The following is a 140,039-nucleotide window of genomic DNA, read 5'->3' as shown; positions in this document are numbered from 1 at the left end:
CAAATAATGCTTTCTGGGCAATGCTCGTCATATTGCAGAGCTCAGTTCCCTACAGTGTTGTGGAGGCTGAAAAAATAAATAGCTTCAAAATGGCAGTAGACAAATTCAGAGATGCTGACTCAGGGCTCCCCGAGTGACTGCTTGAAGCTGGGAGGTGCTGGCAGGAGGACAAACTCTAAACTTTTCCTGATTATCATTACTATTTTTAAGCTTTTAGTTTCTGCACCGGCACCCCTCCAAGCATCTACTACTGGCCTCTGTTGAAGACAGAAATCAGGGCAAGGTACATACGTGGCCTGACTCAGTATGGCTTTTCCTCTAAATGATCTGGTGTGTTTTCTAGAAGCTCTTGACCTACATCTCAAAGTTAGTGCTGGTTCAGGAAGGAAGGGCAGTCACCAGTCCGTAGCGCACATGAGCGCAGAGTTTCATTGTTATCTCTTGCATCTCCTTCTCAAGAAGGGGGGTCTTAGTGTCAGCTGGGGCTTGGAGTTGGGACTAGAACCACGTAAATCAGAGCTTGCTGTGTAAATAAATAAATAAATACCTAACCTGGTTTCCTTCTGAAACCAGACCCTGTGTAAAAGACAACTCATATTTGTTCTGTATCTCTGTGTCAGTCCTGTCTCCCACATCAGCTTCTGGAACCTTCATCCTCCTGGACTCAAGTGTCTTGCAGTGGTTAAAGCTGCAAAGATTTGTTACAAGCTTTCACAGAAATGGATGGCTAGGTAGAGGAGAAAAAGATGGGGGTCTCCAGTCATTGGTTCTGTTCATACCAGGACAAGGTGACTTAATGCTGTTTCTCTCCTCTTCATTTTCTTTCCTGCCATCCTTCTAGTGCCATTCTTTCCCTGCCTGCGATGCTTGGTTCTGAAGGATTCTTGTCCTGTGACCATTTCTGAGGCTGAGCAGAGGCTGCTCTAGTTTGAGGCTGGGCTGCTGGAGAGGCAATGCTGGTCAAAGCTTGGGTCATTCTGGAGGAGCAGCAGGGCAGCGATGCTGTGATATGTGGAGGCCGAGCCTCAGTGCTGCTGTATGCTCTCTGCAATGGAGCAGAGAGCTTGAGGAGACTGGCATGTTGGAGGTCCAGGATGCAGATAGCTTGCCTGACCACTACTTAGTACAGAAACCTGAACCCTAAGAAGACACCTTAGAAGCCTTCACAAGACTGCCAGCAAGGCTAACTTGCGTGATGCCACACGGCCATGCCATTGCTACATCAGTTCAGTTGGTGTTAGTCGTCATCTTCTAGGATGGTTCATCTCAGACTGTGGTCCTGAGCCTTTCTGAGACCGTTTTTCCCTTTAAAAGTTTGTATGAGGAGTAGGTATTGAAAAGCAAAATCCCTGAAAGATAAATAATCCTACAGTCTTCAGCTGGACACAGCTCCCCAGGAAACAGAATTTGTGATGTTCTTTCTAATGCATCATCCTCCAGTGGTCTCTGGGCGGGCAGTGTTGAACTCCTGTTATGCAAAGGGAGGAAGATGCTGGGTTTTTTGAGGTTGGAGTGAACTGAACAGTGTCAGACCCAGGCATGAATTTATCTGTGTGTCTTGGATCTTAAACCATTGAAGGAGTGCGCAAATGCAGTTTGACTCGGGTGCTGGCTAATAAAGAGTGTAGCACAAAAAATAAAATCCTCAGAGGAGATTTAATAACTGGGGAGAATAACTGTAAAGTGCTTCAGAATATTAACCAATGACTGAATGTGCCTAATTAGCTTAATGAAGCTGGGTGGTTGGATTCTTTTTTAATCAAACAGATGGGCAAAACATTATGCACAAAAAAATGAGATCTGAATACAATGAACGCATTTAATTAGCAGATAAAAGACAGAGAGGGTTTGTTTTTCAACTTGAGAAGTGAGAGATTCTTCTTCACTGAATGCTCTAAAAGAGCCTTAAATGTCATGGTTTCTCAGAAGTCTCAGATTGTTACAATTATGGTTTGTAAGGCTTGGGTGCTGAGATGGGGGTCAGCCTGGGGCTGGCTGCGCAGGCGGGTGGGCGCTGGTGGCAGCAGTGCCTGGCCAGCCCCAGCAGTGCTGCCACGGCACGGGGCAACCAGCAGTGCTGCCACGGCACGGGGCAACCAGCAGCTCCCAAGGGCAGGCTCAGGAGCAGTAATACTGCTTAACCTGCTGCTCCAAAGCCTTTTGCCTGAGTGTTCATGTGCGATCGCCTCTGTGTCGCAGAAGGGGAAAGCGAGGAAGCAGTTGCCCGAGGTTAAGCGGGGTGTAAGTTCAGTGTCGAACATATGGTGCTGGTCAAGGTGCCCTCAGTATTCAGGACACCTGTGGAGCATCTCTGTGATGGCCTGTGCTTGTCTGCTGTGCCTGGAGTTCCTGCAGCCACCCAGCTGTAATGCTGCCAGCCTCAGTCAATGGGATTGATTCCTGCGACTGATTTCACTGGCCTTGCTGCAGTGCTGGCTCCTGTCCCTGTGGGTGCCCATTACAGCATGCATGCTCTCCTATAATCTGTCTAGCCGGTCTTACTGTGCCATGGAAACCTGGTGCCAATCAAGGCCTTACCTCTCCAGACAGGCGACTCCTCTCCTTGTACACCTTGAGTGCTTATTGAGGTGTGTACTGTGGATCTGTAGTATCTCTGACTCCTGCCAAAGCTGGGAGCATTTGCTCTAGTCTAATACTATAAGCAGAACAAGCTATTTTGATATTAAGCCTATAATAATAACTCCAGGTAGCTAAAGAGTATGTTTTTCCCCATTGGTGGATTACTCAGCTCTGTTCTTTTGAGGCGATGTTTAACAAAATCAGACTTTCTCAGACTATGTTTAATTAAACAGAGCTCAGAGATCTCTTCCACTTCATTGCAGCGCTGTGACTGTGTAGCTCTACAGACTCATCTCAGAGATGGAGCTTGTGCTGTGTCAGCGCACAGCCCAGGCAGGTCACTGGCCCCTGCCCAGATGTGCTTGTCCAGATGTGCCCAATTGGGGGCTAATCCTGAAGGGGCTCATGTACGTAGGGACCCACAGGCTCCAGCTGCTCTATAGTATGATGGGAAACGTGGCACTTGGGGCAGCCTCTGAAGCTGAGCAGGTGCCTGGGCTGAGCTGTGTGGCCCATTCAAGTGGCAGCTCAACTAACATGCTTTATGTTACAGCTAAGGAGGTCCTAATTTCTACATGTTTCATTTTTCATTGGCTAATGTAGGTATAGGAGCATTTTCAGTACAGCGGCTTGGTTATCAATGATTAGATACAAAGTGAAGACTTTAATCTGGAGGCTCCTTCTTTCTGTTTTAAGAGGTATCTGTGAGCAGATGGTGATATGCTCTGGTTTTGCTTATTCTTGCAGATTATTTGCCAGATAATTTTTCTGACTAATCCTTTGGCCTGTGAACTGTTTAAAAACCTGGAGTCAGGTTTCTGGTAAAAACACTTGAGTTTGCAAATTTTAAAATCTGTTCCTGTGCCTGTTTACTGATGACACTGCGAGCAGGAGACTTTTCTCTGGATGCCAGGTGCCCTCTGCTCCTGGGGAGAGGGGCAGCTCCTAAAGCAGAACCTCCCTCCCAGCAGAAGGATGGGAAGTAGCACCTTCATGCCCAGTTTTGGGTTTATTTGATTTTCAAGCATGTTATGGCTGTGATGTTTCACATGGCACGGTAAGGAGGCAATCCTGCTGGCTCAGACCTTGTTTTTGTGCAGGTGGTGGTGCATAATTTCACCTGTGCAGAGCAGCTATCAAGTGATTTGCCTGTACGTAGCTGGGCAGGACACTGGCAGCAGCACTGATGGAGGTACTGGAGCTGTGGGCACAGCTCTCCCTCTGCTGAAAGGCTGCTGTGATTTTTTTTTTTTTTTTAATCTCTTGCCACATCTCTCTTTAAAAAAAAAATAACAAATTTGTCTCGGGAGAGCTGGCTGTGGTAACTGCTTGACTGATTTATTCTAGTATTTTAACATTTACTGGATTTACATAACAGCCAAACAATCTGTTTCAAGAGTTTAATATAAACCGAACTCTAGTGAGTCACATCCATGTTAGCAATAATGCAAAGAGAGGCAGCTGGGGGAGTGAGGAGGTGACTTTTTGTGGGTTTCTGGATGGGAATATCTGACTGCCTGAAATATCTCTGACACCTCCTAGCTGAGTGACACTGCCAGTTCTCTGCCATCAGGGAATTGCTCTGAAACTTTGGAAGAGCAATGGGTGCATCACATCAGTGCTCCCATCACTGCTACCAACTAAGATTGGTGGCCTTTGCAGAGGTATCCGAATAGTGGTGTGTCCCTGGTGCTCCACAGCCCCGTGGTGTGTTAGGTACCTTTACCTGATGTGTGCAAGTCTGAAAGGGAGGGAGTGTAGCTATGAGACTTGCAAGATAAAGCCTGTAGTGATTTGCTTGCTTTTTCAATTAAAAAATATGTAGCCTTTGCTTGTGCCAGAACTCTGTGGGCTGGGTCCTCAAGGTGCAGTGCAGATGCAAGGTCCTCAATGCAGATCAGTGCAGTGGCAAGTGAGATGCTGGTGTGTACCAGCATATCCTCCTGGGATCTAGCAACTTGTGGGGGGGGGTTTGAGGCTGAAGTGGGTTTGAGGCCAACCAAGTGAGAGCTGACCCTGTGTAGTCATGGCAAGACAGTGGAGGCATTGGGTCTCCCTGTCCCCAGGCCTGAGCCAGGTGAGCAGGGCTTGTTCCTCAGGGACAGCAGGAGTAAGATCCATCAGGATGATTAACAACAGGGGATTCCCAAAGCATAGCGTGTAACCTGCTGCTTCAGATTCTATCCAGGCAGAAGAATTTTAGACTCCTTCAGTTGTCTCGTACAGAGAATGCAGGAAACCTCTGGAACACCTCTGCCAAGGAACACCTCTGCCAAGGGCAGCCTGGCTGTTCCTGCTCTGGAGGCTCTCACCTGTGTAATGGTGGGGTTGTAATGTGGTTCAAGCAAAACAAGTCACCAGCTTGAGTTGTCCTTTAGGAAAATAGCAAGCAAGAGACTGTAGGAATGGAATAGCCAGGTTTGCTCTTGCTCTTGAGTTGCTGCCTGTGTTAGAGGTTGTCTGTTCAGCTAAGCAAGCACTTTTCTTGCTGCAGCTTGCTTATTTGAATTCTTGTCTGTAGAATGGAAAATAAATGCTGGGTAATGAGATCCATTACAGCACTAATTTTAGAGCATGCCAAATACTAGGAAATTGTTTTCGACCTTCAGTCTCATTTCTCCTTTATTTCTCTCTTGCATTTGTGAAAACTGCCTTCGTCATTCTTCTAAATGTTCAGTGATGTCCCACTTATTGGTATGTTAAGGCATTCTCCTTCCAGCCCTCTTTTCGGATACTTCTTCATTCAGGCACTTGACGCTGCTGTTGTAAAAGCTCTCCATGGGGCTGCAGGCACCCATGTTGGCACGTCGCAGGCAGTGAGTGCTCGGCCAGCTGGTGCGGAACGCCCGCGGAGCCCCCTGCAAGGCTGGGGGGAGAGCAGGGGAGGCAGTATCAGAGTGGAATTTCTTATCCTTGGGCACACAGGGCTTTGTAAGTCTTTCCAGCCCCACCCCAGCCTGCTTTCTCGATGAGCAAGAGGGAAAATATGAATTTCCCTCTGCTCTGCTGAAGAGCTTACAAAGCAGACCCAAAACCTCAGTGTTTGTTCTTAGTACTAATGAAAACCTGAGTCGTTGCTCAAGAGGATGGAGCTGGCAGTGAGTTAGGAATCGAAGTGCTCAATCAATGCCTGAGGGAACAGCAGCGCATAAAATCTAGATTTTTAAAACATGATTGCTTTTCATTGGCTGGAAGCTCGCACTGGTTTGAGAAGAGCCTGGATGCTGAATTGATTGTTGTTGAAACCTTCAGGGTGACTGCAGACACCAGTGCTTCCTTTAGCACCGCTCCTTGCTCGCGGCGTTCAGCAGAGTCTGGCTGAGCTCTAGACTAAGGAAGGTGGCAAAAGTCCAATGGCTTCACCCCATGCGATTTTCAGAGGCTCTCTGGAATATGTTTCATGAGTTTAGCAACCCGATGTCCCTGACAGTGGTTGCTGTGACCGTTAGCAGACAGATTGCTGAAAGACTTGGTGCCTGCCCTAAGGAGGCCTTTGAAAATAGATTCATAGATTTATAGATTTCTAGGTTGGAAAAGACCTTAGAGATCATCCAGTCCAACTGTCCCTAATCCCCATTAAACCATATCCCTAAGTAGTTCATTCACCCTTTTCTTAAACACACCCAGGGATGGGGACTCAACCGCCTCCCTGGGCAGCCTATTCCAGTGGCTGACAACCCTTTCAGAGAAGAAATACTTCCTAACATCCAACCTGAATCTCCCCTGACTAAGCTTATACCCATTTCCTCTTGTCCTATCACCCATCACTGATGTAAAGAGCCCTTCCCCCACCTCCCCCCCATCCCTTCTCAAGTATTTATAGGCCGTAATCAGGTCTCCCCTCAGCCTCCTCTTCTCCAGGCTAAACAGCCCCAACTCCCTCAGCCGCTCCCCATAAGTTTTATTTTCCAGCCCCCTGACCAGTTTAGTCGCCCTTCTCTGGACCCGCTCCAGGAGCTCAATATCTCTCTTAAAGCGAGGGGCCCAAACTGGGCACAATATTCCAGGTGCGGCCTCACCAGTGCCAAGTACAGGGGCAGGATCACTTCCCTGCTCCTGCTGGTCACACTATTCTTGATACACGCCAGTATCCCATTGGCCTTTTTGGCCACCTGGGCACACTGCTGGCTCGTATCAAGCCGGTAGTCAACCAACACCCCCAGGTCCTTCTCCGCCAGGCAGCTCTCCAGCCACTCCTCCCCGAGCCTATAGCGATGCTTGGGGTTTTTATACCCCAAGTGAAGGACTCTGCCCTTGGCCTTATTAAAGCTCATGCCATTGGCCTCAGCCCAACGATCCAGGCTGTTCAAATCCCTCTGAAGGGCCTCCCTACCCTCGAGCAGATCGACACAGCCTCCCAGCTTGGTGTCGTCCGCAAATTTACTGAGGGTACATTCAATCCCCTCATCCAGGTCATTGATAAAGATGTTAAACAGAACTGGACCCAGCACTGAGCCCTGGGGAACCCCACTGGTGACCGGCCTCCAGCCGGATTTAGCCCCATTTACCACCACTCTTTGGGCCCGGCCATCCAGCCAGTTTTTAACCCAAAGGAGGGTGTGCCTATCCAGGCCAGCAGTTACCAGTTTCTCCACCAGAACACTATGAGAAACTGTATCAAAGGCTTTACTGAGGTCAAGCAAAACTACATCCACAGCCCGTCCCTCGTCAACCAGGCGGGTCACCCTGTCATAGAAGGTGATCAGGTTTGATTGGCAAGACCTGCCTTTCTCTCCTGCCCCCGGCTCCCTCTGCCTTCTCATCTGGAGAGCCCAGTCCACTGGCAGCTGGCAGTGGCTGGTACCCTCAAAGCGCTGCAACTTGCCCTGGCTTCTTGTGCTGGAGACCAGTGAAGAACTCTCCGAGCAGTTATCATTTTACAGAATCCCAGAATGTCAGGGATTGGAAGGGAACTCAAAGGATCATCTAGTCCAATCTCCCTGCCGGAGCAGGACCACCTAGATTTCATGCCTTCCACGGGTGCGCTGTGAGCCCTGCAGCTGCTCGAGGTGCCAGCCTGCAGGAATTGGGCAGGCGGATGTCTTCATAGTCAGCTGAGATAAACCCTTTGCTGAACTAAATGCGGTAACAGCTAATCCCTTGGAAACAGTCACCTGGGCCCTGCGCGATGAAAAGAGGCTTTGCTGCTCTGGTTAACAGCACTGGCAAGAACATTAACTCACTTTTCTTTGGAAATGAAAAGCACCTCTCCAGGAGAGTTTAAGGGATTAGATACCAGCTGGAATATTAAGGTAGGGTTTTTTTGCACCTTCCTTCTAAACGTGTGGCGTAACAGCCCGTTCAGCCCTGATGGGATGGATGGTTACGACTGAGCGTCCCTGTGCCGTGGAAGCGAGGAGACTCAACGTGGCACATTGGACAGCATGAGACCAGTGTGACCTGAGGAGCTTTCCTGGGAGAACAGCAGTGGTGAGCAGCTTTTGGCACCGACTGCCTACGCTGGGCTGTCTTGCGGGCTGCCGGGACTCAGTATTGTAAATTAACTCCTGTCAGACTGGCCAGCCCCCATCTGAAGGGCTGAAGCTCATTTAAGCCTTGCTAAGAGCCAAATGACACCTGATTTTTTTATTATTTTTTTTTTTTTAACACAACACTTAATTTCAAAAGCTTGAACTAGAAATTCCATCTACATTAAAAGCAAAGCTCTTGTACTTCAATGGAGGCTGCTTTGGGCTTATTTTACACCAGGCTTTTATCTTGGTGCTGGTTTCTGTGAGGCTGCATGCCCAAGCTCTGCCCTGGCAGGAGTGCAGCCTGACCAGTGAGCGTCACATGTGGTGCTTGCTGATGAAGGCTGTTGACCAGCAGCCTGGCTGGCTGAAGGGATTAAAACAAGTGTATAAAACTTGTCTATAAAATAATGTAAGATTGAGAAAAGATTAAACACTTGTATTAAATATTTGTTGTTCAGAGCAGGTTTGAGTGCTCAAAATACTTCCAAAATCCTGTTACCTTTCAACCTTTCTCCTCCTGATTTTTCTATTTTAAGTAAATAGCGCAGAGTTTGCTCAGAGGGAGAAGATGCAAGTGTCACTGTTCAAAGCATGCTTTATTGGTTAGATATTTATGGGAGACATTCAGGAAATAAGCAAACACTTGAAAGTATATGTATTATTTATTATTGTAGCTGATTAATTACCACTTGAAACCTTTTAGTTCATGTTATTCTCTGTATACTCTTCACCAAGCAATGCTCCAGCAATGTGTACGCTGGCATTTGTTCCAGTTAAACTTTGCAGGAGATGAAAGTGCTGCAGTTGGTTTAGGGAAGCCGGGAGTTTGAGCAGTGGAAGATGATAATGTGGCACTTGGTGCAAGCACTGGTGGAAGTGAGATCTGCAAGTGGATGGGACCAGTGAGATACTAGGTGATGCCTGAGTCCTCCCAGCACTGGGATGAAGGACCACTGGCCCCATTTTGTGGAGAAGCAGCAAGGTGGGGTTAACATGTCTGACTGTGTGTGATGAAGTGATGACAGTCAGGAGTAAAACTTGGCTCCCGAGCATCAGGCTGCCAGCAGGGACTTGAGCTCCCTGTTTCTACTGTGGTCATTCCTCCTCTGGACTGGAATAGCGAAGCGCAGATTAATTGCTTGAAAAAAGGAGGTGACTCTTACCTGTTCCAGCCATGCAAACTTGTTTTGAATCCACAGGCTTGCAGGGCATGTTGTGCAGCAACCTGCTGGCTCCACGTCCTGCCTGGACCCATTGTTAGATGTTGCTATATGTAAGACCCTGCACCACCATCTCTCTTCCTGCCCTGATTCCTGAACTGTGACTGGGAAAACCTCTCTAATGCATGTGAAGCCCACCCAAAGCACTGGGTGAGCAAAGCACAAATCCCATCCTGCAGTTCTTCCCTAAGTAACATGCGCTCTTAAGCATTTAACAAGACCTAAGCAAATGAGCCATGTGTTGAGGTAGTTACTTATTTCTAATCTGCACATCTAGATAGTATGGTAAAGTCACAGTGGAAGGAGTCGTGGGCCTCTCTCTGCCTTCAGCAAAGTAGATGTGATGCTCAGTTGCAATGGGAAGAATCCCCTTCCCCTTGCTATTACTAATGTAACTGGAGGTGGGTCCTTTCCTCCAGGGTTGGCCACCCCTGCATGGAAAAAGTTTGCAGAGTGCTGCAATCAGAAAAGTTCCTTAATCAAATGACTCCTGCGGGAGGGGAGTGAGGGGGCCTGGAGAGGAATGGAAGAGTCATGAGAGATGTAGGAAAATGCTTTTTATGGAATGAATAATTTTTGGTGCAGAGGCGGCAGCGTCGTATTTAATTCTAATCTGTGGATTTTTTGGGGACGTGTGATTGATGCCCAGTGAGGGGTGCAAGATGTTGTTTCTCTGCAGGCTGTCATTCCTGTGCTCCATTTACCCGTCAGCACTCCCGCGGAGACTTCTCTCTTTGGATGTGTTAACCCATTTCCCACAACACCTCCCTGCAGCCTCTCGCAGGAGCTGGCAGCACACGAGGGGCACCGTCCAGTCCCTGCAGCTGCGGGGAAACACTCTGGGGCTGTGCTTTGGCTTGTTTTTCTTGGCTGCGCTGGTGAGCAGGAGCTTTCCCACACTAAGTCCATCTGTGGCTCGGTGCTGATGGGCCAGGCACAGCCCAGAGCTGCCCAGCCCTGAGCTGGTGGATGCCCCGTCAGCTCTGGCCTCGCTCCTGCCCCTATGATATGGTTTTACTTACCTTGGATACAGGCATCCCCAGCTCTCCCATCTCCCTGGGGAAGGACTAGCTCCTGTTGTATGTGGGTTTGGTGCCTGGCCTGCAGCAGCGTGGGTCCCTGCACAGCATTGTGCCCAGACCGTGCTGGGTCAAGGGAAGCGATGCTGGCACTGGGGCTCCTTTCTCTCCCATACTGGCCTTGCTCAGGAGAGGAGGGACTGGTAGTCCTATCATTATAAACACGGCCATTAAGAGTTTTGTTTTGCTGCAGTATAGATTTTGGCCAAATTATTCCTCTTGGCCCTGTCCCCTTAATTAAGAGCGTGTACATTAAGTGCTGTGAGCCTGAGCAGAGTCTCACCGCAAAGTAAACAGAGCATGGGATTTAGGAGAGTCTTTTGTTACTGCTGTATGGGGCTTATGATAATAACAACAGCAGAGATTGAACCCAATCCCTGATGAGCTTTCCAAGAGTCTGATTAATCTGTTTAACAATGGAGCTGGGTTTTTGTTTTGATCTTTTTTCATGAGAGTTAAATTTTTGTCCCTTTCAGAGTAGCTTCAGACCACGTAAGCACAGCGGTATTGCTTTCCTAATCGGCTTCAGGTTTATCTGTATCTATTATGTTAAGGGTTTGCAAGAGCACCCGTCACCATGGCATCAGAATGCTTCCTATGCCAGAAAGGCTTGATAAAAACATACATATACGTGTGCACGCACTTTTTTTGGTCTGTTGGAAAGTGTGAAGACATTCTGCTGGAAGATCATGTTTTTGCATGATTATATTCTCCAAATAGTTTGCTTTCAAATAGCTCTTTTCTGCTCATGCTGGTATTATGGCTCTGGTCCACATGCCATTGAAGAGAGAGAGAGATAGATCTTTCCGATGAGCTTAGCACCAGACCCTGTACAAGCAGAATTTTACATTTCTGTTGTTTATGGTTCATACTGTGGGGATGGTGCTGTACAAAGTCAGCTGGTGACAGACCCTGACTCAAAAACTTCTTGTCTAAAGGTCAAGATACAGCAAGAGGAGGAGAGAAGGGGGGGGAAGCAGGGAAGAGAATACAAATTTTTAGCTGGTCAGACTAGTATCTCCCCTGGGCAGGCCACAAATGCTCTCGCTGGCTTTGACTTTCTGAAAAATACAACGGCAGTATGGGGACGTGTGGTGGTTTAACCCAGCAGGCAGCTGAACACCACACAGCCATTTGCTCACTTTCTCCATAGTAGGATAGGGGAGAGAATCAAAAAAAAAAAAAAAAAGTAAAATTTGTGGGTTGAGATAAAGACAGTTTAATAGGACAGAAAAGGAAGGGAAAATAATAATGAAAGAAGATACGAAACAAGTGATGCACAATGCAATTGCTTACCACCTGCTGACCGATGCCCAGCTGGTTTCCAAGCAGTGGCAACCTGGCTACCTTTCCCCCTGTTTATATTCTGAGCATGATGTCATGTTTGGCCAGTTTGGGTCAGCTGTCCTGGCTCTGGTCCCTCCCAGCTTCTTCTGCACCTCCTTGTTGGCAGAGGATGGAAAGCTGAAAAGTCCTTGATTTAGTATAAGTACTACTTAGCATCAACTAAAACATCAGTGTGTTATCAATGTTATTCTCATATTAAATCCAAAACACAACGCTATACCAGCTATTAGGAGGAGAATTAACTCTATCCCAGCCGAAACCAGGACAGGAAGCAAGATATTTAATGTGAAGATGCAGATATTGAAGTTAGCAGGATTTAAAGACTGTGTGGCACAAAATACAATGCAGCATAGAGCTGGAGGAACCAGGCTACACAACGTGCACTCGGGGAAATGTTCCACTATTTATAGCAAAAGCTTCTTCCTCTCTTGATTTCACCTCTTCTTGAATGTGCTCAGTGATTGCTTTTCAGGTATGAATGTTTGTAAAAATGGAGCTCCCTAAACAGACGGGATATGTTTATGTGAGATAATGACTTGAGAGAGCTCTGGTTGTTTAAAAGCAGAGTGGTGATGAAGTTGCCTTGGCCGCAGCCAGCAGTCCTCAGCAGAGCAGGTCCAGTGCTGGCGATGGCACAGCACAATGGTAGCTGAATGTAGCTCCGTCCTCAGGGAGCTTCATTGTTCCTGACTTTACCAATGTGCTTTCGGCGGGGTGGGAAGGGATCTTCCCAGGGGTTGAGAAATCCATGTCAAATGATGACCTCTCTGGGGTTTGCACTGTCAACAGAGCAGAGTGAATGAAATCTCACCAGTGATGGAGTAAGATGAAACACTCTTAGGCCGAAACCAGGGGCTTGTAATGGATGGGTCTTTATAAAATGTTTTATTCCAGGTGTTTTCCTACTGCTTCTTTGCTTCCCACAGTCCCCTTGGAATTCAGCTGCCAGGAAGGAGCTGCACCAGTGTTGCTGGTTACCCTGGGCGCAGAGCTGCCTTGCCCGCAGGTCAGACGCAAACTGCTGAGGGAGTATTTCCAGGGGTGAGACTGTCCTTACGCCTCTGCAGTGGACTCCCAGAGAAAGGGATTAAGTGTAGCAGTAAGCTCCTTTCTGCCTGCCTCTCTCTTTCCCCAAGGTACAGCTCTTTGTCTGCTGAGAGGATCTGTCTTTGAACTTACGCCTCTGGCACTGGTGAAAAGTGAATCCAAAGTGCTGCGGTGGTGTGCCAGTCTGTAATCCTCCAGCAGCCAGTAAGTGCCTTGTATGATGGTCAGGAATGCTGGAAGTGGCCGGTCAAGTCTTGCTGCCCCATCCGTGCTTGGGAGAGTGGCTTGAACAGAGACAGACACACTGAGTAGTTATCCCAGCAGGGAGCAGGCAGATCTCATGACGTTGTAACTGTAGCAGAAGAGCTGATAATTACCCTTTATTTTGAAGGATGCCTTTAGTGTGGTAGAAGGGATGTGTTTGCATCAGCATGAAGTGGATTTGTGGTGGAGCTGCTGTGCACTCTTCATGAAGGCTGCTGGGCTTTGCTTCCTCCTGGAGGCTTTGTTTGTGCATCTGATATGATCACCATGGAGAGCAACAGACGATGAAGTGCTGGTGGGATCTGAGCTGTTTACTTAAATTTGTGTTCATGCGCGTGTTTGAAGGTGTGTGTAAGCACGTGTGCCATCCCAGAGGCAACTGGGCTGTGATCACAGCTGAGCTGTCAGTCTCAAGAACCTCCATCCAAACCCTTCGGAGGTGCGTGACCCACCTGCAGCTTTAGCGATGTTTGCTGTAACGATGCTGAAAACTTGCTTATCCTTTGCTAACCTTGTACCTGCACCCACAGGCAGCAGTTGTGAGTCTTTGGAGATTTTTCAGCCTTTTCATCCTTCCTCATCAATGCTGGCAGCTGCTGCTTCTGCTTCGCGGTAATTTTGACTGAGTTATAACATCCAGGTTTTTCTGGGCTGTTTCTTTTGGTGGAAGCCTCTCCATTCTCAGGCCAGCCTGTTGTCTGGGCTCTCTTCCCTTCTGCAATCCAAGATTAGCCATTTTCCATGTTAGTAGATTATTTCAGTGGTGATGCTGAAGTTCTTGGAGGGAAGGAGGTTGTAGAAAGATGGACAGGAGGCATGGACAGGCATGGTCTGACGTTTCTGCCAAGGAAGATCACTGCCACACTCCGGCACAGCAGCTGTGGAGCCAACACTGACTGTCTTTATGGGGTCAAGTCCTGTTATCTGACCTCAGTTTGCAAGAGGTCAAGTTGTGGTCACTGGATTTAACACAAAGGGATGCAAAGTTTTCCTCTGTGCCAAAGGGAATAATGAAGGCAAAGCGGCCTCAGCTCCAAGCAGGAAAGCAAGTGGGTGTTGGTGACTGTTAACACCTTTTGTTCAGCACTGGTAAATTGGAAATTCACTCCCCGATGAGAGATCTCTATCCTTTTATATTTATGTAAAGGCAGATGCTCACTGGGCTGGCCAGTTAGGTGAAAACCCTGGCTGCATTCTCCTGCAAGTCTGAGGAAAGATTTAGAAAACCTCAAAACTGGAAACGCAGCAACTGGTTGTCAGACAACAACACAGACATTGGTCGCAGTGTGTGTCGTGGGTTAGGCCGATCCGGCAACTAAACCCCACGCAGCTCTCCCACTCCAGTAAAGTGGAGAGGAGAAAAATGTAATAAAAGAGCTGAGGGTCAAGACAGGAACAGAGCAGCACCCACCAACCACGGTCCTGGGCAAAAGAGGCTGTTTTCTTAAAGCAAAACAGTTTATTAACAGCTACCTAGAAAGAGAAAAGCAAACAAAAACGGTTACCTAAGAGGATAACAAGAAAACAAGGCCAAGTCTTAAAAACAACACCACTCCCCCCCTTTGCCTTCTCTTCCCGGCTCTACCTCCTCCCCCAGCGGCGCAGGGGGCAGGGAATGGGGGGGTGTAGGTCAGTTCATCCCATGTTCACTGACCTTAGTGTCGGTGTGGCCGTTTGTCTCAGATTTCAGTCCTTTCTGGGTGAACTCGGCCCGGTGGGCACCCCGGGAGCGGGGCTCTCCCCGAGCTCCCCAAGCGGCTCCGATGCGGCCATCCTCGACGGAGCGTGAACTGGCCGAGTGCAGGCCGGTGCCCCCCTGCCTTCCCCTCGCCCCCGGGCACAGGCACACACCTTTCCGGTTCCTTTGTCCGACGTAAACAGGGCAATTCGCAGAGGCGCCGATCGGCTCAAGCCCCGAGGGGGATGGCAGTCCGGTGTGAGGGGCAGCTCCTGCCACCCGGATCTCCCCCCACTTCAAACCATGACAGTGTGATGCCAGCGGTACAGCGCAGAACAATCCAAATTAGTTCTGTGAAATTATTCCATTTACAAGTGTGGTTTTGTGGTGCACTAATGGAACACTGAGAAATCAGCAGCCCCACAGAAAGGCCGTGCACTGGCCTGTAAACCAGATTGAACAGACTGATCATTTCTGGGGGTGCCCAGGCTGTTTGCTGGGTGTTACTGCTGCTCTGATGGAGCACAGTGGTGTCAGGGGACTTCAGAGGAGAGACCACACCTGCTGACTGATACCCTCACCTGGATTTTAGGAAGAGGGACATCTGCCATAGATGTGCTGTTGGATCTTAAGCTAGCATTTCAAAGGCATTTCAAAGGCATCAAGGTATCTGTTGGGGTCTGTTAAGAAATATATATGGGAATTACATTGAGTCCAGAGTAGGGCCATGAAGATAATCCAAGGGCTGGAGCACCTCTGCTATGGAGACAGGCTGAGAGAGTTGGGGCTGTTCAGCCTGGAGAAGAGAAGGCTCCGGGGAGACCTTCCAGCGCCTCCCAGTACCTAAAGGGGCTACAGGAAAGCTGGAGAGGGGCTTTTTACAAGGGCGTGTAGTGACAGGACAAGGGGCAATGGCTTTAAACTGAAAGAGGGGAGATTTAGATTAGATAGAAGGAAGAAATTTTTCACTCAGAGGGTGGTGAGACACTGGCACAGGTTGCCCAGAGAAGCTGTGGCTGCCCCATCCCTGGAGGTGTTCAAGGCCAGGTTGGATGAGGCTTTGGGCAACCTGGTGTAGTGGAGGTTGGAACCCCCATGGCAGGGGGGTTGGAACTAGATGATCTTTGAGGTCGCTTTTAACTCTAACCGTTCTATGATTACATCTGTCCCTGTGTATCTATTTCCCTGCCTGTGAGTATATCCCATCGGAAGTTTGTGAAGATAAGTGCATTTATTTTGTGAGGTGCTTGTATTCCTCCAGAATGGACAGCTTGTAAGTACCATAAGTGGTTTAACTTAATGCTTTTGCAGCTTCGTATAAAAGCTTTTGTGAGAGTAACAGAAGGATGTTGAAAGAGTTTGGCTGCAGTCCTGGCACCTGCCTGCCTAGAGCTCTGCTGGCTCCAGAGCCAGACTCTGCCCATGCCCGCTGCCAGGAGCAGGGCTTGTGTTTGCGTTTGCAGAGGTGCTGAGCTGCACGAGCGTCTGGTGCCAGCAGCTTGTATGTGCTTAACCCAAGTGCTAGCTGGGGCTGGAGGTGTCTCCAAAGTTGACTTTCAGAACGCTTTGAAATGCAAACTCACAATGTGGTTCCCCTCTGCTGTTTCAGCACAGGGTTTCCTGGAGGTGCTCTGTCTGTCTTAGCATGACAAGGTCAGCAGCAATTACACTGGTGTCAGAAATGAGAGCCTCTTCCTGACCTTGGAGTGCTGCTGCATTAGCATATAAAATGGACAAGTGATTTAGATGATAATGATTTGGATTTGGTCATGTATTGAATGAGACTTCTAGAGCCAATATACTCACTCATCAGATGACTCATCTTAGTCACTTTTAGCATAAGTGTTTCTCTTTTTGGATGCTTCCAGAATGGCATATGTAGAGATGAGCTTAAAATTTCCACCTCCCCCTTTGATAATTTTTTTTAAAGTATCTAAAAAAAAGAATGATTGCAGGAGGGACGATAATATAGTCAAATCAAGGCCTTTGCAAGGAACGCAATGGGATGGTTTACTGGACAGAAGAGAAAGCAGCTCTCTGGCAAGTAAGGTGCATTCTAGGATTCTAGCCTGAATTCTACAGCACTGCAAGACTTTAGTTTTGCTGTTTGCTTCCTGGTGAAGCAGAGTGATCTCATGCTTCAAATCAGACTTCTCAAGCTTTGTTCTCAGGTTGCTCTAGTGAGTAAACATTGTGAGTAGCTGCAAGTCTGAGCCTCTTCTCCAGTTCCTCTGCCACCAGCAGTATGTAAAAGCATCCGTAGATGGAAGCTGGCCCCTGAAACACTCTCAAGATTGCCATGCAAATAACACCCTGCTGTTCTCAACTTTTATATGCAATTATATTTTTCCATTACCAAAATACCAAGGAACTTGACATAAACCTGATTTGTTCAGAAACGTGCACATGTTTAGGCAAGTGAATAGTATATCTGAGAACCTGAGGAATCAATGAAAAATCGCTTTAATTCACTTCAAGCTTTATACAAAAAACAAACTGGATTTTTTTTTCCTTTTTCTTTCTAATCTCTTTCTTCTTTTTAATCTCATGGTTATCCTACAACAAATATAATGCAGGCTATTCCTAATCTAACCAGGTTTGTGATGAATCTGGTGAGCTCAGAGTCATGGTGTAGTCTCTGCTTCTTACTTGACACGTGTGGCTGGGCAGCAGCCAAAGTGGGAGAGCTGTGCAGGGAGCAACACAGGGCATTGCTTCTGGCTTAGGCATAGGCTTTGCTAAGCTGGATGTGGTTAAACTCCTTATCAGTGCTTCACATGTTGGAAATGAGGATGCACTGGCTGTCAATAACAGATCTATACATGGTTTCATGGTAGACTTGGCAGTGTTAAGTTTATGGTTGGACTAAATAGTTAGTCTTAAAGGTTGAACTAGATAGTCTTAAAGGTCTTTTCCAACCTCAGTGATTCTGTAACTCTGGTGTAGATGTTTTGGGTTGTCAGGAATAATGATGTGCTGGCATTAGATCTACTCTTACAAAGATATGTTTAGTTATAGGGAGAGTACAAAAGCAAATGAAGTAGCCAGAGATTGGGAATCAGAAATTTGGGATTCTTTTACTGAGCATTGCAGAGCTGTCTGGGTGACTCTAAGCAAGAGTGTCTCTTCCAAACTCCTCTCTATAAATGTTCTCATGGCCCTTGGTGAATAGGCCCCATCTGTAAAACACGGGTGGGTCATGGCAGGTGACAGATACTGGGTAAATGAGAATTTCCTGTTGAAATGGATTAGGCTACAATTTCAAAAGCAGGAAGCTGAAGAACAGGGGTTTGTTTTTAAACAGAACTGGTGAAAGGAAAGCCAAAATCAGTTTTCTTATGAGTGTCATTTGTCAGGTAGTAGAGAATAATTCACAGGCTTGTAGGTTTTAAGGTCTCTATAATTGTCTATGCTAGATCTCCTGGGTCACAAGGGTGGAGGATTTTACCAGTGGTCTCTTCTGGAGAATTTCAAGCAAAGAGGAATTTACCAGTTCCTCAAGAGGTTTTTCAGTTTGTTTTGCCTCTTTTAATTGCAGAAGAAGTTTCTTTGTTTCTCTATTTTAAAATGTAACTAATTCACACGATTGTTTCTAAACCTCAAAGAGAAAGGAATTACACTAATACATGATAATATTATAAGAATAATGAAGGCAAATGTTAGTGATTGAGTGTTGCTACAGTACAGAAGACCTCCCAGATGAGTTTAATTCATGTGCAGAGAACGCAGATAAAGCTGCTTCCAAGTGTGTTACCTCTGTGGGTTTATTTGTATTTCTGCTCAGTGTTTGGTTGATGATACTGAGTCTTTCTGGCATCCCTTTCCAAATGAGTGTGTGTGTATGTGCCTCCCAGAGATCAACAAGCAATTAGGAAAGCACAGGAGATTACCATGCTCCCTGCCCTGCCCCGCACCTCTCACGGCTCAAGCGAACAGCCACAGCAGTTTAGGGCCAGAGAGGGACAACACAAGAGGAACTGAGCAGCAGTTGCATCCAAGTGTGATGCTGAAGCATCTTCAGCCTATTTTGGAAGACTCGCTCTGAGCATAGCTGATCTGCATGACTGGGTAAGACCTTCCCGCAGCCCTCTGCCACCCCACACTGGTTTGCGTCCTCGCTCCCCATGTTGTGTGTGCAGGCAGCTCCGGACTGAGCGCAGCCCTGCCTCCGTGGTGTGTGTGGTGTCCTGGGGGCCGACGCGGAGTGCCGGTGCCAGGGCCGTGGTGCTGCGGTGCTCTCTCCTCGCCGCATGCAGCTCAGGGTGAGTGTTTGTTGCATCTTCTGCAGGTGGAAGAAAGCTGGATAGAGACAGGCGCCACCTAAGAGGATGCGGGCAATGGGAATTATTTCCGATGCTTCCTTAAGGTGAGCCCTGCTAGCTGAAGGCAGAGCTGTAAATGCAAATGTGGAAGAAAACGCCGTTGTCGTCCTCTCCTGCTGGGAAAGGAGCCCTGGGACAGCTCCAGTGGAACTGGGCAGCTCTCTCATTTAGGCATACGTGGAACACATTCACTCAGACGCTCACATAAGTATTTCCACATTTTTGAGGCTGAGATTTTTAGTGTTGTTCACACTTCAGCACATGAATGTTGTCCCTTCTGATGTCCTGAGACCTTAGTTAAAATTCAAGTAGGTGCTTAAGTGTTTTGCCACAGTAGAGCCGACATCACCATTGCAGAGGGAAGCAGTGTGTTGAGAAACTCAGTGACTGCATATGGACTAATTGTTCTGAGATGCATTCTGCAAGGTGCTGAGCACCCTGGCTGGGAGCCAGCAAGGCTTTTAAACACATGCTTTGCTTTTTTTTTTCCACGTTGTTACCACTTTTGTTCTTTGATTTCTTTTCCCCTGGCAACTGGAGAAGGATATCTGAGTAGCCAGAGCAGTGTAATTCATCTGCCAGCAATATCCTGACCTATACCACAGGGATGTCTCACGGGACATGGAACGGCTGGCAGGAGCAGGTATTGCTACCAGTGCCCAAGTCAATTGGCTTCAGATTTTCTCTTCTGCATTCTCCTGCTGGGCATGGTAGGGCAGACCAGGCTGTATGAGCAGTGCTCAAACCACATTTGTAAACCACGTCTCATCTTCCTGCATCCCTTTGCTTTTTCTTAAACTGCGTAGATCATATTTCCTTTCCGTCTTTCCTCCTAGTGCTGTCGCAACGAGAGGGCTTCGGGCTGTAGCTCCAACGCAGGCCCATGCACCTCCAGCACTCAGGAGGGAAATGCCCTGCTTCTAGGAGGAAACAGCCCACCTTCTAGGAGGAAATGCCCCACCTTAAATAATTACAAGTCACATGGTTCACCAGATGGGTCAAGGCCAAATGGGTCAAGGTCACTTGACCAACCACCTCCCAGAGTGACTGGCTGAATGCTACAGCACCTGTTTCAAAACAGCCTTCCCAGTGTAACAAGCTACAGGTGTTTCTCAGCCAGCCTGCATGGGGAAAGAACTTTCACAGGATGCTGCAGCAGCTGGAAAATTTCTCCACATAGTGTGTATTCACTTTTCCCTTGTCTTGAAAATTTTGATGGCAAACTGCTAAATTCAAGTTTTATTTGGAAGTGACATGGTCTACAGTGGAGCCCAGGGCAGAGAGAAGCCTGAGAATCCTCTGGAGGTTGATGGCTTTTGACTGCTACAGGTTTTCAAGGTTTTCAAGTTCTTTGGCTTTGCTTGCTCTGTGCAGGAGAAAGAAGCTACAGCCCTACTTGGAGGCTGGGAAAGAGGCTTTGATTCTGCAGAGATGACCCCATGTGCACTGCCATCGATATTGGCCATGTCTCTTCCATCCCTATGTCTTCAGCTGGAGAACTCCTCCTGTAGCTCAGTGTGCCTCTCTGGGGCTAGGGACAGGGCTGGGGCATGCAAAGCAAGACTAAGTCCTGTGTTGCTGTTGAAAACTGCACCTCCCTCAGCAGGGCACATCTCCTTGCCAGCAGATTTACTCGCCATCCTCCTTCTGCACCTGCTGGCTAGAAACATGCATTTTTCTACTGTTCTTGTTGTGGTTCTGCAGGAGTGACAGAGCTGTTGGATGGGTTTGCACCACTTCTTATGCTTCAGAAAGGGCCTGGCTTGTTGAGTGTGACATGCAGTACTTGTCCTGAGCCACAGAGGACAGGGGAACTGCTTTGGTGTCCTGGGGCAGCGTGACACTCCGACCACAGCTGCTGCTCAGCCCCAGGCTCGCTGTGCACAGCCAGAATCACTGGGGTGCAAGTTGGGTGCCCCAGGGTGGCATTTTCACACCTATTTTTCCAAGTAAAGCTGCACCTGGAAAGTTGTGTTGGTATTTTGATGCTGCAAAGACTTTTTTATGCTCTGACAAATGCTGAGATTATCATCAGCCTAAATTTCTGGAATAGCATTGCAGTAACTCAAAAGAACAGCTTTCTCCCCAGTAGCCTTTGCCTAGTGACTTGCTGGATAATCTCCAGTCCTTGACCTTGGGGCTTTGAAAGTGCATTTTGGCTTAAAGAGCTAAAGCTTAAGGCTTCACAGGAATTGGGAAGCCTGCTACCCTTTAAATTTCCAAGCAGTGTGGGCTATGTGTGCAGGGACAAGGGTGATCATAGAATCATAGAATGGCATAGGCTGGAAGGGACCTTAGAGATCATCTAATCCAACCTCCCTGTCATGGGCAGGGACGCTTCTCAACCAGATCAGGCCACTCAAGGCTCCATCCAACTTGGCCTTGAACACCTCCAGGGAGGGGGCATCCACAGCCTCTCTGGGCAATCTGTTCCAAAGTCTTACCACCCTCGTACTGAAGAACTTCTTCCTAAGATCTAATCTAAATCTGTTCTCCTTCAACCTAAACCCATTTCCCCTTGTCCTATCAGTGGACACTCTTTTAAAAAGTCCCTCCCCAGCCTTCCTGTAGGTTCCCTTCAGGTATTGGAAGGCAGCTATTAGGTCCCCCCGAAGTCTTCTCAAGGCTGAACAATCCCAGCTCCCGCAACCTGTCCTTGTAGCAGAGGTGCTCCAGCCCCTGGATCATCTTTGTGGCCCTCCTCTGAACACGCTCCAACAGATCTATGTCTCTCTTATGGTGGGGACACCAGAACTGAACGCAGTATTCGACGTGGGGTCTCACAAGAGCAAAGGGGGAGAATCACCTCTCTTGACCTGCTGACCACGCTTCTCTTGATACATCCCAGGATGAGGTTGGCCTTCTGGGCGGCAGGAGCGCACTGCCGGCTCATGTTGAGCTTCTCATCTATAAACACCCCCAAATCCTTCTCTTCAGGGCTACTCTCAACCCACTCTGTGCCCACTTTGTATTTGTGCCTAGGATTGGCCCGACCCAGGTGAAGGACCTTGCATTTTGACTTGTTGAAGCTCATGCAGTTGGCACTGGCCCATTTCTCAAGCCTATCAAGGTCCCTCTGGATGGCATCTCTTCCCTCAAGTGAGTCCACAGCACCACACAACTTGGTGTCATCGGCAAACTTACTGAGGGTGCACTCAATGCCGTCATCCATGTCGCTGACAAAGATGTTGAACAGCACTGGACCCAGAACAGACCCCTGAGGAACACTGCTTGACACTGGTCTCCATGTAGACATTGAACCATTGACCACAACTCTTTGAGTGCGACCATCCAGCCAGTTCTTTATCCACCAAGTGGTCCATCTGTCAAATCCATGTCTCTCCATTTTAGAGACAAGGATGTCATGCGGGACAGTGTCAAACGCCTTGCACAAGTCCAGGAAAACGACATCCGTTGCTTTACCCACGTCAACCAGCGCTGTAGCTTTGTTGTAGAAGGCCACTGAATTAGTCAGGCACGACTTGCCCCTAGTGAAGCCATGTTGGCTGTCACCAATCACTTGGTTATTTTTTGTGTGCCTTAGTACAGCTCCCAGGAGAATCTGTTCCATGATTTTACCTGGCACAGAGGTAAGGCTGACTGGTCTGTAGTTTCCCGGGTTGTCCTTGGTCCCTTTTTTAAAGATGGGGGTTATGTTTGCCCTTTTCCAATCTGTAGGAACCTCACCAGACTGCCAGGACCTCTCAAATATGATTGTTAGTGGCCTAGCAACTTGAGCCGCCAGTTCCTTCAGGACCCGTGGATGTATCTCATCAGGTCCCATGGACTTGTGCACCTTCAGGTTCTCTAGGTGTTCCTGGACCTCATCTGCTCCTACCCTGGGTGGTTCTTCACTCTCCCAGACCCAGCCAACGTCCTCTGTGATTTGGGTGGTGTGGTTCGAGTGGTTGCCAGTGAAGACTGAGGCAAAAAAGTTGGGGCGGTTGGTCGTAGGGGCGGTTTACCTCGTTCTGACTCCTGTGGGATCTGTCGCTCATCCCCTGGAGCCTGCTCCCTCTGTACAGAGAGCCTCTCTGCTGCCTCCTTTGGTTTTGTGCAGGTGAACTGAGGCCATGTTTTCAAGTTCTGCTGTTTCTGAAAGATGTGAGGCTTATTAGAAGGTGGGAGTTATCCGTGTGGAATTTGAGCTCTGAATTTGAAGTCTGTTTGTCTTTTCTTAATGTCCACTGCTTTTCGTCTTGCCCTATGTAGTTCTTCCGTGCTTTGCCTTCTGCTGTGGGGTGTGCAGATTTGCAGAGTTGGTGATGACCTTCAGCCCATGGACACTTAAAAAGTGGGTGCTGAGGTCATTTCCCTGTTTAAAACTCTTTGCAGAGATCACCTTGAATAGAAATCTCTGCACATATTTGAACTGTTGAGAAGAAGAAAGCCTGCAGTGTTCTGTGCTGTACATTTTTATTGTAGATTGGCAATTCTGGAGCAGCTGGGGATTAATGTTTTTAAAATACCAGAAAGACTTTTCACCGCAGCTGGTTTGCAGAACTAAGCAACTCGATATATCCCCTGAAATACCTCCAGATCTCTCAAAAGCAGCTGAAAGCTTTTTCCTTATCTGGGAGGAAGATAAACCTCTAAGACCAACATGTATAAATGTGAGCTTGTTCTGCCTGGCGGCTTGTTCAGTTTGTTGTGGATGCTTTTTAAACAACACTAACTTCAGTGCTGGTCTGTGCTTTGAGATCTGAGGCTGCAGAGGTATCTGATGCTGAATTACTTCACTGTGTTGATGATCTGTACATGTCCTTTCCCAGATCCCACTTTGCTGCTCCTAAGCTATACCGGTGTTGTTCTGCAATGATTTGCTTTTCTGTCCTTGAATTCTTATATATTATGCAGCAATAGGAAATCTGAGCATCTGTGAGCACCTAAAAGTGGAGTCAGCCATGGCAGTTGGTATGGAAGGTGCTGATGGGTGCAGGGGAGGAGGCAGGACTGAGAAATACACTGGTGAAATAACTAAATTGGGGAGAAGCAAAGAAATGGCCTGGAAGTGTGCCTGCAGGCTGTCTGGTGCCCATGTGCAGCTGTGGGCTGAGACACCGCTGCTGAAGGAGCAGCCCGTCTGTACAATTTCAGATTGCTTTTTCCCTCCTCCTTAGTTTAATTATGTATTAGTGGAATACTTTTTACATTAGTGTATTTGTGGAAGGCTGAGGAAGCAGGATGCTGCTCAGGCTTGCGGGGCCTTGCTGCAGAATATAGCCCAGAAATTTGGAAATTGAAGTAGAAAACCAGTTACTGGCCCTGGGTTGAGCCGGCAGCGTTCATGGTTGGGAAGCCCTTTGGTTTGCTTGTAACCTGCGTAGGTTTGATGCAGAGCACTGAAAGCAATGCCACTTAACCTGTTTTTTACAAGACTTCTGTAAACTTGTCCTGGTTTTCCTCTCTGACCCTCCTCTCCGCAGCTGTTGAATCTGGCTGGGCAGAGGAGGAGCCCTCATAAGTGTAATGCTCCTGCATGCATGGCGGATGTTGGCAGCAGTAGGGGATGGGGCTGGAGGAAGGCTGGAGGAGGTCTTCTCCACGTGTGTAAGTGCCTGATGGGGAGAGACGGTAAAGAAGATGAAGCCAGATTTGTCTCAGTGGTGCCCAGGGAATGGACATAAACTGAAATACAGAAAACTCCATTTGAAAAGAAAAAAGCCCTGGTTTTACTGCATAGCAGGCAGCTGAGAGTAGGCTACTGTCCTTGAACAAAATTGCCTTGCAAAGGGAGCTGGCAGGCTGTGCCGTGTGGTCAGTGGAAGGTGGGCACAGTCATGTGCAGTGTTTGCTCCTTGTGGCTTCTGGTCTCTGGTTTAACACATGCAAGCACCTACTGCGGGCTCCTCGTCACGCTCTGGTGCAGGACAGTGCACATAGTCCCACCAAGGAGCAATCCCACAAGATCAGCTGTTGCTTACACTCGTTTTCTGTTCTTCAGGGTCACAGATTGGCGTGGGTGCTGGTTTGCCTGGCTGGCAGGCTCCCCTGCATTCCTGGAGCCTTTGCTGCAGTCTGGGCTTATCAGGCTTAAAAACCAGACCTTACACTAAAACCAGAGGGCAGATGCCATGTGCTGTGTCTGTTCATGCCAGTCTGTGTATGTGCTCACTGCTGTGCGTTGTGTTCTCAGGTCTCTTATAGCCGTTTTCTTTCTCTCTGTGCCACGAGAAATGCTTTCCGTAGGCTGCGCTCTAGTGCCTGGGCCCGTTTTTATCAGGGGTGTCCTGCAAGACACTGCTGCAGTTGCAGCGTTGTTGTTTAGAGACAGGTTTGATTTGAGTGTTTAATTCTGCTCCCATGAGATCAGAAGGGATTTGGCCATTGTAGAGGGTCAGACCTCACTCTTGCAGACTAATATGCCGTTCAGCTCCTCTTGATTTCTTCATTTTTGGTTTGTTCATCACTGTATCATCGTCTGTGGTAGTTTTGAGGTATCATTACAGATTGCAGCAGAGAATGGCTCATCTGAGGTGAATCCCTTTCTTTTAGAACAATTGAAAACCTTTTTTCTTTAACTTGCCATTTGCCTCCCCATGGTAGACGTTTGAGAAGTCGTTATTGCAATGAAGACCCTAAATATTAAAGACCCCCTAATTCTGAAGTAGTTATTTTGCGCATTAATCAACAGGGTCTGGCTACTGCCTTGCTTGTTAATATTTTACAAATAGTCTAAGCCTTTCAAACTTCATGTGATCTGACATTCTAGTTATTTTTTTGAAGCATTCGCTCTCCGGCTGTTTAAATGCCACCTCCAGCAAGCTGTGCTCCCTGCCACTGCTGCCCCCTCTCCTGGGAATCACGCTGCCTCTCAGCTCAGCAAGTGACAGCAACTGTGACACCTCTTCCTCCTCTTCCTCCTTCTCCTCCCTGCTCAGATTCAGCCCCAGGAGTCTGCTCCTTCTGCTGCACAAATTCTGCATTGACCGTACAAGGAACATTTCTGTTGTATGAGTTGATGTTGCCCATGCCCACCTGTGCAACCTCAAGCTGTAGCAGCTTGTACTCTTACAGTTGGTGGTCTGGCTACTTTTCCACTGGATTATGGGGTTCAGCTTTCCCTGTGCATGGTGGAAATTGCATTTGAGGTATTTCCTTGATGAGTATTGGAAGAGGAGATTGGGATGTGCAGGCTCTAAGGTCTGGGTCCTTATTGTCTGAGTGCCACAGCACACACAGGAGCAGCTTTGGAAACTGGAGTTTCCTGAGTTTTTGCTCTCCTCTGACATTAAACTGAGTGATTCGGATGTTGTCGAGGCTGTGTGTGAATATTAACAAGCCCAATTCCTTCATATTGCTTTCCCTAGGGTTACTTGGAGGTAGGCAAACCATCTGGTATGGCTAGGGACATGCTGGGACATCCTCTGCATGGTGACACAGCTTGACTGCACTCAGTGCTCTCTGCCCACACCAACCTCCTCCATCCTCCTGTCCTTTATTGCTGTGACATCAGGGGCTGATGTCAAGCTGGCACAGCACCCAGGGTCCTTCCCCCACAAGACTTTGGTTTCCCTTTGCCACAAGGGCAAATGGGATTTGTTATAATGTGAGCTCAGGTCGTCTGCAAGGGCGGTGTGGATGTGTGGAGTTGGGTGTTGGGATGGGCTGGGTTTGTGATGACTGCTGAGATGTCGCAGAGGTGGTGACTGGAAGCACTTAGCATCATTGTGAGCAAAACTGGTGGGCTATGTGGGCTGAGTGCCTCTCATTGACCATTCCTCATGCTTTTCCAGATGTAATTTGTGAAATGAAACCACCTCCAATGTTCATACACTGATAAACAGCTTTAAAATACTAAAGTGGAAGTGAACATAGTCCAGCATCAGGGTCTGATGTCCGTAAGTCTTGCTGAACCTCCCTGCTATAAAACATGATAGCCAAACCCTGTAGGAAAGTAGTTCTTTCCCTGTCCCTGTAGCTGGGACTAGAGTGCAGAGGAGCAACAACTTCTCTTTGATTCATTGGTGGTGTCCAACCAAAGTTATGGTTAAAATGTGCCGACATCGCCGTACCCAGTTGAATAACGTTCTGGCAGGGCTTCTGTTTCACCGGCGTTATCTGGAGTGTTTCATGGTAGTATTGCTCTCACTTGGGTAGATTTGGCACTCCTCAATGTTTTCTTGTTACAGGAATTTCCTTAAGTAGAAACTTTTTCTTCAGAGTAATTTTTGGTTGATTATTGCTTATACGTGCAATTAGTGTAATTGCATCTGATTATGCAAATGTATTTAATCATATAATTAGAACATGGAGGGATGAAATATAATGCAGTTGGGAAATCTTTTGTAAAACTTCCCGAGCTCAGTACTCTGCACAAGGTGGTGGTTATCTCTCCTGCTGTAGGCTGGTAGACTGGAAATTTTAGTTCAGCATCCTGGCTAGTTTCAAAATGTATTTTAGACATTCTGTTAATTGCTGTTAAAATTGGTTACATGACCTTCATGATGTGAAAGTGTGTAACTTTTTTTTTTTACATGATAATATCAGGAACTCGCTGCCGAGCTCAGCCTTCTGTCTGACATCTGAATCCACACCTTACACCCACGGACAGAAAAGCATCAGTCCTGCACTGGACCCAAACCCTGGATCCTTTCCTCAGCCAGGATCTCTCATGGGGAAGAAAGAGAGCAGGACAAGCACGGAGTGGTAGGTTCCTGGCATGCTCGTTGTCTGTAGCTCAGGAGCTGAATTGGCCCCGAAATCTCTTTTGAAAACACTCTGCCTTGGTAAGGACCGAGGAGGAGGTAGAAATTATGCCTTTCCCAGACCGTGGTCTGGAGATGTTTGTTGTCATTCAAGAAATCTGACAGGAGCAGGGGCCTGAACCTGCTTTTCGAATTTCTCACACAGTGCTTGAATTGCAAAAAAAAATACTGTTCTTTGTCATTTAACCATTACTTTTAAAGCTGTGCGAGTTGCTTCACAGAAGTAATCAAAGCACCTCACTTTTATGATCTAATTTTCAGCTGTGCCACAACAGGCAGGCTCACTGCCAAGAACTGTGGAGAGAAGAGGGAAAGGACTAGGATGATTATAGCAGGATCGAGTGATTTCTCAGCAAGACACGATTGTCTGCTCTGAAACAAGAGCCTCATAAGCCGCAGGATAAAGCAAATGTATGGCGTGTGTGCAAAAAGCACACACAGGATGTTCTTATTTATTATTTGGGTTGTTATTGTCTCCTGCTTCTAGTGAGGAATTGATACCAAAAGCTATTACCCTCTTCCCAGTGAGAGCGCAGTTCAAATGACCAGTCTGGTGTACATCTGTCTTGATTATCTCTGCAAGGGCTCCAGGGGTTTGCTTTCTTCTCAGCTTCACAGAGCTGCAACTTCTCATTGTTCTTCGCCGTTCAGTCTGGGCTGCCTTTTGGCCAGTGGATGTCTGAAAGTGGTTTTCACAGATCCCAAGGAGCTCGTGTGCTTCTCCGAGGCCTGATTCCTCCCAGCAGCAGTGTGAGCGGAGATGGGCAGGAGACAATCTCATCTTCAGGTGCCCTGCTCTGCGTGCTGGGGCTGGGCAGAGCTGAACTGAAGGCCAACATGCTCTGAATTGAATTGCTGCAGAAAAAATTAAGCCTCTGACTGTTCTCCCACCACAGCAATGAGACCCATAAGTGACTGGCTCCTTAGAAGAGCCATGTGTTGCAAACCACTTTGTGCTTGTGGGGCTCATGGCAGCTGAGATGTTGCTCCGGGGATGGCAGGGGGACATAAGTTCCCCTTAAGCTTCTCCAGACTGAAGGTGTTGGAGCAAGCTGGCTGGACTTTTGGGCAATTTCCCCCTCCATTGTATAAAAAGTTGATGGGGTCAGGGTGGGGGGTGTGGAAATATCTCCCTCACATCAGGGTAGTAGACTAATGCTGAGTGCTTGGGAAGTTCTGCAGACCGGAATGGGGAGCACAGTAGACACTCCAGAATGGAAATAGTCGTAGGCTGCATTGCTTGGTGTAAGGAGACAGCTCAGGCTCTGGAAGGGACTTGCTGACCTAATATTTCAGAAATGTCATTCGAGGAGCTGTTCAGGACTTGGCAGCCCAGCCCAGGACTTGGTGCTTCTCTCCTTAAAGGGAGTTTCTGGTGCCGATTGACAGCAGTCAGAGCAGATTCTTCATTGTGGCTGTGCATCTGAAGGAAACACAACGCAAGCAGCGCGTGATAGAAGACAGGGCTGGATGTGCAGCCCAGCTCTGCCCCAAGGCAGGACTGAGTTCCCGGTGGGGGGTCTGACTTGAGATAAGGGATGCTGATGATGGAGATGACATTTCTTCTGCAGGCAGCCTGTCCTGGTACATGGCTAGCTGCATCATTTAGAAAACTTGGCCTGATTCCTGACCTTGCTAGTGTGTATTAAAGCAGCAGACTAAAGCCTTCGGTGATCTTTGAGTCCTCTCTTTGTGAGAGAGCCAGTGGGTCTTGCGCGGTCAAGAGGCACCTAGTGAATGTGGCCTTTAAATGCGGTGCCAGTGTGACATCTCTGCTGGTCCCCATGCTGGGGCGGAGGATGCCATCCATGGGTGTTTGAAGAAGTCTCTAGCTCTGAGCAGCAGCAAAATTGCTGCGTGAACGCTTTCCATGCAAATGCTCATTATAGTTTTTATTCACTGTGACTTATTTTACTGCAAAGGCCCTTGGTGCCTCAGCAGAGGGCAGATGTTTTCCCAGAGACAGAAAGGGGAAGCTCAGCCACCTCGTAGGTGGGCTGAGGGCAGTGTCGTTCCTCTTAACCTAGGAACTGTGACAGATGAAGCTGTATAGTCACTTTTCTGGGTAGCCTATTGCAAAATCAGGAAATGAAGCTGGATTTGCTGAGGCCCAGGGCCTTTTAACCTCCCCATCCTTTCTCATGGGAACACTTCTAGTTAGCCAAATGGATGGACCAAACAGTAAATGAGATTTACGATTTTTTATTTTTCAAACAATACTTTGAATTAGTTTATTGAGCAGCAAAATTAATTGCATTTGCTCATGTCCCACTCTCACGTACAATACAGAGAGATTTTCTCCAGAATCGTATTCCTTTCAAAAGGTTTTTTTTGTACCGTGCTCTGCTCAGCGCCTGTCTGGGAAACGTGCAGCCATTTGATAAATATATTGTGAAAAACAGTTGAAGTGGCAGTCTGCCTGCAGCAGAGGAATAGCTACAGGGAAAAATGGTAAATAAGATATGTGTAAGTAAATTAATTTTGCTCATATAAGCTTGTTTGCAGCTTTAGTTCATGTCTGCAGCATAATCCTCTGATCTACAGCAGGTGTTTAGTGCTGTGGGGGATCAGCCTGGTGACCATGTGAAGAGCATCGGGCCCAAAGCTGCGCAGGAGCTTGTAGAAGGTAGCAGTGGTGTCTCTGTTTCACTGGGATTTCCCATCGCAGCGAGGTGCAGTTGTGTTACAGCCTGACAAACTGCAAATCCACCATGGATTTTTGCCTCGTAGAAATAAATTGCTTTTTGTGCTGAGTTTTATGCACAGTAGGACTGGTCTGTGCATAACTGATTTGCTTATTCAGAAACCATTGCTTTCCAACACACTTTTGGAGGATTTATCAGTGGCAAGGAATCCTTCAAAACAGCAGAACCTGAAACAAAGCCCAGTTCTACAGATGATCATCTGTTTTCTTTTAAGTCTTGCTGGATTTTTTAGCATACTTCTAGCAGCACTGTATTATTTGTTGTGATGCTCTATGGATCTGTCTGTTTTGATCGGATGAACTGATTTATGGGGTTTATCTTAAATAGATAAACTTAAGTTGTCAATTAGCTGAAGATTTGTTTTGCAGGCTGAGCTGTGGGTTAGAGCTTTGCAAGCATGCTTCTGCTTTTGAGAGGGTCACACTCCGGGGTGCCTGGTCTGGGCAGTGAAGAGCTGTGCAGGCAGCTAACACGAGCATTGCTGTTTGCTGGGACCTGTTTGCTGTTCCCAGCGCTTCTGGCTTTTTTTCCTGTTGGCTGAGCAGCATAAGACACCCAAGTGTTCAATCCAAGTGGGTGATTCATGGGCTTTCAGGGCCAGCCACGCAGCAACACGGGCAGATTCTTCCCTCCCCTCGCTCCTGTGTGCGAGTAAAACCTCGCGGCAGGAGGAGAGAAGGAGATGGAGGAGCTGCAGACTTCAGTTGCAGGTTGATTTTCTTCTTGATGTTCCCTAGAAGTGAGGTGAGCTGTGACTGCCCAAAAGCTAAAGCTACTGTAAGGAAAGGCCTTGGCTTTGTTTCTCTGTAGGCAGAAGAGCAAAGCCAGGCTTTCAACGCAGGGTGGGATAAGAGGTTTCCTCATGTCCCTTATGCAAGCTGGGTTAAATGGCAAAAACATTTTTACTCCCTCCCTCCCTCCTTCCATCCCTTTATTTAAAATCGTTTCCCTGATTGAAGGAAACACGTAGGCTGGAGCGCTGCAGCCCAGCCCCAGCAGTGCAGAGGGCGGCTGCTGGCAGCCGAGATGTGGACTTGGTGCTTTCCCGGCCGTGCAGAGCAGCCCTGGGAAGCTGTTGCCCCGCAGGCAGGGCTGGAGGCTGTCCGGGCTTCCCAGGGGCTGAGGTGGTGACCTTCACCCAAAGCTGAGCACGCTGGCATCCCACGAGGAGTCCTCCTGAGTGTCTGATCGGGAAATGTGCTGCTCCGCAGGCTCTGGAGCACAAGGAAAGCCTTTTCAGAGAGAGCAGGGTGGCCGCAGGCTTGCGGTTGCCCTGACCTGATGCTTCTAGGTCAGCTCAGAAGCTTTCCAAGTGCAAACCTCACACAAGCATTTTTTTCAGACAGCAAACCCTCTGTGGACTTCCTGCGAATCTGTTTCAAAGGACAGGATCGTTGCCGAGCCAGCGCAGGGCTGCAGCTGGCTGGTTTTGGGGGTTTGGGAGAGCAGGGGAGTCTAGCAGAGGGGATGCTCGTGCTACTTTGCCTGTAGGTTTGTGGGACCACACATGGTACGTGCTGGACTGAACCCTGCGCCCCTTCCTTTGCGGCTGCAAACCTCCCCCCCTGTGCCCACGTCCTGGCTTTGAAAGGGATTTGTGCTTTGGGATTGAAGGGTTTATATATAGCTTTAATAGAGGCTTTTAAAGCTGATCTCACTATTTCATTACTGTTTTGATTGAGTGACACGTCAATTTGTTTCAAACAAGTCTGCAGAAAAGGCGGGAGAAGGGGGGAAGATTATACCTGGGTGGAGAAGGAGGGGAAGGAGGTGAAGAGTGGGCTGTGGGGAGGAATGTGATGGATTCGGATGCTTCTTGTCTGAGACTGAGTGCCCAGCCTGTGCCCCTGTGATTGGCATGTGACCTAGGGTGAAGCCTCCCATCCTGATTTTTCTCTAGTTTCCTTATTGATACAAATGATTGCTTGAGCTTGGCTGCTGCGCTTCTGCGGGGCACTCGAGCGGTCGTCGCTCTTTGCAGCAGAGCTCAGCAGAAGTGTGTTTGAGCGTCGTCGGGCAGCTTCGCTCCGTGCCCCTCGATGAGGGTGTTAATGTGTTCCCAGGCTGATGCTGCATGGGGCTTTTTGAACTCGCTCACCCTTCCACCTTCCTCGTGGAAATTAAACGTAGCCAGGTTGAAAACAGGGCGATGCAAGCATCACCTGGCTTGCAGGGATTTTTATGCACAACCTGCTTCGTGCATAGAGAACCAAAGGTTGCAGTATTTCAGAGTTAAACCTACACTGAAATTCACTGGATGCAGTGCAGAATGCTGTGACTAAAACTAAGTTCTTCCTCACTGTCCCCAGAAGCTGGGCAGAGGGATGAGATGATGCATCCTGCTTCTTCAGAGGTGATTAAGGAATGACAGTCATGTGCTGCAGAGGATCATGCCCTGCTCTGGACTGTGCTGAGAAGACTGAAATCTGTTTTAAATTGAGACCGAAAGTAGCATCCAGGAAACAGTGATTTTATTCAGCAGTTTAGCTTTATATTACGATTTTGTGTTATGTAGGTCTTTTCCAAAGGAAAAGCTGCTTCCCACATGCTGGTAATCATTAAGTGTTGTTGATTTGCAACTCACTTTATACACGGTGGGCAGCAAGGTTAACACGTGTTTGCACACAGGCTGCAACGGGGCGGGGGGGAGGCAGGGGTGACCCTGGGACCAGACTTTCTTTTAAATTCTGCCTTTGCTGTTGATTAAGTTGCAAATAACTGTGAGTGTGAAAGTCACTATCCATGGCTTGGTGTCCAGGCTATCTGTGACACTCTCTAGGGTCCTACAGGGAAACAGAGACTCCTGTGGATTTGTCGTTATGCACATTGGGTTTGGATACATACCAGAAGCTCTTGTACCCTATAAATAAGAACTCAAGAGGTTGAAAGTTTGACCCTTTACCCTTGGCTTGTTAAGAAGCTGTATTTCTTCCGTGATTGTAAGTGCTGGTTGACTGTCAGTCTAGCTACACAAGGAGAAGTTCTCTTTAGCTGTGTCACTTGTTGCACATCAGATAAAATCTCATCTTTATCGCTTTCATATCTAGGTCGATGCTTCGTTTTGCCTTTCCTTCTGAGTGTTTGCAACGTGTTTACAGCCTGCCAGTGTTTTGCCTTTGCTTTCTTTTATGTTGGAAGAAGTTGGAGGTGGGTGTCTTGATTACGTTTGTGTTGAGTGAACATTATTATTCAGTTTACCTCTGTTTGTGTTTCCTTTTAGGTATTTCATGGAGAGATTCCTTCATGCCACGTTGTCTGTGAGTGCTAGCATCGCAGCTCTCTGCAGTGCCATCTGAGACCATAAGAGCTGGACGCAGTGATGGGGGACTCTCCAACAAATGCCCTGGTTGGAGGTGTAGACACATGCTGCAAAGACACACAGACTGAACTGGCAGAGCGGGTAGCAGCCATAGATGTGGCTGTTAGCCCAGACAAAAGTGACCAAAATGGTGAAGACAACACTGAAGAAAATGACACAGTCTTTTCTGATAGCATAAAAGACATCCAAAGAAATGGAGTAAACAATGATGTGGGAATGAATGAATTTCTGCCTTCCCAACTGTCAGAAGATGCTCACTGGAGGCATGTTCCTAAGAGACCTCTCACTAGACCTGTCCTATCAAGTAGGAAGTTGTCTCTTCAAGAAAGATCATCAGGAGGTTATGCAGCTTCTAGCAACACTCCAGGTTATGGTCCTTATGCCACAGGGCCATCGCCACGTGTAATGAGGAGACCAACAATAGAGTCCAATCGGGTCTCCATATCAGATTCTGAGGTAGGCATGTTCTCCCCTTTAAATGTGGTGTCTGGGTAAGGTAAGTCTCTCTTAACTGGCAATGGGAGTCTTTTGGAGCAGTAGATCTGAAAGCACTGTTTTTTCTAAGGGGAAGAATAATCCCTGAAACCAGGGATGATATTGGCTTGGAATGGCTGAACACCTTTGCATCCATCCTCCAGAACTCTTCAGGATGTAGCCCTGGTCCTGACACTGGCTCCTTCAGCCCTCTCCTGCCTGGGACCCCCTGTTGTGTAGCGGTAGCAGGCAGAAGGCCTGTTGGGCTGTTCAGAGAAAGGGCTGTGACCAAATGGCTTTGCTCTGGTGTCCCTGCTGTCTGTGCCCTTTGGGAGTTTATCAGTCACAGCAGCTTTGCTGCTGGTATTTTATGGATTTAAGCTTCTGGAGATTATGTATCTCCTATTGTATTTTGCCATTATTGAAGGGATGATTTAATTTTTTAAAGAGCTTAAATGCACTGGTGTTTCCGACTCCTGTCAGGATTTTCCTTTGTCTTTAAAGCATTTATAATGGCAGTGGTAACAGAGGGCTGTGAGCCCCCTCTCCTTCAGAGAAGCGTCTCTGGGTGGCTGCAGTCATTCCTGCTTATCCATCTTGCAGCTGCTGTCCCAGTACCGAGCCCCCTGGTACCCGGGGGCTCAGGAGCAGTGCTCATCTGACTCTTCCTAACCCAGTCGATGGGGAACATGTTGCTGAACATGGCTCTGCCAGTGCCACTGTGACAATATGTTGCTCTTGGGCACTGTGGTGCTCCCAGCCACGATGCCTAAATCCCACCATGGTTCCACCCTGTGTCATAAGGGACCCAAATCACTGGAGTTTACATTTTTGCTAGCATGGCTCCAAGCAACCTGAAGCTTAACATCAGTGTTTCCCTCCTGAAAAGTGGGTGTTTTCCTCTTGCACATCTGAGATGTGCTGTGCATGAGCAAATCAGCTGTTGTCCTCTGGGAAGCTTTGCGAGTCACGTTAGCTGTGAGATGGGTCGTGGCATCCCAGGCCGATAAGAGGATATCTGCAGAAGGTGCACTGCAGAGATTGCAGCTTCTTTGACAGCAGCCATATGCTTTAGTAAGGGAGATGGGGAGGGAGAGGAGCCAGTCCTTGGAAGCGGACGTGACTTGTGTGCCAGCTCTCCCATCCTGCAGCACTTCGACTGTGCCAGGAGTGAGGCTTGTCTGAAATCCGTTTCAGAGTAACTGCAGTCGAGTGTGACTAGCACATTCCCATCTGCAAGCAAATTCAAAATACTCCGTCCTCTTCCGCAGCATCTGCATCTTGGGGAGCAAAAGTTACTGCCTTGGGGTAGGAGATGCTTAGTTTGAAACACAGGTGCAGAGCCCTTCGTTTCCCTGTTCCTGCAGCAATTCTTCACGCAGTGACACGTTTTTAGTGGTCACTTTGATATAACTATTTAGAGCCCTGCTCTGGTGCAGCCCAGATGCTTAACAAAGCTGTGCTCATTGGAAACCATTGCTCATATTGATGGGGAATCGCTGGGGTAGGAGGGGGAAGGGAGCCCAGATGAGAGCTGTGTGTGTGCAGAGGGGGGTGCTCGCCCTCGCAGCAGTGCTCTTGGGAGCTGTGCTTCGCCTTCCCGGCTCATAGGGACAGTATCATGATCCTGTAAGGAATAGCAAAAGGACTAGGAAGATGCATTCTTGTTTAGAGGATAAAGTTTGAGGCTGGCCACTGAATAATGAGAAACAAGTGTTAGGTGTGTGACAGCAAGGCAAGCGTGCAGCCTTGTGCGCTGCCCGACTCCAGTCCCCTGTGTGTGACCTACCAGTTAAAATCGTAGAATCGTCTGGTTGGAAGAGACCTTCAAGATCATCGAGTCCAACCATTCGCCCTGCACTGTCAGGGTCACTAAACCATGTTGCTCAACACCAAATCCACACGGTTTTTGAACACTTCCAGGGATGGGGACTCCACCACCTCCCTGGGCAGCCTGTTCCAATACTTCACAACCCTCTCTGGAAAGAAATTCTTCCTGATATCCAACCTAAATTTCCCCTGGCGTAACTTGAGGCCATTCCCTCTCGTCCTGTCATTCATAACATGGGAGAAGAGACCAACCTCCATCTCCCTACGACTTCCTTTCAGGTAATTGTAGAGAGCGAGAAGGTCCCCCCTGAGCCTCCTCTTCTCCAGACTAAACAGTCCCAGCTCCCTCAGGACAAGTTCTCTAAACCCTTCACTAGTTTTGTTGCTCTTCTCTGAACCCGCTCCAGCACCTCAAGGTCCTTCTTGAAGTGAGGGGCCCAAAACTGGACACAGTACTCAAGGTGTGGCCTCACCAGTGCTGAGTACGGGGGGACAATCACTTCCCTGCTCCTGCTGGCCACACTGTTTCTGATCCATGCCAGGATTCCGTTGGCTTTTTGTCTGCTTGGGCACACTGCTGGCTCATGTTCAATCGGCTGTCGACCAGCACCCCCGGGTCCTTCTCTGCTGTGCAGCTTTCCAGCCACACTTCCCCAAGCCTGGAACACTGCAGGGGGTTGTTGTGGCCCCAGTGCAGGACCCGGCACTTGGTCTTGTTGAATTTCATACAGTTGGCCTCAGCCCATCGATCCAGTCTGTCCAGGTCCCTCTGTAGAGCCTCCCAACCCTCAGGCAGATCAACACTACCTCCCAATTTAGTGTCATCTGCAAACTTGCTGAGGGTGCACTCGATCCCCTCATCCAGATCATTGATAAAGATGTTAAAGAGAACAGGCCCCAGCACTGAGCCCTGTGGAACATCACTGGTGACCGGCTGCCAGCTGGATTTAACTCCATTCACCACCACTCTCTGGGCCCGGCCATCCAGCCAATTTTTGATCCAGCGAAGCGCACACCCATCCAAGCCATAGGCAGACAGCTTCTGCAGAAGAATGTTATGGGAAACAGTGTCAAAGGCTTTGCTAAAATCGAGGTAAACAACATCCACAGTTCTTCCCTCGTCCACTAAACGGGTCATTTTATCATAGAAGGAGATCAGGTTGGTCAAACAAGACCTGCCCTTCATAAATCCATGTTGACTGGGCCTCATCATCTGGCTGTCCTGTACATGACACATGGTAACACTAAGGATGATCTGCTCCATGAGTTTCCCTGGCACTGAGGTCAGACTGACAGGCCTGTGGTTCCCTGGGTCTTCCCTCTTACCTTTCTTGTAGATCGCTGTCACGTTTGCCAGCCTCCAGTCAGCTGGCACCTCCCCTGTTAGCCAGGATTGTTGGTGAATGATGCAAAGTGGCTTGGTGAGCACTTCCGCCAGCTCCCTCAGAACTCTTGGGTGGATCTCATCCGGCCCCATGGACTTCTGCACATTTAAGCTGTGCAGCAGTTCACTTACTGTTTGCTCTTGAAAGAAACCTTGATAAAGCTCTCCATCTCCACCATTTGGTTCTAGAGGCACATCACCCAGTGAGTTGGTCTGACCATTAAAGACTGAAGCAAAGAAGGCACTGAGTACCTCAGCCTTTTCTTCATCCCCAGTCAGTATTTCTCCCATTGCATTTAGCCAGGGGTGGAGATTCTCCCTAACTCTCCTTTTACTGTTAAGGTATTTGTAGATACTTCTCTTATTGTCTTCTATGTTAACTGCCAGATTAAGCTCCAGCTGGGCTTTGGCCTTTCTGATTTTCTCCCTGCATCGTCTCACAGAATCCTTGTAGTTTTCGTGAGTGACTCGCCCCTTCTTCCATAGGTCATAGTCTTTCTTTTTTTTCTTGAGCTCTAGCAAGAGCTCTCTGTTCAGCCAGGCTGGTCTTCTGCCCTTCCGGCTCGTCTTGCAGTTCACTGGGACAGCCTGCTCCTGGGCTCTGAAGATTTCCCTCTTGAGAATTGTCCAGGCTTCCTGGACCCCTTTGCCTTTCAGGATCAACTCCCAAGGGACCCTTCCAGCCAGTCTCCTAAGAAGGTTGAAGTCTGCCCTCCGGAAGTCCAAGGCAGCAGTTGCTGCTAAGTGGTTGTTGCAGGGTGGTTGTGTTCATGGCTGAGAGGCACTGACAGTCCCAATCCGAGCTATCCAGCTAACAGATCCAAGCTATCCAGCTACAGCAGGGAACTTGAGAGAGAAATGGAGAGCAGATCTTCTGTTACATGCATTTGTTCAGTATGTTTGCTGTAAGCAATTAGCAGAGCCTTGTATGTGGGCAGGGAAGACTGAGCAGAGCCAGGAGGTAGGGGCAAGGCTTCTGAGAGTTATGGGGAACTCTGTGTTGAGGATTTTGATCCTATGAGGGATAAAATAACCCTGTGATGAGAAATACAGTCATTGTGTACTTAGCAGCTGCTGTTGTGTTTTCTGTTGATCATTTTGATAGCAGACCCTCAGTGAGCAGGGAGGTTGCTAGGTCACTCTGACAAGATCCAGCTCAGCAGTCACAGCATTGCCCCTGGTCTCGTTACAGATGACTCTGACACATCTTGTTCTAGGTAAGCTACACATTTGTACTTGAGTCCATGCCACTCACCTGCCGAAAGTCATTTTGGAGTTGCTTTTTTTCTCCTTGCATTATCGAGCATCGTCAGTCAGTGCCTTTCAGGGAGCAGGACATGAACTGCTCCAGCTCATGGCTGCTGCCCGAGTGAGTCTGTGCAAAAATGAAGATGAAGTTCATGAGTGTTCAGGCTTTATCAGTGGCACATGTGCAGGTGCCATCCATCAGGAGCAGAGATAGATGGCACAGGTGCATATCAAGATTTCCTGTGTTATGCTGATCGCCATCTAGGATTGCATCTGCTTTCCCTCTCTGGTGATAGGAGGAGTGGCAGCTCACTGCCTGGCTGTCAGTGCTTCTGTATCCTGGACTGATCTGGAGAAATAGTGGAGAGGTGTGCTATGAGGAGATGGAATATGGGGATACAAGGATATGGCAGAGGTGTATTTTCTGTTATTCCCAGCTGAGTTTTGGAAGAACCATGTGTTCACTTAGAGAGATGCTGCTGAGCTCTTTAATGCTGGTTTAATACTTGTTCACAGGCTGGGAGGAAAACTTATGTTCAGGGATCGGAGGGCCAAGAGCCGATGCTGAGCCTGTGATGCTACAGGAGGATTAACCTGGTGCTGTGAGTAGGCAGTGAATCGGGCTGTCCCATCCCCAGGACCAATACCCCAAACACCTGCCTTCTGAACAGGGTTTCTTGGGTTTGTTATTTAGGAAGAAGGTGGCTCCTGGACTGGCAGGGCTGCAGCAGAGCCAGGGCTTGTTGTCTTGCACAGAGGCCGTTCCTGATCAACTGAGCAGAGCCACCAATTAGCTAATTGCCCTGGGACAAAGAGTTGGCAGCTGCTGGTGTCTTGCAGCCACTGCTGACAAGTCTGTATCTGCAGTATTAACTCTGCGAGAGGAGTAACCTGTTCTGCTCTCCTGACTGTGTTACTGTGTACTTAATTAACCTGATCTGTCATTTCTCTATCAAAATTGATCTGTAATTTTAAAAATTTCCTGCTCGTTCCCCACCTTTCTTTAATTATTCATGGACTATGGCCTGGAAGGTCCTTTCAGCACTGCTTTCTCTGGCAGGAGTGTTGCTCACCAGCCCAGGCTGCAGCTCCGAGGATGTGTTGCATCTCTCACAGCCAGGAGGAAATGGCCCGCCTTTTGCAGGCAGGGTCTGTGCCTTAGCTAGATCGTTACAAGCCAGCTGGGTGCTAGCCGTACGGGAGTGCCCGATTTCTGCTGCCTTTACTGCCCATCAGCGCTTCTCTCTAAGAAGGGAATGGCTTTGCCTTTAGCTGTGGCACAGAAGTGATTAAGCTGAAGCTATTAAGGGTACATAACTCTGCAGAACTGAGGCACAGGCCCCAGATTTTAGGTCACTGACCCGTGTTGCCTCTGTTGATGTGACATTTCCAGCTCCTGCTTGGTGCTGGCAGCATGGGGGTAGGAGAAGGTTTTTCTGGGGCTGCTAAAAGCTTCTGCTTTGCTGCACAGATGATGCTCTGGTGCTTGTATGTAGCAAGGCTAGACTCTTTGTGAACATGTTTGTACAGACTAATGACGTCTTGTCACTATGTTTGACAGAGCTTGTCTCACCTGAAATAGCAGAGCTTGTATCTGTGAAAGGGTAGAGGTGCAGCTTGTTGGAAAGTGCATTTGAAAATGCAATGCAGGTGGTTTTCTTCTGTCATCCCAAACCAACCTTTTTAGGTAGCCAAAAAAAGTCTTACTTGGAGCGTGGCTAGAAGAAGAATAAGATGTCTTTTTCCAGGCTTTCTCCCCAGGCCTGCCAGCACAGTTAGTTGCTTTATCCTTTCTCTTCTCCAGTCTCTTGCTGAATGGTCCTTTGTTTCACATGTTCCCTTTCTCTCCCTGCATGCCCCTCACTCCCTGGCATCCCTCTTCTTCCAGCCCGTGTCCACATGGTCCCTCCACCCTCTGGGATCAGCAGGAGGTCGTTCCAGCTCCACACTGCCTGGCGGCCCGCATGCCGTGGCCGTGGGCTGGGGCCACATGTGCTTTAGCAGGAGTGGAGAGGATGAGTCAGGCCAGTGCATTCTCCCTCCTTGGTGCTGCTGCTGGCCCAAGCATGCAGGGAGGAGGATGAGCTCACAAAAGCAGTTTTCCTACGCTTGATGTCCATGGCTTATCCCAGAAGCACAGAAAATAAATCGCTTCTTTGTCCTTTCTTTACTTGGCTTTCCACGTTTTTATGATAGGCCTCCTACTCGTTTGGCCAACTGGTGTCAAGAGATGTCAGAGACAGTGCTTCAGGGCTGGGCTGGTCCAGGTCTCGTGTTCCTCCAGTCTCTGGGAGCTGCCTGTTCTTTTTCATAAAACTTTTCCTTGTGCACAAAGGTGGACCAGGGCAGTGGTGGGGACTGAGCTCCAATGCACCATGGGCTGGAGATCTTCCCCTCCCAGTGTTGTGGGTTAGGCCGCTCCGGCAACCAAACCGCCCCCCCAACAGTCGTTGACTCCCCCTCACCCACCCCCAGGAATGAGGGAGAGAATTAAAGGATAAACGGGAAACCCGTGGGCTGAGATAAGAACAATTTAATACAGATGATTTAATACACAGTGCAGGTGCTCACCACCCCCTCGTATGCAAAGCCCGTCTCGTCCCGAAGCTGCAATCCCGGACGAACGCGAGGCCCCGAAATAGAGAGGGGGGGAGAGAGGGAGAGAGAGAGAGAGAGAGAGAGGGGGGGGTGGAGAGAGAGAGAGAGTACTCCGAGAGTGGGAGTGCTGGGAGAGAGGGGGGAAAAGGCAATAGAGCAACAGCGCAGCAAGCGCAAAAGAGCAGAAGCGGCGAAAGAGCCAAAGCGCCAAAGCCCTTCTGTCCGGCTGCCCCTCACTGTTATACTGGGCATGGCGCTGCGTGATATGGAATACTGACTGGCCAGGTTGGCCTCAATCTTAAGTCCAAGTGCAAATCGTAAGGAGAGTCGTGGACCCCTTGTCCCAGCCATGCTCCCCCTTTACCCTGTTGTGCTCCTGCACACTGGCAAGAACACGGCAGCTGAAAAGTCCTTGAGACCTCAGTGCCAACCACAAACATCAACTTGCTCTCAACGTTCTTCGCAGAGCGAGCCTCTGAGTGAAACCAAAACACGGAGCTCTTCTGGCTGCTAAAAAGAAGAGCTCATTCTGTCCCAGCTAAAACCAGGACACCCAGCCCCACGAATCCCCCAAACTAATTTCTTCTAAAGGTCTTACTGTGGTGCTCAAACTAGAGCTCTCTTGAAAAGATCAAAGATACTTGGAAAACATTTCTTCAAAGAAGAATCTCCCACAGGCACTGCTAATTTCTTTTCCTTGGATTAATTAACCTTTATTTAAAGTTGCATTGCCAACTTGTCTAAGGGCAGGCTTGAGAGAAGGAGAAAGCCCAAAGCTGCAGTTGCAGCAGGGCTGGAACGGGACTGCCTTTGTCCCACTGATCCCATCCTCCTTTTATTCTTCTAGCCACTGTCCTGATGGTACCCCAGAGACCCAGTGGGTGCCTGAGGTCCTGCATCCAGCTTTGAGATTTCAGATGGGTGAGCCTAAACACCAGTGCTGAGCCTCGGTGTTGTGCTTTCTGCCCAGCCGTGACCAGTGCTCCTGTCAGCAGCCAGTTGTCGTGCTGGGCTTCTAGTTTTGCACTTGTTTTTGAATGTTTTTTAAAAATCTGTTTTTTTCTTACCTCCGTGAGCTCTGGGATTCCTGTGTGTCATTCTCTGTTCCTGAACAACTTTCTAATTTGTATTCATTGCTGCCCCTAAAAACCCTTTTCTGACTTTTTTCATTTTATCTGGTTTTAGAACTGCTTTCACTTCCCGTTCCAGACAGAATGAGTTTAAACTAGTGTTGTCTTCATTGCTAGCTTTTAGTTCCCAATTTTCTTTCCCATACATCTCTGTAAAGTGTATCTCTGAATTGCTGAAACTTACCATTCTTTTCAGATTAGCGAATTTGGCTTCTTTTAGCGGGCAAAATTCTCCGTTATATATGTAGGCAGTCTGGTGTTTTTTCAGAAACATCTTTGAAAACCAGCTCTGGCTCTTCCTTCCCATCCCTGTGTCCCCCACCCACCCCCCCCAACCCCTGGACAGGAAAGGCTCAGCTCCCAGTTTCTTGGGGTTTCTGTCACCCAGCAGTGGCAGCAGTGGATTTATGGAATTGGACCTGGACTTCACTGTGCTTTATGATTTTTGATCAATTTTCATTTTCAGTGGCATTGACTGATTGATTTCCTGCCCCCCCACTCCCTCTTGAGTAATACCTTGGACATGTTAACAAATGGAGCATGTTTTTTTTCAGCTGCAACAGTTATTGCGCACTTGGACAGACAGTCTAATTTGCTGATAGCTTTTCATTAAAGGATCTCATTAAGGTTCTTGCTCTGTTCATATTGATCCGCAGTTGCAAATACATTGGCATGATGAAATCAAGAGGATTGTACAGTGTTATCTTTAAGAAACACTTGGCCCAGAGATAGGTGTTTCTCTCTGATAAAGGAATAGTACAATTATCTCACTTCCTACAGGAGAACCAAAGAACGTAGTAACAACCCTGCCAGTCTGCAGTGACCTGTGGCAGGAGTCGCTTGAGCTGTGAATTATTTCTTCCACAAGGAGAAAAAAGGTGGAAAGCACCTATAATCTGGTTTGATTTTTGCTGTGTTCAGCTCAAGTGCTGGAAGCACGGCAGAAGCCAAGACGATAGTGCTTCTCACTGGTAGTTATCTGAGTGGAGGGTGATGGAGGTGTGGATCAGGTAGGGATACAGCAATAGCGAGTGTAAACTCTCGGAGGCTGTGCTGCAGACCCTGTCATTACCTGTCCCTCAGACCCTCTCTGGGTATTCCCATCCCAGTATTTATCCATCCCTTTCAATAAACCATCCCCCCGAGGCGGGTGTCCTGGCATTGCTTACAAGCTCCATTTAGCAGCAGTGAAAGACCAGAGAGATGCTTCAGGTGGTTGTTCTGGTGAGAGATAAGAGTGGTAATTTCTAGCCAGAGGTAAGAGGGATGGTGGAAAGGCGATGGTCAGAGTCAAAGGAATTGGTGCCTCGGACACAGGGAGAAGGCATAGTCTCTCCTCGGTTGCACTAAATGCACAAAGGACTCTGCTCCTTCAGGAGGGAGGGAAAAAACGCCACCATGGCTCCCTCGACAGTGTTGGCAAGAAGCAGCAGCTAACTGGGTGCTTTAGAGATGCCGCCTTGGCTTGAAACAAGGTACTGACTGCAGACTGAAGAGTCTGTGGCTACATGTAAAAGGCTGTATTTACTTGTGCAAGTAATCCCTCCTCAGGGTTGGAGGTGTGATAACAGGACCTGGTCATTGCAAGTTTGCTGGTTTGAAGAGCAGGAGATGCTGAGGTGGTTGGAGGCTTTCTCAGAGGGGTGGTCACTTTTCTCGCCACGACGCAAAGCACAGCCTCGCACTGGGAAGTGAATCTGCTGATACGGCGTTTGCAGGGGAATTTGTCCTCCACGTGTCCGTACCCTGGGTTCCTGCGTGCTGCTCTCTCCTTTTAGGGAAGGGGAGTCCTTTCTACAAAATGCAATGGGATTTTTCGTTTCCATATATTTCAGTGACCTTGTGCTTTACATCTTGGCTTTTGCTGGGTCGTCCTCCCTCCTCTCTTGTTGCTCCTAGTTGTGATGGGTTGTTTTTTGCCTTTGGAAAGATCTGTGCTTTGCGAGCAGTGGAGTTAATACACTTCTATGGCCCCATTACTCAGTTGGCTCTTCTTCCGTGTCAGGGTGGTGGAGAAAACTTCCTTCACTGGAAACAAGATCAAGATTTCAATCATTCCTTGTATTCCTGACAAGCCACTGCTTGCAAGCTTAAACCATCAGTTCCCTATTCCTTTATTCTCCTTCCCTGTGAAAATTGCTTGCGTTAGGAGTGTTTTCTGGTTGATGGTGGGGGAAAAGTCAAAATTTTCGTCTACCACATCTGTGCTTTAATACATTCTGAGAGGCAGAAGAGTGTTGCTGTAACACCCCCTGTTCTTACAAACAGACTGAAGGCATGTGGCACTGCTTTGCTGTCTGGCACTGCTTCGGTAGATTGCGGGGCTATTTTGAGGTTTGTGGGAAGGCGAATCTACCTGTCTACATATTTTATATGAGCTTTGTTCCCAAAGAAGTGCCTGGTGCAGAGGCTGGAAGTGGATTTCCAGCCTGCTTCAGTGCTTGGCAATCTCGGGGAGAAATACTGTGTTCAAAAATGCTCTCTGGGGAAGTGTGTCCCATCTAAGGCTCAGCCCAAACCATGTGCTGTGTTTGGAAGCTCTCCCTTCCCTCACCCCACTGAGTTTGGGGTCCTCTGCCCTGCGATGCAGCTGAGTGCTGTGTGTAAGTCAGGACCAAGGCAAAAGCCACCGCAGCCCACCCTCCCCGGTGCCGGTGCTGCAGAGATCCCTCAAAAGCACTCTGACTCTTTGCCAGGAGACTTGCATTGCAGCGAGGTGTGTGCTGTCCTCCTGCAGACCCCGTCATGGTGGCCAAGCCAGGCAGGTCCCCTGCGTGCTCCCCAGCAGCTGGGCAGCCGCAGGGAGAGCTTGGTGTGGGCAGTGCACACTGCTGACCCTGCGCTCACGGTCTTGAGCCCTCCTGGGCTTCTCTGGTGTCTGAGATTTGCTTCTTGTAATTAATGAGGCTGGAAGGGTCAGCTCCAAGTCAAATGAAGCTGTGGAGGTTTTGCTGCTGTGGAAGTGCTTTCCTTTAGGTAGTACAATACTAAAGGGAGGGTAGATTTAACATCAGATGACTGAGTAGCTCTTCTGTTCCACCTTCCTTTCCAGTGGTTAATGCCTGGGACCACCATCACTCCCTGCACTGCTCCTGTTCTGTTGAGCAACTCAGCACCCCATCATTACACCCTTGTCACAGCTTGCTGGGGGTCTGCATCCACCACCTTCCCACCCCTTGGGGTTTCAGTGCTGGCAAACAGAGATCAGACGTGCTTAGGGGTGACTTATTATAGCAAATACTGTATCAGCTTAAGGGAATCTATTATTGTTTGTGTTACATTGCAAAGGAGCTTGGCTCTGTGTGCTCTCCTCGAATAGCAGCCCACAATCATAGAATCATAGAATCATAGAATGGTCTGGGTTGGAAGGGACCTTAAAGATCGTCTAGTTCCAACCCCCCTGCCATGGGCAGAGAAATCCTCCACTAGACCAGGTTGCCCAAAGCCTCATCCAACCTGGCCTTGAACACTTCCAGGGATGGGGCATCCACAACTTCTCTGGGCAACCTGTTCCAATGCCTCACCACCCTCAATGTAAATAATGTTTTTATTGCCTGGATACCTGCCATAAGGTCTACACTGTGGACTCCACAGCTCATCTTTAAACCCAAAAAGGCTTTTCAGGCCTTTTGTGGTAGAATCTGTGTGGGGATGGGGCATGAGCTGAGGGCTGGAGCACAAAGGGATGGCCTGAAAATGCCTACGTATCTTTCCGTCTTTGGCCAACACTGACCTTCAGACATATACCTGTGCCAGTGTGAACTGACTGTTGATGGGGCCAGTTCCCAGAATGTTGGTGGCACAGACACTCCCCCTTGCAATCAGCATGTGCCTAGAACAGCAGACTACATGTTGGCATATATTCAATAAGCCTAACTTCTGGGCACTTCCAAGTAACCCATAAGCTCCAAGCTCATCTTTGTGTAAGATTCATATACCTGGTCTGTAGTAATTATCCCGTATTCTGTGACGATACACTATTTCTTCTTCCACAGTGTATTCATTTGAATGTCACTATCCAGGATATCTGTGAAGCTCTGAGCTGCTTCGTTGGCAAGACTGGAGTCTGTAATCTGGAAACAAAGGGAAAGGTTTCATCTGCATGCTGCACTTGTAGAAATTTAGCAGTTAAATGCTAAAAGTTTAGTTTTTGCTAAAATGATAGTTTTGTTTAGTTGTCCGAGTGTCGTGCTTATTATTTATTTGCTGAATCCAGCTACTATGTTGGGTTTTTGTCAACAGTGCCCTGCAGAAAATGACAGTATGAAAGTTTTACTTCATGTTTAAGTAAACTCTCTGAGGCAGCACATTGATAAAGTATTATTGCACTTAGCTCAGTTATTACTGTCCACATGCCTTACAGAAGCAAATCATACCTGTAGTAATTGCCCAGATTATACTGTTTTTCATTGCCTACGAGAGTAAAAATGACCAAATGGCTGGTAACAAGCTGAGGAGTCAGGCACTCCTGGGTTTTTGTCCCTGCTTTGCCACTATCTGTTCTGTAATCTACGGCAAGTTACTTAAACTGTGTTCATTTTGAATGAATTTAATTCATGTAAAACACTGGAATTGTACCAGGGTTGAATTTGACCCTCTGTGTCTCAGTTTCCACATCTGTAAGATGGGGAGAATATACCTTAACCTACCTCGCAGGGTTGCTCTGAAGACCAGCTAATGTTTGTAAAGCACTTGAAAATGCAAAGACCCTCCTAGGTTGTAAGAAGAAATATTGCCGAACTCCGGCAGAGAGAGTGTTATATTTTTCCATAGCTCCTCATCTCACAGGGAGAGGAACATGAACGTTTCTAGATCATGAACTCTTGGTACAAACCCTTGTCATTGACATACTCCTAGGAGCTTCACATCCTGTGTCCGTTGGAGCCAATGGCAAGATTTCCACTGGCTTCAGATGGAGGGCAATCAAGACCTAAGTAGTAGTAAACAGGCTGACTAAATGGTTAAGGGTCAGGAGTAAAGAGAAAACATACATGAGTTAAGTATTCTCTTCAGAAATTCTCACTGGTGACTTGTACCAAGGAGCATCGTACTGCTGACGTGAGGCCTCGTTGTTCGTTTAGCCATGGATTGCGTTACAGTTACTGTGAAACAATGGAGCAAGATGAGGGTTCCTCTGGGTGCAGCCCCAGCCTTCATACACGGCCCACAGAGGGTCCGTGTCTTTGCCAGGCTGATCTTGGGAAGGACACAGGCTCATACTGTGACCCTGGGGCTGGCATGGGTGCTGGGAGCTGCCAGCCCTTGAGAGCCCTGTGGAGCTGGGGGTGGGTGCTTTTCTGCTTGACATTGAGCCCGGTCCGATGTAGATGGTCAGTGTGAAGAGGCCAGAGGCTGCTGCCAGGCTCACCGGGCTGAATGTGGAGCGATGCTGAGGAATCGAGGCAGAGGGGCCTCTGGTGTTACACCAGCACAGAGTCAGAATTCAACTCATAGTTGCTTTGTCCTGGGCCATCAATAAAAATGCCGTGCTTGTAGTGTAACATACACCAGTTTAAATAAGATTTAGTCTTTCATTATTCAGTACTCTGCCTCTACTCGATACTGATTCAAACTCACTCATTTCCTTTTACCAATACTCTAATTATGTTCTCTTTTGATCTGCAGGACTGCGTGCAGTTAAACCAGTACAAGCTGCAGAGTGAAATAGGCAAGGTATGTTACTGGAGCTTGTGTTTGTCACAGGCAACCTGCCTGCACACACACGAGTACAGGTAGAAAGACTGTGCCAGCCCAAGGGATCTTGCTGGCCAAGACTCTCTGCAACTTGTGTTTGTTTTGGAGTTTATTTGTTTGTTTTTTTGCCTTATTAGTTTGAGTAAGTTTTGTTCAAGGTCAAAGTTGGAGCTACTTCCTCTGAAATCTGATTCATTTTCCTTCCCTTTGAGGGCAGTTAAGCTGGCTCCCTGCCAGGGTGTTTGCTTGCCAAATGTAACACTAAGAGCCTTTGATGCATTAATACAACCCAACGAGGAAAGAAAAGCAAAAAGATGAGGACAGGTGTTTGGTCTCCATCAGGACTAGTTTAAGTTTCTATGTCCATGAATGAAATGCTAGTTCAATTCTAGTCCATACGTAAAAGCTGCAAAATGATTCAGAAGAGATTCCTCCAAAGTTATTTAGAGGTCTGGGCTGGTGAGCAGTTCAGACACCTGCACATTTGGATGTCTGCCACCATTGCAGATGGGTCCACTAGTGACGGTGCTGTCTGGAAGCTGTACTTGCCTTTGCAGCAGGAACTTTGCAGTCAGAAGGGATTGCACCCTGAGCTGCAGAGACCTTCACCAAAAGCTTCATTAGCCCAAAGCGAGAGGCCCCAGGCTGTAGGAGGAGGCACAGTTCCCATGTGTGCCGTGGGCTGTGTGCTCAACTGCTGGCAGTCAGGATGTAAGGCTGGAGATGCTGCTGCTGGTGGCATGGCAGATGTCATCTGAAACTCATACACGGCTTCAGACCCACTTATGGCTTTTGTCGTTGGCTTAAGTATGATATAAGGAGAGTATGAGGCCTTCTGTCTGGTGGGTTGGCCCCTGCCTCCTCCTTCCCTGTGGGTCACAGCAAGCGGATAGGCACCCTGAGTTTGGTAGTGGGTCTGCTGGATGGCTTGTTGGTCTCCTCTGAGACCTGAACTTTCATTCCAAGTCTCACTGAAGTCAAAAGAAGCGTTTTGAAGGCTGTAATGTTCATCACACCTATTTATTCAACAGGCATCTGTCAGGGATGATACATACCATGGCGTCATGTCTGTCTTGCATAAAATGTATGGTGTTGATACAACCGTGAAAAAACAATGATTTGGATAGAGTTTGACTTCAGGCTGTCACTGGAGCTGTGGATGTAGCAGCCATCTAGGCCTGCATCTGCCCAGGCAAGAGGCGGTTGGAGGAAAGCAGGCAGCTGGTCCTCACTGAAGTCCATTTGCTTTTGAGAGTTAGAGAGGTTTCCTACTGAAAGTGGTCTTGCACAGAAGTGTAGAAAAGGTGTCTGTGCAGAATTTCCAAACTTGCACAAAAAAAATCTACTTGAAAATTATTCTTTTCTTCTCACCCATGTTTGAGTTAAGACAGACACAGTGACTTTGGCTCAGGGCAGGAGGCGATATTCTAACACACTCAACTCCTTCAGACGTTGTTGATCCTCAGGTGCCCTGTGGCTCCAACAGAGCTGCCAAAATGTACAACGTTGCTGCAGGGTCACATCACCTGCAGACTTTGCTCGGGGCTAGGCATGGCCTGGGGCTGTGAAGGGGTGTTTTTCCCCTGTTCAAGGCCAGCCTTGAGCAGCAAGGAGACAAAGTGAAGCTGCTGAACTGACTGTGCAATTTGTGTTTATTTTTAGGGTTCCTACGGTGTTGTGAAACTGGCCTACAACGAGAACGACGACAAGTATTATGTAAGTGTCTCTTGCCTGCTCCTCGCTGCTGCTGCTGCCCCTCGTTCCCTTTTGCACCCTGAGAGCTAGGTCCCCCCTGCCTTGCTGCTTCTACCATAGACATTTCTGATTCGGGTGGCATGCAAGGAATCGAACCTCCCTGCTGAGCACGGAGTGCTGCCTGCGTGCCTGCTTGTGTGCGGTGCCGAGCAGGAGGGACATCAGGTGGGCTGCCTTATGTAATGGGTGGGGATCTCAGATACAAGGCTGCAGAAGCATCTTGCTGATTTGTCTTGACGTTTTCTAGCTATGAAGCAGGTCACCTGAAATCAGAGGCGTGTGGGTGGTTGTATTCAGCACCTGCTGTGCGTTGGAAGCTCAGCCTGGCACAAGCAGGTGTGTTTTGTAAGGAAACGAGGGTGTTTATCAGAAAGATGCTGAAGAGTGTGGCCCAGCTGTGCAGTGCCTGGCTCTGCTGCATCTTACCCCCTTCCAGGATGGCGAACAGGACCTTGGTGTCAGGTTGTGAGGTGTAGTGCAGAAGACAAACCTTGGCTTTTAAATCTTTTGCTGAGCTGAAGCCAGAGTTAGGAGAGTTTTGGATTAAAAAAGGCTGCATTTGTTGAAGGCTCCTTCTCTGTCCCTCCCCTTTAAGGCAGGCAAATCCTAACCATCCCAGCTGGGATTCCTCCAAAATCTGTCCGCAGGTATGCTGTATCCCTGGGCTGCCCTGTGGCACATTTTATTCAGGCTGAGAGCAGGAGCTGGACAGCTGGCAAAAGGAAAACTGTCTTGCTGTGTGTGGCTGTGTCTGAAGACTTGTGGAAGCATCTTTGGGCAGTTTCTGGTGGATCCCAGGGCAGGTATCTGCTGAGCAGATCTGGGTGGTTGCACTGCTATTGAACCCGAATCCAGCTGCCCTCGATGCAGCCCTGCCAGTCTGGCCCTGCACTTCAGCTACTGCTCCGTACTGTGTTTGGTGAGAGGAGTCCTGCTGTTGCTGGCATGATGGAGTGGCCTCACATGGGTGAAAATGAGCCCATCAGAGCACTCGGACAGACTCATGTGCGGCTCCGTGTCCCAGTGCACAGAGCTGTTGGTCTTGGCACAAAGGGGAGTAAGAATATGCCATCCAAGACCATCTTAAGAACCTGAAGGTGGACAAGTCCATGGGACCTGATGAGATGCATCTGTGGGTCCTGAGGGAACTGGACGATGAAGCTGCTAAGCCACTATCCATCATATTTCAGAAGTTGTGGCAATCTGCTGAAGTTCCCAATGACTGGAAAAGGGGAAACATAGCCCCCATCTTTAAAAAGGGGAAAAAAGAAGACCCAGGGAACTACAGGCCAGTCAGTGTCACCTCTGTGCCCGGCAAGATCATGGAGCAGATGCTCCTGGCGACTATGCTGAGGCACATGGAAAATAAGGAGGTGACTGGTGACAGCAACATGGCTTCACTAAGGTCAAATCCTGCCTGACTAATCTGGTGGCCTTCTATGATGAGGTTACAGCATGGATGGATAGGGGAAGAGCAACTGACATCATCTACCTGGACTTATCCAAAGCATTTGATACTGTCCCACACGACATCCTTGTCTCTAAACTGGAAAGACATGGTTTTGATGGATGGACCACTCTGTGGATAAGGAATTGGCTGGATGGTTGCACTCAAAGAGTTGTGGTCAACGGTTCAATGTCCACGTGGAGGCCAGTGACGAGTGGTGTTCCTCAGGGGTCGGTACTGGGACCAGTGCTATTTAACATCTTTGTTGGAGACATGGACAGTGGGATCGAGTGCACCCTCAGCAAGTTTGCAGATGACACCAAGTTGTGTGGTGTTGTGGACGCGCTGGAGGGAGGGACCTTGACAGGCTGGAGAGGTGGGCCTGTGAGAACCTCATAAAGTTCAACAAGGCCAAGTGCAAGGTCCTGCACGTGGGTCGGGGCAATCCCAAGCACAAGTACAGGCTGGGCGGAGAATGGATTGAGAGCAGCCCTGAGGAAAAGGACTTGGGAGTGTTGGGGGATGAGAAGCTCAACATGAGCCGGCACCGTGCGCTGGCAGCCCAGAAAGCCAACCGTGTCCTGGGCTGCATCCAAAGCAGTGTGGCCATCGGGTCGAGGGAAGTGATTCTGCCCCTCTGCTCTGCTCTCCTGTGACCCCACCTGGAATACTGCGTTCAGCTCTGGAGTCCCCAGCACAAGAAGGACATGGAGCTACTGAAGCGAGTCCAGAGGAGGCCACGAAGATGATGCGAGGGCTGGAGCACCTCTGCTATGGAGACAGGCTGAGAGAGTTGGGGCTGTTCAGCCTGGAGAAGAGAAGGCTCCGGGGTGATCTTATAGCAGCTTTCCAGTACCTAAAGGGGGCCTACAGGAAAGCTCGAGAGGGGCTTTTTACAAGGGCGTGTAGTGACAGGACAGGGGGCAATGGCTTTAAACTGAAAGAGGGCAGATTTAGATTAGATAGAAGGAAGAAACTTTTTACATTGAGGGTGGTGAGGCACTGGCACAGGTTGCCCAGAGAAGCTGTGGCTGCCCCATCCCTGGAGGTGTTCAAGGCCAGGTTGGATGAGGCTTTGGGCAACCTGGTGTAGTGGAGGGTTTCCCTGCCCATGGCAGGGGAGTTGGAACTAGATGATCTTTAATGTCCCTTCCAACCCAGACCATTCTATGATTCTATGAGATGTAAAGTGTGCTCGTTCCCCACTACTCCTCAGCTGACTCTTGGATTTACAAGGGACATGCCAGGTTGGAGGGGCTGGGTGGGAGATGTGTGCCTGTTAGTATTAATTAGCTCTTCCGTGCTTCCAGCGGGCATGAAATGGCAGGAGAAATGTCTGGAAATGAAGGATGGAAGAGATAAGACAAATATCTGGACAAGGTGCCCTGGAGTTGACCAAGCAAAGGAACCACAATTCTTTCCATCCTCTGTGCTTTCCAAGCTGACTCACCCGCCGCACCAGGGTGGTTGCTGTTCCCAGTGGCTCCCTTCTCCACTGCCCTCCGAGTCCTCCCTCCTGCACCCTGCAGCACGATGGTTTTGTTCTGCAGAGAGCAATGGTGCTGGCGTGGCTTCTCTGATCCGTCTGTCCCATCAGTGTAGGCAGTGCCAGGAGCAGCAGCACAGAGTGGGAACACATCACATCATGTTTGTTTCCAGCTGAAAATATTTCTGTTTGAAAATCGTAATCTTTTGTCACTGCCCTCTTGTTCTGGGAATACTGGTGCTGTGCTGCTGGCTGCCCAGGGCGGGCAGGGTGGTTGTCACAACTCGGCAGAGAGAGGTGGGTTTAGGTTAGCATTGCCTGCTGCGTTCTTCTCCTTTTTTTGGATTAACACTGTGGATGCAGATTTAACTGGTCAAATCAAAGGCAAAAGTGAAAGCTTGTGTCCAGGTTAGCCTGCTGTGTGTTAGTTAATCCCTGCTTAATCTCCATTTCTTTTTCTAATCTAAGCAAGCACTTTAAAGCTACTGCATCCCGAGAGTGGCTCCCATGCCTGGACACTTCTGTTTCAGCCTCGCTGCCCAAAGAGGGATGGGGTGCCAGCCCCGTACTGCCAGCATTGCAGGGACACGCTCTTTGCTTCACCCTGGTCCTCCTGTTGTGGGGGTTGAGGCAGAGTCTGAACCAGATCTCAGCGACTCTGGGGCTGTGAAGCAGATCCTGGGAGACGTGTAGAGTGCTACAGCACACACAGAGATGGGACCAGAGTGAGAACATTGGCAGTGTCTGCCTGCGTTCTATTGCAGTCAACGTCAGCATATGGGAGAGGAAAGAGCAGATGGCTGCGCTGCTGCCGAAAGGCTGTGATGCCAAGGTCTGTGTTTCATGTGCTTGCTACCCCTTCCCCAGCTGCAGTCACAAGCAGATAAGCTTTGGCCTCTGATTCTTCCAGGTGCCTGCGCTGTGTTTTCCAGGAGGACAAGCCATGATGGAGACAATTCTGCTTTTCCAAGATGCTTTGAGGTCCCTTCCAACACTAACCGTTCTAAAACGGCCAGGAGCTGGCAGACCTTTTAAAGCTTCAGAGAAATAGCAGCAAATTGTTTAACTGGCTAACGGTTGCTCAGCTCCCCATGCTTGCTGGTGTGTCTGATCTATGTGCTTTCCCAGTGCTGAGATAACTTCCATGTTGTTCTGCTTATCGCTTCTGTCTGAGGCTGCGTTGCAGCAATGCACCACGACCCCCCCGGGGGATACCTAATGCAGCTGCCTGTTGCCAGCAGTTAGTAGAAACAATTGCAATTCTGAGTTGGAGTGGGCGTTTTCTGTGTGTTTATTTTTCCCCAAATTTACCTCTGGAGGGTTGTTTTTGTCTCAGTAGTAAAAAGCAATAAAATAATTGTAGGAAATCAGGCTTTGGTGAGCAGCCCCTCATAACCAACTCACCTGTGCAGTGTTTTAGAGTAAAGCCAGGGTGTTGCTGCCTGCCTTATTTTCTTTTAAGCTACTGGGCTGCAATAAAAGGTAGCAGAACTTCAAAGAAACCAGAAAATTTTATTCTGCAGTATAATTCAGAGTGTGACTCATGATTCTTGCTGAGGCATGGCATCCTTTGCTAGCTTTTTTTTGTAAAGCCAGGGTTTATAGGTACCAGGAACTGAATCTAGCTCCTGTCAAAGCAAAAGGAAACATTTCTGTTGCTTTAATGAATTTTGGATCTGGCCTGGAATTAGGAAAAACTCTCAAGAAAAAAAGCTGATCACTGCATTTGGGAAAAATGTAGATGGATTGTATTTACTTTGTGGGGTTTTTTTGTCTTCCATTAAAGATGGGCAAGTGCTTCCAAGAGCTTTATTCTTTGTTGCTGTGAACAACCGCAGTGCCGTGGAGGGCTGTGACAGTGTGCTGACTTTCTGTATCAGCAGATGCAGGGAATGTATTAGACTGGGGAAATTGGACTTTCAGCACCAAGTATGTGACCCAGTGCCCCCTCCAAGGAGGAGACCCCATTGGGATGCAGAGCTGGCTCCCAGAGCAGAGGTCCCTGCCACCGTGCTTGGTCCCTGCTGCTGTTGGGACACGTGAAGCTGTTACAGCAGCATTCGTGGGTCTCTGCCAGGGAACCCTTTACAGCTGGAAAGGTTTCGGTGTCTCAGTTTACAGGAGATGCTTTGACAATGACTAGGGGAAAAAAAAGAAAAGCCAAGCCCTGTGAAAAAAGCAGCAAATAAAAAGCAAAGGCAAATGTGTCCAGGCAGAAATCTAGTTTAGAGTTGTGCTGATGGAATTTGATTCCGTGATGCCTCGGGTCATGTCTCCTTCCTATTTTCAATAAATCAGCTTGCAAAGAAAAATGGTTATGATGGACATTTATTATGCTACTTCTGGACAAAAGCAATAGCATTGCAGGTTGTCACTGAGTTTCTCTCTTTTTTTCTTTTTTAATCTGGTTTCCTAAGAAACGAGATTTGTGTGATTGTGTTCTCTGCCTTTGCTTGTACCTAACAACCTTTGCATAGAGGGCTGTTTTCTACCCACTCTCAATGAATGATGGGGAGAAATTCCTTCGAAGTTTTTGAGAAGAAACGGCTGAACAAAGTGCTGCTACTGAGGGAAAGGTGGCCAGCAGCAAGCCTTGAACTTTCTAGCCCCTGGAGAATCCACTTTGGTTGCCAGTCAGGCGAGAAGGGAAGGAACGGCTCCCATGTTTCTCATCCTCTTGCTCACATGATAGCTACTAAACTGCTGCCACCTGCACTCCAGTGTGGTGATGACCAGGGAAATGATCTTAGGTTTACATTAACACCTCATGCTGTTCAACAGTGGGGTCATGAGGAGCTGGATCACCCAAGGTAAGAGCAGGAACCTCCAGGAGATGGCTGGAGGCAGGCAAACGCAGCCACTCCAGGAAGGCATCCCTGCTGCGGTGTTGCGCCGTGGATGGGCCATGGCTGGCCGATGTGATTCTGCCACCGGCCTGACAAATGGTGTCTGGGACAAAAGGTGACAAATGCAAGAGCAGAATTTTAGGGGCATGGCAGCTAAGCCTGTTTGGTTTAGGACTTTCTTTCTGTGCGTAGTGCTCCTCTCTCCCAGCAGAGCTTCCCTCAACTACTTTATCTGAGGGATGTTGTTTTCAGACAGGACAGGTGGGGGAAGGGCTGGAAGTGCTCTCTGGTCTGCTCAGCCCTCCCGCAGGGTGCTGTCACACACTAGCAGAGCATTTAGGTGGTTAGTAGCACCGTTTGAGCAACATCCCCCTCCCCTGGGAGCTGCAGGTAGGGACTGTGCACAGGTCTTCTGCCCTTGCACGGGTTTGGGTCCCTTGCAATGCCAACCCCTCTGTTACCAAATGAAACAACATCCTATGTGCTGTGAGAGCATCACAAGGTGATAAGTTCCTTTGGCTCGATCCATTTTACCACCCTTCCCTCCCCCAAATAATGGCTGTTTTGCTGTTGGCATTACCAGCAGTAGGATGTGGGCTCAAGATCTTGCTATTGTGGAAGCTGCTGTGTCCTGGGCATCTCTCTGTAAACTTGGGATCTCCTTTCCCTCTGGCATCCTCACAAAACAGCTTCCCTGTGGCTGCCAGCTGCAAGGTTGCTAGGAGGAGAGCAGTAAACTTAACATCAAAGAAAAGCACGATTCCCACTGCCTCTCAAAGGAAAGTGTCCTGACCCATTTCCACATGTGAATAGTCAGAGGAAGATGAGTGCAAGGGCATGTGTGGAGGAAATCTCCTTTAGGCTCCCTCTTTTCCTGAGGAAGGGGAAGCAATACTTACCAATGCAAAGGGAAAATCCCTCGGCTTGGCTCTGAGCTGGTTCTTTATCAGAAAGGCATTATCTGGGTAATTAGTTCTGCCTGCAAGTACAAATGTCTTTGGCTCTTGCATGTGAGCCCGAAAGGAGAGGTTTGCTGAAGCATCCCTGTGTTGCTCCCATTATGCGCAGCTACAATTCAGCAAGGAAGCCTTTCCCTGCCAGCTTGTGCTGTAATTAAAGTGAGTCCTCACCACCGTGTGCTTTCATCTCTGCTCTTGCAATAATTAAGTGGCTCTGGCCTGTTGCATGATGAAGTTTGCTCTTTGTCTGCTGTTTGCATTTGAAAGCATAGTAGGACAGTCCTCTCTTCTGATCCAGCCCTGCTTTTGTAGTAGCAGCTGCTGATGCTTTGAAGTTGGTGTGAGCATGTCCTGGTGATCCTTCCACAGCAGTAGAGGTGGTTTACAGTCAGCTTGCCCATGATACAGTAACCCCCATTCATCTCCCCATCACAGGTCATAGCATCCTTCAAGGAGTATGGTTGTGTCGTGGTTTTTGGACTGAGGGTCGAGACAAGAACTGAGAGGGAGCACCCACCAACCATGGTCCCGGGCAAAACATGACTCAGGTTTTCTTCTTAAAACAAAACAATTTATTAACAGTTATTTAACAAGAGATACAAGGGAATGAAACCGGTTACTTGAGAGGAGAAAGAGAAAACAAGGCCAGATCTTAAAACAACACCTCCCCACCCCCTATTTCCTTCCGTTCCTGGCTCTGCCTCCCCCCCGGCGGCGCAGGGGGACAGGGAATGGGGGAGTACAGGTCAGTTCATCCATGGTGTTACTGCCGCTCCTTTCTCAAAGGAGGAGGAGTCTTTACACCATTTTTCCCTTGCTTCGGTGGATCCCCTACTCACAAGGAAAAAAATCCCCAAACTTTTCCAGCTAAGCCCTGCCCGCAGGATTGCCATCCTTCCCCATGGATCGCACCAGTTCGGGCTTTACCAGTCTTGGCCTCTTAGGGAGCTGCTGCCACTCGCGTCGGCGTGGGTCATCCCACGGTCTCCAGATGCCTCCACGGCCCCGTCGTGCATCCCCTGCCCATTATTAACAGCACCTCGTCGTGCATCCCCTGCTCCATGGCCTCTCCTGGGCTCAGGCATCTCCTTCCCGACGTGGGTTTCTCCACGGGCCACGAGTGGGTTGCTGCTCCGCCGAGCACACCCTGGCTGCAGGGGGCCGCCTGCCATCTCACACCGATTGCAAGGGAAGCCTCAGCTCCAGCACACCTCCTCCTGCTCCATCTGGCTGACCTGGTCGTTGTGGTTGTCTTCTCTTAGATATTAATCCTCTCTGGGGAAGCTCGGCCCGGCGGGCACCCCGGGAGCGGGGCGCTTACCGAGCCCCCCATGCGGCTCCCCCGGCGCCATCTTGAGCACATGGCGCCGGCCCGGGCCCGAGCGGCCGCTCGGCCGGGAGCCGGGAGCGAGGGCAGCGCCCTCCTGCTCTCTCCTCGCTCCTGAGCAAAAAGCCCTTTCCCGCCCCTTTGTCTCAACTTAAATAGGGCAATTCGCAGAGGCGCCGATTTGGCTCAACCCCCCGGGGGGGATGGGACTCAGATCTGGTGGCACAGGGAGCAAATCCCCTCCCCTGCCACCAGAACACCCCCCCACACATCAAACTGTCACAGGTTGAAAGCTGTAATTCTTATTCCCTCCGTTTCTGCCCACAAGAGCAATTCTTTTCTTTGCCAGAGCTCTTTTCTGTACCTTCCTGCTCCCCCCAGACTCTCTCCAGAGCCTGCCCCGGGAAGGACTAGCCTGATCCAGGCATGGCTTTGGCAATGGTCAGTTCCTCAAGCTGGGCTCGCTGAGCGGTGATGCAACTTGGAACCTTCCAACAGCAAACTGCATCAGAAGCTTTTCTGCATCAGAAACTTCCAACAGCAAACTGCATCAGAAATTTTTTCAACAGAAACTGCATTTCTTCATTTTCTAAAGCTCCTTGCCAGAAGGCAGGGAAGATTCGGGGTGGGATTGGAGCAACAGGAACCTTCTCCTCCTGGGCTAGCACCGGTTGAAAGAGAAATAGATGTATGAATTCCTTTGATTTTTCGCATAAATTTTCATTATGGAGAGATAAAAGTGGAGAGCGTAGGAAGTCCTCCAGGCTTGGCCCTGGCCATCCTTTGGAGATGGTTGTGCACATCTTGGATCCTCTTTCAGCAGACTGTGAATCATTTGACTGTCTGTATTGGACACAGCGCTGTGCTAAGTAAAAGATAAGCCCTTCTGAGTCCGTCTCTCAACACCATCATTTCCAACAGTTGACTCGAGAGCTGTCAGGCAGGATTGAGAACTACACAGTGTATCTTCTCAATTACATGGGTGCAAATCCAGAGGATTTCACTGGATTAGTACCAAAAATAACAATCCTTTCAGCGAGCCACAAACCTGGCTGCAGCAGGAGCACTGATGGGAGGTGGGGACCCTCGGGCGTGTGGTGCCATCGCTGCCAGGAAAAACAGCTCAGGAAGGAGCTCACCAAAATGGTTTCTGGTGTACATATTAAAAACAGGTAGCGTGCAGAGCCTGCCTCCGTGACATTGATACAAGATTCCTTGGCATTTGACTGTGTCCTGCAGGAGTTCTTGGTTAATTATATTTCGTAGATGTCACTCCTGTGTGAAATACAGATTTGGATGCTTAATTAATAGGAGGAACTACCCATTTTAGGGGAAGGAGCGAGTGACTGTCCCAGCTCCTGGGAGCATGGACTGTTTTCCTAAGCAAATTGTACAGTGAGCTGGTTTTTCATGAAATATTTATCTGCTAGGCCACTTGGCTGCTTTAGTGGCCCTCAAAAAGGTTATTAACACACAGAGCAAATGGAGGCACAGAGACTGTTTATTAAATTCAGATTGCCTTTGGTCATTATGCTAATGCCAATTGAATGGCAGAAAAAATTACCCTGACCCCCTCCCACACCTCAGCTGCCAGGGTTAGCAACAGTGCCTGCATATGATCGGGTGCGAGGAGGGGGGGAAGCTGCTGGCAAAATCCTGGTTCCCTCCCCATGCTTTTGCCATGGCTCTGCCGTTTCTGATGGTGCAGGGACAGATGCCTGTGAAGTATCTTGCTCATGGTCTTGGGCATGGTGCTGGACCACATCGCACGTCCTCTGTATTGCTCTGGCAGCATGGAAGAGGTTTGTGGGGCAAAAATAGTCTCTGGGAATAGAAAAGGCCTCCCCAGGCAGTGCAGAGCTGGCGGAAGGGCTGTATCCTCACTCTGGTCCAGGTCTGTGATGTAGGTTGCAAGAGTGTTAGCTGTATGGCCGTGACACTCCAGCTCTTTTGCTTCCTAGACCCTCTAGCAAAGCAAAACATAAGGTGGAACAGCCTTGAAGTGGCACTGGCTTGCGGCAGCATCCGAAACAGCAGGTACATAAAGGTCAGCTAGAGGAACACACCTCTTCCTTCAAGCTCCTGCCCCAATTGCAGAAATTTTGGTTCCTTTTTCTTTGTCTAAGTTAAAATAAATCAAAACCATTTATTTTTTCTTGGGAGAAAGATGAATGAACCAAATGCTTCGCAGTGCCTTTAGGAGTGCTTGTGTCAGTGTGTGTCTGTCATGGCCACCACTAACCAGGAGACTTCTTCTCTAGGCTGACGACAGACCTGAGCCAGTCGCTGATGCTCAGCATGCTCCTGGGTCACTGCAATGCACACTTTGGCTCTTGTTCAGTTTTAACACTGCTTTTTCTTCTTCCTTCAGGCTATGAAAGTCCTCTCCAAAAAGAAGCTCTTGAAGCAGTATGGATTTCCACGTGGGTATCTCGCATTTAGATGTCTGCCTCTTGTCCTCAGCCAGGCAGATCTCTCTGTAGAAACATTGTCCGCAAGGACTGCAGAACTTGGCCTCATTTGAAAGCTACCCAAGTAGTTGGGGGCTGGTTAAAATGTAGTGGGTAGTGAAAGGGCAGGCACAGCCATAGGGAAGTTCAACACACTTGGTAAATAGATTCCTGGCTTTGATTTTCTGAGTCTCTTTGAAGTGCTGACTCTTCTATGTTCACCATCTGTGAAGCCTAATTAAGTGCTGGAAGTTAGGCAGGGTAGACTCTTCTTCCCAAGGGCTTATTTACCCCTTCAGATACCACCTGGCTCCGGTGGCTGGGCCATGGGACCTGGCAAACAGACCAGGCTGGGAAGCTGGCAGGAACTGGTCTGAAAGAGGGGCTTGGAGATCTTTGTTCCAGGTGGAGACTGTAATGCTTTGTGATGATAAGAAGGTGATGAGATCTTCCAGAATAGCTGGAGGTATCTGCAGAGGGGCCAGTGGCTGTTCACTCCTTCATGCTGATCACTGCTGAAAACTGAGTTGTTCTTCACCATGTTTTGATGATTGCAGGTCGGCCTCCTCCCAGAGGGTCAAAAGCATCCTCCGGAGAGCAGCCAAAACCCATGGCACCACTGGACAGAGTCTATCAGGAAATAGCCATCTTAAAGAAACTGGACCATGTCAACATTGTTAAGCTGATAGAGGTGAGCTGCTTCTCCGCCTTAAGCTACACTGAAACAGATCTGGTTTCTATTGCAACAAGAGGATCTTTCTTCAACTGCTCCTACTTCAGCCAAAATGGATTTTAAATAGTTGTTCAGAAATTTAGGCTGCTGATTCCAAGCAAGATCGTACCAATTACGTATGACAAACTGACACAGTTATCTTGGGCTTTGGGCTGGTGCCCAAGAGAAGGCAGCTGACTGTGCTGGGAGAAATAGCAGCCAGCTTTGACTAGCGAAATTTATCTGTAGGCAAGCCTGGGAAGTTGCACAAGTGCAAGGCTTCGGTGCCATTTTCAATATTGGCTGAGGTCAGATTAGGACAAGCAGTGCCTTTATCGGTAGGCTGTTTCTGCAAATAGAGGCAGAGGCCCAGATTTTTCTGGAGACAGGAAAATCTGTATCCTTCAAAGCCTCTCTCTCTGCAGGAATCGAAATATTAGCCTAACTTGTTCTCAGCACTCTGCAGCTCAGTACAGTGTACAGGGAGCAACAGAACTTTATTTCATTAAAAATCTCTTCTTTTTCCTGTGTTTTTTCTCAGGTCCTTGATGATCCTGCAGAAGACAACTTGTACATGGGTATGCGAATCATTATATGCTAACAGAACTGTCTGGATTTAGACCTGGTGATGCGAGTAACACGTACCAGGGCTCAGGGTCGATACCAGGAGGACATTTGTACCAACTTCAGCAGTCTTAATTTTCCTGGAAGGTTAAATGCCTGTAAAGGCAGCTGAGATGGAAGGAGGCCTTGCAGTAGGGTAAGGCAGCTGCACACATCTCCTTACCGTAGGGACACTAAAAAAAATGACAGTAGCTCTGCTCTCCCCTATGTATATGTCAATTCCTAAATCCAGGAGAGAAGGGAAGGGTGCAGGATGGTTTTATCCTGCTGGTATGAGGATGGTCTCTCCAGACTTCTCCTGATAGCAGTAGTGACTCCAGAAAACAGTCTTGTCTCAGGGTATTCCCTGTGGCCCCTGCAGAGACACTGACCACCCTGCTGAGCCCCGGCACCTCCTAAGACAGCAGCACTCCTGCCTTCGGCCTCCGAGCCCAGGCCCTGCCGCGAGGTGCCCAAATGAGAGGCCATAGCTGACTGTGCGTTTATGCAGAGGGTGAGGAGTTTCCACCCATTTTGTCTTCCTCTCACCCAAACCGTGGAAGTGCCAGCCGCAGCCTGACCCCTACTTGGATAAAACTAGAGGGACAGGCCTGGGAGACACCGCAGTGCCCTCTGAGATGGGCCAGAGGAGGGGGATGTCTGACTCTGTTACATCTCTGCTTTCCCGTAATGCTTCCTGATGAGACAGGCTCAAAGGCTGCTTCTCGTGAAATAATGCCTGTGAAAGGGGGCTCTGCCCAGCGAATGAAGCTCTTTGCCTTCAAAAGGCCACTTTTCCCTTTTGGCTGAAGCCCCAGCGGCACTCTGGCAGCATCACAAAGTGGCAGCCAAGGCCAATGCGCATGTGGTGGGGAAGGCGGCTGAGACTGTTGTTTAAAGCTCCTGGGGATGGAGAGAAGGAGAGAGATGAGGTAGCAAGCTTTTCTGTTGATTGAAAATAAATGCATGAGGAAGTCGAAAAAGCTGCACAAACGAAAAGAAAGAAACAAACAAACAAACAAAAAACCCCACACCAACAAAACCAAGCTCTCCCTGTGGAGCAAGGATAACAGTCCCAGAAATGGCAGCAATAGCAGCAGGAGAAGTGGGAAATGTCTTGTCCCCATTGGAGGTCCTGGGGAGGTTGCACTGGTCCCTGGGCAGTGAGCAGCGGCTGTGTCCGTGTTGTCCGTGCCCCATCACCTCTTTGCTCCCCTTTGCTCTGTCTGGGATCCCGTGAGCGGTTCATGAAGAGTGGTGCAGGCAAATCAAGCTCCTGCCCTTGCAGTTTCCTGGGCAGCGAAGGGAAGTGGTGGGTGCTCAGCGCTGCTCAGGATTAAGCCTTCTGCAAGTGGGTTTCCTCCCTCCTGCTGCTGACCCAGCCGATAACTGTACCTTTCTCCTTCCAAAAATGCCCCCCACTACAAAGCAAAACTAGAGAAAGTGAAGTTCGCTCTTTGCTAGTTACTGCTGGCATTAAGTAGTGCTGTGAGCGCTCTTCCGCATGCTCGTTGGGAAGAAGGCAGGGGATGGAGGGTGCCGATAGAAATCGAGCTACCTACAATGGCACAAGATGGTCGAATAATGAAATGCTGCCACAAGCTGCAGCTTCTTCAGCCTGGAGAGCAGGATGAGCCAATGCAGGCTGGCGTGTTGCATTTGTGCCTTCAGCTGGTCCGACATCGCAGCTGTAAGCAGGGCTGCCTGGGGCTTTGGGAAGGGCGATCTGCTCGGATTCCTTGGGAGGTGCAAGAAATGCCCCTTAGTAATTCATGAGGAAATTGCTCTCCTGCTAGTAGAGGCAGATCCCTCTCCTGTTTGCAGAATGGGTCAGAGACAGGACCAGAAAAACACATTGCCACTAACCCTCTAATCAGACCCAAACTGCAACTCACACCAACAAATCCTCTCCCATTGCTCCTGCCAGGGAGCGTTTGTCAGCCATGTAGCTGTGCTGCTGATTGACACTGCAGAAATGGAGCAGCATGTTCTTACAGCATCTCGTTTGGTATCAGCAATTTAGCAGAAATATCACACCAAACCCCTCCCTGAAGATACTGAGTAAGACGGGGCTCAAATCAGCAAGGGCTGGCACTGGGAGCAGCAGAAGTGTGGTTGATAAATGAGCACCCGCTGTTTCCCTGCGTGAAGCTGGTGGGAGGTGGGGATATTTATCTTTGCTGAAGAGATGAATATTTTCGTTTTGCATCCTCTGGTGTCCTTGTCATGGGTGAGGGAGGAGAATTGATTGGAGATAAATTGATTTTTCAGGTGTGGGAATGGATGTGTGTTTGTAGGTGCTAAAAAACAAATAAGCCCACTCCTCTCTTCTGGTTCATTCATGGTTTGATTTCCTTTTCTTTCAGTGTTCGACCTCATGAGGAAAGGGTAAGTAGCCCTCCTGGGATCCCTTGTGTTTAAATTTTTGGTGTTCAACGTTAGCTTCCTAGGTGAAATGGAGGTTTGATATTACAGTGGGGCAAACCGCTGCTCCAAGTGCAGAGGAGGCAAAATCCAGCTATAGTTACCTTTGCACTGTTACAGACTGGAATGGCGTGGTGGATAGTAACGGACTGGGAGGACATGTCTTGGTGTCAGGCTTTGATCCGAAAAACAAATTTGATGCCAATTCCCTATCAGGTGCCTGGAAGAAAAAGTTTTAACAGGAATACTCTGCTGGGGTAACAGCCACATCGTGGCTTCTTCTGGCACAAGGGGTGTGTGGTTGCCTCAACACTTACTTGCCACTCACTGCCTTATTCTGCCGCTAGCACTAATGTATTGTGGGAGGCTGTTTTGTGGCACTTTTTTCTGTAGCAGGAGAAGTGATAAGGTGGTGACAGTCTTCTCACTGCTTTTTGCTACACCTGCGCTGGTTCTGCAGTTCTGCAGGGTCACAGTGAGGTTGGGAGAGCTGTGCCCAGGATGGGGGGGATTCCCGAAGGGTTTATTTTTCTGTCTGGCCCCATGAGCAAGCATCTTGCAACCCGCTGGAGCTGGCAGCCTGCTGGTGAGAGGCTCCCCAGTCTCCCCGGTGACCAGGCTGATGACTATCCTGTAGGAGAGGAGGATGAAAAAAAAGCTCCTGTTATCAGCTGTGGCCAGGGAACGTGCAGCTCAGCCCGAGCGCAGCCTGTCTGCCTCTAGCAGAAGGCAATTAGGCTCCATTAGTGGCTCTGCTAGTCCTGCTGCTTGTGTTATTTCTCCCTGGTATCAGCAGCAGAAACATGTGCATGAAGAGGGAGGGAAGGCAGTGGCAGGAAAAATGCAAATGGGAGAGGAAGATCATAGAATCATAGAATGGTTATTGTTGGAAGGGACCTCAAAGATCATCTAGTTCCAACCCCCCTGCCACGGGCCGGGAAACCCTCCACTACACCAGGTTGCCCAAAGCCTCATCCAACCTGGCCTTGAACACTTCCAGGGATGGGGCAGCCACAGCTTCTCTGGGCAACCTGTTCCAGTACCTCACCACCCTCTGAGTGAAAAATTTCTTCCTTATATCTAATCTAAATCTGCCCTCTTTCAGTTTAAAGCCATTGCCCCCTGTCCTATCACTACACGCCCTTGTAAAAAGCCCCTCTCCAGCTTTCCTGTAGCCCCCTTTAGGTACTGGAAAGCTGCAATAAGATCCCCCCGGAGCCTTCTCTTCTCCAGGCTGAACAGCCCCAACTCTCTCAGCCTGTCTCCATAGCAGAGGTGCTCCAGCCCTCGCATCATCTTCGTGGCCTCCTCTGGACCCGTTCCAGTAGCTCCATGTCCTTCTTGTGCTGGGGACTCCAGAGCTGAACACAGTTCCAGGTGGGGTCTCATGAGAGCAGAGTAGAGGGGCAGAATCACTTCCCTCGACCTGCTGGCGACACTTCTTTTGATACAGCCCAGGACACGGGTGGCTTTCTGGGCTGCCAGCACACAGTGCCGGCTCATGTTGAGCTTCTCACCCACCAGCACTCCCAAGTCCTTCTCCTCAGGGCTGCTCTCAATCCATTCTCCGCCCAGCCTGTACTTGTGCTTGAGATTGCCCCGACCCATGTGCAGGACCTTGCACTTGGCCTTGTTGAACTTCATGAGGTTCTCACAGGCCCACCTCTCCAGCCTGTCAAGGTCCCTCTGGATGGCATCCCTTCCCTCCAGCGTGTCCACAACACCACACAACTTGGTGTCATCTGCAAACTTGCTGAGGGTGCACTCGATCCCACTGTCTGTGTCTCCAACAAAGATGTTAAATAGCACTGGTCCCAATACTGACCCCTGAGGAACACCACTCGTCACTGGCCTCCACGTGGACATTGAACCGTTGACCACAACTCCAGCCAATTCCTTATCCACAGAGTGGTCCATCCATCAAAACCATCAATCAGATGGCAGCAAGGGAGAAGAGAGAAATCATGCAGGAAGGAATCGCTGCTGGGTGCTGAGGGGAAGAGCTGCAGAGCCTGGTTTTGGCCATGGGCTATTCTCTGCCAGGGTTTGGCTTGCTAGGACAGTGTCTTGGGAGCACTTACTTAAATCCAGCTCAAGTCAGTGGGCGTATGTCCAACTGCAAGGTCAAGCTGCCGAGCACAGGCAGGATTAACCCCCAGTGCAGTGAAGTCTGTAGCTCCTGCCATTCATCTGCTGGGGAACAGAAGATGCTGATTAGCTCTTACAGCCTCTTTGCCCTCAGCTTTCAGCAGGCACAGGCAGAAGAGGGGCTTTTAGAGGATACTGTGCATCTCAGCAGTGACGGCATACAAAGGAAAGGAGAGGAGAAGCTGACCAGGTAACCTTGGCTGATTAGGGCTGAATGACTGAGTTCTGGTGATGGCTGAACCCTAAACAGCTAAATAGGTTTAGCACAATGCACTGGAAATAGTCCCACTTCAGCTCTGAGCCAGTGGTTCATGTCTAGATTCTGCCTCAGTTTAGACTAGCTGCACACTGATGTTGCTTCAGGACTGAGCTCCAGCAGGCATGGCATTGAGTACAGGGCAACGGGCACTCTGTCCCCACTGCTGCCTGGTACCTCCTGGTGATGCTGGTGCTCACGGCCATGAGCAGCTTCAGCAAAGAAGCCAAAGGCCAGATCCAGTGCTGTCCTTTCACTACTCTTTTCCTACTGGAACTCTCATGAATGAAGTGTTTGCCCTATTGTGCAGACAGCAGCAGCTAATCCTGGTGTTGGTGAGGGCTCTGTGGCTCATGCTGGCTCGGGGACTGTGAAAAGTCACTCATCACCACTAGGCAAGCTCACTAACCTGAGTGTCACCACATCCAGAAAGGATGGTTGCACTTCCATCCTGTGTCACAGCACCTAGAACCTCGTGGGAGCCTGGCTCTCAATGCTGGGGACACAGCGATGGAGAACCTGAAACTCCTCCAGCAAGGAGGCTTACTGCCATTCTGCAAAGTACTTACTCTTTCTCTTCCTAACAGGCCTGTCATGGAGGTACCCAGTGACCAGCCCTTCAGTGAGGAGCAGGCTCGGCTCTACTTCCGAGATGTTGTCTTGGGCATCGAATACTGTGAGTGCCACCAGTGCTGACTCTTAGCAGAGCTGGCATGTCCATGTAACCTCTCGCTCTCTGCAGGAGGAAATGAGACTGTTGGATGGTGCATTTTGCTCACTGCTGATCTGCAGGCCTGGCACTGCAGGCTTCATGGCTGGGCTTCTCATCTGACCTGTGCCAGGAGTGGAAGCATACCCATGAAATTGCTGGTTGCTTTATTTTCTATAAGACAGACCTCTGAAAGTAGCAAGCGCAGTAGAGCTGAGTTTTTATGGTTGCAGGATGCATCTACCGTGCAGGGGCGTGCGGGTCAGAGGGCTTGGTCCTTTGATGTGGTGGGATGCTGGTGGCTGGCATTACTCCCGTGCTGTGTCTAAACATATTACACTGCACATTGTGGCCAGCACTGTAACCAAGTCAGAAGACACAACTCAGATCCCCTTTGCTCACTCACATTAGCCTGAGCCCCTTCTCTCCCTTTTCCAGCAGAAGGTCCCTGCCTTCATCCTCAGCTCTGCTGCTTGTGCTGGAGCCATTCACGCACAGGGTGCAACTGGGGACCTACGTAGCATGATCTCATATGTGAGAGGTACCCATGAGTCGGCTGGTCTGCACTTACTGCTTGTGTACCAGCTGGGCACGTTGCCAAACTGTTGGTGAGCTGTGGTTGTCTCCGTGCCTGTTTTGATTCTGCTGTGCTCCTTGTCGACAGCTTTCCGTAGAGTTTGGTGATCTCGTCAGTGACTGCTTTCTCTGCACGTTGGTGCGCTGACCGTGGCTGGACGGCTGAATATGAGGAGGAAGACTCAGTACAGCTTTTGCAGAGGCAATTCATGTCTCACAGATCTATTCATTTTTCTAGAGGAGACAACAAATATGTAGATAAGGTGAAAGGTGATCCTGTTACTATATTGTGCTTTGATTGCCAAACAGCTTTCGATTACATCTATTAATGATAGCTCATAAAGAAGCTCATAAATCTCTTTGGTTGGATGACCTCTTGTGGATTAATAACTAGACAATCAGGAAAGTAGGAATACAGCTTTCACAATGGAGAAAAGTCACTAGTGCAGTTAAACAGGAATCCATAATGTGGCCTGGGTTGTTCAATATGCTCCTAAATGACTAGAAAAAGGGTAGAATGCAGTAAGAGACATTGGCGATGACATCTAGTTATTCAGGATAGTCATTGTTAGAACTGACTGCAAAGACTGGCAGGAAGATGCCATGATAGCAAGCGATGGCATGCTAAAACGGCAGATAAAAATTCATGTTGCTGACTGCAGGGTAATGTATGAGAGGGAGAAACAACACTAAAAATCCATACAATTGTGATGGGCCCTAAATTAGCTGTTCTCACTCAGGCTTCGTTCTGGATAGTTCTCTTGAAAATGCCAGCCTGTTACTTAGTGACATTCAACAAAGCTAACAAGATTTGAGGAATTATTTGAAATGAAATAGAGAAGAAAACAGAAAATGTCATTATACAGTTATTTGGATCTGTAACAGCTCTTAGGTACAGGCAAGAAGTATCTTGACTATCTTGTGCAATTCGACTCAGCCTTAGAAACAGTTCTCTAGAACTGAAAAAAAAACCTGAGAAAGGTGATCAGGATGATCCTGGAACATCTTCTATACAGAGATGGAACATCTTCTGTACAGAGATACGACCAAAGCTCCCAAGATTTTAAAATTATCATAGGAAGGGGTGATAAGACAGAGGCTTATAAAATCCTAAGTGTCAGGGAAGTGATGAACAGGGAATGAATCTTCTCTGTCTCTAAAAACACAAGAACTAAGCAAGCAAAATAGTCAGATAGCAAGTTTAAAACAGAAGGAATTACTCCTTCATGTGATTAAACGTGTAATTAAACTGTGCTGTTCATAGCTAGAGGAGATGGCAGGTGCCAGAACTAAATGGGCTCAAAGTGATTAGACAAATCTGTAGAAGAAGAGAGCATCAAGGACTATGAAATATGAGGATGCAGGCAGAGGCTGCCTAAAGCCGGGAGTATGAGTACTGGAGGTGTTATATCTCTCTGCCTGATGCTTTTCTCCAAGCTATTGACCCCAGAGACAGGGTGCTGGGGTAGATGGCCTTTGGTTTGGCTCCTCATCCATCTAGCAGCTTGTCCATGCCGTCCTTGAGGTTATTGGTGTGCTGACCTGACAGCAGAGGTAGCTGCACTGTGCCAAGTTCCTGGAGACTGACTTAGGTTAGCTTGGTGTGTCTCAGGCACAGCAACCTTTTATGAACCTGGCTTACTTTGACAGTGCAAACACAGTTCTGGTGGCAAATCTGAAGGCAGAACAGCCAGCAGGGCAGGACAAGGACATCTGAGCAAGTGATGGTCATCTCTAGTCAATGAGCAATGCAAACTGTGAAAGGTCAGACATGTGAGACAGAACTGTGTCACTTCTCCCTGTTTAGTCCAAGGTGAGGCTTTTCCAACTATTCCAACCTTAGGAAGTAAATACCTGCTTCTTTCACAAACCAGAGGGAATTGTTTCGAGTATGCTTTCAAAGAGCCCACACATAGCTGTGTCAAACTCAAAAGAAACATTTCATGCTGCCATAGTGCTTTACGCCACATCTGCCTTTGTTTCACCGATCTCTGGTGGCCCCTGCAAGCTCAGCAGCTCCTCAGAGCCAGGGCAAGCCCCTTGCTTTTGTTGAAGACTCACCTGGTTTCAAACACCTGCAGAGAACAAGTCTCTGAGCGTGATGGACCTTGCCAAGGCAGAAGGTGGAAGCTGGTTCGTAGTGCCTCGGTCTTTCTCCACACTGAAATGCAACACCACCTCATTTTGTTTGTGTAAAACCAGTGGGTGGGAATGAAGTCAATATTTGCAAGTCAGTGATGGTCCAGAAGTTTTCAAGTGCTGTCAAAATCAGTCAGGTCACCACCCCAAGAAGTCAGTGGAAACGTATATGTGAATGGGAAGCACAAGACTGTTTTTCAGCAGAGTTTGAAGGACGAAGACTGCAGCCTTTTGTGCTCTCCTTAGCATTCAGCAGCACCTGCCCGCCTCAGCTGGGAGATCTGAGCTCGGCTGTGCTGGATGCTGCTGGCGTAGCAGCTCCTGCTCAGAGGAAACTTTGCCTTTAGAAGATGGGGGGCGGGGGAAAGTGTGGGTAGTCCTAGGCAGAGGGAGGGAAACATGGCAATAAATTATAGGATGCCCAAGCACTCCCAACAACAGGAACAATAGGAGGCTTTATTTTGGGCTATTGAGTAACCACTTACTTTATTAGCAAATGAAAGTTAAAAATGGTGTTCTCTTGGAGCTGCTGGGTAAATGGGTGGTGATTATTATGTAATTACAGAGGAAAAGTGCCCTGTTTCTGCACACTGAAGGGAAAAGTGTTGCCAGGCAATCTAGAGATTGCAAGGTAATTTTAATGTAAGCATACATAATTGTTATGTAATTTGGGAGACTCAATAACTATGCAGCTGCTTGAAGCTCGCAGTCCTCGCAGCAGCAGTAAATGCATCGTTGCTGGCTGGGATTTATTCAATTAAAGTTGCAAACTGGATGGAGCCTGCAAGGCATTAATCCAGGCCAGTGTGCTGCCCTCGGTGCAGACGGTCTGCGGTGAGCAGGAAGGGGCCACAGGAGCCAAACTGATGGGAGATGTGGGCTGACCTTTTAAATTACCAGCGGTGGCACGCGGTCCATGGCCACTGTGTGCCCGTGAGGACTGGACTCCACTCGTCACTAATGATGCTGGCCTGGGGTGGAGGCTTCCTGCCAGAGCGCTGGCTCTGGGGAGAAGTGTTTGGAGGGAGGCAGTGGTCAGTGTGATGAGAGCAGAAGCATCCTATGCTGGGTGGGAAGCCTGGCTTAGGCACAGTGGGAGGCAGGGATAGAACCCCTGGGGAGAGCCGAAAGCTCCCGCATCCAGGCAATGGGATGGTGCCACCTTGCTTTGTTGACTGCTTTTGCCTGGGTTTCTGGGCTTAGTATGTTTATTATCAGGAAATGCACTTTGATACGTGCATGGTCTCAGCCTTGTTGACTGAGCAACGAAGCATCAGAGGCAGGTTCGAGATCTGCCTGTGACAGAGTATCCCTTCCTCTGGCCTCCGAACTGCTGGGGAAATGTTTTAAGCTTAAGTGTGGTAATATTAGGGGTTGACTAGTTCTGTTTCTGTATGCCTGTCTTAAACCTGAGCTCTGTTGTGCAGACTATGTCAGGAGCTATTTAAGCACGTGCAAGCTTTAACTCCCACGCTGGTGAAATGTGCCCTCCGAAGGAAAGCGCTTTTGCTCCTGCTTGCAGGACTTGCCCAGTACTGGCAGCATTGCACACGCACCCGCGTGAGCCGGGGAGGCAGCTGTCCTCTGTGGTGTAAGTACCACTGGAGTGGTAATTTAAGAATGTACTTAAGTGCTTTGGCTGGAAAAGTTTTGCTGGATTATTTGTGTCATTAGCTAAAGCACGTGCTTAAGCATCTCTGAATTTGGAATATGTGCAATTACCTCCCTTTCCACTTGTAACTTCCCTCTAGTAGTGCTTATCTGGGGTTGTTTAAGCTTCGGTCTCCCTCCTGTTAAGGCAAACATTGCTTTCCCATTGATACTCAGCAGAAATAGATGTGCTGGGAAGCAAATAGTCACCGGAGGAGCTACAGGAGTCAATCCTGAGAGCCAGGAGGTGGGTATGACACTCCCCGGCAGAACCAGGCAGCAGCTGGGGGTCAGCCCAGGGGTCGTCACAGCTGGGACCCGCCAGCAGTGCCCGGCCAGGCAAGTGTCTGACTGCACCCTGCAGCACACCTTCCAGCACTCCGATATCAGTGGGTCAGGCATTTCCTCAGCCAAAGGTTGTCTATTTGTATTTAATGGCCTCTGATATTGTGCCATTCGTTGGTCCAATCCCTTTTTAAACTTGCGTAAATCTTCCGTGTCTGCTGCCTTCTGTTTAAGTACTGTGGGGAGCAGTTCCTGGTTGGGGTCGAATCTGATCCTGCAGGTTTCAGCTGATGTCAGGAGTGCCTGGGAACAGTCATGCCCTCTCTGTGCCAACTCTGGTTTACAGACCTCCGTCACATCTTCATGGGTGGCTTCTCAAGGCTGCAGGGTTCTTGTCTGTACCAAGTGCCCTTCCACCCTTTTGATGACCCACTAGAGAAAGCTGGCAGTCCTGGAGCTCCCCGGGCCTTATGAATTGAGGGCTCAATAGTATTTCAGAGTTGTCTTCTACAATAAATGTAACTGAAAATATTTACTGCAGGAGTTGACATATCCCTCCCCCTCAACAAAGCCTACATGTTTGCTGGACAAAGATAGATATTCTACTCTTTTACTTTGGATGTCTTGGATATGGTAGTACCTGAATACAGGTTTGGCTTCTTGAAGGCAGTAAAATTTCCTTCTGGATTGACTCAGTGGTGACTTTTAATTTAATTACTGCACAGTAATTGGGTTTGTTGAGTGAAGGTGAATTTGATGTCATGCCAGTTTGCTTTGGTAGATGAACAGCGGAAACTGGTACCAGGTGAAACATGTAACGAGATTTTCTTCCTATGTCAGACTACTGTCTATTTTCCTTATGGTGAGTAGATGTCAATACAAGGAGTAGATTCCTTAAATTCTTCTCTAGTGGTGAGAGACCTACAGGGGAGCTACAGGAGAAGTTGTGAGGGAGAAGCGTACTCATCAAAAGACATAAGGGATATGCCAGGCAGGTATCCCCGTTTGATTTTAGCATTGGGACACAAGTATCTTCATTTAGTAAGATTTAGTAAGAGCCTAAGTAAGGCATAGGAATAAGCAAACGAAAGGTCTGTCTAAGCAGGTAGCCTGGCTGTGACATTAGCCAGGAGCACACACTTAGCGCAGAACATGCATGCAAGCTTGACCCAGGGGAAAACCCTGCTGACTTGCAGAATTAAGATGAAGCACAGCAGCTGTCCCTTCTACTGTTTAGCTGCAAGCTCAGTGTTTTATCCAGCTTATGATAAGCAGAAACAGTTGCTGTCAGTGTGGCTGAAAGGAAGAAAAAACATTATTTCCTGTATTCTCTGTAGAAAACACCCAATTTCTCTACTGACTGTGTCTAGGGAGATGAAGGGTGGCAATTCTGGTCCCCTCTGCAGAGGAATACCTGTCTCATCTGAGCTATTGGGTTGAAGGAAGGGTCATGACATGCAGCTAAAGCCATTGAGAAGTTACCTTTCCAGCAACAGTTCTCTGCAGGGCACCTGTGTGAATGCCTGTGATGCTCTGGAGCCCTGTGCGCTGAGCCTGCAGCAATAACAAAGTGTCTGATGTGTAATTCCAAGCTGGCTTTTCTGAGTGTCCTGGTTCCAACTGGGATAGAGTTAGTTTTCTTCCTAGTAGCTGGTGTAGTGCTGCATTTTGGATCTAGGATGAGGATTATGTTGATAAGTCAAGGACTTTCCACCTTCTCACACTGCTCTGCCAGCAAGGAGGCTGGGGGTGCACAAGAAGCTGGGAGGGGACACAGCCAGGACAGCTGACCCCAACTGACCAGAGGGGTACTCCATACCATATGATGTCACGCTGAATAAAACTGGGGGGAGTTGGCTGGGGGGCAGCAGCCGCTGCTCGGGAACCGGCTGGGCATCGGCCTGTGGGTGTTGAGCAATTGCATTCTGCATCATTCGTTTCATATGTTCTTTTATCATTATTATTACTCCTTCCTTTTCTGTCTTGTTGGACTGTCTTTATCTCAACCCAGGAGTTTTAATATTGTTTTTTAATTCTCTCCCTCATCCCACTCCAGGGGGTGTGAGCAAATGGCTGTGCAGTCTTTAGCTGCCTGCTGGGTTAAACCACAACACTGAGATAAGACTTAATTGAGACGATCATCAATACGTGAGTGTACTTTCCATTATCTGAAAAGGAAACATAAGCAAATAAATCAACAGCTGAGTCAACAGAGGCTTGTGTATTCTGAAGAATACCTACTGCAACATAAGCCTGGGGTAGGTGCTCTCAAGCATCAGTGGTGTAGATGGGTTTTATCTGGTTTGGCTCTTGGCAGAGGTGAGTTCCTTAGGCCTCGTGTTGACAGGGCTGAGACACAAGTCCATGATGGAGCTGCTGCATGTTCCGCTGTGACTCCCAGCGAGCTGTTTGATCCTTCTGTGCCTCCATTCCTGTGTGGGAAGTGGAGACCTGTTCCTTCCCTGCTCCTGCCTTTTGCCTGCACAAACTGGGAGCCTCTCTAAATAGAGCATGTCGAGGTGGGGACTCTCAACTGCAACTACAGCTGCAAGATGCTGAGGGCTGATATAAATGATAGCACCAGGAGAAGAGGGGCTGGCTTGTGTTTTATCGTGTGCAGACAAGCTCTATTTAGATGATCACAAAAACAAGCAAAAACCCTTCCATGTAGCTGCAAGTGTTGCTGATATGGATTGATGAGGACTTTGTATAAGAGTCAGAGTAATTAGCTGGTGGAGCGGATCAGAGGGATGTGCTAGAGCCTTTTAAGAAAGATCAGGCAGTTTGATTTGTGTTGTTATTTGATGCAGTTATGTAAGTGATCGTGCTTGGGGTTAGAAGCAGCCCACGGCACAGACTGTGCAGGTTTTTTTGGCAGTACTTGCTGCACGTACCCTACTCTCTGCTTTCCCAGTGGTCTCTTGAATGTTGGCACACGTGTAGTGTGTCCTCTGTGACTAGTGATGAATGGTGCACTTGTGTGGGTTGGAGGACAGGTGTAGAAGGGCAGCCTTTGGCAAGGCTATCTCTCCTTCCTCTTCCCCGTTGCTTCCTACCGGCAGTGTCCTCTACTTTATTGCTTCTGCCAGGAGGACAATAGTCAGCAGGGTGCTGAAGATGGAGCACAAATAAAAACTGAGCTCTTGCAAAGGGTTGAGCAGTGCTGGGTGTTGGATCCCCCTTGGTAAAACCTGGGCTTAAGCAATGTATGCAAGGGGCAGAGGTTTGACGGATGCAGCAAGAGAGTGGCAAAGTAGTGAACAGAGCCGAGAATCGGAGCTGGGATCCTCGCCCCAGCTGCACGAAACCCCTGCCATGAGCTGAGCCTGGGAGGGAAGGTGTGTCCCTTGCACAGCCCGCTACATCCATGTCCTCCAGCTCTTTCTCAGCAGGACGTTGCAGGCAAGTACAGAGGCTTGCTTCAAAGAGCAGCCTTCTGCTTTAAGCTCTGGGTGGTGGTGCAGCAGTTTCCTTGGGAGGGCGTTAAATCATTTCTTTGCTACAGGGGTGATGTGAGAGTAATACTAAGCAGAGTCTGCAGTAGCACCATATGGATTACTTTTGCCCTTGAATGGGAATGGGATTCTGTTTTTAATCAAGTATAATTCAGCATCAACCTCAGTAAATGGCAGGATGTGTCAGTGCATTGCAAAGTTTTATATGTAGAATTTTTAAATGAGCTTTTACCAAGTTGATATTAACCTGCTGGAGCTCTAAGGTTTCCAGAATGGAATGCAGTGAAAGGCATCTTTTTTAAAAAGACTGAGGAAGAGCCTCTTTCTAGCACTTCTCTCTCTGCTCCCTCTTGGTCTTCTCTGGCTATTAATCAAGGCAGACAGTTCTCAGGCGTTTGCTTCTGAAGGAAAAGGAAAGCCTGTTTAGTCTCTGAGTAGCCTGTGGTATCTGGAAATGAGGAGCATTTGTGAAATGAGTTGTGAAAAAAATGTTTTTTCACAAAATGTTGTGAGAAAAGCTGCCTTGTCCCACCAAAGGCAGCCAAGGGACTGAACAGAAAGAAACGATGTGCTCAGCAGGGCTTTGCTAACAAGCAGTGACGGAGCAGGGAGGCAGAGCGGCAAGAGACCTGCCGAGAGCCCAGGCAGGGCTGCGTGCTGCGCGCACAGACAGGAGCCAGCTGGCCCAGCAGCAGAGGTCTGCCCCTTTCTCCAGCCCCATCTACTCTACCACAGCTACTGAGGATTCACCCCTGCCTGAACGCTGCTTCAAGATGAGAATGCTGCAGGATCTCTAAGCTGCAGCACAGTTTACAGCCGTGATGCTCCAGAACCTCAGCCCTGTGCCATATCTTCCTGAGCGGCTGGGGTACAGCTGAGCAGAGAGACCCTCTCGGGAGCAATGTCCTTGTTAACAGCAATAATGATGCTTAGAGTACTGGCTTTCTGCAAGAGTTTCATTTAACAACATTCCCACATTACTCACTGACTTTTCACAGAAGTGATGATCAGTGTGCGCCACAGCAGTGTCCTAAATGGGTGTGTTTGGTGATCCGTAAGTGCCAGCTAGCTGCTCATTCCCTGGACAGTCAGCACCCAGAGTGTTTGCAAGCTTGGAGGCATCTGAATGCCAGAGTACCACCAGGCAGCTGTGACAGCTTCTTGGGGTTAAACACAACGCTGTCTTGTTGTCTAGGGCCAACGTGAGCAACCATGTTTGCGATGCTGATGAAGTTACAGAAGAAGTGGCTGCAGACTGCTTGAAACTGGTGAAAGGATGTGAGTAATCTGGGTGTGCAGCTTGAGAGGCTTTCAGAGAATCCATCCTGGGACAAGATCTGCTGTAAGGACCAGCTGCAGGGTTGCAGGCTTTTCTTGAAGCTGTGAGTGCTTTTTTCTCTGCCTCTGTTGGGAAGGTGCGAAAGCAGGAGAAGCAGTCAGCCACAGCATGATGCATCGCGTGTCCTCATTGCTTTGAGAAACTCTGGATAACTCTGTTTTATACATAAACACCCAAACTATTGTATCCGTGCTCCTAATACCAACTGAGCTAAAATACCTTGTAATGAAAAAACAAAACAAAGCCTTGAAATGCCAGATTTTCAAGGAGACCTTTTATTTTGGGTGGTTGTTTCATACAGGCTCTAATTTGAACACCCAAGTGTGGGTTCATCCCAGCCACCGTAGGCAGTAGGTGCAGCGTATCTGCTAGAGCCTCTGTCTGAAGTTGAGGGGGACAGAGGAAGATGGTCCTTTCCCAGCTGTTGCTCACACCCTGAGTACTCCAAATCCTCTTCTGAGGTTGTATCTCTGCACTACACAGCATCAACCTTCAGCAGGCTTTTCTTAGGTGCCCGCACTCCATGCCCGAAGTCAGGAGACAGTCTAGACTTTTAGGCATGATTTCGCTTGCTTCTGAGCACCCCATGGCTCTAGGGTTAGACTAAGTCTGATTTAGATGTGCCTGGTCACGCTTTCTAACACAAGTTGTGATGAAAACGTAGTACATGGGCCCTCACCTGTCCTGCCTGCTTCTTTCATGGAGTGTCCGTGAGACTTAACCAACAGATATTTCTAATGTGCTGTGGAATCTTTGCCCAGGTGATGCTCTAGAGATCCCTGAGGTGGTTGTTCAGATGCAAACAGGCCTGAAATATTGTTACCTTTCTGCTGAAGTGAAGGGTGGGTCTAATAAAACCGAGTTTAACAGAGGGCTGCAGAATCTGACTTTCTCCTAAGGGCTCTGTAATATCTTCCATTGTTTCATTTTCTTTATGAAGAGGTATTGATCTATTATTTGCATCGAGTCTGTCAGCACAGAAAGTGCAGAAGATCTTGGAGCCCAGGGAAGCCCAGGGAGCTGCTGACCTCCGCTTTTAAGAGCAAAACCTTTTCCACACAAAAGCAATGTGTGGAACCATTTTGTCAGTTTGCCAAAGCAGGTTCAGTAAAGTGCTCTGCTTTGGCCAGCTCAGCATCGATTTTAGCCTTGGGAGTGATGCCAACAGGTACATTTGCATGGGAATGAGTGGGTTTTGGCTGTTGATGTCCACCTTGTGCATGGCACATGGGGCCTAGGAGGGGAGCACCGATGGGATGGTCCTTCCCAAGGCTGCATACATCCAGCAGCCATGTCCCACAGCTGGATGTCATGATTCTGAGGACAGCATGACCAGTGCTGACGTCTGCAAGCTTTGTGACTGTTTCTGTAATGTCACAAGCAAAATCCCAGCACAGGGATTTGAGCAGGACACAGAGTACCTGGAGGTTCCCTCCGGAAGGCACAGACTCAGCTTAGGGGTCCCAGTTCCTCACGGAGGGAGCTGAGGGGAGGTCATGGATTGGTTTAAAAGAAAATCCCCAAACCCTCACGGAGCGAGTTGAGGTGCAGCAATAAAGATGCAGTTACTTTGGTTATGTTTCTTTAGAGCATGTTTGGGATTTTAGTCAGATGTTGACAGTGCTTTTCCTTCTCTGTTGTGCCTGATGCAGCCTTGCTCCTGTTTGCTAGAGGCTGTGTCACAACATGCCCATAATCCCAAGGACAGAACGAGTGTTCCGTTTGTGAGACTTCTGGTCCTGGCTTCCAGTGACATTGAATAGAGATTGTAACAAGGCTGCTTTTCCTACCTGCTGCTTTTATATCTGCAGAGGGGAGAAACTTGCTCCCAGGTGCTTCAGGCTGGTGAAATTAGAGGGTTAATTTGTGCTGGTAATTGTGTTTAACTGTCTGTGGCTGTCACCTGCTCCTCTTGGATGGCTCCGTGGGTTGCGTGCTCCTTGCGTGTTGTCCCTTCTGTACAGTCATTAGCAGTCTGGAGGGTGTCATTAGGGGTAGGCTTTTATTTCTGAGATGCTTAGCTCTCCCTCTGGAGTTCTGCAGGGATAACACCATCTTTTCCTCTGTGTGTTGTGCTGGAAATGCAGATCGTGCTGGTTTGACCAGTATCTTTCCTGCAAGACAGCTCTGTCCCTGGGCTGCTTTTGCAGTGCGTGGCAGTGATGTCTGTGTCACTGCAGGGACATTGCACCACCAGCCTTTGGCCAGCCCTGCTGAGTTAATTGTTCCCTGCCCTTCTCCCTGCAATGTGTTATCTGCAAGAGATCTGGACTTGCAGCAAAAGTTGGTGGGTTGGAAAGTTTTTCTGAGCTTAGTAATGGTGATGTTCTGCAGATGAGCAGTCCTGCTTCCTTTCTGCAGTTCTCAAACAAGCCATTTTGTTCCTATTGCCTACAAGTGGACTTGAGAATAATTTTGGGGGAATCTTTTACTGTTCTTTCTGCAGCCTTGTGTTGTACTGAACTGTACCAGTGGCAAGGCACAGTGCAGGAGAGGATAAGACCCTGTATTTTGAAGCCCGAAGCCTGTTTTGGATAACTGTGCAGGGGAGGATGCCCGCAGCTAGTAGACTAGGACTTAAAGAACTGTGTTTCTTCAGAGCAGAAAAGGGATTTTGGGTTGCCTTCATCAGGTTAGCAGCTCCACACCAAATCATTGCTTGGCAGATGTGAGCTCTTGCTCTGACAATTTTTGTAGCTGTGATGGAGCCGCGTTCTTTTACACCATCTGGTGCTCAGTGTGCAATTCCTGTCCGCTGTTCTTCTCCCTTTGTGACTGTTGCCTCTGCACAATGCAGCTAGACAGGGGAGGGGATTTACAGGTAGCGTCAGTCTTTCCAGCAACTGACACAAGGCTTTCATTACTGTCACCCAAACAGCATGGCAAGGCAGCACGGCGCACGGGTTGGACCCTGCGCCCAGCACCACCGCTCCTGACCTGGCCAGCCTCTTCTCCTCTGTGCCCACCTCTTCCCATCCCAGTTTGTTGCTATTTAAACCGTGTGCCAGTTTGCAGACCAGGTTTGCAAAACACCTGGCTGACACCGCATTGCAGAGCCCTGGGATGGGTCAGGCTTACTTCTGCACGTGCAGACTGTGCCCCTCTGCCCCGCAGGCACTTCTGCTAATTTTCTTCTCTGAGCAGCCAAAGTCAGAGACTGTCACTGTCCCTAGCACTCACATCAAGCACATGGATGTTCTGGTCTGGGAGACACAAATGCTCATTGACCCTGGTGTTTGATGACTTTGATTTTTGCAAAGGATTTATTTCTTGTTTCTTTGTTCAACATCTGTATTGCTCCTGTGCCTAACAGCCAGCAGTGCCCAGACCTGCTGGGTACCGGGCTGAGATGGGCACTGAACAAACACAGAGCATCTGGCAAGCAGCCCACGGTTTTTCCTCTACCTTTATTAGATTGCACAAAGGCAGGGAATGTGTTTTACAAGATAAATAGTTATTTGATATGGGAATTGGTTTGTGCTTTTGTTTTGGTTTTTTTTTGTTTTTTTTTTTTACTTTCCTGTATGGAAGAAATAATAAAAAGTCTAGAGTACCTGCTTGCCTAGTGTAATGCCCTCAGTTTTCACAGACTTAGCTCCACGGATGTACTTGTATGACCCACATAAATTTGTGGCCTATATGTGTTTTTAAAGGTACTGGGAATCTTAGCCCTGTGGTATCAAGCAGGATACCAGACACCTGCCTGAAAGGCAGCTCATCATCTCCTGAAGGGAAACTTCGCTCCCCCCTCACTGTTTTTTTTGCTCTCCTTATATTACCATAATAAAATGTCAGCTTGCCACCAGCTTTGCTGCAGAGCAGATGTCTCCCCATAATTACTGTTGTTGCAGGGTTTTCAGTGTTTATCCTGACTGTCTCACTGGGCTGTTACAGCGTTAACTGGCTCACATCACAGCATGGCCACGCATTTGCTGCACATCTGGAAGAGGATGTAAGCACCAATGCTCTCCTGCAAGCCTTTGTCTGCTGGGTCTCCAGATCAGTTTTTATGTGCCGAGGACTTCATGCTCCAACAGTGCTTTAAACTAAGGAGAGTCCTAGCAGAAAAAGTACCTGCAAGTGTGACTTCCCCTCCCCAGACACAGCCTGCTGGAAAGATGGCTTGAAAAGGGCAGAATAGTTACGTGAAGTTTGTTCTTTCTTGATCCAAAAACACAAGCTGGGATGCTCCATAGGGCAGGCTGCCTTTGTGGCAATGTGTTGACTAGGTTTGTAAAGCAGGAAAGGGTTAGACCAGTGTTTTCTCCACCCAATTGCATGTTTCCTAGAAGATATGAGAAGTGTTTGTGGGGAGGTATAAAAACAAACATGCTCTATTTGCAAGAAGGAAATGTGAAAATGGTGATTGAGGCTGGGAGAGGGGAGGGGCCAAGGGGTCCTGTTCTCCTGGGAAGGGTAGTAAAGACTTAGAGGATTTCCTCTCCTGTTCGGTAAAGTTTCTTGAGTTTTCTACAGTTCTGCTTTTGGGCTCGTTTTATGTTCTGATTTTTTTTTGATTTTTGAATTTGTTCTCCAAGTTCCTGAGAAGTCAGCCGCTTTCCTGCAACTCCCTGCTGCTGCTTGACTCAGTGACCCAGAATTGGCTGTCTTGCAACTGCAATATTGCTTCCCAGGTAGCTTGTAATGAGAGGGATTTTTTTTTGTGGTGACGGTGTTTTCAGTGCATCTCAGCCTCCAAGCTCTTTGTAAGGGTTTCTTTCATTTTGGATGTACAAGCAATTCAGCTTGTGCCCATAGTTGGCCTTGTGGAGCTGGGGCAGAGCTGGAGTCTTTGCAGCCTCGCGGAGCGAAGGGCCATGCGTATGGATTATGGACAGCCTTCACTCTGAAGGGCTGTGTGGCAGAGGTTTGGGTGTGAGAGTGGTCGGCGTGGCTGGCAGATTTGTGCAGTGGTGGAGGTTTGGAGTGATACAAAACAAGTTGAGGTCTTTTCTCTATTTGTGGGCTCCATGGCGAAGCATGGCCAGAGAGAGAGCACCTTTTTGGGGGTGCAGGCACCAACCAGCTGGTGATTGCGCCATGGCAATCTTTTGAAGTTGGAAATACCCCTGATTTCTGAGCTGTTGGCTAGCCTTGGTGCTTGGCTGCTAGTTGTCTGTCTTTGTCTAAATATCTCCTCTGGGCCTGTTTCATTCTACCTGTGGTTCTGCCCCTTTTGATTAGCTTTATGGCACTGCAGTTTCAAAATACGCAAATTTAAAAATGAATCTCTTATTTGGATCCCATAAACCTTTAATATAGCAAGCTGCCCAACCCATCAGCTGGTCCAATGAGGCCAAGCAAATCTGCAAGACTTGAGTGATTTCCTTCTCTAACAGCTCTGCTCGGTCCTGCTTGTTGGACTGTTTCTGGGTTCATGTCTGTTCTTCACATGATTGCTGGTGACATGTATTTGAGTGTTGTACTCCAGTGTACATCCCAGTGAGGCACCAAAAAGGAATGGCTCTAGGAAACGGTACTTCTACTACATTATATTGCATATCCAGCAGCAGCTCGGAGTGGAGTTTGCACCTTTATTTTCATCTTCCTGGAAAGGTTTCCCCTGTGTGTGTTGGCTGCTGTGGCAGACCATGCTCCTATTTTGGGGTTTTGTTTTTTTTTTTTAGTGCACTACCAGAAGATCATTCACCGGGACATCAAGCCTTCCAACTTGCTCTTAGGAGATGATGGGCACGTCAAAATCGCTGATTTTGGAGTCAGCAATCAATTTGAAGGGAACGATGCCCAGCTTTCCAGCACAGCAGGGACACCAGCCTTCATGGCACCGGAGGCCATTTCAGACACTGGCAAAAGTTTCAGTGGAAAGGTAGGTCTTTACTCACAGCTGATGTCTTCTGGGACCCTCTGGCATGACGCAAAGGGCAGCACCACACTTGTGTCCTTTGCATGTTGCCCACCCAGGCATTATGGTGCAAATTGGGGTTGTTACTAAGTAAAATCGAAGCTCTAGGCAAAACTCACCTTGGTTGTTCTGTGCAGCAGGTAGACACTTTGCTACAGAACTGCCCAGGCAGGAGCCATGTTAGAGCCCCTTTCCCTGCCCAAAGCGAAGGGAGAAAACTCCTGATTCCCTTCCAAAAATAGTGAAGAGGCATAGGGGGCTGCTGGACATGAAGGTCATATCTTGATCCCCTAAAAGTGAGAGGGCTGCGAAGTGCTGTGATGCAGATTTGGGGATAGGGTCTAGTGTGGGGTTTTGTCTGGAAGAAGACTTTTGAGGTTCAGATATCCTCTTTGATGTTCAGCCCTGAACGCTGTCGTGTCCTGTAAGAAGGGGCAGCTTGCCAGTCACTGTGCTCGACAGGAAGGACAAGGGTGGCAGCGTCTGGCCCAGCGTGGTCCTCATTACCCAGACATATTAGATACCATTAGGAGCCCAACTTCAGGAGCACAATGAAATAGAAAATGTTAAATGTGTGCAAATATGTGTTCTGTGAGTTGGTGGGAAAATCCAGCTTATTCAAATCATCTCTGTGTTGCATCTCATTTACTGCCTGCACGTACTTTCTTTCAGGCGCTTGATGTATGGGCCATGGGAATTACCCTGTACTGCTTTGTTTACGGGAAGGTAAGCTGGCTTTCACGCTGGAGCCCTGCATGGGAGCGTCTGCCCGCCTGGCTTTTGACTCATTCCTTTCCAAATAAAGGCAAATATTAGAAACAAAGACCTACCGTCTGCAAGCTCCTGTTTTCCCAAACACTGCGTTGAGAAGGGGCTGACGTTGTGACCTGTGGAAAAGATGGTTTCTGGAGTTGGTCCCTGTACTTAAGGCACTTGTTTATGCTGCAAACCCGGAGCAGCGTCAGCAGCACCACCACCAATTTGTTGAGAGGTTATCCGTATTGCCCGATAGAGCATGGAGAGAGGCATAGCTTTGATCCCGAGCTGCTGCAGCATGTAGCAGATGTTAGTTAGACAGAAAGCTCTGTCTGCCAGAGCAGAGTTGGCCAGATGGAGACCACTTTGGCAGAGCTGGCTCTTCAGAGCTGCCTTCTGCAAACTCCATGACCTGTCATGGCTTTTCCCTCTCCTGTGGCCAGAAGCCCCTTGTCCCACCCACATCCTCCCAGGGTGTGCAGTACAGCAGGTGCATGCGGTCTGTGTGTGCAGGATATTACCCTGAACCTCGTGTCCAAGCACGGACCACCACAGATCCCACCACACAGGCGTAAGGCACCCGGCTCAGGGGTAAGGAGTGGCTGAGGGAGATGACAGAGGCAGAACTATCTCCATTGCTGGTGTGGGAACAAACCAATTTATTTTGTGTAGGGAGATTTTATTTATTTCCGTCTCCATGTAAAATCGAGAGAGTGCACAGACAGAGTATGCTTCTGTTAGGTGAATGACAAATGCCTGAGTGGTGCCAAGATCTCTGACATCTGGAAAATCCTTTGTTTGTTTTACAGTGCCCTTTTATAGATGAATACATTCTGGGTCTTCATAACAGAATCAAGAACAAGCCTGTAGAATTCCCAGACGAGTAAGTAAACTTTACTCAACTACTGTAAAATAAAGTTCAGTTTTCAGTGTTATTCACTGTGCAGCGTAAATGCCAGCAGGTCACCATGGAGGGACAGACAAGGGCAGGTGAGGTGCTTTGGATTCTCCTGGGTCCTTCACATGGGTCGAAGCATTACAGCTGCCTGTGCTGCTGGTCCTGTGTCCATGCTGTGCAGACAGGGGCTAAAGGAAATGGCTCTTGAAATCTTTAGAAATTGAGAGGTTTCAGTACGAGTCTAGGGAGTTCTATCCCAGCTACTTGACCCTGGAGATGCTGGAAGAACAGTTTGGTTGGGCTTTTGTGCTTCTCCCATGTGGTAGCCACGAGAATCTGAGCAGTGGCTGAGAGCAGACTTCGGCCTCTTCAGGGATCTCCTCGCTAGAGTACAATGGGATGAAGCCCTGGAGGGAAGAGGGGCTCAAGAAAGCTGGATAATATTCAAGGATCACCTCCTCCAAGCTCAGGAGCGGTGCATCCCGACAAAGAGGAAGTCAGGTAGGAACACCAGGAGGCCCACATGGAACAACTCGGGCACAAAAAGAAAGCCTACAGAGGGTGGAAGCAAGAACGGGTAGCCTGGGAAGAATACAGAGCAATTGTCCGAACAACCAGAGATCAGGTTAGGAAAGCTAAAGCCCTGATAGAGTTAAATCTGGCCAGGGACATCAAGGGCAACAAGAAAGGCTTCTATAGATATGTCAGTGACAAAAAGAGATCTAGGGAAAATGTGGGCCCTCTCCGGAAGGAAACGTGGGACCTGGCCACCCAGGATATGGAGAAGGCTGAGGTTCTCAATGACTTCTTTGCCTCAGTCTTCACTGGCAAGAGCTCTAGCGGCATGGCCCAAGTCACGGAAGGCAAAGGCAGGGACTGGGAGAATGTAGAACCGCCCACTGTAGGAGAAGATCAGGTCCAAGACCATCTAAAGAACCTGAAGGTGGACAAGTCCATGGGACCTGATGAGGTGCATCTGTGGGTCCTGAGGGAACTGGCAGATGAAGTTGCTAAGCCACTATCCATCATATTTCAGAAGTCGTGGCAATCTGGTGAAGTTCCCAATGATTGGAAAAGGGGAAACATAGCCCCCATCTTTAAAAAGCGAAAAAAAGAAGACCCAGGGAACTACAGGCCAGTCAGTCTCACCTCTGTGCCCGGCAAGATCATGGAGCAAATCCTCCTGGCGACTATGCTGAGGCGCACAGAAAATAAGGAGGTGACTGGTGACAGCCAACATGGCTTCACTAAGGTCAAATCCTGCCTGACTAATCTGGTGGCCTTCTATGATGAGGTTACAGCATGGATGGATAGGGGAAGAGCAACTGACATCATCTACCTGGACTTATCCAAAGCATTTGATACTGTCCCACACGACATCCTTGTCTCTAAACTGGAAAGACATGGTTTTGATGGATGGACCACTCTGTGGATAAGGAATTGGCTGGACGGTCGCACTCAAAGAGTTGTGGTCAACGGTTCAATGTCCACGTGGAGGCCAGTGACAAGTGGTGTTCCTCAGGGGTCGGTACTGGGACCAGTGCTATTTAACATCTTTGTTGGAGACATGGACAGTGGGATCGAGTGCACCCTCAGCAAGTTTGCAGATGACACCAAGCTGTGTGGTGTTGTGGACATGCTGGAGGGAAGGGATGCCATCCAGAGGGACCTGGACAGGCTGGAGAGGTGGGCCTGTGAGAACCTCATGAAGTTCAACAAGGCCAAGTGCAAGGTCCTGCACGTGGGTCGGGGCAATTCCAGGCACAAGTACAGGCTGGGCAGAGAATGGATTGAGAGCAGCCCTGAGCAAAAGGACTTGGGAGTGCTGGTGGGTGAGAAGCTCAACATGAGCCGGCACCGTGCGCTGGCAGCCCAGAAAGCCACCCGTGTCCTGGGCTGTATCAAAAGGAGCGTGGCCAGCAGGTTGAGGGAGGGGATTCTGCCCCTCTACTCTGCTCTCGTGAGACCCCACTTGGAATACTGTGTTCAGCTCTGGAGTCCCCAGCACAAGAAGGACATGGAGCTGCTGGAGCGGGTCCAGAGGAGGCCACGAAGATGATGCGAGGGCTGGAGCACCTCTGCTATGGAGACAGGCTGAGAGAGTTGGGGCTGTTCAGCCTGGAGAAGAGAAGGCTCCGGGGTGATCTTATAGCAGCTTTCCAGTACCTAAAGGGGGCCTACAGGAAAGCTGGAGAGGGACTTTTTACAAGGGTGTGTAGTGACAGGACACGGGGCAATGGCTTTAAACTGAAAGAGGGGAGATTTAGATTAGATATAAGGAAGAAATTTTTCACTCAGAGGGTGGTGAGGTACTGGAACAGGTTGCCCAGAGAAGCTGTGGCTGCCCCATCCCTGGCAGTGTTCAAGGCCAGGTTGGATGAGGCTTTGGGCAACCTGGTGTAGTGGAGGGTTTCCCTGCCCATGGCAGGGGGGTTGGAACTAGATGATCTTTGAGGTCCCTTCCAACAATAACCATTCTATGATTCTGTGAATCTATTCTATGAATGATTCAATGTATTTGTGTTCAAAAGCAATGTGGTCTGTAGACCTCTCTCTGTCTCCGTCTAAGTAAACACATGCCACTTCTGTGGACTCACCTTGGAGGTGGGGGAAGTGTCTGATGAGAGGAGGCTTGTCCTGAGATACACAACCACAGCTTGGTGCATCCCCACTCCCTTGCTTCCTCCAACACACTCCAGAAAAATACAGGTTTATCTTGTGTGTTGAGAAACTGGGGCTAGTTATGAAAATAACAGAAATTAATTTGCCCATTTGATATTGAGGGGCTTCCACCCCACCCTGCTTTGGTCAGTGAAGGAAACCCTTGTTGGCCACTGTCAGAGCTGTGTGGTGGAGCCTACAGGGCTGTATTAGGTGGGGTGACCAGCTGCACAGTCACAGCGTGTCCTCTAACCCACAGAAGTGCCCTCAGAGGTGAGGGGGGACAAGCCAAGGCCACTCATGTGCCATTTGAGCAGTGAAAAGTTCAGCATCGAGGCACGGAGCGATGAGCGTTTGTGGTCTTGTCCGATGATCCTGGCAGGAGAGGATCACACTTGCTGTGTGCTCTGTCTCTGCCACCAAGCCACTCCTCAGCGTTTCCTCTATCTTCAGGCCTCTGGTGACTTTCTGTTGCTCATTAATTTGTTTCTCCTGGTTGCTGTCAGATGAAGTAGCCAAAGCTGGACTCTTCATTCCCAAATCGGCACAGTAGTCAGACAAAGAATTTTTTTGCCTTCTTGACCGAATTGTTTATTCTAATAAAAACACAGAGATAAAATGACTTGATTTAAAACAAGCGTGAAGGAATTAAAACTCTAATGAAAGGCACATCTGCTATTGGAGAGGAAGGGAGGGATGTTGCCAGGCAGCCTGCAATACATCCCTGTATCCACCATCTATTACATGAATTATTTGTAAGATGCTCACAGAATTTTTAGGCACCTACAGCGAAGGGCCGGACCTCTGCCTTGGCAGTCCCAGGCTTCCTGCTGAGTCTACAGAAAGCCATGGGTACTCAGGCTGTCCTAATTTCGACATCTGCTTCAGATGGGATGACTCATGCCCCAGTCTCCACGGGCTGTGTTAATTACCTCTCCATTGCCTATGGAGCGCTGCAGATAGCTCCGATGGAGCCATCCCCGCTCCGGCTGGTGGAGCCCGCGCTGAGGACGGTGTGGAGCACACTTCCCAGGAACCTGCGACCACAAAGTCAGGCCGTTTGTTTGGTGGCAAACACAGGCCCCAGCTGTGGGTATGGAGCAAATCCGGCAAGCCAGCCCTGTGCCGTCGGTGAGGCTGTACAGCTCCCCAGGCTCCAGGCGTTAAGAGCACCAAGGCTGGTCGTGCCACATTGCCGTGTTCCCACTGGTTGCTCTGCAGTCGGGGCAGGACTTTGTCTTGACAGCACTGCAGCACAAAAAAAGCTTGTTTATATTTCCCTGGCACGGTCTCTGTGCTTGCTTGGGTCCTGGCAAAACGCCCGTCCTCTCTCAGCCGTCATATATTTGGGTTAGCAGGCAGCTTACAAGTGACTGTTCCCGTCTGTCTCTGCAGTAAGTTATTAACATTTAATGGGCAAACTGGGTTGTGCTAACAACCTTTCCTTCATTCAGACATTTCTTCAGCGATAACTCGGCTGCATGAGTTCTTTGGATTTCTTGGCGACCTGCTCTCCCAATCTAAAAAAAAAGCTGCGCCCATTGTTAGGTTGTTGAAGGAGAGAGTGTTACTGGATGTTGACGGCTGTCTAAACTACATCTAGTTGTTAGATAAAGGCAGCAACAGAGACGCACATAAAGCTGGAATTCACTGGACTGGATCCACCCTGACCTCCCACAGAAAATTAGCACCTCGCTACAGTTAAGAATATTTTGGTTTCAATTTATTTCACCATGGCTACAAAAGACACATTCCTGTTCGCAGACAGTCCATGGAAACACATTGCCTGTTTCCTGACAACCTTTAGGACAGAGATGGAGCTGACTGTACCAGCATCATTGTCCCTTCCCTTCCCTTAGAGACACTGGGATAAATATTTATTGCTCTGGAGTTCTCATTCATGTCAGTGAGTTCTTGGCATGATACAAGGTAAATGGGATTAGCTCCCACCCTGGTGATCCTGGCGTGACTGAAAAGCAAGCTGGAGAAGTTTCAGTCCAGATATGCATTAGGAGAGCCAGAAGCTCTGCGTAGTCCCTCCTGGTGAGGAGCTGAAGCCCGAGAGGATGTTCTCTGACCTCTGGGCACCCTGTAAAACAATCTGTGGTGCTGGCAGCCCTCCCAAGTGGGTGCAGAGCTCTGTGATGCTTGGCCTTTTCCTGAGAGCTATTACAGGACTATGGCTGTGAGAAATTCCAGATAGCGCAGATGAAAAATGCCATCAGGTACAGCATGCTCCCTGGCAGAATGGAGAGAAGGAAAAACAGAGACAGGATGATGCAGTCTGTCACCTGGCCATGACCCACTTGAAACTTTACGATCCTGTTTTATAGGGCTTTTCCTTATGATGTTATCCTGTGTTGCCTAGAAATCAGTCTGGCGCCCAGAAATGTTAGGTGATTATATATTCTATTTCTTGTATTTTAAATAAAGCTGTTGCCAGTTTGGCACAGATCTGATGTTAAGTGTTTTAAAAATGCCATCTCGCCTGCATCTCAGTGTGGTCCTCCCTGAGGAGCCCGTTTATTCTGACCTGCTAAATGCGCTGTCACTCCCCATCGCTGTTCCTCTGTGCCTGGTTCTCATCTGGAGAGCAGCACAGTTCTTCCCCTTCCCACCTAAATTGTCCCCTGCGGTGCAGCTTGGGAAGTGGGAAGTGTTTGAGAATTCATCCTGCCCTTCCCCTTGTCTGGGCCATGTTGCCTCTGTACTGCAGACGCTTGAGGCAACTCTGAAAGTGTTCAGACTTTAAACTGAACCCACTTTCTGCCCCTTCCCACTGAATGAGCATGGTTTCCTTATGTTTATTTGTTAAAGATCTCATAACCAAAGTCCACATAAAGTACTAACAAACTTCTAAACAGCAGCTCTGTTTTTGTAAGATTAAAATATGCTTTACTGTCTTCATTTATGTTTATGATAGTTTATTCCCTCCTCTGCTCGGGGAGGGCACAGAGGAGGTGGGCACAGCACCTGGTCCTCAGCAGTGTTTTCAATCTGAAATTCAACCCTGCTGGGGAAGTGACATTTTATGCTGCCAGATCCCATCTCCATGCAGAAACGCAGCTCCTTGAAAGTAATTTGTGACACAGACTTTCAACTTTCTAATACAATTCTGTCATACGCTGGCATTTTATTTCAGCAGCGCTTTGATCGTACAGATCAAGTGTGTTTTAAAGACATTGCCTGAATCTTTAGCCAGAGAAGTCATTGAAGCCTTCGGACTAGAGGGATAGACAGCAGGACCAAGGGCTCTCTGTGATTAGGATGGCTTCTGAGTTCAGATAGGTGCATTTCTCAGTTATATCTGTTTATTCCCTCCTTATGTTATCCCAAGACTGATCTATACAGGTAGGAAATACCAAGTTACTGAACTGGCTGCCGTCAGTGTTGATGGAAGCGATTTAATTAACACAGCCTGTAAGCTTAGCTGGGAACTTGAGTGTCAAACGGGGGTGTTTCTTCTAGCACGCAATTGTTCACGATGCAGGTTCTGCAAATGAAATTGTGCTGCCCTTGTATCACAGAGCCCAGCTCCAGTTCTGCTCTCAATAACATTTTGTTGTCCCAGAATCTGTTCTCTGAAATTCCCCTATAATGTGCTGTCTTTTTTGAAGCCCTTAGACCCATCCACCTGCTCCCTTGTCCTGTGTTTTGAGAGTGTGCAGCTGTGTTAGTGGGCAGAACAGATAACCGAACCCCGTAGCAGTGGCTGTGATGGCCGAGAAGGACCCAAGCCAACTAGACCTTCCTTTCTCAAGCCAGGTTTGCAGAGAAAATATCTTCTGAGCAGAGCAGATTCTCTACCGAGTAACCACAGTAAGGCCTGTGCATGCCTGGAGCACTCACAATTCCCTTGTTAACGGTGTACTGCTATTTTCTTTCTCAGAGCACAGATAAGTGAAGAGCTCAAGGAACTGATCCTACGCATGCTTGATAAGAATCCAGAAACAAGGATAACAGTCCCTGAAATTAAGGTGAATTGGACATTGATATTATAGTCTTTTATCTCAGCTGATTTTGTTGTTCCTTTGGTATCCTGTAATGAAGCAGAGCCGTTCCCGGTGTTTGTTTTGGGAGCTTTCTCTGGCATGCTGCCTCGGAAAGGGAGAGTGCTCGTTTTGCAGCATGTAATAGCTCTGTCACTGCTGCTTGCTTGGGGAATATTGACAAAAACTTTCTTGTTTACTTATTGAAATTAAAATTACTCCAAAGCTGGCTGATGCTCAGCGAATCCCCAAGAGAATTGACATCATCATGGGGACTGCTAGCTGCAGAGCCTGTGCTGCTGGTGTTGAAGCTGTGTTACAGAGGCTGGAAGTGTGTTCCTCCTCCAGTGCTTGCATGGTCAACAGCCTCAAGGCAGCACGTTTGTTTCTATCAGCTTTACTTGAGACATGCTTATTAACACAGGGGGTGACTAGGGCTGGTAGAGCACAATGCTTTGCAGGGTTTGGCTTCCTTCTGGTTTTGCATGGGCATTCTGTCCTCATGTTACCCCACCACCCCCGCAGAGATCCATCAGCATCCTCTGCAGGGCACACAACTCTTCTCTTTGTCTCAGGCCAACACCAGCACCTTTGCCACTGAAGCTGACAGTAGAGAGGTTGAACTTCGAGAAGAAATGTGTCGTTGCTTCCCTCCATGCCCAGGAGGCGACAGCCGGTGATGTGCTTTTGAGCTATATTAAGTGATTTCACTGGGCAGCTCTTGTGAGCACTTCATGTGGAAACCTGAGCCCTGTAAGAACCGTGGGGAGAAAAGCAGAGCAGGGTGCTAAATCTTGTCCTTGGCCATGCACTGAAGATGCTTGATGTGCTTGAGGACTGTGTTTGAAGCTGAAAGGGCATGTGTTTGTTGAGCAAGACTCGGCTCTGGGCTCAGCCCAGAGCCTCGAGCATTGCTTTTCTCATGTTCTCAACCAAGGAAACCATCACATGAGAGGCAATAGTGAAAGGCCAGCTTTCTTCTGTTGTTCCTCCAAGAAAGATGATGGCCAAGCAGGTTTGTGGCAGAGGTGGCTGTGGAGTGACCGCCACCATCACTGAAGGCCCTGGACAAAGGAATCCAACCCAGAGAGTACAAGAGAGCCCAACACATGCAGTCGATGCAATCCAGACAAGGAGATGAGACACTCCCTCCATGTTTGCATTCACAGACTAATCCCGGAGAGTTTCTTTGCTCTGAAGCTAGCCAGATGGCATCAGGGCTCCAGCCTTGGCTTCTTGCATGGTCCGATGTCTCTAAGTGGCTGTTCCAGGCATTGTTCTCCTCCTGCCCTAGTTCCTTTGATTTTTGTTTTCCCCTGTTTTCACACTCCCCTCTTCCTCTTTCATGTTCCTTACTTGTAAGATAAAATCCTGACATGGCTGCAAATGTTCTTGCGCTGGCAAGCATGAATTCTATGCTGCCTCTCATATGTGATTGTTTATAGTTGATAAATCTTTGATGTCAGCGTTGAAGATAAACATGGGAAAAGCAGGTGAGGTGGTAGAATTATATAAGGGGATTAGGCCGGACAAATATCTTAACTGCTCTGCCCAACTGGGTTTGGAATTGCTGTTCACCATCAAAATAAATCAAGCGAATTGTTTTGTATGAGGAAAACCAAACACATGGCTAAGCAGTCCTCTCCCTAGCTGAAACGTTCACAAGACTCAGGTAGACTGTGGGTAGAGTTTAGCACACTGGTTTCTCTTAAGGCTGGATGTGGTGATGTGCCTTTGAAAAGAGTTATTATAAGCACAATTAATGATCTTTGGAAAACGCAACTTAATTAAGTGCTGTAAAGCAGCTCATCGCTAAGCCCTTGGGGAATGTTCTGTACACCTGCATCCAGCTCATTTGAACGGCAGTAGGTAGGGAGCATCCATCCTAATTAAACTCCTCGTCCCAGAGGGTGAGGCAGGCCTTTCCAGCAGCAGCACTGGAGGATGCTCTTCCTGACAGGCAAAGTGTCCAGCCCTAGGTGTGGGTACCAGAGAGCTTCGCCCTGTCCTGCCATCAGCGCCCTTCCACAGCAGTGACAGGGAGGGATGGTGGCAAACTGTCTCCTCTCTCTTTTGTGGGTGTGTGGTGGTTTACGTGGTGTCCAGGTGTGTTCTTTCGCTATTTATGTAGGCAGGAGGCTGTTCAAGTAGTACGAGGCCTCAATATTCAGATCCAAGTACACCGTTTTAAGCACCCGAGCCCTTGATTGTGCAGATGTGTAAATGATCTTGATTCTCCCGGGTAGCAAGCATGCCCAGCCCTAGATGAAATGTGTGCATGTGAGAGAAAAACATGAATGTGCTCTGGATAACTCAGAGTTTCAAAGTGCTTCAGACTTGATTCAGAGGATGCTGAGTTCCTCCAAGGTGCTGATCTGTCGCAGTGGGCACAACAGCACTGCGCATTAGGGGATGCTGTCTGGATGGGCACCAGCTTGTGGCAATTTCCAAGGGAGCTGGTTGAACCACATCACTGTAAGTGGAAAATGGAGCAGTACCGACAGGCAGCTCACCCCCATGATCAGTCCTGTGCCCCCGTTGCCCTCTCGTCACCAACATCACAGTGCTCTGCTGTAGACAGCTGTGCTCTTCCACAGCTGTCTCTGTGTTCCCCCCACACAGGTGCATCCGTGGCTAACCAAGGGTGGTGAGGAGCCTCTGCCACTGGAGGAAGAGCACTGTACCGTGGTGGAGGTGACGGAGGAGGAGGTGAAGAACTCAGTGAAGACGATCCCGAGTTTACCAGCTGTGGTATGTATAAACCACAACCGCATCCTCCGTGTGGGTCAATGGCATGACACTCCACTGAAGGTCTCAGCTGATGAAGGAGGTTTGCAGATGATACACATGTGCTCCTGGCATGAGAAGCTGTGCCTTTCAGCCCAGCATGAACTTTTTGGGTCTCTGAGTACTGCAGCAGCCTGACTCTGCAGGGCCTGACCATGTGAGCAGTCCTGTTTGTATCTGTCTGGCTGCTCTCAGAAGAGCAAAGTGTCTGGCATCAGACATCCCAGAACACCAGAAGCATCCCAAGTGTGTTTTGTTTCATTAATCTAGAAGTTGCAAACCAGCTCATTTGGATCCTCAAATTGAAGGCTTCAAACCTCGAGGTGCTGTTGCCAGAGAAGCAGGGAGAGGACATCTGCCAGCAGAGTATATAGCTGGCACTTGCTTGCCGGCCTTGGGGAAACCTCAAGTGCATGTTCAGGGCTCTCAGCAGTTTGCGTGTAGCCAGCTGGAGGCCTGCTCTAGGCAGTTACTATGGTGCAGGTGCCTTTGGGGGGTTCCTCATGGGAAGAGAGGCTCTGAGCACAGTGAGAACCTGTTTTCACGGCTCTCGTAGTATGAAGTTAACATAGACACTTGCCCCAACAGCTGGCTGGGCGAGTGAGAACCATCCTTGCCCCTTGATAGCAGGACCTTTGCCTTTGAACTTACAGGAGCTGGCGGCACTCTGCGGGCAGTGCCTGCCTGGGAGGATGGCCCAGGAGAGCTCAGGTGCCTCCTTCTCATGGGCTTGGACCACTATGAGTGGCAGGCAGTCATCAGCAGTGTCTGCTTTGCCTCTTGCCAGCAATGGTCTGTGTCCAGGGATCTGAGCTCACTGCCCAAGGGAGTGGCCCTGACATTGCCTGGAAGTCAGATAGCTGTTCTGTGGGATGCTCTAGTTTGTGCTCTAGCTGTATAGCTGTTAAATGTCTGCTGCATTATTAAAGAAGCTATTGTTAGCCTCCTTTGAGGTAGCTTCAAGAGGGTGATATGTATGTCAGTCTTGCTGTTCTCACTGGTCTGTTTTTCTTCCTCAAAGATCCTAGTGAAGGCCATGCTAAGAAAACGCTCCTTTGGAAATCCGTTCGAGGTTCAGACCAGGCGGGAGGAAAGGTCCATGTCTGCTCCAGGGAACTTGCTGATGTACGTATATACACGCTTGCCTGGCTCTGCTGCATGTGCAGAGTAAATTAGCGTGGGGACGATGAAGGAAGCAGTTTGTGAATCTCTCCTGTAGCATTTAAGCACAAAACTGCCTTCCAAATCAAATACCGAGGCTAAAATCTACCGCAAGTCCTCTAGGGTTAAAATACAATGCATTAAAGCAGCCTAAGTGCTCTTTTTATAGATGCAGTTCTCTCTGTAAGATGGATTTGGCCTAAACACATGTAAGGTGCTAAACTTAGGTCTGTTTTTTAACCTGTTAGTTTGTAATACACTATGATCAAAGATCCATTAAGAGATTGATAAACTAAAATAAGTTTAATTAGAGTCTATTCTAGAGATGTATTGGAGGGTGTAATTATTCTCTCCTTTTTATCGACAACAGACTATGTGCCAGATGAGCAGTTTGCAGGTTTTATAAACTGGAAATGAGATGATGTGGTTTGTTTGTGGTCTGGGGCCCAAGTCTGGCCCGAGTCTGCCCGTGGAGACGCATGGGCAGACAGTGGAGAACACTTCAACATTGCCATTTCCTTTGTGAAAACATGCAATATTTTTTTCACAAAGCCAGTTGTGAACTGGTGGAACACATTATGGTGGAGTATTTTGGAGGTTGGATATAAATGGTTATATTGGGGTTACAAAGGGAGTAGACAAATTCATTACTATTAGATTCATCAAAAATTTTGAAATACAGTGGTCTTGGATATTTAGAAGGGGGAGGATTTCTTTGTCCTTTGTTTGGCTCTTACTTTCTCACTCATGTTGATTACCGACCCCTTTCAGAGCCAGGATTGTGGGCCATCAGTCCAATAAGTAAGAGATGGACCATTAGCCTGACTAGGACAATTATTTTCATATTCTCATCCCACAGGATCTGTAAGGCTGCAGTTCACAACAAAGCAGGGCTGTCCCAAAATATCCTTTTCCACCCCAAATCCCAGTTCCATGCCTCGCAGACTCCCACGAGGGTGTGCTAAGAGTCTCACTGCACCTTTGACAATGCGAACAGAGGAGTGTCTCTCTCTCACGGGTGTGTGGGGATTTAAGGGCTCAGCTCAATTAGGGATGATGACGCTTTAGGGCCCGACTGTGTATCGGAGACTTCAGTAAAGGCTTTGCCTTTGAGTCCTGGACTAGTTAATATTATCAGCAGTTTAATAGTTAAACACTCTAGAGACTGAGTGCTGCTGTGGGGACATCTGAAGGAAGAGCATGGCAGTCACGGCTCCTGTGCCAGCTTAGCACAAGGGATTTGTCCTGGTTTGTTTCCCTTGGCTCTTTGCCTTCCAAATTAGTTGTTGCTAATTTGACACGTGTCCCTCCCTGCCCATATCTTCACTGTCACTCCTGGTCACTGCATTGCATCGATCTGAGATGGGAGAACTTGTACTAAATTTGAAGAAGAATGTATTATGTGCTTCCCACTGTCCAGGATGGCTAATTCAGAGCAAGGCAGGATTTCTTCATTTCAAGCTCTGCCTGAATTGATATTTCAAGGTGGTCTGCTGGTTTAGTACCTTGAGCCTGTTTCCAAAAGGGACACGTTTCCTTCCACCTCCATTTGAGATGCCTGAAAGCCCATGCCACTGACTAACCAACTGGTGGGAAAACTTCTTGACCCTGACTCTGTGGCTGGTGCCTGCCCGGAGCTGGCTGCTTTATTATCTGCTCAGAACAAGTGAAGTTCATAATGTCGCTGTGAAGTTTCTGATTAGCCGTGTTATCAATGTCTGATCCCTTTTTAAGTCTTTTTAGGCCTTCAAGACAAGCTGTAAGCCTCCCCTTCTACTTTTATCTGTCTCCTTTCTAAAGTTGCTTGTCAAATTCTTCTCAGCTTATACAAAACCAGCATCTTTCCCTGTATCTACTCATTTGAGCCCCATTCAGGGTCCTTGTACAGGACTATTTTAAAAGGTTTTTGAAAACCGTTTATGATTTCCACTGTTGTGCTGCTGTGTCCAGGGCCTTTGGTTTGCAAGAACATGTCTGATCAAGGACGGAGCTGTGGCTGTCCTGGGCTGCCCTCTGCTTAGCAACGTGAGCACTTAGAGATGTCAAAAAAAAAAATGTGAATGGTTTTTGAATGTGTTGGTTCTCCACTGCACTAACCCCTGCACTTAATCTCTCAATCTCATGCCATCAGTACCAATTTTTAGCAGTAACAATTGACTTTATCCTAAATTAATTCATGCACAACTAGAGCTTTGAGAACCCATCTTGAAACCGTTCTGTTTAAAAGACAGACATCAGCTAGGTCTCTTAAACAAATAGTGTTGTATTTTAAACACTAGAGCAGGGTGGTTTGGTGGGGTTTTTTTAAGGAATATGGATTATTATTTCAAACTCTAAAAAATGCTGGGATGGTTGAATCTAAGGAAAACTACTTAAATTTAAATAGATTTATTGAATCTAATGACACTGATTTTAAGTGAACTGAGTCTAAATGGGAATGTTCATTGTTCAGTGAGCTGTGTCTTGATTACAGGGTTACTTCCACAGGAGCAGACAGAGCTAGACACTAGCCCAACCAGTTCTTAATTCATAGTGGGTTGTTCTGTAGTGAAATCACCCTTTATACACGTATAAAACACATCATCTCTGCAGATGTTATGAATAGCGCTGTGTTAGTTAAAATAAGTTTTGAGTGAATCTGGATGACTATAAATCTCTAGGACCTAGCCAGAACAGATAATGTTGGTGTAGAATAAAGGCTCTGCAGAGTTCCTGCTTGTCAGGCATCATTTCCTCCCCCATAGCTGGACTGGGAACGCCAAAAGCGGGACTTGCTAGCAGGACAGCACCCACAGCCGTGGCCGCTCTCTGGCCATGCTGCTGTGTAGTTGTCTGCAGGGAGCTAACAGGAAAATGAGCCCCAGATTCCCAAGCTCTCCACCACAGAGCTTCTCCTTCCCAGTGGCGGTGTCTTTAGAGAGAAGTGAATCACCTCTTGTAACGTTGCATCTTCTTCCAGTTATAGGTAGAAAATAACTTGTGGAGTTTCTATACAAGAAAAAAGAAAAGCAATTAGAAAACTCCAGTTTCACATTCCATTGATTTAATTAGGCTGCGTGTGAAATTGCCAGAGCCCCACTCACTGCTACTTCAAGCATCTTACATCTGTGCTCATACTGAGATTATGTTCTGCAGGAAATCCTCTGGCAGCTGAGTCTGCTTTCTGGTGTTTGATGCCTAACTGATGGTTCTTAAAATGGATCAGTCCTTTAAGAAAATAGGAAGAGAAAGGAGCCAGTTTAATGGCTCACACTTTAGGATTTGGAGAGGAGGAAACTAAATCATGTGGTTGAATTTTTTTTTTTAATTTCTCCCTGCATTACCTGTACACGGTGTGCTGGGCTCTTCTTGCAAAGGCTTTGTGCAGAAGCTGCATGTAAAGCCTGCTTTACAGTAGCAAGAAGTCTTTCCTGTTTGCAGCCTTTGTTCCTTCGGAGGATACTGTTAAGACCCCAGTGACTGAAAATAGTTCTTAAATTAGTACTGGGAGAAGAGGGCTTTTTAGCACTCCTTAGACCTGGAAAAAGCAAATCCTCTTCTAGGTGTAGTATTTATTGCTTTGTTTAATAGCACTGAGAAGTTAAAAAGGCAGCTGTTAAAACAGCAAGCACGTTCACCAGGTAGAAGAGAACTAAAGTGAAGATGCCCCCGTTTAGCAGTTCTTGTTTTGCAGTGTTTGCCTCTCCCACGAGAGCACCTCGGCACCCCTAGAAGCAGGGTGTGAGTGCTGCTGGCTGGCGCTGTACGCCCTGAGCTGTGCAGTAGCCAGGGCCAGGTGGCCAGGTGGCACCAGGTCCTGCCTTTCATGCAGGATCTCCCAGAAGAAGCAGGGATTCATCAAGCCTTGCGGATCCTGCAGACCGTGGCCAAGTTCAAGCCTGTCATTAATGGTGGCTGCTGAAGCAACTGAACGTTTTTAATTTTTCATCCAGTTACAGAATATTTTTTAAACCCAGCTGTTTAGCATCCACTGCTGAGTTCTGGGTTTCTCTTAGCAGCATTTGCTACATTTCTTCTGCCTGCTCCAGATTTCTCCTAATTGAGTAAGCACTGGCTTCACCACATTTTATTACTCTCATTTATTGCAACTACTACCTATCAAATTAATTGCTGTGTTTTGACAGACCCAATTTACTTTCCCATTATGGCTGGTATTACTATTGATGAGGTGTGGTTGTCAGCTCCTGTATGGGGGATCAGTCTGTACATAGAAAGCCTACCCTGCTTCCAGCCTTCCCAAAATGAGAAGAAAAGAGCCATACTGTCCATGTAGGCTAGGCATGAGGAAGCCAGAGAGGAGAGGGAGGTAAAAAAGTGGCTGACACAGATCTCCAAGCAGAAGCAGCTTCTCTCAAAGCAGCAGAGGTACCTGCCTGGTGGGGGCTTCGTGCTGAGGAAGTCCCAGAGCTTGCTGCTGTAGGGCTGCTCAAAAATAGGCTGCAGAGATCCCCTGGGGGCAGCTGGGTTTACAGCATCATCTTTGACAAGGGAACAGCTGCAGGTTAGGTTTATTTTTGCTAGATGTTTCCACTAAAGATGTTCCCTGCTAGTGCTCGATGTCTGACTCTCCAGTCCTAGGAAGATTTTTGGGTTGGTAACACATAGATGCTGTCAGAACCAAAAGCCATATCGATTTTCACTGCAAAGAGAGAACCGTGTGTCTCACGGGAAGAGCCGTGCCCCACAATGCAGGTGGGCATCCTGGTGGGCTGCCTGAGGAGCGAGGCACCGACTGTGGCACAGCATTTTCCTCTGGCAGAGACCCAGCCTCAGCTGGACACTCCACTGAGTGGCCCCATGTTCGCGTGGCTCTGCCCGCACTGAGCTCAGCCACTCTACACCCCACTGCACCCATTGACGGGACGCAAAACCCCCAGAGATGCCAAATTGCCAGATTATGTGGCCCAGGAAAGTACAGCTGGACATCAGCGGTGTTCTGGAAGCCATCTGGCACTTTGAGCAGCAGCAGGGGCTGCAGGAGGTTTGTACCAGTGCCTGTCCTCATCTGTCCTTTGGGCTGCGAATAAACTTGACTGATGCTCCACTCTCTGTTTCACTCTGCTCACCAGGCTTGTTAGGTACAGAAATACAAGCTCCTTTGCCTGCTGCCATCATCCTCATGATCACTTTCTTCCTTTGTCTCATTGTTCTGCTCTCAGGGACAGACTCCTCTTAAACTCATCTGTGTATTTGCATCCATCTTTAAGGTAATTCAGTGTTTGTGTTTCCCCTGGGTGCTGTAGAAACGTGTCCTCTCCTCAGCCTGCGTGATTTGTGTGGTAGTGAGAGCGTTCCGCTCCATCCTTCCTTCCTGTAGGAGCAATTTTACTGCAGTAATTTTGTGTGCGTGACACTCATGTTTATGTATACTTATTATTATTATTATTATTATTAGTGGTTCTTTGAAGGTTTCAGCCTCCTTTCGGGAGGGAGGAGTGAAAAAATCCAGTTGGGTTTTAGCAGGAACTGCTGCTCAGCCCCATGTTCACAGAGGGAATAGCTACAGAATTGGGGAAAGACTAGGCTTTGTGATTTGGGCTGAAGTTTAATATTTAGTGGTTATGCAGAATAAATAGAGCTGGAGCCATTTCTGCTTCAGCTGCTCCACCACCATACTGCGCTTCTGCCTCTGCTGTGCTGGGAGGGCTGTGGGCCAACCAACACTGTCCCCCTGTGTGACCACCCACCCCACCTCAGCCAGGACTTCATTCAAAGACAGTCGTTTGTCCAACTGGTTGCACAGACCCTTCTAGGAAGCAGTTGTTCCAATTAATTCTGTTAAATAACAAAATAATATTCAATGTAAACCGTGACAAACCGCTTACAAACATCTCAGGGTGAAACCTGAGGATCTAGTGCTTGGGCAGGACACAGCCCCCACCCCAGACTGCTGCCTTTGGGAGCAGCTCCAGCTCTGGAGGCTCTGGCTGGCCTAGTTTACCACTCCGAGATGAACGGATGAGCACAAGCCAGGATGCCACCTGCTCCGAGTGAGGAAGGACTTGCAGAGATTATCCAAAAAAAGTTAGGAGAAGGCAGGCGGAGGAGGATGGGGACTGATGTGGTGCTGTCGGTGACAGCGGGCGCCGCTGCCTGCTGCTGCGTTTTTCGTAGAGGGGAAGGGGACTTCACCAGCCTAGATGAGCACAGGTTATTAGTATTTAATGGGGACTCAGTGGAGGGATTAAGCACTTACCAGGAACTTACCAGTATATGGTGCGATTCAGCTCTTTGTAGGCTGTCCCACTCCAGCCCTGTCCCCTGCTGCCTGTGTTTGGGAGGGAAGTGCTGAGGCTCATTCCTTGCTGGGCACGAAACACCGGCTAAATACTCAGCAGCTGTGATCTTCTCGCCGCTGCTGTGGTTAACAGCGATGTGGTCTCCTGGGTAATTGCACAGGTCAGGCTTCCCTCACCTGTGGTGTAAAAAATATAGCAGAAATACGGTCTTATTTCTTGGAAAGAGTTATTTAATGGAGATTCACGTTCAGCTGCAGCCCTCCCAGCTCGAGCCCTGGCTCCTCCGCAGGCAGCAGAGCACTGATGCACTGATCTCTGCCGCCCCGCCTGTGACCCGAGTTTAGCTGATAACTCGCCACTGCGCAGGTGTTGGGTCAGCCTGTTGTGCATGGCACCCTCGTGCCCTGCCGCAGGGTGTTTGGAGAGGCAGGAGCAGCTTGGGGCAGCAGAGGAGCATTGAACGCACCCCGGGCACGGAGCGGGCTCGGCAGGATGTGCCAGGCAGCTGCGGGCAGGGAGCTGTGCTGTGCTGTGCGGAGCTGCCTGAGCTGTGCTGGAGAAAGGAGCCTTCGCTCCTGCCAGGCTGATAAATCATTTAAAGAGAGTGATGACAGACACCGCAGGCAGGGCTGTTCCGCAGCTTCCCCCACCGGGAAATGGTCCATGCTCCGAGTTCAAGGTCAGGTTTATCACAGGGCTTCGTTGGAGCAGAAGGAGAAGGGAACATGATTTGGGTCATTTCTGGTTTCTTTGAAAATTGGCACAGCCTTGTGTGTACTTTCAGTGTTGTTCCCAGCCAGACAATGACCCCAGAGCCCCAAACCCACACTTCCCAAACGCTGTGTGCTCCAGGCACATGCAGCAGCACTGACTCTCCGCTGCCCCATCAGCTTGTCCATCCATGCTGACTGATTCTCCTGCAGGCAGACTGGTGTGAGCGAGGTCAGACACTCTGGGAGATGCAGATGGTCGGGGTCGCATCACCTCCTTTGCGCTGTGGATATCTTCACATCTTCAAAATGGAGAAACAGGTGGTTTAGGTGCAAGTCACCTGCCTGCCATGGGTCTCTGCTGTGGGGTGATGTGGATGGACCTGGAAGTGTTGGGTTTTCTCTATTCAGTCTAGAGCAGTGACAGCTTTCTGTGTTTGGTCAGATCTTAGTCCCAGGCTGGTTTATGGACAGCTGGGCTGGATGGAAGTATTACTCCTCAAGGATGCCCTACAGTGCCAGAGCTGGCTTTGCCCCAGCAGAGCCAGTGGCACAGACACACCGCCTGCAATGGTGTGAAATCAACTGGCAGCAGGGCTTGGGCTGCCCAGGGGCTTGCGGAGCAGAGGCAGCAGCCACCCTCTGCTGTGGCTATTGCATCCCGGGAAGCGGTGGCTGTGTGTACCGCACTGCGTGGCATCCAGCAGTGCTACAGTGCCTGCAGCTGATGTGGCTGGACTGGCTGGCTCAGCTCGGACCCCATAAAAGCCCCCCCAGCCCGAGCCAGCACAATGCTCCATCAGCCTAAACATTTCCACTCATGCTTCAGAGCGATGCCCTAAGCAGCTCTGAGCCTGCCTCCCCACTGGCAGAGGTGAGGTGTCCCATCCCACCACAGCAAAGCTCAAGCCTCCTACGTAGGAAGACATCAAAAATTAGGAGCAGGGGGAACCCACTGAGGGTATCGTGGCGTACGTACAATGCAAGCAAGTTACCTTGGCTGTATTTTAAGAACTGCTGCTCTCAGGTGCTGAGCTGTTTTGGAGACCAAACTCAAAGAAGCTGAATTAAACAGCTCTTGTGTAGGGAAAAACAGCTTCTGGTAGAAGCATTCAGGTTTTATTGGCTTTACAGCAGGACTTTGGAGAAACAGTTGTGGTATCAAGCCAGCACTCTGGTCTTTGGAAAAAAAAAAAAAAAATCAGATTAAAGAAAAGGAAACCAGAACTCCCTAGATACAAACCAGATCATTCAGAAACGTTGATGCTGATCTGCAAAACTTTCTCCAAGGACCAGATACCTCATCGTGATGCTGCAGCCAGAAGAAGGACACTCAGGGAAGCGTGAAGCTTAGTCTTCGGGGTGCGGAGAGCAAGCAAGTGTATAGACACAAGTTGTGTAGCACTGCAGTGCCTCGAGTTGGGATATTGCTGAGCTGTTTACATGGTACCAGCACAACAGGCTGGTTCATTGCTATTCCCTCTTAATATTGACGTTGTTGACCTGGGTTGCCTGTTGGAAAAAACACTCCCTGCATTATTTTTTGTGTTACTATGTGCCTGTAATCTCTTTATTTCCTTGCCATTCATGTAGAAAACAAGGGAGCAGAGAAGGAGGCAGGGACTCGGAGCTGCCCGACGTGTGTGAAGACGAAGCTACATCCTGAAGCTGCCTGGCTGTTGCAGGCTGGTCGCTCACGTGCTGCTGCTGTCATACTCATCGTGGTGTTGCCTGGCACACATCTGCCCTCATCGCCAAGTCTGGGGCCTGCAAAGCAAAACGAAAAAAAAAAAGAAAAAACAAACCAAAACAGACCAACCCAGAAAACCAGAAAGGAGGAACACAGCAGCAATAAAGAGAAGAGCAAGTCCTTTGGCTGGCAGAGGGCTGGCTCGGCCTCGTGGGCGGCTGCATTCCTGGTGCGAGGCGTCCGTGCGCTCCTCCACGTGTGCCTTGCTCTTCCCTTGTGCTTCACGCGTGGGCTTTGTAGTTGGGTGTCTTGGCCGATCAATGTGGTTTATTTGTAATGCAGCAAACCAAATGTTGTCTCTTGAGTCATTCGCCCTGGAGACTTTCCTTGCTTTTTTGCGTTCTCTATTTCAAACATCAGGAGAAAGAATTATATTGGAGCCAGGTCTTATATCAGAGGGCGACTGTTTCATTTAATGCATGGGTGAGGCACTTCTGTATGCCAGGACACATCCTGCTCCTCTTGGAGTTGACAGCAAAATGTCTATGGGCATCAGTTAAATGGGGATAAGACCTTCCTTTTGGAGTGAGCCCTGTTGCTCTCTATGCCTTTCTTTCTCTTTTTTTCCTTCTCTTCCTATCCCTCAGTTTTTCACAGTGTAAATCCTGCCAGCATTGATGGCTTTAGTCAGGGCAGGGTCATAAAACAGAAGAACTACACAACATTCCCTGTAACGTGCAAGGAGCTTTTGAACATCGTCGAGACCTGGAGCCTTGGGATATACTGTGACATGGAAAGGCTTAGTGCGCCGAGGATGCCTGCTAGCCAGGTGTGCTCTTCCCAAAGAGCTGGGATCACGCTCCATCAGTTGCACCCCCTCCTGTGCGCCTGGATGTTGTTCCCGAAGCTGAAAAGAAGTGGCAGGTTTGGGATTTATTTTATTTAAGGGTGACTTCCTTTCCCTCATTCGTCTCTTAGCTCCTTTAAAATTAGGTACCTGATGCTTTTAAACTCTAATTTCCTGATAAATGACCCAAACTGGGCGAGCTTCCTAGGATGGAAAATGTTAGTGGAGGGTTTTTAGACTAAGGAAAGCTACAGGACATAAATGAGATCAAAACTTGATCTTTTGTTTTTTTAAGGCTTTAATTCTTAATTTTATTTTAAGACTAATTTTTATGCACATGCTGATGCTGCTATTTTATCCATAGATTGCTTCTAAACTTGGGATTAGAAGCTTCATCTCTACCGTTTGACAACAGGTGGGAGATTGCACTTAAAAGGGCGAATGCAGCTATTTCCATGGCTGTTGACTCTATGAACTGTGTATACAATCAGGAATTTAATTCTTGCACTCAGAGTAAAAACCAGTGGCATCAATACATCAAAATATGTGTCAGTATATTCCCCTGAGCTTTATGGGGTCTGAACATGCCCCTGGGAAGCCAATGGGATTGGATTCTTATTTTATAATCCTTAAATAAAGGACCCGATTAAATTTGGTTCCTACATAATCATCTTACTGTCTTTTTTTAAGTTAATCCTGAGGGCTTGGGACTTTGTCCCGTTATTTTTTGTGCAAGAGGATATGATGTATAAGGATTGTTGGTAGCTACCAGTGTTCCATTCTGTTTACTGCAGTTTAGTTTGATGGTCCCCAACATTTTCCTAACTGGGCTTTGCTGCCAGTGTCTCCTGCTCCCCATCCGCAGCCTGCCACTTCCCCTCGCTGGTCTTCAGTCACCAGCCTGGGCTCTGCCCCATGACTTTCCTGTAAATATTGGAAAACTGGGAAACAGTATTGCAGCTAACATGTTTTATTAAGGAGAACTTTTGATTTTTAAAGCAGACAAAGGGATTATATCCTGTAAGAGTTACTGCTCCGAGCTGTGCTCTGCAGTGCTCACACCCAGATGGTAAATCCTGCATCTGCCTGTACCAGCTGTGTGCTCAGCATCCTCCAAGGCCTTGTGGTTCCACTTCGGCCATGTGCTGCCGTACATCCTGCGGACTGGTGCGCTGGAGCCCCTGCTTGGGCCCTGCTGCCTCGTAATGAAGATCTAAGCACCCGGTGAAAGGGAGTGAAAATGGGGATGGGGTCTTGGCAAGACTGAGAGCGCAGCGGGGGCTCTGCAAACGCAGGAGGGACTGGCCAGCAGGAACTGCTGCCTGCGGAGGGTCTCTGGATGCAAACTGGTCCGTGCTGGGGTGCCACCAGGTCCTGCTGCACACCAGAGGCTGAGCTGAGCAGCCCCAGGGAAACGGTAGGAGCAAAACTGTCCTCCAGTTTGCAGAAAAATGGGCTCTCTCCAACTGATGCCCTCGGAGCTGGCCACAGTGGAGCTCTGCTGCGGCAGGGCTGGGCTGCCGACAGCAGGGAGATGGCTGCCGTGCTGGGTGAGCCCCCAGCCTGTGCGGAGTGGTGATCTCAGGACACCTGGATGTTCGGGGAAGTCACCTTAGCCTTGGGAGAAAAGGGAGTACTGGTAATCCTTATCCCCATGGCTCTTGTGAGGTCTAAGCAGTACTTGGATGGTGCTCAAAGATCTCTAAGACTGCAAACATGGGGTTATTTGATTTTAATGTATGTTAAGAATAATTTAGGGAGGGAGAGACAGTTGGCTAATCCTGCAGGTTGTTGGGTTTATTCTAGTAATGCCCAAGGTGGTGGGAGCGAGCGGGGAGAGGCTGCAGAAAAGCTGCTCTCAGCCTCAATTAATGCAACCAAACAAATGATCATTTACCAATTAGCTCTACGTCACAGTCCTTTAGTGGTAGCTAGAGTGTTGCTTCTAATTTTGGAGAGGAATGGGTGTTTTTTATGATTATCCCAAAATCTACTTCGAAAAAGTTTGCCTTTTCCACTGAAGGAAATCTTCCAGGAGCTGTTTCCACAGGTCCAGGGAGCAGCCAGAATTGTGCAGCTGAGCCTCTGTGGTGCCCCGTTCCTGTAGCAAACCTGCCAGCCGCGTGGGGCTTTCCGCTACACCTCCAGAAACCACCCGCATTGTGTCGCAGACAGCAGCCTGAAAATTTGCAAGAAATGGAAAGAAAAAGGTGCGCCAGCGCAAGAGAAAAGCAGATTTATTCAGAGGCTTGGTAGGACTCCTGCAAAAATACTGTCTACTTCTCACTGAGCTGAAAGGAAATCCTTGCGTGTCTGTGTGCGTGTTAGGGCAGCTCAGAGCAACGCTGTTTCTGCTCTGAAGAAAGGAGGACACTTAGAGAGTATTTATTTAAAAATAAACATCTCTGGCAAGCCAACCCTTTTATTCATTCAGGAAAGCCATTCTCTTTAGCCAAATGGCTAAATATTTGTCTCGTTTCTCTCTCGGAATGAGGGGATGGGGTCAGGCGTGGCAGGGCTTCTGCCAGCAGCGAGAAGGGCAGGCGTAGGCACGCTCTGATGCATTCGGACGTGCTCTGTATTTTTGCCTTCCAAATCCTCGCTTGCCTGTGCTAGTCATGGAGCATCAGCATCCAGTGAAAAGAAACACCGGGATGCTCTGAACTGCGTTTGCTGGGCTCGGCATCCCGGGAGGGCTCCTCTTGCCCCACCACTGATGGCACAGTTGGCTCCGGTTGGCTTTGGTTGGCTTTTCCAGCTTGGGGATGGGCCCAGATTGAGAGACCTTGAAGGAAATTTCTCCTTGGGGGAAATGGCACATCTTTTTGATCTCCAGGAGGTAAATTTCTCTCTGTCTTGCTCAGTTAATAGCTCTGCGCCTTTGGTTTGGGAGGTAGTGCTAAGTAGAAATCCTGGTTTAGTCTCTCCTGTCTGGTGCAGAGGAAGGCTGCAGTGAACATCACTAACCCTTTGGGCAGGAACGTCCCATGTTGCTATGAATGTCCCACTTGCAAAGAAATGAGCTTCTCAGCTCTTTAGCAGTGTATTGCAGCGTGCGAGTGGATGCATGGAGAACCACTCACAGTCCTGATAAAGCCTCCTTCCCCCAGCCGTGCCCGTGCAGGGGCTCTACTTTGGGTGGTGGTTCCCAGGGATGTATCGGTGAGAAATCACAGCATGAGCAGCCATGGCGAGGCTGATGCCAGGAGCCTGGGCTTGCAAGAGAGACTAAATCACCTGCAGCAGTGAGTGTGACAGGACTGTGATTATTTTTCATTTTTTCAGTGCCTTGAGATACAAGAAGGAAACTGCACAGCAAAAGACTGGGCTTTCTGAAAGATCAAGTGCCACCAAATGTCTTTTGATGTGTTTTCTTCATCATCGTTTTGAGGGTGGATAAGCCAGTCCTGTCCAGATGGTGGTTCACTTTTTGCATCTTGCAGCTTGCAAGTTAGAGAAATCCTTGTGTTTCAAAGCTGAATGTGCACCCGGAGGTTGTGCTGCAGGTAGGCTGCAGGTTTGCAGTTGCAGGGGGCTGCAGCCAGCCTCAGGCACCAGGGCTGCTGCCCTTCTCCACTGCAGAGAGACGTCGGGGGGGTTGGAGATGGAAAACGTGGCAGATTTAGGTGTCTTCTTGCTCGTCTCCTGTGATACACCATGGGGGACACCTGATAAGTACGGGGTCTCTGGCGAGCCCAGCACGCTGCTGCTGCCGTGCCCTGTTCTGTGTGTGCCTGTCCCCTCTGGCAGGTCTTCATCTGCCCCACTATGTGGCAGGATTTGGCCCCCAAGGCAAGTCAAATAGTGCAAAACCCACTGAGGCTGAATTCACCCCCAGCTCTGCACAGCGCAGCCCGTGCTGCGTTCTTTGGGAGTCCTAGGGAGAGCGGTTTGACAAATGCTTGAGAGCATTCACTGCCCTGGAAAAAAACATTCCTGGGGAATGAAACGGGGAAGGTGGGAGCAGCCAGTGGTCAGGCAGTGGTGGGGTCGAGCAAGGGAAAGCTGATTTCGTGTGTGGCTGCATCTGAAGGGAACCCAGCGGTGAGGACAGCGTAGCTGCTCCACGCAAAACGAATTGCAGCTCGGTCAAATGACTCCCAGGACAGGGTTTAATTCCTTATTTATTGCCAGACTTGCAGCAGGGAGCTGGTGGGAGGAATTTTATGTTCCTGAAGCCGTCAGCAGCGCTGCAGCAGGAGCTGAAGGAGGTTTTTCTCCATTTTTGTGGTGTGTGGCTGGGGGAGCTCGTTTGTTCTCTCTGGCTCGGTGCTTTCCCTCTCATATCTTGCCCAAGAAAACCAGGAGGGTCATCCCGCCGGCTGCAGGCACTGGCTCTCTAAGGGTCCCGGCTGCCCTCGCTCACCCTCGTACCCCCTTGTCCCTCGCCAGCTGCAGCAAACCACGTCCCATAGCCAGTGCTTGGGGCTTTCTTCCACCAACCAGCACAACCAGATGCGTGAGAAGCTGTTGTATGATTGCAAGTTGTACCTTGGTGCAGCTAATGCGAGAGCTTCAGGAGAAACGCAGCAAGGGTTGTTGTCTCTGGGCAGCCTGGCTGTGCGAGTTAAAAGGCTTGTTTGTGGTCTGGGACACCTTCATCAGTGATTTCTAGGCGTAGAGCCCACATCTCCAGGGTGTTGCTCAGTATTATTGTTCTATGACAATAAAAGATGGTCATTCTTTTGGACAGGTGACCTCACCTTTGTGTCGGATGACAATATTGGGAAAGGCAGCTCCTTTCTGCCCAGAGGGGATGGGAATTCTCAATAAATGTAAAAATATTTTCAAGGGGAGAAGGATTGTGCTGGAGCACTGGGGGGTCCTGCTGAGAGCGTGAGCACATCGAGTGTCCAGCAGCAACACTGGAGGCTGGAAAGCAGATAGTGGGGGTTTTGTGTATAAATATAACTTAGTTTGGGTACCAAACTTCTCCACTTTACCAGGGCACGTTTACAGTGTTGTTTGCTGAGCAAAGCGGTGAAAGGGGTTTCTTTTTTGGCCCAGAGCCTCCTTCAGAAGACCGTGCTCTGATCAGGTCCCTCCCAACCTGAATTAACCTGGATTATCCCACGCCCCTGTTACTCTGAACGCAGCCTCCTGTGGGACCAGGGAAAGAAAGGAGCTTGAGAGCTGGTCGCTGCCTTGCACCTTTCCTTCCCTGAAGGAAAGCCATGTATGCTCCGAGTCGCTGCTAGCAGATGCCCAGGCCCTCAGTCAGTAACCACAAGCCATCAGTCAAAGTGTTCCAAGAAAACAGTGTAAATTCAAGAAAAATTGAATTGCAACTTTTGAGGCTATAATTTGGATCCTTGTTGCCATAATTTTGCTGCTGTTTCTGATTTATAGGCATGTTCTGTTAGTATTTAAGTGTCTTGTTACCCTTGATGTTAAATATATGACTCTGTATGTACTCTGCTATAATTCAAGCATGATGTATATGCACTCAGTACTGTAATGGCACGTGGCCGTTACACTGTAAATATGTACCATGAATAGAGAAGCTATTTTTTGCATGCTTTTGTACTCTAGAAGAGAAAATGACAATAAAGTCCACGGAAATGACACTGGGCGTAAGCGCGGTTCCCGCCGCGGTGCTTGCCGCTGGCTCTCGCGTGCTCTCTGCTGTTCGAGCTCTCTTGGTGCTTTTAGCTACAGCACAGAGGTGCTCGCGGGGCTTCCACCGCCCCTTTGGCCCTGCCCTTGCCCTCCTGGGCTTTTCGCTGGACGAAGAGGCTGAAGGACCCGTTGTGCTTCAGTACCACATCACCAACCCGTACGGCGTCTTGCTGTAACATGACCTGTGGGGTTGTCTTGCTTTAATTTGCTTTGAAAAAGAGGGGTTGGCCTGGGCTGGGGCTGACTCGGCACGGTTGTGGAAGCCACAGCAAATCCTGGGCTCGTCTGGTGCCACTGGGCAGGACGAGGCACGCGGAGGCAGAGCTCTCGTCTTGTTGTTATACTGAAAAAGAAGAAAAAAAGTGAAGGCATTATCTCATCACCTGTCATTAATGTTCTGTCCAAACAGACACACGATGGGCCCAGTAACCACTAACACTAAACACACCTGTTAATTTCTGGCTGTGTAAACTGCTGGCACCCCTGTGTCTGGATGTAAAAGGACCCCGCGTGCAAAGTACTTGTAGCGAACTGGCTCCAGGGTCTCGTCGGCTCACCAAGGTGCCCTGGGCTTTATTTGTCCTCCTGATGCCTTGGCAGCTGTGTCCGAGTACCGCGATATGCTGCCCGGGAGGAGCCGAGTCCTGCTGCGCACACGGGAACAGCCGGGCTGTGTGTGCCCTGGCACAGCTCATCGCTCGGGGCACTCCGTCCCTCGGGTAAGCAAACCAGGCTCCGCTTCCCCTTCCCATGAGCTGAGGTTTTGTGGCTTCAGAGTCAGGGGCCACAAATGGAGAGATCAAATGGAGAGAGCAAAACCTTCCCAGGTGGGGATGGTCTCACACACAGGTCTTCAGCCCTGCCCAGACTGTGAAAATAAATAGAAAAAAGAAGAAACTTTTTCCAGAAAGAAGCGTTTTTGCAGTAGAGCCAGGCTGTTGGCTGTTGTGTTGTCGGGAGGGGATGCGCTGGGGGGGTGAACACTCAGTTTTGCCGGGCAACCCGCATTATTTCCAGATGGGCTTTGATGTTTTATCTGCTTCGGCAAAGTCTCCAAGTGTGGGCACAGCTTTTAGGACGTCCCTAACCTCCCTTTCGTCCCTCCCTGAAGAGAGCAGGAGCCCACTTTGTGCCCAGAGCCAGTTGTTGGGTGCTGGGAAGCTCACCCTGTCACAGAAACATCCCTATCTGAGCAGGTCCTTGCACCTCCCTGGCAGCCGGCGGAGGGTACTGGGGCACAGCCATGCCCCACGTCAGGCTGTCACAGCTTTTCTCCCGCCCTGCTTGCAGCAGCAGACTGCACGCCCGAGTGACAACTGGTGTTTCCCAGCAAACCGCACTGAGACACAACCTCCTATTTATTCTGCAAGTGCTGACAAAAAGCAATTTGTAGCCCCGTGACTTGTAATGAAGGATATAGCAATTGCCATCTTTAGGTGCAGTCCCAATTAAAGCAGAGAGGTTTTGCTTGAATTTTATAAGCCATGCAGCTTTATTTTTTACCTGGGAATGTTTATTTCCAACAAGTCCAGTCTTTGTATTTTTTGTTAAGGAATGGCCCTCTCCGGGGTGGCGATGAGGCTGGGCAGCTGTGGCTTTCCCAAAATCGCAGCAGAAACAGCCGCGGCTCAGCGGCTGCAGTGGGCACTGGAAAGGGGGGGGATGAGCTCCATCACCAGCTCCTGGTGGGCTCAAGGCAGCCACTGAACAGCACTTCAAACTTTTGTCCTCTGGGTTTTTTTTCCCCCAGTTGGGTTTTCTAGCTTGTTTCCAGCACACCAACACCGTATCAGTGACCAAAGAGCTGAAACCCCCTTTGGGGCCGGGTCGCTCAGTGCTGCAGTGATCCCGACGGGCCGAGCCTCGGCGGGTACGGAGGGCACTGCGGCAATTTGTGTTACTGGAGAAGCGGTTTGTGTGATAAGCTCAGAAAAACATGCCCAGATGTGCCCCAGTGCCATAGCAACGAGGCTGAACCCGCCGTGACCAGCACCATGAAAGGAAGGAAAACCGCTCCTAAGAGGGACCAGCAGAGGCTCGGGGGTAAAAAGCGGGGGCATCCAGCGCTCGTTAATGCACAAGCACTTTGGCTGGATTGATGCTATTGCCCGCTTCCACGGCAGGTGGGTTAAGACCCCAGCATTTTGTCAGGGAATAAATAAAATACTGAAGTCACATAATTGCTTGTTTCCCAGAGATGCGGCGTCTGGTCCCACCTTGATGGGGTCACGTCGCTGCCACCATCACACATCCAGCCCAAGACATGGTGGGCGACATGTCCCAGGCCAGTAAATGCCCCCAGGGTTTATGGTCGGTTTAGGGTCTCACTGGGGACTCGATTTGAGGTTGGAGCCTGCAGGTAAATGTTTTGTGAGCTGCTCCCCTTTGTTTTCTTTTAAACAGGCTGCATTTCAAAGTGGATTTCTTGAGCAGTAAATTGTAATTTAGTGCTTATTATAATATTCATTAAGAGCTAACTTCTGCTGTAGTGTTATACCAGATACTAATTATTAGAAATTAAGGTGACAAGAAGGAATAATATTCTGAATTGTGTAAGTAGGATTAATAACAGCCTGGGAGGGCGAAGTGAGGCAAAGCAGGGGGAGAATTTCCTTTCTGCAGGGAAATGAGGGGTGATAAAACCCCCAGAAGCGGGTGGACGGGAGCCATGGCTGCCCAGGCAGAGGGTACGCAGTGAGGTGCCAGGCTGGGGAGCTGCCAGGGGGAAGGGGACAAAAATAATCAGAGCGGCTGGTCAGTGCGAGGACACCAAGCAGAGTGGCTGCAGGTGTGGGACTGTCGGGTCCGAAGTGTCTGGTTTTGGGGCATCACTGCCCAGCAGGATCCATACAGGTAAACGAGCTTTAGAGGCTCAATCTGGCCTTTATGTTATTTCTTCAGTTTGTCTGCTTCCTGTATTACTTTTTTTCCCTTCAGGATGAAATTAAATCTTCTATGATTTCCAGTAAAAGCTGGAAAGACTTTTCTGCTGGGTCTGGTAGTAACTGCTGGTGAATGTCCTTACAAGCTGCGAGTTTGGATACTGGTGAGTATTTGCTCCCCGGCTTCAGGCATGGTCCAGCTACAAACAGGTGATGGTTTTAAAGGAGAAGCCTGAGCCCTTAGTTACAGCCAAGGTGGAGCTAAACCAACCTCTGAATCGTGTTTTTTGGTTACAAGTTTGGCCCTGGAAGCCACAGCTGTCACTTAAAACTGACCGCAGCATCGGAAGGATGGATGTGGCAGAAGGACGAACGGCCGGAGAAGCACCCAAAGCCGTGCCGGGCTGTGCGAGGGACGTGGCTTTTCCTGTCCCCAGTGAAGGGGGGAGTCAGCCCTCAGCAGACACAGCCCCACCAGGAGTCACCCTGCGACAACCTTCACCCTTTCTCCTCTCCATGCTGCGCAGCCACCTCCAAAGCTTCCCTCCAGCACTGGCTGTTTAATCACGCTCTCTCCTGTCTAACTGGGGGGGGGAGGGGCGTAGATCCTACACATGAAAGCGATCCCTTTGTTGTGAAACATTTCCAGGATTTTTCTTTTCTTTTCCTTGAATCAGAAAAAGCTGTTTCCCATGTTCTCTTCTAAAGCAGTTACCAGGGAAGTCCAGCGAACATGGCCAGGAACGCCAGGATCAAGCCTTGACCGAGTTTCTTCGCTTGAGTAAATCAATGTTTTGCCACTAACGTGATCTGAATTCCCATTTTCTGGGCCCTGTTTATTTTAATGCAGGGGCTGGGGTGCAGGGAGGGGCAGCGCCAGGGCAGCCCTCCCTAAATCCCACTGGGCAGCTCGATGCTTTTACCCCCGTGCGATTTTGTGGTGTGAGATGTGCAAACAGTCAGGGCAGAGCCCTGCGCACCAGCGGGACAACAACTCGCCCCCCCCGGCTGCCTCCCTGCCTGCCCGCGCTGCGGGGTGTTGTGGCGGGGAGGTTTCGGGAAGGGGAACGCTCTTGCGTAGTCTGGGCCAACCAAAATACCAGTGCAGGATCTTTTTTTTTTTTGCATACCAGGGTTTTTTTCATTGTTATAGTGGGATGGTGCCTCGCAAGCATCTCGGTGCCCTGTTGATCCCTTTGGTCCCACGGCAGGATGGGGGATGGAGACGGGGACGGGATGGGGCCGGCAGCCCCCAGGCACCGGCGAGGGAAGGAGCTGAGCCGCCGCCAGCTTGAGGTGAAACAATTAAAACACGTGGCTGCCAACAGCGTTTCCTGCCTGTAATTAAAGTTTTTAATGAGGAGGCATGTGGTAACTCTCCCCCTGGCTCCAGGCTGGCATTTTGCCAGGTGTGGGTTTATTAACAGCTGCTAATTACACCGTTGTTCAACGCACATGTTGAGGAGGGCTGTGTTGCCTCAAATTGGCTGCAAATGCTGTCAAAAAAAATCTTAATTTTATTTCTTTTTTCCCCTTACATTGGGAACTGGACCCTCACACATTTGCAAGGTATTTTGGGGAGACCAGCGCCCCTGAGACATGGTGCCAGTTCCTTCCTCGCGACACCCAGCCCCCTTCGGGGTGGATTTGGGCAGCAGCACTCGGAGCAGAGCGGGGCGTTTGTAGGCAGGTGCCCAACGAGCGTTTGCAAAGGCCGTGGCAAAGTGTGGTAGCAGCTCCCAGGTCTGTGTCCTGCGGGTGGTGGGTGCAGCAGGAAATAATTTATTTCAAAACAGTTCGTTATGGTGACTCGAATGACAGGAGCGCACGTGACGATGTCATTTTGGGGAGCAGGTAGGAAGGGGTGTTCACAGGAGGGTGTGAGGCCGGTGTGGGTACAGCCCTGCCCAGCCCAGTGCTCCCTGAGCAGGTCTGTTAGATCTCTCGCCCCGGGAGCATTGAATGTTCAATATCCAATTTGCTTATTTGACATATTTACCTACCTGATGCTGAAGAGGGTTTTTGCTTTAGCAGCGTGACACAGCAGTACACTGAAATCACAACAAAAGCATCATGTAGCAATTGCCACGTCCAGGCGAATCCCAGTATAACTGTCACGCCCAGTACTCCCTGCTCACCCACAGCTCCAGTTGTGACAAAAGTACTGGAGAAGACCTTGGCGCTGTGCAAGCTGCCTGGTCGGGAGAGGAGAAAGTGCAGGGGTCAGCACAAATGAGTGAAAATGACAATAATTCCTCTTTAAAGGAAAATACAGCGTCAGGGGGTATAAACTCATTAAAGGTAAAACCAACTGATCTATCTGAGGAGACGCTGACAATTCTTGGTGCGCACAAAACGTATGGAGAGGGGGAAAAAGAAATTGGACTTTTCTGCAGGCGAAGCCTTGGGCCAGTGTCCCGGTGCCCTGGGCTGCCCATGTCCCCTGGCAGGGAGCGTGGCCCTGCCGTGCTGGCATTGCGGGCTGCGGCAGCTCCGGAGGGCTCCTGCCCTCATGTCAGCGATGGGGCTCCATGATTTTGCTTCCTTGGTGCTAATTTCACCCCGTGACAGTATTTCCAGTTTCATACCATAATGCTGGCTTTAGGGAAGGTGAGCTCCCACGAGTGTCACCCTCTCTCCTCTAAAACTTCTGTGGATATCCATTTTGGTCACTGTTTTATTGAAAATGTCTTTAAAATGGACTTTTAATGCTTATTTGAATTTCACAGTTAAGCATTTGAAAAAAAATAGTATTGTTTCCCTTCACAAAACAATTGTTGTTCAGTATACTGCTACCACACACGTGGCTGAAATATGCTGGATTTCCTGGTGAGATGTTTTATTACTCTTTGGGAAGGATTATATTTGGCAAAAGCCTTCTCTTTGTGTCCCGCTGCCTCTGCAGTTAAAGACTTTTATTCTTGAAATTGATGTTATGAACAGAAATGAAGAGGAGAAATTAGGTTACAGGATTTTAACGGCAGCTGAATTTAAGTAGCTGGTATCTCCAGAGGGATTGTGGCAAAGTTCCTTTTTTCCTTCACAGATCTGCTTTTCTCCATATATCATTTATTTCCACCAAACAGCTTTGCCACCAGACCACCAGCGTTTAACCTGGAACCAGAGAGCTCCAAGTCATGAATCTCCTGCTGAGCACCTCCAGTGGCTGTACACGGCTGTCTCAGCCTTTCATAGCAACGAGTTATTCGCTCCCCGAAAAAAACCACCTCTTTTCAGAAATAAGCACCTTGAAAGATCTAATTCAGCACATCACGTCACCTGTTAACCCCCCACGTACCCAAGCAGCCCACGGCGCTGCAGACCCGACCCCGCGCAGCTGCCCAAACGCCGCATGACGGGTGTGGAGACCTCCATGGGCGGCCGTGCCGCTCCGCGCAGCGGGGGCGTCACTCAAGACTGTAGGCAGTCCTCCCCCTTGCTCCTGGTACGCCCGCTTCTAATCTTCTCTTCATCTGATTTCCAATCTGATTTCTAATCTTTTCTTTAGTTCTGACATACCAATAATCTCAAGGACTTCAGTGAACGTGGCGTGACGAGGCCCGGCCAGCAGCTACTCCGTGCCCTGAGGAACAGGCGGTGATCGACTGTCTCATCCCCTTTTGTCGAATTCTTGCTTGTAAATCTTCTCTTGAGGAAACATTCATGGGCAGTTTGGGTTCTTCGTTTCATAGTAGATTTTTCAAATGCTGTTCTTTACGATTTAGCACGAAATGAAATGGTAGCTGTGTGTTTGCATTCAATTTACAGACTGGTGGCTGCTGGATTTCTGCCCCAAAGCTGACGGTAGGGGTATAAAAAGAAGACACACTTTTTTGGGGAGATTATCTACAGTGGTTATTGTAATAATTGCATTTTCTACTCTTGAAGTAGAGTAGAGAACGAGTAGAGTACTCTTCAAGTTAGAGAATCCTAGGTAACTTTTAAGTCACTAAGTTGTTTTCTAAACAAGCAAGTTAATTTTTACCCAACTCCCTATTTTTCCCCCTCTGAACTCCACCCTCCACATGCACTGATGCACTCCAGAACTCCAGCGCTCAGCATGGGGAATCCATTTCCTCTGTGAGGAATTCAGGAGTGGCCACCGAGTCTCACAGGTCTCCAGCCACACATCAAGGCAATATATGTTTAAAGATACTGGTTTTACCAAGCTGATTCCGTATGAAGTCTTCAGAAGTCAGTAAAGACAGAATTGCAAGTGCATTTTATGCTTTTAATACATTTTTTATTGCAGTAACTTCTAAATTATTCACAAGTGTAACATCTCCCAAACATCTATGCTAGTAAAGTAGAAATTAGTATGATATTTCATATACATCTGCACAGCAGATCCAAAACCTGCTGAGGCCAACGGAAAGATGCACAGAGACCGCGGTGTATTTTGAATCACGTACAGACAGAATAAGTTTAATTAAGCCACTTCAAAGAGCTCTAGCTCAGTCAGTCTTCATAACATTGTTACAGGAAAATCTGATTAAACATGAATAACATGAACTTCGCTATTTAGTAGAACACTGGACAGCAAAAATAAAAAGAAAACCAAAATAAAGCAACATAAGCTAAAGCAGGACAAAGTGATTGAGTTGCTTATTTCCTCCAGTGGCTTGTGTATCGCCGGCCTCTGGAGCAGCACGCCGTCCCTGCTTAAAGAAAACACAAGCTGCCTCCTTTCAAACGCGTGTGGAGTGATAACCCTGAGATTTCAGAAACTGGCTTGAAATTCAGTATTGATGCAAATAGATCTATTTTTCATCAGAACCTTGACGACAGCATCATTGGCTCACTCTTCTCTACAGGGTTCCTAGTTGTTGGGTTTTAAAACACAGGGAAGGGCACCTAAACCTTAACAGGACACCGCCCGTGTGATACAGCTCCTTCGGGAAGCTGGAACAAAGTCCCCATGCCCTCAATGACAAAAACATCAACTCTGCTACTTGAACAGAGGAAACACACTTACACGTTCTTACAGGTCTTACTTAGACTTTTTTTTTATAATAATCCTTAAAATAAACAAATGCTATGTTGTGTTCAAAGCTGATGTTCTTAAAGGCAGGAAGGTATCTTCATAGTGAGGTTATCCAACCCCAAATTCATTCCCAAGCATCACTTTTGGAGTTACCTTTCACAGAAAAACAAGGCTTTTTTTCTCTCTCTGCTTCCTTAGGGAGGTGCTAAATAGGTGCAAACTGACCCAGTTCAACAGCTTTTCGTCTAGATCCTGGCTGAATTGGAGGAGTGAGGGGTTAGGGGAGACGATTCTGGGAAAATAAGCCCCTATCATTTTAAGCAAGCTGTCTAAATGATTTTTGTTGCCTTTTCAGCATTTCCATTACAATAACTGATCTTGCTTCTTCATTTTTTTGCTTTTCTCTTCAACATCTTTCAGCACATCTTGCAGTTTCTTGGAGTTCTGTGTCAAGAATGCAAAGCTTTCTTTGAAGTTGCTGGTCCCGTGCTCCCTACAGATATTCTCAAGCCCATCAAACCATTGCAAAATCTTCTCAAGCTCAGCCTGAACAGCCTTCTGTTCTTCCAGTTCTGCTCGCAGTGCCTGCCCAGCGGACACCTCAGCCCTGTACTGCTGCTGCAGCTGATGGATCTCATCCTGAAGCGCCTGGAACTGTTCTTTGCTGTAGGGATACTGCTCGTGGACCTTGTCTTCGGGAAGGAGCACGTTCTTAGGGATGTTTAACACCAGCTGCAGAAGCACTTCTTCCATTTTACTGAAGAGTTTATCAAAGCGCTCCTTCATGAAGAGAAGAAATTTCTCTGTGCATTTCCGGATTTGGAAGGGGCTGATTTTGCAGTTGGGAAACCTGTCCAGCTTCTTCAGGATTACTTTCTCAACCACCAGCATCGTTTCGAAGAGGTAGTCCTGGAACGCGATGTAGATACGCAGCATGCACGTCTGCGGGGTGAAGCCAAAGAACTGCGCTTCGTAGGCCATGGGATTGACCGACATGCTGGCGGGTGAAAGCCGGTGCGGAGAGGAGAGGGAAGCGCAGGCCCCGGGGAAGGCCGAGCCCGGCGCTGACGGGAAGGCGGCGCCCGCAGGGGGCCCAGCGCGGCCGCGGCCCGCCCCGCCGTTACCCGAGGCACTGGGGCCGCTCCTCCCGCGCTGCTGCCGCAGACCGAGGCTGGCGGCCGGGGCCGGGGCCGGGGCCAAACCGCTCCGGCCGCGCCGCTCTCTCCACCGCTTCCCGCCTCATTCGAACTCCCTCAGGGGGGCGGCCAATCAGCGGCCGCGAGGGCAAACGCCCTGTCCAATCATCAAGCGCTCCAGCCCTCGGGGGTGGGGAAAGAGAGGGGGAAGGAGCGGCCGCTCTCGCTGTTCGGCCAATGAGAGCGCGGTGCGGCGACCCCTGCTCTCCCAGCTCCGATTGGCTCCGCCGGGGGTGGGCGGTGCGCGCAGGCGCAGCACAGGCGCGCGGCGGAAGCGGAAGCGGCAGCGGCGGGAGCGCTAAGATGGCGTACCAGACTTTCCGGCAGGAGTACCTGCAAGTGCCGCCCGTTACGCGGGCCTACACCACGGCCTGCGTCCTCACCACCGCCGCCGTGGTGAGCCGAGCGGCCCCGCCCCACCCTGCCGGCCGCGCCCCCTCCAGCCGTGCCGCCGCGGGCCTGGCCGCGGGCCCGGCTCCCTGCGGCCCCGGGCAGCCGCCTGCCGCCTCCCGGAGCCGCTGGGGCGCCGAGGAGAGGAAGGCCGGGCGGCGAGGCGTGCTGGAGCCGCCGGGCGGGGCAGAGAAGCGCTTGGGAGCTGCGACGGGGGTTACCGCGAGCAGCCCCCCGCCGCGGGGCCGGATCTCGGCCCGGCAGGGCCTTCGAGGCGGAGGGCACCCCCCGAGAGCAGCGCTTGCGGGGCCCCCGCTGTCAGCCTGCGGTGCCGCCGGCAAAGGAGCCACGCACTCAGAAATAGTAACGCGAGGGGGGCTGCAGAGTGGCCGAGGCGTGTTTTTGCTAGCAAAGCTCGGTGCGCTGAAAGCTTGTTCGGCTCTTTTCGGCACAAAGGGAGTTCTTAGAGTGCGTGTAGCTTCTTCTTGGTGCATTGATTCCGTCAAATATTCTCTTTTTTTTTCAGCAATTAGAACTAATCACACCCTTTCAGCTGTATTTCAACCCTGAATTAATATTTAAGCACTTTCAAGTAAGTATTTTCTGAAGTGTGGGAGGTTTTTAAGTACACCGTTGAGTTTGCAAGTGCTTGTCCTCTCAGAATTGGGTATTACAAATGACTGACTTTTAATATTGAAGTTATGCTTTAAGAAAGCTGTGAAGCGATGTACAAATCACTGTATCTTAGCATGGGGCTTGGATTCATTGACTGTGAAGGAAACTTTAGTTACATTGCTACTTGTTTTTCTAATTAGACAGTAAAAATAAGCTGTCATGTTTAAAGTCCTTTTATTTTTCTTACTTCCAGGTATGGAGGTTAATCACAAACTACTTATTCTTTGGACCAGTGGGCTTTAATTTTTTATTTAACATGATCTTTTTGTATCCTTCATGAAGTTTGTTTTCTTTCCTTGGAAAGCAGAGCACAGGCATGTTGCTATATGTTGCATTTAGGCAAAGGTGCAGCTCTGCTCCACTGTGAAGTTTCTGGACGTTTAGCAATGCCAGCTTCACTGATATTGTGAATGGACATCAATGGGATTTCCTTCATGAGTTGCCAAGAATTTTGGCATTTATTTTTGCAGTGTTAAGATTTTGCTGTACAACAGCCTGGTCCCTCGGGTTGGTTCTGACGTACAGGAGAAAATTCCAAGTAACTTCTTTCTCCTGGGTCGCCTTTTCTGCTGAGACACCCAGAAAGAGCCAATTGATGAAGTAAATGGGTAGAAAACTTACATCTAAGCTCATGTATAACTGAATCATTTTCTGCTTGGATCCTTCTTTAAACTCATTTCCAATCAAGTTTTCCTGACCTGCGGCTTCAGATATCGTTACTGCCGAATGCTCGAAGAAGGTTCTTTTCGAGGTCGGACGGCAGATTTTGTATTTATGTTCCTTTTTGGAGGACTTTTAATGACTGTATCCTTTTTTCATTCCAGACTGCTTTAGTGAAGCCTAAGCATATGGGAATGAGAACTGAAAGCATGATGTTATGTTTATCTTCATTCCTAGGTGAAAATATATTTTCTTTGTAGCAAGAGGAATAACAGTGTTTGTTGAAGTCGTTTTGGATGCTTTAGGACTGTTGCTGTTAAATAGGGGTCTGGTCTGTTTAGACTTTTTACTGCTTGACAGGATTATGGAAGTGAGATGAGCAGATAACAGGGGACTGCCCGGGTGTGTAACCATGCTCAGATTGTCTGAGAGAAACACGGTTGTTTCAGCGAGCTCATGCTCAATGGTACTTCAAAGGGATCGTCCATGCTGCAGGTACACTGGGTCTCACTATTGGTGTTGAATTGGTCCACAGAAGGTTTGGTTTACTTGAACGTGGGAAAGGAGAGATAGGAATTGTATGGAAAACGTGGGGTTACAGGTCAAGCTGTCAAATTCTTCTCATGCTTGACCTCTCAGCAATTATTTGGTGAACTGCTTTCTTTAACTGACCGTCGCAGCTTTTTGGCCTGTTTGTGAACCTGGTTTTCTTGGGTCAGGCATTCACAATAATGCTCGTGTATGTATGGAGCCGCAGGAATCCCTATGTCCGTATGAACTTTTTTGGTCTTCTCATCTTTCAAGCCCCGTTTCTACCCTGGGTGTTGATGGGCTTTTCACTGCTTTTGGGGAACTCCATCATTGTGGATCTCCTGGGTGAGCAACTGCAAGAATCACAAGGATCTGTTCCTGCTAATATTTTACACGAAACACAAAACGTGGAAAAGCCCAAATGCCTTTCACTTCATATTAGTTCGTCTAGTATGTGTGTACCAGGCTCTCCTGGTTTCTGAACGCTGTAGGGTATTTTGTGCTCTAACGAGGATGGAAAGGCTTCTGATGCTTTGGCTTTTTGTTGCTTGGAATCAGTCTGGGTACATAATCTGATTGTGGGTTTTGGACTATTGAAGTCAAATATCTTACATTATTATTTTTATTAATTCTAATAAGACCATAACAACAGTGTGTTTAATAATGACATGCAGTTTTCCTTGTAGTAACGGCTGGTAGTACAAGCTAAGCTTTTCATCTGATGTCACTGCGCTTCCTTGGATTTGGCGTTTCTGTATCTCTTACTGTATTTCTGTGAAAGAATCAATGTATGGTTTGTCGTTTTTTTCCTGAAGACTCCAGTGAAGCCTTTGAAAGTTGTAAAGGAGAAGTATCGAAACCTCACTGTTTGACTTTTCTTTACATACTAGGCATTGCCGTTGGGCATATATATTTTTTCTTAGAGGATGTCTTTCCCAATCAGCCTGGTGGTGGAAGGCTTCTGAGAACACCATCTGTCCTGTAAGTAAATTAAGCAGCTCGGGACATAGTTGTGGTGTGTCTGTACTTGCTCTTTTACTTAACTCGTGTGTTGCCACACAAGAGAGGGGGATCTTACAGATGTGCAAGTGGGAACTAGCAGCTTGAGCAGAAGGGCTGAACGGTTTTTGTAACCCTTCATTTCTTTGGTAGCAGTGTTAGTCTTTGCTAACTGAGTTTTGCCTGTTGGTGGCACCAAAGATGCCCGTCTCTTACTGAGGTGTGAGGAACAAGAAGAGTCGTCTTGTGTACGAACAGAGTGACTGAGTTATTCAATGTATCTAATTTTTTTCATCTGTAAATCATCCTCCTTTCACAACTTTGGCAAAAGACTTCAGTTTTTGTACTTCTGAATGGTGCTACTCAGCTCCTTCTCAAGTTGGAACTGAATGATCCTGAAGGTCCCTTCCAACCCAGACCATTCTGTGGTTCTTATGTAGCGGGCTGTAATCACCTGTAATGCTGTGCAGCAGCCTGGTTGAGAGCAGCTTGCCTAAACAATAGAGCAATTGAGACATTGAAAGTTGAGCTCTGTGACGCTCTTAGAATTGTCTCAAGCTGAACTGAGTTGCTTTTTTTCATTTGAACTGGCCTCCAGAAGCCTGGGTAACTAAAACGTGGTGTTCAGAGCCGTGCTTGGTCTAACTGATGGGTCGCACCTGTTCCATTGGGCACGTACGCTTACACTGATAGTTCATTTTCGTTCAGTGTGGGCTTTGTCTTTAGTGAGTCATGGCACCAGGTGATGGCTGCAGGACAGCTGTGCTGGTCGCTTCTGCAGGCCTGTGCTGATGTAACTTGGCCTTGGCCAGCTGAAGGCTGTTTCTGGGGAGGACCACCTTCACGTAAATGCAAATCAAGACAAATAGTGTCCAATTACACATGTGCAATAAGGGTGTGTTTGGGATTTTCTCAGAGGGTGTATGCACCTAGCTGTGTGCAGGAGGAATCCAAAGGCTGTTGGAACAATGTGTGCTGTCTCAGTACCCGTCTTCCTCTGGAAAAAGAGTGTCAGCCTGCCTTCAGGCTGCCGTTTAAATCCTTTTACGTGTCTGTGTTCAGAAGGCTGCTTATGATTCTTGTCTGGGTCTCGAATTGTAGATTTTTTTTTCCCTAGGTGCTTTAATTTTCTTTGATGTCTTAGCTGTAATCCTGTAATACCCCTGGTATTTTCTGTTTTCCTGTTCTGAAAACTCTGAAATGGCCTGTCACTCCAGTGAAGAGAAATAATTCCTTTAGCTATTCTAAGAACTGACTTGTTAAACACATTTTACTTTTAAGACACTTTTGCTGTAATTATTGCTTGTATGCAGCCTGTGGTTTTTTTGTTTATTTCAAAGCGAAGACAAATCTATGGAGAGAGAACTTCTAAAACTAGTTTTGAGAGTGGCAAAATAACCTATGAGATTAAGCATGATTTTTGTGATAGATTGGAAACCCAAGCCTCTAATGTTGCCTCAAATGCAGACTCTTCTGTGGATTTCAAGTCTGCCAGTTAATGCCTGCATCCTGTCTGTGAAATTGAGATAATACTGCCTGTATTCAACTCTTACTTTGTCCTCGTCCCAAAATGTGAAGAGCTTTTCAAAATCCCATGCATGTTTTGCTCACTTACCCTGTCCTGGGAGAAGATGCTAGCTGTATGAAATTCTGCCTTACACTGGAGGTGGAATTTTAACTTGCAGCTGAATCTTGTCAGTTGGTTGAGTTAGGCACATAATTCTAGACCTTCTTCCAGATGGCTTCTAATTGGAGAGCACATGTGACTTGGGGATAAATCACTGATGCTTTGGCAGGCTGTTTCTGAGGGAGGATGCTGTACATGCACAGAATTTGAGCAGTCTTGGTCTTATTGTGAAACATGTATTCTAAAGAAAATTTTAAAAATTCTGTTTTCCAGGAAAGCAATATTTGATACACCAGAAGATGATCCTAATTACAATCCCTTGCCAGAAGAACGACCAGGAGGATTTGCATGGGGAGAAGGTCAGCGCCTTGGAGGCTAATAATTGTCTGTGCCAAAACCCAGCGACAACTGGGAGAGACTGAGCTGAATGAAGTTCCATCCTGAGGACTCATTCCCTGTGCAGAAAGGACACTTTTTGACAGCTCTATGGTTTTGAATACAAGCACTTTATGAAATGGTGGTCTAATCCAAAACACTTCCAGACTACCAGTGTCTGTCTTAGCCGGAATTTGTTGTGCTGGTAATGAAAATACTAATCCAGTGGAGCCAAAAACTTAAAACTGGAAACAATTTCTTGTCAACTTCAGTTAACAAGACCATGAGTACTTGTTTTAAAGTGATTTCTAAAGCATTTTTTTTCAAGTATTTGATACAGGAAACTATATGGGAAACTTTACAGGGGACAAAACCAACTTTCGGGGTTTTAACTCATTTTTTTATTCTTGGATAAAACAGCTACAAGATGGCTGAAAGTGTAAGTCCCTACTTCAATGGCAAAAGGTTTTTTAATCTGAGATGCTGTTGACTCCAGTCTTGTTTGAATTGTAAGAAATACAACATGTAGCATAATACAGGCTTTTTGTTTCGCCAGTTGGGTTCTGGAATGTGCCTCTCTGTGAATACACTTGCAGACTGAGACTACATTTTGATGGCTTTTTCCCCAAAGACTGTGTTCAGGTTGGACGGAGCCTTGAGTAGCCTGATCTAGTTGAGAGGTGTCCCTGCCCATGACAGGGAGGTTGGATTAGATGATCTCTAAGGTCCCTTCCAGCCTACGCCATTCTATGATTCAGATGACCATGTTTGAGTCTTACTGGTTTGTTTAGATAGGTAGTTTTACAAAATCCATCCCCCACCCCCCCCCGCCCTGCACACTTCTAAGAGTTATTAAATGACTTGGAGCACTAGGGAAGAAAACTTGTCTGGAGTCAGAACTGCTCAAATATCTCAGATGGCGAGTTGAATAAAATGTCTTGTGGATCCTTTTTGGTTAATCTTTATAATCCTTTAGTCTCAAGGCAGCTGGTGAAAAAGCAAGTCGCTGAAGAGACAGTTTAATGCAAGCTTTTCCCAGAAGTGTCTCTCAGAACTGCTGGGGAACAGGATTGTCTGCCCAAGGTGTTCAGTTTGTGCTGTGGATGAAGTTTGTTGTGGGAGGACTGAATGTCCAGCACGGGTCAGTGACACTGAGTGGGTTCATTCAGCATGAAGTTGTGTTGATTATAAATACACATTTGAGGAGCCACATAAGATGCTCAGAGCACAGTTCAGCTTGTCGTGTTCAGTCACTCCTAAGATGCTATGGACTGTACTGGGTATCTTTTTATTGATTATATTGCAACAGATGGAGAGATGGTTGAAACTGCATCTTTCTCCTAAATTTGGGGGATAGGCTCACCCTTGACACACATATGATCATCTTGTTTAATCTCAGATTTTGCTGCTCTTAAAAACTGGCTACAGGCTTTTGACTTGTTTGTAGCCCGGGAGATGAATGTGTTGGGATCTCATGAGGAAATGCTTTGTCCACAAGCAGCGTATTAGATTAGATAAACAAAATTGGTGAGTACTGTATCTGCACTTTATCTGTTAAAGGTTATAAAAAGTTAAGGGATTTTGTTATTTCCAAAACAGACTACAAATCTTGCATTCCAGGAGTATTGAAAGTATTCTGGGCAATGTTGCTTCAGGGTGGCTTTTGAGACAGGCAATTCATCAAAACCTTTTTTTAGTTCAGTGTTGAAGAGCCTTTTAGTTGTTTGTCAGTGGAACATTAGGGAGTGGGGATGAAGCTAAAAGACAGCTCGGTGGCTGGGATAAAACCTTCTGTAAATCCAGAGCCCCGCTGTGAAGTGGGCAAGGTGATGTGCCCCTTTCTGTGGATGCTGTCTTGTTCTTGCTTAGTTGTGTATTGGTGAGACAGCTTGTCTGTCCTTGTGCTTCTAAAGCTGCCTTCCTCACGTGCTTCTTTCCGCTCTGGTGGAGAACATCGGGTCATACTCTTCTCTTACAGAGAAATACCGTGGTCTCCGTGTCTGGGAAGAACACTGAAGCGTTGCTTGCTTGTACCCAGGGCAAAACTGACTGCTAGTAGCACATTACTCCCTCGCCTGGCTGTTAATTGCCCTTGAAGCCATTCTGCTCAGCCTGTCCCACACAGACGTGTGTTTGAACACCAGAGTCCTCTCTGGAGAGCGTCTCCTCAGCTCTGTGTGACGCCAGAGGTCGTTTGTTCCGACGAATCCACGGATTGGAAGGATGCGGGTCTTGAAGCTGCCTCTGCGAGATGCTGCCTGCAGGGCAGCTCTCCGCCCCGCCCCGCTGCGGTCGCCCCCCGCGAGCAGAGCGGGTGTTGCTGAGGCCCCTCCCCGGGGCGCACGGAGCGCTTCGCCATGCCGCGCGCCGCGGCCTCTGAATGGCGCCAGCGAGGCCGCGGGACTACATCTCCCATCAGGCCCCGCGGCGAGTCACGTGAGCGAGGCGGCGGCGCCGTGGCGGCGCGCGGAGCGGCCGCGGTGCCCGTAACCCGCCGGCCTGAGCGGCGGCGGCGCGATGCCGGGCAAGTGGCCGAAGGCCGCGCCGCCGCCCCGCGCCAAGCGCCGCCACGCGTCGCTCACCGGCTCGCAGCGCCGCAGCCTGCCCGTGTTCCGGGCGCGGCAGCCGCTGCTGCGGCAGCTCCTCGGCCTGGACAGCGCCGTCCTCATCGGTGAGCGCGGGAGCGCGGCGGGCGGGGGGCGCGTTTCCGCAGCGCCAGAGCCCCGCCGGGCCCTCGGCGGGCGGAGCTTCCCCGCAGCGCCGGCCCGGGCGGCGCCGCGGCCTCCGGGGAGCGTGGGTGCTGCCGCCCGCTGACGCGGGGCTCCGGGGCGGCCGGCGGCCTCCCGAGCGGGCAGCGGGTGTCCCCCGCGCGGGGCCCGGGCTGCGCCTGCCGGGCGTCGGCGAGCGGCGCGGCCCGTGAGGAGCTGCCCGGAAATGGTCCGGGTGTAAATCCGAAGTGCGGTAAACTGGTACTGGTTTTATTCTTGGGTTTGACTGGTTAAGGCAGCTGGTGACTGAGATTTAAGGAGAAGACCAAAGTGTTTCGCCGTCCGTCTGGAGTTCAGTCAGCTTAAAGCCGCGTGGGAAAACCCTGCTCTTTGGAAAAAGCGTCTCCTCAGCTGCGTTTTCAGGAGCATTCCCTAATTTTATTGTGCTTCCTTTGTGTCCAAACTAATAAGCTTTTTGTCTGACTTTCAGGAGCTGAAGATATACAGCTTCCCAGCTGAAGTCTAAAGACTCAGCATTTATTAGAATTAAATGAAAAATGCTTTGTGTTTCACTCTTGTGACCTTTAAAAAAAAATACATCAGTTGTGACAACTGGTAGACATGACTGCGTTTGCCTGCTTTCCTCTGTGTAGGCCTGAGATTGTCATTATTGCTCGCTAAACTGCACTATAATACGCCACTTAAAATTTTACAGCTGTGGAGTGAGCTAAAAAGCTCATTCACACTTTTTGCGGTCTGCAGCTGCAGTGCTTCCAGCCTGGCTTTCCGATTCTTCTCTGCTTGATGACCATCCTTCTGGATTTCTCATGCTCCTTCCTCCTCCTCATGTCAGTTCTCACCTCACTGCCCCAGTGTGCTGCTGCTGTCCTGCAAGGATTGAGAGTACAGGGCTCTGTTTTCCAGAGCCTCGCGCTTTCATGTGGAGCAATTCTTGTAAAAGACCAGTAGGAAGCTGAAGGGGATCTGACTGGGGTTACAGATGTGTTTTAGCTGTAAGAAAATGTGCAGGAAATGATGGGGATATTGAAAACATTCTCTGCTCTTCCACTCACATTGCGCTTCAAGACGGTTTCACTGGCGGACCGTGATTTGTGCCACGTTATATTGTGCCCAGTAAGTAAGCTTTTTCTTCCCGATGCCGTGGTCAGCGTTGATGGTAGCTGTCTGTACGCTTTTGCTGACTGCCATCTTTGGTAGAGGGGTCTACACAGAGTTTGTGTTGGAAATACACCTGGGGCGAAACAGGATAGTGGTTCTGATGTTGTGTACTGATGCTGTATGGATGGAGGAGACATTCACCTGAGCCTGAAGGGACCATCTCTGATTTCAGGAAGGCACAGAGGAAGACTTGCTGGCTTGTTGGTGTCCTGAGTGCTCCTCTAAGCAAGCCTCAAACCTTAACTCACTGCTTGCTGTTGTGACAAAAGCTTTGCTTTAATTTGCTCACAGGCTCACTTTGAACTTTCCTAGTGCATAGTGTTGGATATACACTTAAAACCAAATCAGTGTCTGTTCCGTGCTCTGCATGATTATCTTCTTACCTGGGGAAAGGAGTTTTGTAGAGGAGCGGTCTAGCAGCTGGAGCAAGGTGTTGGGTTCTGTCTCTGTCCTGCTGCTGCTGTGGTGACTTTGGGCAAGCTGTCAAACCTCTTCCTGCCTTCAGCCTCCCCATCCTGAAATATGGCCAAAAGTTAACATAAAAAAAAAAAAGAGTTGGGACCTTTAATTTGAAGATGCTATAAAAGGGAAAAACTGTTCCCTTGATGTTTCTTAGGAGAAACGGGCTCAGGGAAGACCACTCAGATCCCTCAATACCTCTATGAAGCACGAATTGGCCACCAAGGCATCATTGCGGTGACCCAGCCTCGCAGAGTAGCAGCTATAGCCTTAGCTACCAGGGTCTCGGATGAGAAGAAGACACAGCTGGGGAGACTGGTAGGTTGCTTTACAGAGTCTTCAGAGAGTTGGTTTAGGACTGCAGTGTCAATGGGGCTGTATCAGGGCTTGATGGGTAAGACAGAAAAAACCAGCCACAGGAGTAGTAGGTAGTCTTCATTTAAAAATATGCCTAACTGCAAAAAAAAAGGCTGTTTACCTCCTTCTTTGGCTTCGGGGGGTGGGGAGGGAGGAGGGGCATTTTGATGCTGTCTCTGTGGTGTTTTACTTCTCGATTATTATCTGTGTTCCTGCATTTGAAAAAATACTGGTTAATGAATAAAACAAAAAATATTGCATTCTCTTCTGTTGGTCCCTGTATTGAAAGTCAGTGTCAAGGAGAGCAGAGTGCTGAATCTGTGCAGCTCTGTCAGTCTGTGGGAGAAAAGTGAAGGAGAAAGACTTCCTCTACACAAAATCCTTGGAGAGCTGGAGTAGTTTCTAGCAGGGGAGGAAGGAACGGAAAATTGGAGCAGTTGTGACAAACTTCTAGTTGGGTAAAAGCCAATTGGGATACAATGTCGAGAGCATCCTTTGGGTGGGTTATTAGATCTGCAAGATTAACTGCTCACAGACTGCACATACACTGTTGTGCTTTCCAGAGCCTCCTTGGAGTTCTGGTTGGCTCTGCCTGATGCATTGACCAGAATGAGAGTTGTAGAACACTGGAACAGGTTGCCCAGAGAGGTGGTGGATGCTCCATCCCTGGAGACGTTCAAGGCCAGGTTGGACGAGGCCCTGAGCAACCTGATCTAGTTGGAGATATCCCTGTTCCTTGCAGGGGGGTTGGACTAGATGACCTTTGAAGGTCCCTTCCAGCCCTAACCATTCTGTGATTCTATGAATGCCTTGTGGTACGATGGCAGTGAGAAACACACGTAACTTTGTGCTTGTGCTTTCTGTAACAATCGCTTCCGTAGGTTGGCTATACCGTACGCTTTGACGATCTCACGTCTGATGAAACTAGAATCAAGTTTTTAACAGACGGAATGCTGCTTCGCGAAGCTATCGGAGACCCTATGCTGCGGAAGTACAGCGTCGTCATCCTGGATGAAGCCCACGAGAGGACGATCCATACTGATGTACTCTTTGGAGTGGTGAAAGGTGCACAAAAGAAACGAAGAGAACTGGGCAAACTGCCACTAAAAGTGCGTGCATCTAGGATGGCAACGAAGGGCAGAGATGGGGCTTGGACTCTGAGTGCTATGAGCATCTCTTGGGGTTTTCCAAAGTGTTTGAAATTCCAGCCTTGACTGTTTTTCTGTTCCTAAAAAGTCCCTTTAAATCTGAATAGTTCAGGGTGGCCAGCTTACAATGTGTGGGCCTGGTATGACACATCTGAACAAGGTATCTGGTCATCTCCATGTTGCCTTTTCTCATAAGAGCCCCTTGGGTGTGAGCTACAGACTAGACGCATTGCTGGGGGAGGTTTTGGTGCTGTTGCTGAGAGCACCCCAGACAGAGGAGCGCTCTCTCTGATACGACAACTGTATGACATCTCACACTGGGGAGGGAAATCACATGTGTGTAGGGTGGACAGGTAATTAATTTATGTGAGTACATGATGAAGTGTGTGAAAGCATGTTGATTTTGATGAGGAAGTCATGTAGGGGGACTGGTAGGGTCCTAGCACAGTCTTGTTCAACAGACCATTCTACAACCTAACTTTGTGGATACTCAGCTCTCTTTATTAAATGTCAGAAAAGAATTTTAGCACCTCTTTGCTCATTTTGTCATACCGACACATTACGCTTGTGTGATGCCAAAGCTGATGGCTTTAATAAGGAAAGATAACTGTCTTCTGTCCCAAGCTCTCTGTGCTTTTTGCAGTCTTAGGAAGCTGACTTTAGTCCTGACTGGTAAATGTCCTGCTGGATCGAAACTGCAGTGCTAACCCATCTTATGCTCATATTGAAGGTGATCATCATGTCAGCTACAATGGATGTTGACCAGTTCTCCCAGTACTTCAATGGAGCTCCTGTTCTCTATTTAGAAGGCAGGCAGCATCCCATTCAGATCTTCTACACCAAACAGCCTCAGAGTGATTACCTCCAAGCAGCACTGGTGTCAGTCTTCCAAATCCACCAGGTATGGCAGTCTTGTGAGGTTTGTGCCTCCCTGGGGCCACGGATTGTTGGTCAGGGGTGCTCACAGGTTGCTGTGGCAGAAGAGATGGCTTGAACTTGCTGCTGCCAACTCAGAGATGTCCCTGAGGTTCTCACTGCGTCCTCTGGGAAAAGCAGATAGTTGGAGGGTGTGGTGGGCTAGTGAATTGGATTGGCTTAAGGGAGTTGTTGACAAATGCCAGTGTTATTCCAAAAGTGAAGTGGTCAACCGTAAAGAGCCTCAGTTTGTGAGGGGAAAGCCAGACAGAAGCTAACAGTAGCGTGAAAATGATTCTAATTTACTGTTGGAGTGTAACTGCACAGCGAGTAGACACCTATTAAAACGACAGCTTATAGGCATTTTGTGACTAAATGTTTGAGTGCGAAACTGCCAGATGGTATGTCATTTAATTAAACTGCATTTAATGCCTTGGAGATGCTGCTGTTGGTAGGATTTTGAGACTTGTACCTCAAGGCTGGAGTTGAAAGGAGACTGCTAAGCAAAGCTCTCTGATACCAGTTCATACCTAATACCTAAATGTTCCTCTCACCTGAGTTCTCTGTTTTACTGGCTTGTACCTGGGTGCTGCTGGCTCTCTCGTTTGCATGTCCTGGACAGTTATTTCATGAAATAGACATGTGACTTTAAGCAATTCCTCCACCTTGCTAAGACTCAATCCTGCAAAATGCAGTTTCTTCACCTCTGGTGGATCCATTGGGAACTTCAGGCTGTTGCATACCTTGCACCACGTGTGTCTTGTCTTTCTTCCTTACCTGATTTGCTGACTTGCTGTCAGGACAACATCTCATTACAATCTCAGCTCTCCCTCCCTATTTAAACCATCTTAACTTCTCACTTGCTTTTTCCCCTGGCTCCAGGAAGCACCCTCTTCTCAGGATATCCTGGTGTTTCTGACTGGTCAGGAAGAAATTGAAGCAATGGCCAAAACCTGTCGAGACATTGCCAAGCATCTCCCTGATGGCTGTCCAGGCATGATAGTGATAACTCTTTATGCTTCTCTGCCCTACCCTCAACAACTCCGCGTCTTTCAGGCTGCCCGCAAGGTAAGGCAATGATGGGTAAACAGGATGAGTTTGTTTGTTTGCATGAGTGTCTGAAAGAAACGTGGAATTTAAGGGGTTAAAGTAGTCTGTACTTATAGTAATAGTTTCCACTGTCCACTGACTTTGGGCTGCATGGTTCCAGTGTGATATAAGACAATGCAACTGTGATGGTGTTGACAGATCCATACAATAAATCATCTAGGATCGTAGAAAGAAGGAAGGATTAGAGGAAGTGAAAAGGTCAGAGGAACTGGAATTTGCGCCATTTCGTGGGAATTTTATATCCATATCACAAAAAAGCTATAGCAGTTAATGGGCCAAATACTAAGAAAGCTAAAAACTGGGCATATTTGGCAAGGCTGTAAAAAAGGCAATTGTGCTGCCTCGGGCCTTTCTGTACCTATTGAGCAGATAAAGAAGAATTCAGATCTTGTGCTTGTGCCTGAAACGGACTCAAGATGGTTTAAAGACGTATTGATAACAGCTGTCCTGAGCAGTGTATTTCATTGCAAGAAGTGTAAGCATATGTATTAGGAACTGGAGATTATCTTAATTTCTGGGAGCTGGCACAGCAAGCGTGGTATGTGTTCGTAGCATAGTGCAGTGATGTGTAGGTTCGGCCCGTGCTGGCCAAAAGTAGCAGCATTTCTTCATTGCAGCCAATCTAAAATAGCTTCTGACTGGCTTTAGTTTGCTCTTCCTGCCAGGGCTGTCGCAAAGTGATCCTCTCCACCAACATCGCAGAAACCTCCATCACCATCGCGGGAATAAAATTCGTTGTGGACACAGGCATGGTCAAAGCGAAGAAGTACAGCCCTGGTGAGGAGCTCTGAGGAGCGACGCGGAGATTGTTTTCAGTTTTGTAGAAGTTATTTGGGGCAGTGAGCCCCACTGAGAGCGCTGGTTTAAAACACCCTCTGCGCTGCGTAAATTAATATCCCAGGTTTTAGGTGTGGTTTTTGGTGGTGTTTTTTGGTTTGTTGCTTTTTATTGAGTACCAGCCATGTGGGGATAAAAATCTGTCAAATCTGAATCTTCTCTTCGTGGACACTGCGCGTGATAGTTGGCTTTGCTTCAGGGTGCTAAACCAAGTGAAGTCTGAGCAGTATTTGAATGGCAGACCCTGGGATTTTTTTATTATTACCACTACATGTTTTCCAGAGCTGTGCATTACACAGACAGTGACTGAAGCGATGCTTTTCCATACACAGAAACCGGTCTGGAAGTGTTGGCGGTCCAGCGGGTGTCGAAGGCCCAGGCTTGGCAACGAACAGGGAGAGCAGGGCGAGAAGACAGTGGGGTCTGTTACCGGCTGTACACAGAGGATGAGTTTGAGAAGTTTGACAAAATGACAATACCCGAGATACAGAGGTGAGGACAGAACCCTGATACCATCGTGCTTCTTTGCCGCACTTCTTCTGTGTACTGTTACAGATGGAGCTGTGTAAAGAGCTGAACAGCAAAACTGGACCTAGAGTCTGACTAGTTGACTTTTAAGAAGAATGAACTGTGGAGACCAAACAGAAAAACGAGAAAGCATTTGCTCAGGCTGGACAGTTGGGCTCTGAGTCTCTGAACATGCATGGGCAATAGTTCTCTTGACTCCTCCAAATCTTGGACTTGCCTCTTGCCCTTCCTGGTTCAGGAAGTAAGGCTTCACCGGCCAGCATTGGACTAGTCTCTGTCAAGTTGCAGCACAGATCTGAGGGCTCTATCTCAGCCACTAGGCAAAGAAAAGAAAAAAAAAAAACAGTTCTCATTTTATTTTTTTAATTATCTCAGTTGCTTTTTCTGCCTATGCAGGTGTAACCTGGCCAGTGTGATGCTTCAGCTCCTGGCCATGAGAATTCCTGATGTGCTCACCTTTGACTTCATGTCCAAACCATCTCCTGGTAAGTGGTTACAAAGGCAGCCTTGGAAAAAAAAATGACAAGTGAGTCACTGAGGAATTGCTTAAAAATAATGTCTTCAGGCCAGACAGAGAAAATGGAGTATGGAAAGTCAGGGCTGTGAAAGAGAAGCAGTCTGTCTCTGCTGCATCTTCTTTTGGTGGTCCAGAAGTCTCAGATTCATTCACTGCTCATTGCTTTTGCTCAGTCTCATGAGAGCAGCCGTGGTTATGGCAAGAGAGCTGGAGAGGCCAGCTTCCAAACAGAGCAGGGAGCAGTTTTGGGTCATAAAGAACATGAAGGGTGTGTCTTGACTGCCAAGGAAAGCCATAGAGAATCTCACACAGCCTCTGCTCGAAGCTAGAGATGACAGCTTTAGTTTTCTTTCTGATTTTTCTACTTAAAGTGGAAAAGGTGACTGTTCTAATGGATAGAGGGAGATAAAACCACAGTTGGGGCACTTATTTCTCTAAACAGAAAGTACTTGTCCCTCTGGCCAGGGGAAAGATGTAGGAGTGGTACCAGCTGATCCTGCACATCCCTGCCAGTGCCAGCCAGGAGGCCTCACAGCCTGAATATCATTGTTTTGACAGACGCTATTCAAGCGGCGATTGAGCAGCTGGAGCTGCTGGGAGCTGTGGAACGAAAGGAAGATCTGCTTGTCCTGACGCCCCTGGGAAGGAAGATGGCAGCTTTTCCACTGGAACCAAAGTTCTCCAAAGTAAAAACTACAGAAAAATTAGCTAATTTTTATCTCATGTACTCTACCTGGTACCACTGGCATTTCTCTTTCAAGCTCCTCAAACAAGGTCTGGAATTAGAGGCAACTGCAGCTGTACCAGTATACTTGCCATACGTTAACAGAGCGCAGCTTTATTTGCAGCAGCTGTGCTGGTTTGCTTGTCATTCGTTGTTTAATTCGGAGAGATTTTTAAAAGATAATTTCTTTTGTCTGACATCTCCAAAGCTGAAACAAGGCTAATTTCCTTGCAATTTCTGGGATTGCTAGTAGCACTGTTTAGCAGTTTCATGAAGTGTCTGATGCTGTAGTTGATTTTAGTCACCTTATGGGTACTGTATATGAATTGGCCAGTCTCAGGAAAGAGCAAGGCAGTTGCTGTTAAAGGTACTTTGTGGGCCCATGTTGCTGACCAACACAGGCTGCAGCTCCACGGCAGGTTGTTGCATCTCCTGCAGCCAGGAGGAAATGGCCCACCTTTTGTAGGAAGGGCCTAAACCTTACTTAATTACGTAATTACGAATTCATACCAGCTGGATGCATATCCATAGGCCCATAGCAGGATTTACAGTTGTCTCTAGGCCCAACCGTTTATGAAACTGTCCTAAACAATGCTTGGTAAAGTTTCTGGGCCATCAGTGAGCAGAAAAGTCTGCCCACCTGAAGCGGATTTGGTTGGCCAAATACCAGTTTTGTTCTGTGATTTGCAGACCATCCTCCTGTCCCCCAAGTTCCACTGCACAGAAGAGATCCTGACCATTGTGTCGCTGCTGTCAGTGGACAGTGTCCTCTACAATCCCCCCGCCCAGCGGGATGAAGTGCAATCCGTCAGGAAGAAATTCATCTCCAGTGAGGGGGATCATCTTACCCTGCTCAACATACACAGGGCCTTCAAAAATGTCAGCGGCAACAAGGTAGGATGCTCTGAGGATGCCGGTGCTGTCTGGGCTCATGGTGGTGAGGAGCTTTTTTGACATGCAGCAGTGACATCTGCGTCCTTCACAGTTGATGCAGTGTGCATCCTTCCAAAGCAATGAGAAGAGAGGACTTGGGCATCCTTTAGAATTGGGTAATTGGAGGGAGCTGTTCAAGTACCAAAGGTTCTCCCAGGAAGCTGTAGCAAAACTGGTTATCAAAAGATTCGTGGGGCCAGTTCTGTACTCAGAGCCAGGTCTCTTCCTTCCCTGGTTCCAGTTGGAAACAGGAGGGGGTAGGCGAGTGTTGGGACTTGCTGATAAACACCTAGATGTGCTGTTTGGCAGGACTCACTGCAAAAACACTGAGCATATTTACAAGCAGATTTTGATTTACGCTACCCTATAAGCTCTTTGATTTGATTTGTGGACTAGTGTACCCCGTTGCTTGCAGCATCCATCATTCTTATGTGATTTGTTTTCACCACCTGTGGGATAACAAGCACTGTTTTGCAGCGCTCGGTGACCTTGCAGAGCAATTCCGGAACAACATGCCGTTTCTCGGCACTGTGGGAGGGAATGTAGACAGAGGAGGATAATCGGGGTAGAAATATGACAAGGAGATAGGTTAGCACCTTTTCTCTGAGAAAGATTGTGTGTTTGGAGGATTCTGCTTTTCATGGTATCCAAGGACTGTTGTGATTTATGAGTGAAAAAACGTCCCCTTCTAACTCCCAGTGTCTCTGCTGCAGGAATGGTGCAAAGAGAACTTTGTCAACAACAGGAATATGCTGCTTGTGTCAGACGTCAGAGCTCAGCTCAGGGACATTTGTGTAAAGGTAACTTGTTGCCACACTGTATTTCTCGGTTTCACCTGTTTGTATTTTTCTGTTTGTCCCTAAACTGATTTCATTGTGAACCAAGTCCCAGGAGTGAGGAAAATGTGGTTTTGTTTTCAGTCTCCTATAGTCAGGTAAATTCCTGACTCTGCAGCTGCATCCCAAAATCTCAGAGCTGCAGGGATCAGTGAGTAAAGGAGAGGTGAAGAGAGAAGGGGAGCTCTGGGAAGGCTTCTCTGGTACAGGACAGTTTTTCCTAAGGGATTTTGCTGCTCTAGTGTAGATGTGACTGTGCTGTGTGCCACTGAGTGATGTCAGGCTCAGCAGCCTGTGCTGACTGACTTCTTCACGGAGTCAGACATCCAATTTAACAGCAGCTTTCACATCAGCACTGTTCCTGCCAGCGTGGGAGCTGCTGCTGAATTGGTTGCAGCCTGTACATGACACGGGAGCCACCATCTGGCACCCCTCCTCCTGCTGCAAATGCTAGTTGGCCTGAAACTCACTCCCAGGAGAGTCTCCATCTATTTTGTGGCTTATCTTTTGTTTGCTATTAGTCTGGTTTAGCCTAACATCTACTTGAACTGAATTCCCAGCGTTCCTTCTATATTGCCCACACTAGCAGGATTTCTGACACAATGCTACCTGCCCTGGGAAGGCCGCTAAAATGGGGCTGTGTTTCCCCAGGAGGATCCATATACATGCTTGCTTACTCTTGTCTCTGCTGAACAGCTATCGATGCCTATCGAGTCCTCCCGCTCAGACACTGGAAACATCCGCCGCTGCCTGGCTCACAGCCTCTTCATGAACGCCGCGGAGCTGCAGCCAGACGGCACCTACAGCACCGTGGACTCTCACCAGTTGGTGGCCATCCACCCCTCCTCCGTGCTCTTCCACTGCAAGCCAGCCTGCGTGGTTTACAACGGGCTGCTTCATACCAACAAGTGCTACATGCGGGACCTGTGCGTGGTGGACCCAGACTGGCTGTATGATGCCGCCCCTGACTATTTCCGCAGGAAGCTCCGAACAGCCAAGAACTGACCTGTGGGTCTGGGACCAACAGCTGCAGGGTTTTTAAGCTCACCCTAAAAGACTATTTTGTGTTTTGTAATGAATGTACAGGAGCAGTAGAGCTTTGCCTTGCAAATGGGGCAAGAACCTTAGAGGAAAATGGCTTTTCTATGAGAGCTGGACCTTACAAATCTCCATGGCTTAGAACAATCACCCTTTTTAACAGTTAATCCGTAAAGGGGGAACATAGTATGTAGTCCGTGCGTGTGATAAATCTATACTGAGGAGGGAAGAAGGGGAGCTGGTGTCAGATTCCAATTTTTAACAGTTACTGATGTTTAACAGGCTTGTATATGAGGAAATAAAATCCTAAGAGCTCTTCCGAGCAGACTCGGTATTTTTTATGATTGTGCTTGCATCCTTAGCAGGTTTTATTGGTCAAAAAAGGGAGAAAAAGGTTTTAAATGTCTGCATCAAGGGAAAAAAGTGCCTTTTTTTACTATTTCTAGAAGGGAGGTGCTACTATCTTTTACCTCATCAAACATCTTTCTCCTGCGTGTCTATGTTCACTGTCAGATTTTGGAACATCCAAGGGCCGGTAATGGGGATGCCTGCTTGGACAAGGGCTTCACTGCTTGTGTCTAAGCCTCAGGGGCTGGCAGTGGTTTCTTGGAGGGGTTATCCAGCTGCCTGCGTGTTTGGTGTCATCTTTGTTCACCCTTTTTCTGTTATTCCTTGTGTTATTCCTCAGCATGTACTTTTGGCTTTTCTGACTATTGTCTCTGCACTCTCAGCTTTGGAGTTGGCACACCATTCACAACAGCTAATGAGGCCAACTTGAGGAAGACTCAGGAAAATGAATATGAAGATGTGGTTTAGAGATTGGACTTCCTTTTAAAGGTCCTTGATTCATCAAATGTTTGTGTCTTCTGCTCTGACACCAGTGCTTCTTACCCCTCTGCCTCCCCCAACCCTGCCTCACTTATACTTTGGTTTTCCATTAGAAGTTTGGAGCTTGACATTGTCAAGAACCACGCATCTACTACTGTCATCTGTTACTTGTTTTTTCTTCCATATAGCCTTGCATCTTCCCATCTCTTTTTTTCCTGTTGGGGAAAAGTGACAACACGAGACTTAATTGCCTCTTTAAATACCGGTATTAAGAAACTAGAGCACCTCCGAAGGGAAAACTTGTTCTTTACTGTGAAGGAAAGTGGATTTATTCCATTACTACTGTGTGTTGGTAGTGGTGGTGGGGAATATCAGTTGTTTTTAAATTATATCCTAAGTGCTTCTAAAATAACTTCTCTGGGAGAGGTAACTTCCAGTTTCAACAGCGTCTGTTTTCATAGTGTAGCAATTTATATAGATTTTTGGAGGAGTTGAGCTAAAGCAGGTTAGGTGTCTGAAAGGGTGGGGAGGAAGCTGTTCTACACATGCAGTGTTCCCATCTAATATAGTGTGGTTAGTTCACATGGGCTGTGATAGGACTGTGTCCTTCAAATAGAAACTCAAAAAAGAATAAAGCGTATGACATCAATAGGGCTGCTCAGGGATGTGATCATACTGGCTGTTGCCAAGCCCTCATTCACTCCATTTGCTTGGGTAAAGCTGCTTTGCTTGTGATCTGTGGGGACAAGCTGCGTTTTCCATGTAACGATTTGTCCGTTCTGGTTCCACGCGTCACGGGGACTCAACACATTTGTAATATGCCTTTTCTTTGGGCTCCAGTACCGGCTTACCTTGGGTCTGTCTTTGAAATGTCAAATACCCCTTTTGTTCTTTTTTCTTATTTATTTATTTTTTTTAACTGGAACGTCACTTGTGCTGGTCTGCAAATTGCTGTCTCCCAAAGAGTGCAAGTAGGTACCTGGCGTACCTGGAACAGCCTCGTCTCTCGGCCGGTTCCTAGGAAGGGTGAGACTGAACGTCTGCAGGGTTGCAGTGGAAACAGATGCATCCCTTTGTTGTGCCTTTTTGCAATATTGTTCTTCGGTAGTTTGAAAAACAGAAGAAAAAAAAGACTGTGAGCAGGGCACAGGCAAAACTTGCCACTTTTTTATGTACCACCAGCTGCAGTTTTGGATTGGTGTAACAAGAGTACGCAGTTACTTCAGTTGTTCTCGCTCACACGAATTGCAGAGAATTATCAAAGCGCTGTATCTGTGTGTCTCTTGCATCTTTAGGGGAAAATAGAGTATATGCACATTTTGTGTGGGTAGTCTAATTTAACAGTCTTTTCAAGGGAGGGGACAGGAGTTTATTTAGAACTAATTTGTATGTTTTTCTGAAAATAAAGAAGCAATGGCAAAAATCCAAGTCCTGGGTGTTGTTTTGTGAGATATGAAAGCTGTGTGGGTGGAAGAAATGGCCATAGGACACTTGGGACAAGTACCAGCGTTTTCAGTTCTTGTGGGAGCATCCTCATTTTCAGCAGTCTGGGGTGTCTGCGTGCGGATGTCAGAGACCAGATGTTAGGGTGGGTCAGAGAATCTGTGCTTCGTCTGCAGAAGGGACCCCGTCCTTACTCGTGCAGTGCTCGGACACCAGTGTGGAGCTGGGAGTAAAAATCCCAGTCCTCTGACGCAATGCAGTGATGTCGATGTG

At 48.5% G+C, this 140,039-nt stretch overlaps 4 protein-coding genes across 7 annotated transcripts; 3 read left to right on the top strand and 1 right to left on the bottom strand.

Moving 5' to 3' along the window:
- The first annotated feature begins 33,743 nt into the window (after positions 1 to 33,743).
- CAMKK1 (calcium/calmodulin dependent protein kinase kinase 1) lies at positions 33,744 to 103,397 on the top strand. 2 transcript variants are annotated; one of them, XM_086624533.1, is made up of 16 exons: positions 33,744 to 34,199; positions 48,033 to 48,080; positions 49,764 to 49,817; positions 60,293 to 60,344; positions 60,929 to 61,062; positions 61,625 to 61,661; positions 64,053 to 64,074; positions 67,102 to 67,190; positions 82,295 to 82,494; positions 83,203 to 83,256; positions 84,096 to 84,169; positions 90,735 to 90,822; positions 93,457 to 93,585; positions 94,643 to 94,746; positions 99,942 to 99,989; positions 103,325 to 103,397. In XM_086624533.1, the coding sequence occupies exons 1-16, from the start codon at positions 33,744 to 33,746 to the stop codon at positions 103,395 to 103,397; spliced, it is 1,662 nt and encodes a 553-aa protein (XP_086480659.1). The 2 variants fall into 2 exon arrangements, with proteins under 2 accessions (XP_086480659.1, XP_086480660.1); XM_086624534.1 differs by lacking the exon at positions 99,942 to 99,989 and adding an exon at positions 90,611 to 90,655.
- Positions 103,398 to 118,063: 14,666 nt separating this feature from the next.
- Positions 118,064 to 118,749, bottom strand: MIS12 (MIS12 kinetochore complex component). Its single transcript, XM_009980815.2, has one exon. The coding sequence runs from the start codon at positions 118,747 to 118,749 to the stop codon at positions 118,117 to 118,119; it is 633 nt and encodes a 210-aa protein (XP_009979117.2). The 3' UTR covers positions 118,064 to 118,116.
- A 493-nt stretch (positions 118,750 to 119,242) lies between these two features.
- Positions 119,243 to 124,757, top strand: DERL2 (derlin 2). 3 transcript variants are annotated; one of them, XM_086624842.1, is made up of 7 exons: positions 119,243 to 119,342; positions 119,866 to 119,931; positions 120,208 to 120,281; positions 120,725 to 120,818; positions 121,355 to 121,550; positions 122,096 to 122,186; positions 124,105 to 124,757. In XM_086624842.1, exons 1-7 carry the CDS (start codon positions 119,253 to 119,255, stop codon positions 124,208 to 124,210), a joined length of 717 nt encoding a protein of 238 aa, XP_086480968.1. In that variant the 5' UTR covers positions 119,243 to 119,252; the 3' UTR covers positions 124,211 to 124,757. The 3 variants fall into 3 exon arrangements, with proteins under 3 accessions (XP_086480968.1, XP_086480967.1, XP_086480966.1); XM_086624841.1 differs by having other exon boundaries at positions 119,243 to 119,345; XM_086624840.1 differs by having other exon boundaries at positions 119,243 to 119,345; positions 122,021 to 122,186.
- A 2,076-nt stretch (positions 124,758 to 126,833) lies between these two features.
- DHX33 (DEAH-box helicase 33) lies at positions 126,834 to 139,728 on the top strand. The gene is made up of 12 exons (XM_086624839.1): positions 126,834 to 126,877; positions 128,710 to 128,870; positions 129,791 to 130,018; positions 130,788 to 130,958; positions 131,855 to 132,040; positions 132,748 to 132,859; positions 133,252 to 133,411; positions 133,844 to 133,932; positions 134,523 to 134,650; positions 135,379 to 135,582; positions 136,335 to 136,421; positions 137,154 to 139,728. Exons 3-12 carry the CDS (start codon positions 129,860 to 129,862, stop codon positions 137,460 to 137,462), a joined length of 1,605 nt encoding a protein of 534 aa, XP_086480965.1. The 5' UTR covers positions 126,834 to 126,877; positions 128,710 to 128,870; positions 129,791 to 129,859; the 3' UTR covers positions 137,463 to 139,728.
- Positions 139,729 to 140,039: the final 311 nt, after the last annotated feature.

The sequence above is a fragment of the Tauraco erythrolophus genome, chromosome 21, assembly GCF_009769465.1.
Source record: "Tauraco erythrolophus isolate bTauEry1 chromosome 21, bTauEry1.pri, whole genome shotgun sequence".
NCBI lineage: Eukaryota > Metazoa > Chordata > Aves > Musophagiformes > Musophagidae > Tauraco > Tauraco erythrolophus.
The sequence above is the reverse complement of the archived record's forward strand: the minus strand, read 5'-3'. Positions and strand labels throughout refer to the sequence as shown.

Coding starts and splice junctions, on each gene's coding strand:
- CAMKK1 (XM_086624533.1), top strand. CDS start 33,744: ATGGGGGACTCTCCAACAAATGCCCTGGTTGGAGGTGTAGACACATGC. Junction 48,081..49,763: donor TGCAGAGTGAAATAGGCAAG/GTATGTTACTGG, acceptor GTTTATTTTTAG/GGTTCCTACGGTGTTGTGAA. Junction 61,662..64,052: donor AGAAGACAACTTGTACATGG/GTATGCGAATCA, acceptor CTTTTCTTTCAG/TGTTCGACCTCATGAGGAAA.
- MIS12 (XM_009980815.2), bottom strand. CDS start 118,749: ATGTCGGTCAATCCCATGGCCTACGAAGCGCAGTTCTTTGGCTTCACC.
- DERL2 (XM_086624840.1), top strand. CDS start 119,253: ATGGCGTACCAGACTTTCCGGCAGGAGTACCTGCAAGTGCCGCCCGTT. Junction 119,346..119,865: donor TCCTCACCACCGCCGCCGTG/GTGAGCCGAGCG, acceptor TTTTTTTTTCAG/CAATTAGAACTAATCACACC. Junction 119,932..120,207: donor TAATATTTAAGCACTTTCAA/GTAAGTATTTTC, acceptor TCTTACTTCCAG/GTATGGAGGTTAATCACAAA.
- DHX33 (XM_086624839.1), top strand. CDS start 129,860: ATGCTGCTTCGCGAAGCTATCGGAGACCCTATGCTGCGGAAGTACAGC. Junction 132,860..133,251: donor AGCGAAGAAGTACAGCCCTG/GTGAGGAGCTCT, acceptor TTCCATACACAG/AAACCGGTCTGGAAGTGTTG. Junction 135,583..136,334: donor AAAATGTCAGCGGCAACAAG/GTAGGATGCTCT, acceptor TCTCTGCTGCAG/GAATGGTGCAAAGAGAACTT.